The 144,179-nt window shown below is 44.6% G+C and overlaps 1 protein-coding gene across 3 annotated transcripts; it reads right to left on the reverse strand.

Moving 5' to 3' along the window:
* Positions 1 to 46,978: 46,978 nt before the first annotated feature.
* Positions 46,979 to 114,699, reverse strand: SMAD4 (SMAD family member 4). Of its 3 annotated transcripts, XM_077463000.1 has the most exons (13): positions 114,459 to 114,697; positions 95,180 to 95,495; positions 93,362 to 93,536; positions 89,054 to 89,083; positions 88,663 to 88,878; positions 86,228 to 86,332; positions 81,232 to 81,351; positions 72,814 to 72,927; positions 69,630 to 69,680; positions 68,371 to 68,554; positions 66,341 to 66,509; positions 63,350 to 63,488; positions 46,979 to 54,067 (listed from the first exon to the last, which is right to left on the reverse strand). In XM_077463000.1, the coding sequence occupies exons 2-13, from the start codon at positions 95,417 to 95,419 to the stop codon at positions 53,856 to 53,858; spliced, it is 1,755 nt and encodes a 584-aa protein (XP_077319126.1). In that variant the 5' UTR covers positions 95,420 to 95,495; positions 114,459 to 114,697; the 3' UTR covers positions 46,979 to 53,855. The 3 variants fall into 3 exon arrangements, with proteins under 3 accessions (XP_077319126.1, XP_077319128.1, XP_077319127.1); XM_077463002.1 differs by lacking the exon at positions 72,814 to 72,927 and having other exon boundaries at positions 114,459 to 114,699; XM_077463001.1 differs by lacking the exon at positions 86,228 to 86,332 and having other exon boundaries at positions 114,459 to 114,696.
* Positions 114,700 to 144,179: the final 29,480 nt, after the last annotated feature.

A 144,179-nucleotide genomic window follows, 5' to 3' on the forward strand; every position in this document is an offset into this window, starting at 1 on the left:
GATTGGGGAGTGGATTGCACCACAGAGGTTACCATCCTGTACAGAGGTACGGAAGTTCAAGAGTTAAAAATGCTGGACAAGTGAATGTGGACATTGGCTTAGCTTGTCCCTTCTAAATGTACAGTACAGAGAAGGTGTATAAGGGCATAGGGAACTGAGGGGAAACTGGAGAACAGTTATAGTGCAAATGTACATGATGTACGTTCATCTTTAACAGTGGAGGTTCGCCTTAAGGTTGAGCATTCCCCCACGGTAGCCCTCGCCTTGTCCCAGGTTGTTTTATGTCGTCTTCATCGATGCCCTGGGACAAGGCTGAGGCTACCATGGGGGAATACTCAACCTCAAGGCGAACCTCCACTGTGCCTAGCACTGCCTGCCTGCAGGCCTGAGTAGAAAAACCTGTTCATTGCCAGCATTCTATAGAGAAGGACCCTTGCTCTCTGTATGGAAGCAGGATCTCTCTGCAGAGATCTAACACCCCCCCTCCCCACTGTTTAGTAGGGGGTATTAAATTAGCTGATTGCAGAGATATAGGTCCCTGTGTTTCTCCATTCCAGGCCCAACTCCTCAGTGGCCAGTGGAGTCTCTTGGATGGTATTGTTGAATTGGGTGTGGCCTACAACTGTAAGGGGGGGTGGTGCATAGTACTGACTTGAACAGAAGTCATAGACCAATATACAGCCTGGGCCAGAAATCCAGGAGCTCAAAAGGAAACCACGTTGCTTTGAACACAGTATGGTTTATAGGATCCGACAGGTTCACCTTTAATATAAATTAGGACTACAGACATTTTCCATGTTCTCCGTGTATAAATGCCTGTAATAAATAAATAATCAATAAATGAACACATTTTCTGCATGCATGTGTTCATTGTTTGGCCCGCGGAGCTTGCACCATGACAAATCCCGATAAGCTTTATCCTCCGAGATAATTATGCTGGAAAAAAATAAAAAAAATCAACTCAGTTTTTACAATAAAGAGCAGAGAAGCACTGAGAACATTTGTTTAAGGATATTAATTTGCATAAAAGCAGACATTAAGAAATATCTCGTTTTCACAGGCGACGTAAGATGTGCAAGCTGTGCGAAATTAATGGCAAGCAATTGTTCGGGATAACCCAGTCTTGTGTTAATAAGATGTAAGAATCACCGGTAATGTCTTCACACAGGACGGGTGATGTTTCAGATAAATTTCAACAAAATTGCTCTAAAATAATTATAATCATTTCACAGCTCTCAATTGCTAATGTTCTCTGGTCCACAAGCTGTAGCTGAATAACAGTTTTTTGTTTTTTTATAATGTTGAATGTTTTTGGCAATAATTACCCACTTTGCCGCCGCCGCCGCTACAACGCCGTAAAGGTTCTACTCATTCTCACAGCAAAATATTTGCAGAACTGGGAAATATGAGGGAAGGAACGGGAACTTTTTTTTCAAAGTAAACAAACTTGACATCGTAGCGCTAAGGGATTATAAGGAACTCAAAGGACTGGTAGTAGGCGGTGACCATCAGCTCCCATCCAAGACTGGTATGCAATGCCAATGCTGCCCTCTGAAGATTGGGGAATCTTGAAATGACATAAACAAGACAAAACAAAAGGACCTAGTGCATTATCAACAATACGTTATTAAAGTGGAGTTCCGCCTTGGGGGGGGGGAAAAATTAAAAGTCAGCAGCTACAAATATTGTAGCTGCTGCCTTTTAACATATGGACCAGTGGCACCTGGTGCTCAATTTTTTTTTGGGGGGCGGGGCGCAAACAAACTAAAAAAAAACATCAATTGCAGCAACTGTGCCTATCAAATGCAGCTACTGTGATAATCAAACGCAGCCACTGTGCCCATCAAGCGCAGCCACTGTGCCCATCAAACGTAGCCACTGTGCCATCAAACGCAACCACTGTACCCATAATCAATCATCAATTGCCGCTACTGTGTCCCATCAATTGCTGCCAGTGTGCCCATCAATTGCTGCCAGTGTGCCCATCAATTGCTGCCAGTGTGCCCATCAATTGCTGTCAGTGTGCCCATCAATTGCCACTACTGTGCCCCCTCAAATGCTGCCAGTGTGCATCACCCGGGACTCGAGACTTACCTGTCTCGCAGCGGGTCATAGTGGCATCCTCCACGTCCATGCTCCTCGATGTTTCCAGTCCTCTCTATCAGGCGTTCAATCACAGCACCTGTTGTTTCAGCCAATCAGGTGACAGGTAGCCAGACCCGAGCACCTGATTGGCTGAGAGGCAGGTCAGTGTTCCTAACACAACACTGAGTAAACAGCAAACGCACAGCATTGCGCCCGCTGTTTACCATTTTGGAAGCCTATTAGAGCCCATGGCTCTATTCAGGACACCTATTAGAGCCCACGGCTCTAATCAGGTGCTTAAAAAAAACCGTTGCTGTAATTCAGGTGCCCGGCACCCAAAAAGGGGCACCTAAATAGTGGGCAGCAGCAGCGACCATAGACAGATTCATGCAATGCATGAATCTAGGGTGAGAGAGAGGTGACAGGAGAGAGGGGGTGGCGCTCCTGCGCCCTTTAGGCCGCGTACACACGGGCGGACTGTCCGCCCAACTAGGTTCGTCAAACAGTTTGACAAACAGTCCGTTCAAAATTAGCATGAACGGACTTGACCACACACGACGAACGAACAGTCCGCTGAAAACTTGCGCGATGACGTGAACGGCACGTACGACGGGACGAGAAATTCGGCGTCCGATACACTGCAATGCAACCTTCGCCGTGTAAATTCTTTCTGAGCATGCGCGAGACTTAGTTTGCCGAACAAGCCTACACACGAGCGGACTGTCCGCTCAAACCAAGTTTCAGCGGACAGTCTTACGGAAATTCCGAAAAACTTTGTTCGTCAGACTGTCCGCTGAAACTGTCCGCTGAAGCCCACACACGAGCGGACTGTCCGCTGAAACACTGTTCAGCGGACAAAGTTGGACGAACAGTCCGCCCGTGTGTACGCGGCCTTATGGATGCACTGCCACTGATATAGACACTTACCTGTCCAGGGAGCCTGCAATGTCGGCACCCCAGCCGATCTTCAGATTGGCTGTCGGGTTCAGCCGTCGCCATTCCAGGTAAGGGAACCTGGCAGTGAAGCTGTTCAGCTTCACGCCCGGTTCCCTACTGCGCATGCACAAAGCACGCTGCACTTTCTGATTGGCCCAGTGGAGAAGAAAGGACAAGGGGGCCAAACTTCCAGGAGAAGTCCCCCCTACCCCCCTGAAAGGTGCCAAATGTGACACCAGAGGTGGGGGAGGAGGCAATTATGCGGAAGTTCAACTTTTGGGTGCAACTCCGCTTTAACAAACATTAAACCAATGAGTGCATACTCACAATAGCCAATGGCTAAGGCTCCATTCACACTTGTATCACTTGTCATGGAACTTTGGACATCGAAGTTGTATGCCAAGTCATTCCCCATGTTTTCCAATGATAACCATTCATATATGCATGACTTAAAGTTGCAGCAACTTCAAAGTAGTTCATGCACATCTTTTATGCAACTTGAGGGCCGTAGACTTCAATGTTAACCCTCAGAAGTTGCATGAAAGTCATACCTGAATGTTATACAATGCAACTTGTATTCTCCATTATAGCTGGTCAAAGCCTAAGTCATATCCAAGTTGCACCCATCCAAAGTTGCACTCCAAAGTTGGTGCAATGTTGGAGTCGTACAAATGTAAATGGAGCCTAAACCTAAAACAGTAATGTCCATAAACCCAGGTGGCAAGGTGGTCCTTTTGGAGATGGAACTCACATGACCTTGACATAACTTTAGAGCAAAGCCATTAGACTTTTTATGAATTAAAGCTTAAAAGCGTATTTATAGCCAAACCTTTTTTTTTCTTTTTTTTTTTTATTGGTTGGATTGAGTAGAGTAGGGTTAGGTTCCCTGTTAGGCTCTTACTGTTGTGTGTTTTAATTGTTCTCTATTTGTTCTGGTGACCATTGTTGGTCTCGTTTAGGAACCCGTTGAAATTTTAGATACCATGGATGCCTATTATTGTGCCTATCATGTTAAAATGCTTTATTGACGCGTTTTGCCTGTGTGTTTAAAAACAAGATATACCTGTGGTCAAATCACAATAGCTTGTACACGTATATAATCTATCAGGTGCTATAGGGGTGTGACCACATGTTACCATTACAAATTCTGAGTGAACTCTCTGCACACTGCTATACACCTTTTCCAGCGAACTATGCAATGAAAATCAGGGATTTTTAGTTCACACATATTGTAATACATGTTTAAACTGGCCAACTGTGTCAAATAAAAAAAATAAAAAACCTGCAAAATTAGCAAAATTTTTGTATAATGTGAAAGAAGACGTTACGCATAGTAAATAATTACCTAACATATCATGCTTTAAAATTGCGCACACTTGTGGAATGGTGACAAACTGCTGTACTTAAAAATCTCCATAGGCAACGCTTGAACATTTTTTAATGGTTACCTGTTTAGAGTTACAGAGGAGATCTAGAATTATTGCTTCCGCTCCAACAATCACAGCGATACCTCACATGTGTGGTTTGAACACCGTTTACACTTGCAAGCGTGACTTATGTATACGTTCTCTTCTGCGCGTGAGCATGGAGGGATGGGGCCCTTTAATTAATTTATTTTACTTTTTATTTTGACACTGTCGCTTTTTTGTTTGTTTTTGTTTGTGCCAGTAATGCCGGGTGCATACTATCAAACTATCCACTAAACACATGACACGTCCCTGTCATTGCGGCCAGAGACAGCGTCGAGTCAACATCTCAAGGAAGAAGAAGAGAAGAAAAGAAGAGAAGGCGGCGACAGAAGACCGGGCCACCGCCAGTAAAAGAGCTGGAAGAAGTAGCGGAGGCCCGGCAAGAAGAACCGAAGAGGGGGACAAGACCCCCGAAGTCGGAAGAAGACCCCCGGGCGGCGACAAAGAAGAAAGCCGGGCTCCTCCGCTAGTAAAAGAGCTAGCAGAAGATAGCGAGAAGACCCCCCAAGACAGAAGAAGACCCCCGGAGCTGTGCAATAAATTTTAAACCCTTGTGTGGTGTTTTTTTTTTTACATTTTTTCCACAGGTGAATGGGTAGGGGTACATTGTATACCATACTCATTCATATAAGTTGGGGGGCCGGTATCTGGGGCCCCATTATTAAAGGGGGCTCCCGGATTCCGGTAAGCCCCCCGCCCGCAGACCCCGACAACCAATGGCCAGGGTTGTCGGGAAGAGGCCCTTGTCCTCATCAACATGGGGACAAGGTGCTTTGGGGTGGGCCCCCCTTCCCCAAAGCATCCCCCCATGTTGAGGGCACGCGGCCTGGTACAGCTGGGGGGGGGCCCCCATCGTTCCCACCCCCTTTCCTGTCTGGCCGGGTTGCATGCTCGGATAAGGGTCTTATATGGACCTTGGGGGGGACCCCCATGCTGTTTTTTCGGTGTAGGGCTTCCCCTTTAAGTCCATACTAGGTGACGGGGCTAGCGACGTGTCAATCTCGCCACCAAAGGCGGCGACATTGACCTTCTTCGCTAGTCCCGGTTACCTGGAGCCGCGTTCAAAATGAACAGACTTTCCTCCGTGTGTGGGCAAGTCCATTCATTTTCAAAAGTACGGCGGACTCCCACCAAAAGTCCGGTTGTGTGTGGGCAGGTCCGCTCATTCGGAAAGTCTGGCGGACCTCCGCTTCAAAGTCCGGCGGTTTGTCCGCCAGGCTAAGTCCGCCGGACAGTCTGATCGTGTGTACGCGGCATAATAGACAGTGACAGGTACTCTTCATGGAGGGATGTGGCGTCTATAAGACCCCAAACTTGAAAGCATTCTGATCTGAAACTTAAATCTAACATTATCCCTGTTCATTCTCAAGGTTCATTTTTTTTTTTTTTACAAACATTTAATTTCATCAAGATTGCTGATGAGGATTGAGTTATATATTGAATAAAGGAGGCTATTTAGCTGAGATAAGACTCCCTTTAGCTAGATATCAAATACTTGCAAATCTTTATGAATTGTATTTTGAACAACTAAGATCTTTATCCAAGGTAGTTAACTTTGATTAAGCATTAATTATAACTGAATTTACATGTAATTTGTATTACTTGGATATCTAGCACGAGACTAAAACCTCCAGGTAGACTCCTTATTTAGGATAATAACTCAGTAACGTTAAATCTTTTCTGTTGGATTGATCACCTCTTGCGGAGAAATGTTCCAGTTTATCTCAAAGATTCTTAATTTACATTAATTCCAAGTTATAATGTTATTTGCTTATTAGCCTTGATTAAATTCAACATTATCTTCTATTTCACCATTATTTTTGTGAGGAGGACTTTGTTTTAGTTCTTTTTAATAGTGGCAGAGTCACTTTAAAGTTTATCCTAAACCAAAACTTTTCTTAAAATTTTCTATTGAGGGGTTGAGGGATTAGATCAGTTATTCTCAACCAGGGTTCCTCCAGAGGTTTCTAGGGGTTCCTTCAGCATTGGGCAATTTCTGCCTCTCAGATAAGTTCCCACTCACACCATTGATCTTTTTAGCGATCTGTAAGGAGGTAATTCTTCCCAATGACCACAAGTGTAAGAACCATTCTTCCCACTGACCATCACACTATTGTATCATGAGTTGTAGATTTCTAATTTTTAGCAGGGGTTCCCCTGAGACCGGAGAACAATTTCAAGGGTTCCTCTGTGTTGAAAAGGTTTAGAAAGGCTGGGTTAGATTACCAACCTCTATCACGTTTTCATTGCCACCCGTGGTCCTCGCTAGGGAGATCATTCCCTATTGAGCTCTCCATCTGTTCAGATGATCATTGTCACTAAAGCCCCCATACACACTATCAGACTTTCTGCTGATTTTTGTCTTCAGATTTACCAAAACCATGTAGTAGAAGGGCCTGCCTGATTGCATACAAATTGAAACTCCTAAAGTTTGACCTCATATTATATGGTTTGTTAAATCTGAAGGAAAAAATCTGCAGAAAATCTGATTAGTGTGTATGGGGCTTAAGACTGAAAATGAAAGAAAACCCAACTTTTGAGGTGTCTCCAGATCAAGGGTATTAGGAAAGTCTTCAAATGGGGACACAAGTTCTGGGGACAACTAATGACACGTACACACGATCGGACATTCCAACAACAAAACCGTGGATTTTTTTTCCAAAGGATGTTGGCTCAAACTTGTCTTGCATACACACGGTCACACAAATGTTGGCCCAAAATTACGAACGTGGGAACGTGGTGACGTGCAAGAATTACAACGAGCTGAGAAAAAGGAAGTTCAATAGTCAGTGCTTCTTCTTCTGCTTGATTCCAAGCATGCGTGAACTTTTGTGCAACAAACTTCTGTACACACGATCGATATTTCCGACAAAGTGAAGTTGGTGGAAAATTTGAGAACCTGCTCTCAAACATTTGTGGCCGGAAAATCCAACAGCAAATGTTTGATGGCGCATACACACGGTCGGATGGAATTTTCCTCACTTTGGAGAATTTTTTTTCCCCCCTTTCTGTTGTGTCTACAGAAAAATGTAAAGAAATCTCTCAAACGTGAAAAACGGCAAAAGACTTTTCCTACTCTGTCCAAAATGAAGGAATAAAGTTGTGGTTTTATATGTATTTAAAGAGGATTTCCAGTCTGTAAAAAAATAAAAAAATTAATAAAAAAGTTAAAAGTCAGCAGCTGTAGCTTTACCGTGGTTTTAGCGGCGCTTTTTGGCCGCTAGCAGGGCGCTTTAGACCTCTGGTAGCGGCTGAAAAAGGGTTACAAACACCCGCAAAGCGCCACTGTCGAAGCGGTTTGCAGGCACTTGGCCATTGAATTCAATGGCAGGGGCAGTTTAGGACCGCTAAATACAGCGCTCCCACACCACCAGAAAGATGCTGCTTGCACGACTTTTTTTCTCGTCCTGAAAGCGCACCGCCCCAGTGGGAAAGCACTCGGGCTTTCATAGTGGGGCTGCAGGGAGGCAGTTTTCAGGCACTTTACAGGTGCTACTTTTAGTGCTAAAGCACCTGAAAAACGCCTCACAGCCTGTTTCCTACTGCGTATGCGTGAGTCACGCTGTGCTTTCTGAATGGTCCCGTCCCCCTATCTTCTGGGACCTGTGTGTCTCCCAGAAGGCAGCGGGGGGGGGGGGGAGAAGGGGCTGGAAATTACTTACTCAGAAGTGGGAGCAGTTTGGACAGGTATCTGCTCCTGACCAAAGAGTGCCAAATGTGGCAGTGAAGGGGGGGGGGGGGGTGCGAACAAGCAGAGCTTCCCCTTTTGGGTGGAGCTCTGCTTTAAAGCAGAACTAAACCCATGAATTTAACAGTTTAAAAAAACAGTTACATTCCAGTCATGTGCTGGGAATATAACTGTCACATTGGTTGTGCTCCTAACCAAACTGTCAAACCATCCAATGGCTGGTGTCATAACTGGTCACATGTGCAGCATCATGGCAGCTGAAGTTCAAACAGAGGCTAAGATGGCAGCTTCCTTGGCTGAAAGCAATAGGAGGGTTTAATTCCACTTTAAGACCCCTTTCCCACCAGGGCGTTTTGCAGGAGCTATAGCGTTAGAAATAGCGCCTGCAATCCGCCCTAAAAAAGCTGCACCATTGTCTGTAGTGTGAAAGCCCGATGGCTTTCACACTACAGCGGTGCGCTGGCAGGACATCAGGAAAAAGTCCTGCCAGCAGCTTCTTTGGAGCGGTGTAGGAGCGGTGTGTTTACCGCTCCTCCACCCCTGCTCCCCATTGAAATCAATGGGGCAGCGCTGTAATACCGCCGGCAAAATGCCGCTATTGCGGCGTATTGCTGGTGGTTTTAACCCTTTCTCAGCCGCTAGCGGGGGGTAAAAGCGCCCCGCTAGTGGCCGAAATGCACCGCAAATCCGGCGGTAAAACGCTGCTAAAAATAGCGGTGTTTTACTGCCAACACTATGGTCGGTGTGGTGTGAAAGGGGTCTAAAGTGGAACTAAACCCTCCAATACTTTACAGCCAAGGAAACTGCCATCTTAGCCTCTGTTTGATCTGAAGTTGCCAAGGCACTGCATGTATCCAGTTACGACACCAGCCATTGGATGGTTTGACAGTTTGGTTAAGAGCACAAGCAATTGTGACAGTTATTATTCACGGCATGTCTTTACTGCAACAAAAAAAAGTCAATTGGCCTTTCCTCCCTAAACCCTTCTTTAATCCCTTCCTGCCGACAGTATGCATATATGCGGCCTCATGGAAGTGGGCCTTTATGCGTGGGACTGCACATACATGTCTTTCTGTAGGGCACCCAGCACAAAGGTAGGGCTCTTACCGGGGCGGGGTCCCTGAGTCCCGTACTAGCAATCGGGACACGGGACCCTCTGTTCCAGGTCACCTGATCACTGTGATAACCTCTGATTGGCTATCACTGTGATCTGTCACTGTGCAGCCCAAGCCTGTGTTTACTTTCTATCTGAATGGAGGAAGAGATACATTGTATCTTTCTCTCCTTGCACAGAGAGAGAAGTAAATAAGCAAAAGAGCATAAAAAAAAAAGAATAAATAACTAGAGGCGGTATTAGTGTTTGGATCAAGGTCAGGGTCAAAGGTCGTGGTCAGAATATTTTGGGCAGAATTTTAAAAAACATTTTTTGAAAATTAGGGTTAGAGTCAGTGTGTTTTAAGTAGGATAAAAAAAAGCAAAAAAACAAAAAACAAATGTGCACTATTGGTTGTACTACGAGTACATATAACTGGCATACACATATTTGGTATTGCTGTGATTGTCAGGAGCAGGAGAATTTATTTTGGGATATACTTTGAAGATAGGTTATAAGTTATAAGAAATATACATTAAAAAAAAGATTTTTTGATTATTTTGGGTCAGTTTTCCTTTGATAAAAAAAAAAACAGGAAATATCCATAACCATTTACCACCAAAAGAAAGTCCAATTTGTCCTGAAAAAAAAACAGTAGTTGTGATGATATATACAGTTTACTAACACATGTCAAAGTTTTAAAATTGTGTTCAGGCATTAACATTTGTTTTACCCTTAGTTACTAAGGAGTTATTGGGTCTGAAGCCCTAATCTCAATCACAAAATTCGATTGGTACTCATCGCCTTCCTCTACGGTCCGTAGACTCTGTGTCCATGAGCTTCAAAATCAGTAACAGGACCCAGTAGGGCTGCCCTCTGCCCCAGCCCCTATCTGTCTTAACCATGGAACATCTAGCTAACACCCTCTGGTCAAATCCCTCAATCTCCGGCAGTTCTCACTACACCAAATTTTTACTGTATGTGTTTATACTTTTCTATGTGTCACAAATCCGCATATGCCAAGTCCTCCATCATATACAATTTTTTTTTGGGATTGCTCAGCAACTTTAGGGTCATTTATTCTAAATCAGAGATTATTTTTATTATACAGGATTTATATAACGCCAACAGTTTGCGCTGCAGTTTACAACGTGAAGGCAGACAGTACAGTTACAATCAGAAGTGGCTGGTCCATTAGGGGCCGCCCCCCTAGTTTGCATGTGGGGATGCATCCAGGGCGCCAGAATAATACTTTTGTATGAGTTTTTTTTTCCCAAGCACATGATTAGAGCCTGAGGTTTTAATTGGCTTGAAAAAGGTTGGGCTTGGGGCAGAAAGCACTGTGCCCCGAAACCCACCCACTTATGACAATAGCAAATCGATATTTGCTATTGTCTTCCGGCTTTTCCTCCCGGCCAATCAGGACAGGAGGCAAATCGGGTTGACTGGGAGGAGAAGCCGAGGAAGCCGAGGCCATGCTGTGGATGGATGAGTGGGGGGGACTATGCCATGGACCGGTATGTGCGGGGGACGACGACCGTGGAGCGGTGAGTGTGGACCTGAGGGGGGGGTTTGTTTGCCACCACCCCAAAAAAGGTTTAGCACCAGCTGCCACTGGTTACAATACAATTCAACACAAGACAGGACGCTCTTCTTCACCAGAATTTTCCTTTTAAAAAATGTTCCCATTTGGTGAAGTACCCGGGAATCATCATATCTATACTTTTCCCCTGAACTACACTCCTCTTTTCCAAAAGATTTTCTCAGGTTTAAAAGCCTATAACCACAAAATCTACTATTACTGGCAGAATATATATTTTGGAGATAGATATCCCACCACATTTTCTCTATACCTTCCAAACCATCTCAGTAATGGTCCCCTGACCATTCTATCAATCCCTCCAGAAAGGGTTTACTATATTTATCTGGGGATCCCAACATTTGCATCTCCACAGGACAGTACACTTCCTTCTTAGAGAAGGAGTACGAGCCCTGAGATCCTTACATCACGCTGCATCTGACTTCACAAGACTGGTAGATTGGTTTTCACAATCAAACTTCCAAACAGTGGGCCCAAGTAGGGAAAACCCTCTTCACCTGTGATCTCCAAGACCTTCTTAGGATCAAACAAAATCAAAGGACTAGATTACCCCACCCCCTTACTATTCTCATGCAGTATGTCACTGCCTCCTTTTGGGTATCATACTTTTTGGCAATTCCACAGTCATGTGCAATTTTAAGTCTTGACATGTTTGGTATCTATTTACTTGACAAAACCCATTACTTGACAAACCCATATTTTACCAAAAATTTGGGTTTACCACCATACCACCTGACTTTTTGAAATGGGAATGAGGGACAGCTATTAGCAAAAGAATGTAGTGATAGGACACTTCCCCTGCCTCACCCCCTTAAAGGAGAATTATACAAAAGAATATTAGTTAAACCAATTGGCGTTGCCAGGGGGTGGCTATCGAGGCTGTAGCCCCGAATCTGGAGCCCATAGCCCCGAGTCTCCCCCTTTCTTCTTTCCGTGTTTCTCTCTCTCTTTCTTTTGTTTTTTTCCCCTTCCTGTTCCTGCTCTTCTCTTCTCACTCTTGCTGCCCACATCTACTCCTCCTCCCCACCTCCCTCGATTGGATGTAGTCTACCTCGATGGGTGGGGCCAGCCAGCGTCATTAGTTTCTATGACATCAGCGGTCCTGACAATGCAGCGACATCTGTTGCCTGGTCACCTCAGGTGCATTACGCACGCGTGGCCGGTGATGAATGCAGTAGTCTAAACAATTACCCCCAACATGGGCGCCAACATCATGCAGTTCCATGGCATCGGCGGCCCCCGGCACTACAGTGTCCCCCTATCCCTGGTTACCGCCGCCGCATTGCGCATGCATGATCAGTGATTGCCGTTTTAATAAAACGAATGCTTCCCTGCACTAGCGCCGATTGACCTCTAGATCATGCGATCAATAGTTATGCTACCTAGCAATGAGCCCGTCCTTAAAATGACTCAGGATCATGACTCAGTGACAATCTGCAAATGGTAGCAAGTAACGTGGCAAGTGACAATCTGCAAATGGTGGTAGGTGACGTGACAAGTGACGTGGCAAGTGACAATCTGCAAAATGGTTGCAGATGACAATCTGCAAATGGTGGCAGGTGACGTGGCAAGGGACAGCCTGCAAATGGTGGCAGGTGACATGGCAAGTGACAATCTGCTAATGGTGGCAAGTGATGTGGAAAGTGACAACTTGCAAATGGTGACAATTGACAATCTGCAAATGGTAGCAGGTGAGGTGGCAATCTGCAAATGGCGGCAGGTGACATGGCAAGTAATCTGCAAATAGTGGCAAGTGACAATCTGCAAATGGTGGCAGGTGACGTGGCAATCTGCAAATGGGGGCAGGTGATGTGGCAAGTGACAATCCACATCTAGTGGCAGGTGACAGTGGCAAGTTAAAAAGCTGCATCTGGTGGCAGGAGATGTGGCAAGTGACACGCACGGGGCTCCTACTGATTCTGCATTATGTTGAGTTGAACCACTTAATCATATATTAGAATGTAACAATAAAAACAATGCGCTTCGATCACCCTGACACCATATCAACCATGGTGCCATGATGATTGAAACGCCAACACCAGCTTTTGCCCACGAAAAATTGCTTACCACCGGTGACCCCCCCCCCACCCACCCGGTCTGCAAAAAGGTTGGTGACCGCGGCTATGGGCTCTAGCCCCAGATCTTTTGCAGACCTAGCAATGCCCCTGGTTAAACACACAAGTGTTTTTTTTTTCACCACTACTGTTCCTTTATATTGGCTGTTGAAATTTACAGATGCAGCAATTTAGAATTTAGATGAAAGGTTTAGCGCTGGGAAACACTTTTGGAAAAATAAAAAACAGATTTTAACATGAGCACAAAAAATCTAAAAATTACCCAGTAGACAAGTGGTTAAGTTGTGCACAGTTAAATGCTTAAATAAAATAAGAAGTACTGTATTTATTGGCGTATAACACTCACTTTTTCACCATGAAAATTGGGTGCAAATAGCATGTGCGTGTTATACGCCAATACAAAAATTTTAGTTTTTTTCCTGAAACTTCCCTCTTAAAATGAATGTGCGTGTTATACACAAGTGTGTGCTATACGCCGATAAATACGGTAGATAATACACATACAGTGGGGCAAAAAAGTATTTAGTCAGCCACCAATTGTGCAAGTTCTCCCACTTAAAAAGATTAGAGAGGCCTGTAATTGTCATCATAGGTATACCTCAACTATGAGAGACAAAATGTGGAAACCAATCCGGAAAATCACATTCTCTGATTTGTAAAGAATTTATTTGCAAATTATGGTGTAAAATAAGTATTTTGTCAATATCAAAAGTTCATCTCAATACTTTGTTATATATCCTTTGTTGGCAATGACAGAGGTCAAACGTTTTCTGTAAGGCCGCGTACACACGCGGGGACTGTTCGCTGAAACTGTCCGCTGAAACCAAGTTTCAGCGGACAGTCCGCCCGTGTGTGGGCTTTCAGCGGACAGTTTCAGCGAACAGTCCGCTGAACAAGGTTTTTCGGAAATTCCGAAAAACTGTCCGCTGAAACCTTGTTTCAGCGGACAGTCCCCGCGTGTGTAGGCTTGTTCGTCAAACAAAGTTGCGCGCATGCTCAGAAAGGATTTTCACGCCGAAAGTTATAATGCAGTGTATAGGACGTCGTATTTTTCGTCCCGTCGTACGTGCCGTTCACGTCATCGCGCACGGTTTCAGCAAACTGTTCGTCCGTCGTGTGTGGCCATGTCCGTCCATGCTAATTTTGAGCGGACTGTTTGCCGAAACTGTTTGACGGACAAAGTTGGGCGAACAGTCCCCGCGTGTGTACGCGGCCTTAGTCACACACTGTTGCTGGTATGTTGGCCCATTCCTCCATGCTGATCTCCTCTAGAGCAGTGATGTTTTGGGTCTGTCGCTTGGCAACACGGACTTTCAACTCCCTCCAAAGCTTTTCTATGGGGTTGAGATCTGGAGACTGCCTAGGCCACTCCAGGACCTTGAAATGCTTCACTCCTTTGTTGCCCGGGCGGTGTGTTTGGGATCATTGTCATGCTGAAAGACCCAGCCACGTTTCATCTTCAATGCCCTTGCTGATGGGAAGAGGTTTGCACTCAAAATCTCAGGATACATGTCCCCATTCATTCTTTCATGTACACGGATCAGTCGCCCTGTTCCCTTTGCAGAGAAACAGCCCTAAAGCATGATGTTGCCACCCCCATGCTTCACAGTAGGTATGGTGTTCTTTGCAACTCTTTCTTCCAAACACGACGAGTTAGGTGTCTACCAAACAGTTGTACTTTGGTTTCATCTGACCATATGACATTCTCCCAATACTCTTCTGGATCATCCATATGCTCTCTAGCAAACCTCAGACGGGCCCGGACATGTACTGGCTTAAGCAGGGGGACACGTCTGGCACTGAAGGGTTTGAGTCCCTGGCGGCGTAGTGTGTTACTGATGGTAGCCTTTGTTACGTTGGTCCCAGCTCTCTGCAGGTCATTCACTAGGTCCCTCCGTGTGGTTCTGGGATTTTTGCTCACCATTCTTGTGATAATTTTGACCCCACGGGGTGAGATCTTGCGTGGAGCCCCAGATCGAGGGAGATTATCAGTGGTCTTGTATGTCTTCCACTTTCTAATTATTGCTCCCACAGTTGATTTCTTCACACCAAGCTGCTTGCCTATTGCAGATTCAGACTTCCCAGCCTGGTGCAGGTCTACAATTTTGTTTCTGGTGTCCTTCGACAGCTCTTTGGTCTTCACCATAGTGGAGTTTGGAGTGTGACTGTTTGAGGTTGTGGACAGGTGTCTTTTATATTGATAACAAGTTCAAACAAGTGCCATTAATACAGGTAATGAGTGGAGGACAGAGGAGCCTCTTAAAGAAGAAGATACAGCTCTGTGAGAGCCAGAAATCTTGTTTGTAGGTGACCAATACTTATTTTCCACCATAAACCGCAAATAAATTCTTTCAAAAATCCGACGTGATTGTCTGGATTTGTTTCCACATTTAGTCTCTCATAGTTGAGGTATACCTATGATGACAATTACAGGCCTCTCTCATCTTTTTAAGTGGGAGAACTTGCACAATTGGTGGCTGATTAAATACTTTTTTGCCCCACTGTATACACGCAATCGCAAATAAGTAAAACTGAATGTATCCTTCTTTTATGTTTTCAATTAAATAAAAAGTTTTCAGTACACAAATAAATGTTTATCTTGTTTATAAAGAGCACATTTTATTGCATTATTAAATGTAAGACGCAAAACACTAAAATGCATTCCTGGGGAACCTGTGCCAGACACGACCTCTGTTATTTAACTTCGAAATGTTCTAAATTGTTGGTCTAACCAGAAAAAAAACAATATTTCACAATGCAGCAGTTTGTCGGGAGGCTGGATTACAGCTGGAACACTAAAATCCTGTCAAATCTGTGAACTGCAATTGGAATATTTTATGTATGTGCCAAGGTAAGCCTAACCAACGAGGTGGCCTAAAAATGAATTTTCACAGCCGCAGTCGGTTTACAGCTCTTTTGAGTAAAAATAAAGGTGTACAAGCAATAGCCTGATGTTCAGGCAAAAAGCATGGGTGACGTGAAGGTAAATCTAAAGCCAAAACCTATTTTCAGTTTTGAATAGAGTGGACAAGGGTAAAACTCCTCTCAGGAATTTTTTAGCCTGTTGGTGTCCCATTGGGGAGATTTTGCCTTTAGTTCCTGTCCTGTAAACATAACAGGAAGTGCCAACCTGCCCACAGTAAAAATACATCTTTGACGTTTAACCACTTGCTTACTGGGCACTTAAACACCCTTCCTGCCCAGACCAATTTTCAGCTTTCGGTGCTCTCATACTTTGAATGACAATTACTCAGTCATGTAACACTGTACCCAAATGAATTTTGTGTCCTTTTTTTCCCACAAATAGAGCTTTCTTTTGGTGGTATTTGACCACCTCTGAGGTTTTTATTTTTTGCGTTATAAATTAAAAAAGTAGAAAATTTGGAAAAAAAACAAATTTTTCTTAGTTTATGTGATAAAATTTTGCAAATTATTATTTTTTTCATAAATTTTGGCCACAATTTATACTGCTACATGTCTTTGGTAAAAATAACCCAAATTAGTGGATATTATTTGGTCTTTGTGAAAGTTAGAGAGTCCACAAGCTGTGGTGCGAATCATAAAAAATTTATCACACCTGATGTACTTGCGACCAGAACAAGTCAGGAAAGTACAAATACCCCCCAAATGACCCCTTTTTTAAAGTAGACATTCCAAGGTATTTACTAAGATGCATGGTGAGGTTTTTGATGTTGTCATCTTTTTCCCACAATTCTTTGCAAAATTACGATTTTTTTTTTTCTCACAAAATTTTCAATGTAATAGGTTATTTCTCTCACATGGCATGTGTATACCACAAATGACACCCCAAAATACGTTCTGCTACTCCTTCTGAGTATTACGATACCAAATGTGTGAGACTTTTACACAGCCTGGCCACATACAGAGGCCCAATATTGAAATAGCACCATCAGGCGTTCTAGGAGCATAAATTACACATCTCATTTCTCAACCACCTATTACACTTTTGAAGGCCCTGGAGCACCAGGACAATGGAAATGCCCCCAAAGTGACCCCATTTTGGAAAGCTAACACCCCAACGTATAATCTATGAGGCATAATGAGTCTTTTGAATGGTTCATTTTTTTTCCAGAAGTTTTGGGAAAATGTGGAAAAAAATGAAAACGCATTTTTTTTTAGGCAAAGTTGTCCATTTATAAGATATTTCCAACACATAGCATGTACATAGCAAAAATGATACCCCAAAATACGTTCTGCTACTCCTCCTGAGTATGGCAATACCAAATGTGTGAGACTTTTACACAGCTTCGCCACATACAGAGGCCCAACGTGCAAGAAACACCATCGGGTGTTCCAGGGACACATAGCATGCACATACCAAGAATTACGCCCCAAAATACATTCTGCTGAGCAAAGAGTAAACAAAAGATTACCTGTGGTTTTAGCAGCGCAGTTGTCCACAGGATGATAGCACTGGTCCAGGCAGCAGGCAGGGACTTGGTCAGCAAAAGTGAACACAATTTTCCAGGCAACAGGCAGGTATACTGTCCATAGTCAATATAGGCAGCAGGCAGGGATACTGTCCATATACAGTCCAAGGTCAGTGCAGGCAGAGATTGTCAGCAGTGCCAAAATATTGGTCCTGGTAGTAGGCAGGAACATGGTCCATCCATGTGGTGTGATCAGTTCATGCGACAGGCAGAGGCATGATGGTATAGGTCCTACAGGCAGCAGGCAGAAGTAGGGCCTCGTTCAGGACAGAATGGGGATAGGGGTAGAGGCTTCTCCCACCCAAATCTCTTTGAAGCCTCTGAGTCTCCAGACCCTAATCTAGGAATGAGAAAACAAATGAAACTGTCTTCTTCATCCAGAAAAATAATTCTGGAGCCCCTCACATATGTGAGACCCCTGTTATGAATCCCACTAGTGCACTGAGAGGGTACAAGATCAGTCCAAGAGGCAGACAAGAGGCATGGTCAAACAGTCCAGGGTCAGTTCCAGATCAGGCAGAGGCATAAACAGAATCAGTAGGCAGAAGCGTGGTCAAATAACAAGCCAGGGTCAGTTACAGAGCAAGCAGAGGCATAAGGGGTGTGAAGGTAAATGGCAGGAAGTGAGGGTTAGGATTACCATACTTCACCAATAATTCACTGAAGTATGGTAACGGCGGAAACAGTCACCTATGCAGAGGCCTCGTTGGGAAGGGCATTGGGCACAATGATAAGTGGTGTCTCTTCTCAATTCTCGTTTGCTGCACACCTGACATTTTTTCTGATGTCTTCGGCCTGTTGGTCTGGGAGGGATTTTATCAGGAAAGTGGCGTTCAGAGAGTCTGCTAATTTCATCGGATCGAATGTTTTCTGGTGTTTCCGTAGGGGTATAAGGGCAGTGACGATTTCCTCCTGGTAGCCAAGGAAGGGTATGGGTCTTTCTGTGGATTTTCGATAGATTACATACGTGTTGTATATGGCCAAATTTAAGAAATAAATTGAATTTTTTTTATACCACTTGTATGTTCTTCTTGTGGCAAGGTAGAGTTCGAGCATCTGGTCATTCAAGTCGAGACCCCCCATGAACATGTTGTACTCATGGATACAAGTTGGTTTTTGTATTGGGCCATTCCTCCTGGTGATCTCAATGAATGTGTTATTGTGGATCGAAGAAAGCATGTACACTTCCCTTCTGTCCCTCCACTTCACAGCCAAAATTTCCTTGTTCCGTAAACTCGCCGCTTCGCCTTTTCATAACTTTTTGTTGACGAGGCTTTGAGGAAAGCCCTTCCCGTTCATCTTTACGGTGCCACATGCTGGAGTTTTCTTTCAATGGAGGTTGCGGAACAGGGGTAAACTTGTGTAAAAATTATCCACATAGAGATGGTAGCCTTTATCCAGGAGTGGGTTTATGAGTTCCCAAACAACTTTCCCACTCAATCCGATGTATTCGGGGCAATTAGGGGGATGTAGCTGGCTGTCCATCCCTTCGTATACCATGAAGGAATATGTATACCCTGTGGCTCTGTCACACAATTTATACATTTTCACCCCATAGCGGGCCCTTTTGGAGGGAATAAATTGTTTTAGGCCCAGCCTGCCAGAAAATTTGACCAGGGACTCATCCACACATATGTGTTGGTCTGGGGTAAACAACTGGGGGAAGATCTCAGAAAAATAATTTATTAGCGGCCGAATTTTGTAGTTTATCAAAATTTGGATCATTTCGGGGAAGGCACTGGGTATTGTCGTTAAAGTGTAGGAATCTCATTATCATGAGATATCTGGTTCGGGACATTATTGAGGAAAAGATGGGCATGTGATAGATGGGGCGGGATGACCAATATGCACGTAATTCATTTTTATTGTTTAGTCCCATACAAAATGTGAGGCCCAACAATTTTTTAAACTCCTCCACTGTTAGGGCTCTCCACTCGTAGTGACGGGCAGAAGAGGACGTTGGGTTGCTTTCAATAAATTGTTGGGCATATAGGTTGGACTGGACCACAATCGATTCAAGCATGTCCTCGGTAAAAATTAAGTGGAAAAAGTCCATCAGGAAAAAATTGTGTGTGTCCACCTGGACTCCTGGGTTGGCAGTGAAAGGGGGAACGTTAGCTTCTCCTGAGTTAGGAGGAAGCCACAAGGGGTTCTGGAGGGAATAGGGAAGGCTGGCATGGGACCTAACCCTTTGGGGCCGAGTTGACACACTGGTACTTGGCCTTTGCCGAGGTACTGTGGTGCTGGTGGATGGCACTGCGTTGCCGGTGGGTGGTACCGCCTCCTCACCAGTAAGCCTTCTTCTGACGGGCGGACTATCATCTTCCTCCTCTGAGGCTGTCAATGTACCGCTGCTGAGGACAGGCTTGTAGTCCACGTCAGACTCACAATCTGAATATGAGGAGGAATCCGAAGTCGGCTGCAAGAACATCGTTTGCCTCCTCTGCTGAATATAATCTTTGTGACATTTTTATTGATCACAAATGGCACTGACAGGTGACACTGATGTGGCAGATGACACTGACAGGTGACACTGATCTGGCAGATGACAGACAGGTGACGCTGATGTGGCAAGTGACACTAGCAGGTGACACTAACAGCACTGATCACAGGTGACACTGACGTGGCAGGTGGCACTGAAGTGGCAGGTGGCACTGACAACACGTGGCACTGGTAGATGGCACTGGAGGCAGATGGCGCTGGCAGGTGGCACTGGCAGATGGCACTGGCAGATTGCGCTGACAGATGGCGCTGACAGATGTCGCTGGCAGATGGCACTGGGGCTGGCACTGGCAGATGGCACTGACAGATGGCGCTGGCTATTTGCTCTGGCAGATGGGGCTGGCAGGTGGCACTGGGGCTGACAGATCTTATACAATTTATCACTTTATAACTCACAGATCCTCTCTCTCCTCACACGCTGTCTCTGTGTGAGGAGAGAGAGACAGTGCAATGGGAGATGATCTCATATGTTTACATTTGAGATCATCTCCCATTGGCAGTTGCGATCACGCTGTAAACGGCCGCTTTGATTGGCCGTTCACAGCGATCTGTGTTTGCCTGTCTCCGAGGGACACGGCAAACACAAAACTTGCCCGATGCGTGCCCGCGGCAGCGCGCATTGCGGAAGTAAACACAAGGACGTCCAGGGACGGCCCCCCCGGACGAAAGCACCTGCTCTATAGCCGTCATTCGGCTATAGGGTGGGCGGGAACCAGTTAATACCGGTGTTATGGCAGCAGCTAGGTATCATTTTTTACTATGCATGATTCTGCGTCAGATAAAAGTGGTATCAGGATCACTTTTAGAGGCGGAGGGAAAGGTGCCCCGCCCCCACCACTTCCCAGACGTTTCTGGGCTTACCGAAAACATTGGTTTCTGTATGCTGTCATTCTTAAGTATCAGGGAAGGAAAATTACTGTCAGGTAGGTATTCAATTTTCAGTTTTCCTCTCACAAGCAGAATACACATATGGGATGTAGCACGCCACAGACAACAATGGAGGGTTATGCTGAAGTGTTATGATTCATTTAAAACTCAAGTCAAACTCCCTGTTTTCAATGTTGCTTGACCAAGTTTGTAATGGGCTAAACATGGTTTGTAGTACATTAACCTAGTTGGTGTCCTGTGGAATAATTCTTGACTTTTAAATTCTGCTGAGCGCACAATCCATCTGTTAAAGTGGGCATTCTATGCATTAAGATAAAAAGCCTTGTGTGTAGCAGCCACTCCAGCACCCCCCTAATTACTTACCTGAGCCCCATCTCTCTCCAGCGATGTCCACGAATGTCTAAGCCGTCCAGGACACTCCTCCTGATTGGCTCCCACGGCTGTCAATCAAAGTCAGTCAGCTAATCAGGGAAGAGAGGGACAGGTCTGGGTTGGGGCTCCATGTCTGAATGGACACACGGAGCTATGACTTGGCCCCAGTGCCCCCATAGGAAGCTTCTAACTGTGGGGGCACTTGATAGGAGGGAAGTACCAGGAGCAGCAAAGAGGGACCCGAGAAGGATCCGGGCTTCTCTGTGCAAAACCAACTGCACAGGGGAGGTAATTATAACAAGTTTTTTTTTTTTCTTTTAAAAACAAGACTTTACAATAACTTTAACACAAGGGATTCATCTTCCTTTGAGATATCACTGAATCCAACCTAAACAGCCACCAATTTGACTTAGAAGAGGCATATGCCTATCAGGAAAGGCTGGCTAGGGACATTGGTCCGTCGCCTATCTGTGCGCGCCCTGCGGGCGCCTGGGTGCATGTTGTTAATGGTGCCAGGCGGGCTATTTAAACCCAGCTCTCCCTTCAGATCTTGCTGCTTGATCTACAGCGTTCCTGAGTCTATTGCCTGAATCTGATCTGATTGTGTGTTGACCCGGCCTGACCTGTGACCTTCCTTGCCTTCTGCCTGCCTCTGACCTCTGGCTTGTCTACAACTCTGCACCTGTCTAATCCTCTGGTCCATCCGTGCTCATCCGTTACTGACCCGGCCTGTTCCTGCCTCTGCCTGCTGCATCTGTTCCTGTACTGACCATCTGGTTTGACCCGGCTTGCCTGACTCTTCTGTGTGCCTGCTCCTAAGTGATCTACCTGTTCCTATGAGTTTCCTGCTGTCTGCTGGTTCCTGTCCACTGCTGCTGAGGCCTGCTTGTCCAGCTACAGTTCCTGAAGTCTGCCTGATCCATTCTTTGGCTTTTGATCCTGCCAGGCACTTGTGCTACCTTTGACTCCTGTCACCACCATCAGGGGCCATGAGTCGGGGACGCAAGAAAGGTCTCCTTCTGCATTCCAGGCTCACCACTAGGTACGTGACAGTGTCAAGCAGCCATGTCTGAGCCCGGGCAGGGAGCCTCTCTGTTGGATGAACTATGTTTGCATTTGACAGGCTTGACCCAGGCAGTTAAGAGTCTTCAAGAGAGCTATTCCCGTCTGGAGGAACGTGTTCAAGCCTTCTCTCCGCCTGCTACTACCCAGGGGTCACCATCCGCCTTTGCCAGCATGCCTTCTCCACCAGCAGTAGTGATGTTACCCCCCGAACCTCGAGAACGCAGCAAATTCAGGGCCTTTCGCAACTCCTGCGAGCTATACTTTGCCCTTCAGCCACGGACATTTTCTTTGGAAGCCACCAAAGTGGGCTTTGTAATCTCCTTGCTTCAGAATGATCCCCAGCTCCGGGCGCATCGCATTCTTGAACAAAAGGCTGACAAACTTTCCAACCTGACCACATTTTTTGACGCTATGGTCCGAATCTATGAGGACCCTCAGCTCTCAGCAACAGCCGAAAACGCTCTCCATGCATTACAGCAGGGCCGCAGGGCCATTGCACAGTTCAGGCGTTGGAGTGCAGACACCAGTTGGAACGATGCTGCCCTCCGCTACCAGTTCCGGTTCTGTCTGACCCCCTTAAAGATGAACTTGCCCGTGTATGGGTTCCTCAGACCCTGGATGAACTTATCAATCTAGCCATACAGATTGATAGACGCCTACGTGAATGCAGGTCAGAGAGAACCATAGGTCCATCACGTCCAACCTGGATGTTGCCAAGAGTGGCCAGTTACTCAAATACCATACCACCAGCTCAGCCTACTCCTACTACAGATGTGCCGGAGCCTATGCAGCTGGGTTTGCTACGACCAACGCTCACACCCGAAGAACGCCAACGTCCTACATGAATGGTCTGTGCATGTATTGTGGTGAGCCTGGGCATTATGTGAGATCCTGCCCCGCCAAGATCCGTAAGTGGCTTCCTCCTTCTGCTGATCAAGTCCTTGCAGTCACCAATGCTTCCCCTCATCTTGCTCTTTCCATTTTGTTGCAGCTCCCCGGGAAAGAACATCCAGGTTCCCACTATCATTGATTCGGGAGTAGGGATGAGCTTGTGTTCGACTCGAACGTATGTTAGTCTCAAACATTGGGCGCTCGCCTGTTCGGCGAATTCAGAACTTTGTAGACCGTTTGCACCAAATTCGTGTGGTACGAACGGCCCACAATGCACTACGCCATCGCAGTGCATTGATGGCTCATGATTGGCCAAGCATGCACTCTGACCCTGCATGCTTGGCCAATCACAGTGCCGGCAGCGAGGAGAGCCATAATTGGCAACAGGCAGGATGCCTGTGGCCAATTATAGCTCAGGGGGTTTAGTACATGCCCCACACTATATAAGGCCGCCAGCGCAGCGGCCTTGTGTAGTGTGTTCCGGCGTGCAGGGAAAGAGCAAGATAGGCAGGGACAGTGTTCTTTTCTCAGGCATCTGCAGGAGTTAAAGTGGGTGTTGTGTGCCTCCAGCACAGTATACACCTGTATCTACCCTTTTTTGCTGGTGTTCTCTAATACAGGTATCTGCAGGATTTAGTGGGTGTTGTGTGCCTCCAGCACAGTATACACCTTTATCTACTCTTTTTTGCTGGTGTTCTCCAATACAGGCATCTGCAGGAGTTAGTGGGGGTTGTGTGCCTCCAGCACAGCACAGTATACACCTGTATCTACCCTTTATTGCTGGTGTTCTCTAATACAGGCATCTGCAGGAGTTAAAGTGGGTATTGTGTGCCTCCAGCACAGTATACACCTGAAGATACCCCTTATTGCTGGTGTTGTCGCATATCTTGCATATTAGCCTTTAAAATTGGCACTTTTGATTTAGAACATTCAAGTCCCATAGACTTTAATAGGGTTCTAAAGTTCGTATGAATTTTTGGTCCGTTCGAAGGTTCTGGTGCGAACCAAACCAGGGGGGTGTTCGGCTCATCCCTATTTGGGAGCATGCAGCTGCTTTATGGACTCTGCTTTCGCAGCAAAACATCACATTCTGTTACGCCCCAAGACCCAAGGACTACTTATACATCTTGCCGATGGATCTGCCATCCGGTCTGGTCCAGTCACCCAGGAAACCATCCCCATCTCTGCCAGCATATCCAATCTTCACCATGAAATTTTATGTATTGACATCATCTCTTCACCCTTGTTTCCAGGTATCCTGGGTATGCCCTGGTTCCAGGCCCACAACCCCTGCATTGACTGGACTACCAGAGACGTTACCTTTCCTTCGCCTTACTGCTTCCAACACTGCCTTCTAAAGACTTCCAACCACCCCACGGCTCTGATGTGCCTGGATACTGAAGCTCGCCAATTAGTCCCAGAGGCATACCACGACTTCATGGATGTCTTTAGTAAGAAAGGTGCAGAGACTCTTCCCCCTCACTGGGTCTATGACTGCCCTATCGAGCTCCTTCCTGGGACCTAAGTACCTTTTGGAAGGATTTTTCCTTTAACTGAACTGGAACTGGCAGCACTCAAAGACTATATTGATGACAATCTTAAGAAAGGATTCATCCGTTTTTCTACATCCCCCTGCAGGAGCTGGCATTTTCTTTGTGGAAAAAAAAGACCATACCCTTCGGCCATGTGTCGATTACCGGGAGCTAAACAAGGTGACCATTAAAAAACGCTATCCTCTCCCTTTGGTGCCTGAACTTTTCCAGAGACTGGGGGTAGCAGTCATTTTTACTAAATTAGACCTATGGGGGGCCTATAACCTGGTTCGCATAAGGGAAGGTGACGAATGGAAAACAGCTTTTCGCACCCGATTCGGACATTTCAAATACCTTGTGATGCCATTTGGGCTCTGCAACGCCCCTGCCACTTTCCAGCATTTTATAAATGACATTTTCAGAGACTTCCTGGACTTATTCGTCATCATCTACCTAGATGACATTTTGATCTTTTCTGCCTCCATCAGTAGCCAGCGTCAAAACGTCAAGTGTGTGTTAGAGCGACTCCGACAGCATGGCCTTTATGCAAAGCCTGAGAAATGTGAATTTGAACAACAGAGCATACAGTTTCTGGGACTAATCATTTCTGTTAAGGGCATTAAAATGGACCCTCAATAAATTTCCGCTATCCTTGAGTGGCCTGCCCCTGTGGATAAAAAGGGGGTTCAGCGGTTTGTGGGCTTTTCAAACTTTTATCGGAAATTTATTAAAGGATTCTCAGCCATCATCTCCCCTATTACCCAGCTGACCAAGCAGGGAGTTCGGTTTCATTGGACTCCCGAAGCCCAAACTGCTTTTGACACCCTCAAGAGACTTTTTACCTCTGCTTCTATGCTGAAACACCCTAACCCGGCTCTCCTGTTTGTCTTGGAGGTCGATGCATCCGAAGTCGCTGTTGGGTCAGTACTCTCGCAGCGACACGACCCAAGGCTCTTCTGTTTCCTGTTGGCTTCTTTTCACGCAAGCTAACTGCTCCTGAAAGAAATTACGATGTGGGGGACAGAGAACTATTAGCAATAAAAGCGGCTTTGGAGTGCCGGTACCTTCTGAAAGGGTCGGCTCACCCGATCCTGATCTATACGGATAATAAAAACCTGGAGTACTTGAAATCTGCAAGAAGGTTGAAGCCGGGTCAAGCCAGGTGGGCGCTGTTCTTTTCCAGGTTTGCCTTCCATGTCACCTATAGACCGGGTTCCAAAAATACCAAACCAGACGCCCTGTCCCACATGTTCAATGATCCAAAAGTACCTACCTCTCCGGACACTATTCTGTCAGCAGAAAACTTTCTCCTTCTTCAAGAAGATCTTTTAAGTCGAATTAAGCAAGCTTCCAGTGAAAACCCCCCTCCTGCAGAAGCAGGACTGCTTGCGAAAGACGGTCTGTTCTGGCTCGAGGACAAAATCTTCAGGTCACCTACAGACTACTGGCTATGAACTTCCTTATTCTAGTCCGGTCATACGTCATCACGGTCAAATCCATCGGACTTTGGTGTGATTGTGTGTAGACAAGTCCGATTCGACAGAAGTCCGTCAAAGTCCGACGGAATTCAGTCCGACGAAAAAATCCGGTCGTTTGTACACGGCATAACACATTAACAGCATAGCATTTAGCAACCATGACAGGTTCTACTCCTTCCCTGAACAGGTGGCTGTCAATAAAATCCTGGGCAGCTGCCCAGGGCTCCCAGCCGCTAACTACAGCGGACTGGAAATTACCCCAACACCATTTTGCTGCTCCCCCGCCGGCCGCAAGCCCGCCAGCGCTATATTGTGAAAGGGAAATCCGCAGTGCAGCCACTGGAAGTATCAGAGTGCCATTTTGGAAGGGGGCAGCCGCCCTAACAATAGTCCCAGTGCTCTTATAAGGCAAGCAACATACACACAGCGCCAGACTAACCAATTAGTATGTGGGGTCCCAACTCACCAGGGAGGAGAGACTGGATCAGCATCGACAAGCAAACAAAGCAGAACTATTTCACCTACATCTACAGACCAGAATCCTGCACCCCAGTACCTGGACATGGGGGAGGCTTCTCTCTTATAGGTGGTTTACAACCAAATGGAGGGAACTTAATCACAGGAGAGGCTGAACCTGTGCAGATAGGCCAGATGAATCTGGCAAGGTGAGATAGAAAATATATTCTTGCTTTAAAAGTTCCATAACCAGCTGAGCAGTGAGGGAAAAAAGAAGAATGCCGCCTGGTGGGAGGTGACTCATTTATAACCAGTCCTGTGATTGGGCAGGGGGTGGAGCCTGTACCCATACATGTATGCTGGCATGCTTGTGTCAGGAAAATTAAGTCAAAATGTAAAAAAAAGAAAAAAAAATTATTTTGCTTTTAAAGGTAAATAAGAGATTTTTTTGACCCCAGATCTCCCAATAAAAAGGACCTGTCATGCTTATTTCTATTACAAGGAATGTTTACATTAATTGTACAGGAATAAAAGTGATAACAAAATAAAGGGACAGTGCAAAAATAAAAAATAAAAAGTAAAATAAATAAGACGAAAAAAATGTGAATCTCCTCATCCCTCTGCGCTTGCGCGCAGAAGCAAACGCATATGTAAACTATCTTTAAACCACCCATGTGAGGAATCGCTGCGATCATTAAAGTATTCATACCCCTTGAAATTTTCCACATTTTGTCATGTTACAACCAAAAATATAATTGTATTTTATTTGGAATTTTTTGTGATAGACCAACACAAACGGGCACATAATTGTGAAGTGGAAGGAAAATGATAAATGGTTTTCCAAATAATTTTACAAATAAATAAGTGAAAAGTGTGGTGTGCATTTGTATTCAGCCCTGAGGCTCTGAGGAAGAGGAACTCCTTGAAACGCGTTAGTCTATGCCATTGCGAAATAGTGCCATGGGATGGGGACAGCTTTACATGGACTCCTATGGAGGGTTAATATGATGTGCTTTTATTCAAGTTTTTATTTGTGAGTATGAGACCTATTTCTGTTAAGGAATAAATCTTTTATTGAGGATAATGCGCTAGGCCACACACCTTCTATTTTCTTTATATATTTTAGTACTTTGGACTTTCGCAGTCTGTGAAAGGCAGCAAGGTTGGCATTACCCATTTAAAAGCATCAAAATAGAAGCGCAACATTGCACCAAGGCCTACCGCACAGCGCAGGAGATTTATCTGTGTGTTGTTTTGCAAAGAATAAAAAATACCCTGAGCTAGCAGCACACTGGGGAGTCAGACTGCTGCTCTCACACACAGGCACTGGCCTGGATCTCCAGTGGTTTGACGCAACACCTACAAACTGCTCCAATCAACAGAGTTGCTCAGGATTCCCCAGCTATCTGCTGACATAATAGGACTAAAAGGTGCATTTGGGGCTGTATGGCGTAAAATTCGGGTGTATTTCCCCGTCCGGGAGCCACAGGTGCTGCTTACAGCCACTCATAGAAATGAAAAGCTGTATGTGGGTATAGGCTGGAACTTGCAGAAACACATGCATGTGTAGCACCCTCCTAGCATAGGGTGCAACATTTTTGGCTGCTTCTGTAATCAAGGGAGCAGTAATTATTTGTTTGGTCTGTTTCTGGTTTCACAGGCTGGGAGTTTGATTGCTTCCCCCTGCCTCTGGAAGGAGCTTACAGAACATATGGAAAGGGAATTAAAATAACCAGCCGGACAATGTATCATGCTCCAGCCAATCCCTGGAGAGGAGTGTCCAGAAGGGGGCTGGAATGGTGATAAATAGTCTGAGGCACTCAGCGGGGGTTCCAAGGCCTGAGGAGCTGAAGCCCATGGACTGTGTAGCTGTTCTGGAGGCCTCCGCAATGTTAGGGTTGAGGGCCAGGATGGATCCACACATCTGTGAATTGGATGCGGTTTACACCACATCTGATTTACATAACATTTGGAGTCGTATTGGTTTTAATGTATGCTCTTCACATCCGCACTCTGGATTTCAAAAGGGTCCGTTGCTTTTCTTCACACTGCGGAGTGAATTTGAGGCACATAAACTTCAATGGGAACACATCTGATTGGCAGATGTGTTCCGTTGTGAACAGGAATGTTCTCCCCCTCCTACAGTTCCCTGTCTCTCCCAGGTCATCTGAGCACCTCTCAAGAGCTCATAAAATTCCTGTCCCGATCCTTTCAAATTCACATCAAATCCGAAGCTAAAACACACAGGAACCACTGAACAAGTTCTTTTTGTGTTCGCAGTGAAAACTGAGCTTCAAAACGCACCGGACCTGTCTGCACCCAGCCTTAGAATTTGGGTGCAGGACCTCACCACAATGGCTCTGGTTTGGACAAGGAATGTCTCACTCACTGGATCATGTCTGTAGGAAGCTAGCACGTGTCTTAGGGACTTGTGAGGAAAGACCCTAAATTGATCCCTGTGACTGTACAGTGTTCTGGAAATCGCATTGGCTACCAGTAGTTGTGCATAGGTGCAGGGTAACCAAATTAAGGAAAGAGATGGTCGGCACTCAGGATGACATCCAAAATAGTATTCCTTTATTAAATACAAGAGGTTGCAGCACCAAAGAAACATGTCTCATGGTCCCCAGCTGTGAGGCCTTAGACTGTTTAGAAAGTTATCACAAGGTCCCCAGCTGTGAGGCCTTAGACCAGGGGCAGCTTGTCCATTAAGGGCGTATGGGCGTCCCCCCCCCCCCATTCCATGCGTCTGGCCCCTTTTAGAATACCAGCGCTTGGATTCCAATGCAGAGGGGCTTTAATAGGTTTCAATATAGGGTGGGCTTGGGTCGCAGAGAGTGCACCGTTCCCAACCAGGTGTGTTACAACAGCGAATTAACATATTAATTAGCTGTTGTAACACCGATCCTCCTCCCTGCCAATCAGGAAGCCGGTTTTGATGCCGGTCACCCGATCACAGTGCATTGACGGCTGCTGATTGGCTAAAGCATACACCTGACCTGCATGCTTCGGCCAATCACAGTGCGTTCTGCTGTGAGAGCCATGGCTCAGGGGGTTGAGTCCTCACCCTACACTTTGTAAGGCTGCTTACACAGGAGCTGTACATAGTTTTATGAAGGAGAGCAGCAAATTTACATTTGTAAAGGAAAAATTGCCGGATCCCAGCAATATACATAAAAATCATTGAAAAAAACAGCATGGCTAACTCCCCCCCCCCCCCCCAGTCCATTACCAGGCCCTTTGGATCTGGTATGGATATTAAGGGGAATCTCTTGCCAAAATGTAAAAAAAATTGTGTGGGGTCCCCCCAAAATCCATACCAGGCTCTTCGGGTTTGTTATGGATTTTAAAGGAAACCCCGTGCCAAAATTAAACAAAAAAATTGCCTGCCCCCCCCCCACACAATATCCACCCAGACCCTTATCTGAGCATGCAACCTGACCACCTGTAGGAAAAAGGGGGATAAGAGAGCGTCCTCTCCCTCTGGGCCACATGCCTCAACATGTTGATGGGGACAAGGGCCTCTTCCCCACAACCCTTGTCCGCTGGCTGTGGGGGCCTGCAGGCGGGGGTTTATTGGAATCTGGAAGCCCCCTTTAACAGGGGGACCCCCCAGATCCCACCCCCCATGTGAATGGGTATCGGGTATATTGTACCCCTACACATTCCCAAAAAAAAGTGTCAAAATGGTAGGAGACAGTTTGGGACAAGTCCTTTATTTAAAAAAAAAAAGTGTCCCATGGTGTAACTCCATCTTCGATGACAGCGCTGACAACCCGAGAAAAAAACCCAGAAAAACTCTGCCTCAATGGGAGGCGTCCCACAACTGCAGGCTTTTTGCAATGACAACTGTTAATTAGCTGAAGGCAGGGCCACCCGGGGGCATAAACGGGTGACCCCACCTCTCTCTGATGTTACGTGACATCACATGACATCATAAGGGGGCAGAGTCACCAGTTCACATCATCAGGTGGCCCTGCCCTCAGCTATATAACAGCTGTCATTGCACTGCACTCGCGGGACGCCTCCCATCGAGGCAGAGTTTTTTCCAACTTTTTTTTTTTTTCTCAGGTTGTTGGTGCTGTCTTTGAAGATGGAGTTACATCACGGGACACTTTTTTATTTTTTTTTATATTTTAATAAGGGACTTGTCCCAAACTGTATACTGTAATTTTTACCATTTTGACACTTTTTTGGTAAATGTGTAGGGGTACAATGTACCCAATATCCATTCACATCTGGGGGCGTGATCTGGGGGTCCCCGTGTTAAAGGGGGCTTCCAAATTCCGATAAGCCCCCCACCCATAGACCCCCACAACCACTGGGCAAGGGTTGTGGGGAAGAGGCCCTTGTCCCCATTAACATGGTGACAAGATGTTTTGGGGGGACCCCAAAACACCCTCCCCATGTTGAGGGCATGTGGCCTGTATGGTTCAGGAGGGGGGGCTCTCTCTCGTCCCCCCCCTTTTCCTGTGGCCTGCCAGGTTGCATGCTCGGATACGGGTCTGGTATGAATTTTGGGGGGTCCCACACCATTTTGGGCCCCCCAAAATACATATATACCTACCTGAAGGGTCTGGTATGGATTTTGGAGGGGGGGCCCCACGCCATTTTTTTTAAAAGATTTGGTGCAGGGTTCCCCTTAATATCCATACCAGTCTTGGAGGGCCTGGTATAAATTTTGGGGGGACCCCTATGCAATTATTTTAAAATTGTGGCGTAGGGTTCCCCTTAATATCCATACCAGACTTGGAGGGCCTGGAATGGATTTTGGGGGGAACCCCCATGCAATTCTTTTTACATTTTGGTGCAGGGTTCCCCTTAATATTCATATCAGACCCAAAGGGGCTGGTAATGGACTGAGGGTGGGGAACTCATGCTGTTTTTTTCATGATTTTTATTTATATTGCCGGGATCCAGCAATGCATTACAGCCGCGAGCAGTTTTAAATGACATTTTTTACTTTAGAAATGTAATTTTGCTGTGCTACTGTTCTAAACATGGGAAATATGTGCTACTTTACTTAGATACTATAGACACCCCCTAGGCACAATATTTAAAGAAATATTTCATTTTTATTGTTTCACTTTAAGCATTAATAAAATCACTGATCCTGAAAAAAACGTCAGTTTTTAAAACATTTTTTTTGCATTGATACATGTCCCCTGGGGCAGGAGCCGGGTCCCCAAACACTTTTTGTGGCGATAACTTGCATATAAGCCCTTAAAATTAGCACTTTTGATTTTTCATGTTCGTGTCCCATAGACTTTAACAGTGTTCGCACTCATTTTTTGCCTGTTCGCAAGTTCTGGTGCGAACCGAACCGCAGGGTGTTCGGACCATCCATAATTATATATATATATATATGCAGCCTAATTGTTCATACACAGCATGTGTTCTCCTATATATCTGTAAAGTTCAACCTTAACCTGCATCTCCAATAATCTCGCTGCCCTTCCTTACGTCCTCCCATCCAGATAACAGCTGCTGTTATCCCATTACTGTCTGCTTCTCAATGGACAGATGGCTCAGCCAGGCCATACTTCAACATTGACTTTTCTGTTGTGGGTTCGGGTTTTGGCAGCCGGTAAATTCGCTGTCCGTCTCACGGCATAAGATAGCTTGATGGCCAGATCAATCCCAGCCGACTTATCAGACTCTCCGCGCATTGCACAGAAATCTCTGCGTCTCCTGGCAAATGAAGCGGAGCCGGCAGGACAATAGAATTCAGCCTGGCTTATAACCCGGCTCTGAAATCGAACAAAAGAGCCAAAAATGAATTGCAGAAGAAGACGAACGGAATAATTATTGCCCATCCTCCGATTCTGTATTCAAGACGGCTGTCCGCTATTCCACAATGCATTATAACATTGTCTGTTTCACCCATTAAAAGAGCAATTCCAGGCAACGAGTGAAATCAATAAGTGAAGCTGCCTCTGCTATACAGAAAATGCTGCAACTATGTTTAAAGCGGAGTTCTGCCTAAGTTTTTATTTTTTTAAAGTCAGCAGCTACAAATACTGCAGCTGCTGACTTTTAAAATATAGACACTTACCTATCCAGGGCACCTGCGATGTCGGCACCCCAAGCTGACCTGACTCTCGGTTGGAGGCGCCGGCATCTGCGGTAAGGGAATCAGGAAGTGAAGCCTTGCGGCTTCATTAGAGCCCTGATTCTGCAGCAGCTGGTTGATAATTATTAAACCACTCCCATTAGACTCACTTGGTACAGGGGAACAAACAGGGATTTTTTCAGAGTAACAAAAGGTAGGAATCTGCAAGAAAGTTTGCTAAACTCCCTGCATTGTACATTGATCACCCAGAGGGAATGTTTTTTTTTCTCAACAAAAGTGGAGTTACGCTTTAAGGAAAATACTACATTATGGGCACTAGAACTGATGATCATAGGAGATACAACAGTACAAACAATACAGAGATCATTCATGGAGCCTGTGCAAATGTTTAGGACATTCTCACAGCAAATTTCTATACCTAGACCTCATAGTTGGGGTTTATATCCACCTCTATGCAAAACTTGCTTGAAGCAACTCTGTTGGAATAGTCAATGAATTCTGAATGATCTTAGAGGTGTATCAAACTGATAAAAGCCAACACAAGCCCAAAGCTCATCAATACATGTAACTTGCCAAGGGTGGAGAGTCCGACATCCCTGCCCTGGCAGCTTAACCCCTTCATACCCATCCCAGTGTCCCATTAACTGATTGTCAGAAACCATGAAATCAGATCGAGACAGAAGTACAGTTAAATCACACTTGTTTCATAATAAAAGTAAAATGAACAAATGTAGTCAAAACATAGCCAAAGTTCAGTAACCGGAACGGATAGTCAGCCAAGCCAGAAGTCCGGGATCAACGTAGTGAAACAGCAATCAGGATCTAGAGCCAGAAGGGATGTCAGCAAAGCCAGTCTTTAAACAGGAATGTAGGAAATCGTCTCTGTGATGCTGACCAAGGTAAAGGCAAAGATCCTCTGCACTGGACGGCTTAATGGCCTGTACACACGATCAGAATATCATATGACTTTTTTCGCTTAATAGTCGCAAGTAGAAATTGAATAGATAAAGTCACAAAAATTCTTGTACGACAGAAAAAAAATAAAAAAATCGGAAATGATGTCGTGTTGTATTGTATTTTCGGACAACAACTATACAGACTAAACGAAAATCGTACGAGGAAAATTTTCATGCTTGTCCGATCGAATAATATCGGATGAACTGTCGTGATCGGCTCTCGAAAGTAGTGTACACACAATCCGAAAATTGTACGATTCTTCCTTGGGCAACAATTTTAGTACTATATTCGGATCATGTGTAAGAGCCATTAGTAGGCAGGACTGACGAGCAGGATATCATCAACAGCTGAGTAACTGTGGAGAGAGAAGGAGCTGGCAATTAGCCGACAGCTGAGAGGCCAGCTCAGAGAAGGAAGGGCTGAGCCCAGCCCTGACACTGAGCTATTACTCGTAGGGGGTAGGAAGGTCTGCCTTATCATGTGGCTACTGTGATTGGCTGTCACAGTGGTCATGTGACGGAGCCAGTTCCATTTTTCTCAGATCATTAGTACAGACCAGTGTTTCTCAACTCCAGCCCTCAAGGCGCACCAACAGGTCATGTTTTCAGGATTTCCACTATTTTGCACAGGTGATTTGATCAGTTTTCACTGCCTTAATAATTACCACAGCCATTTCATCTGAAGGGAAATCCAGAAAACATGACCTGTTGTTGCGCTTTGAGGACTGGAGTTGAGAAACACTGGTACAGACCAAGAACTGTCTTTGACAGCTCAGACTCGTGAATGCGACTTCAGTACAGAAAGCTATGCTGCCCATTGATGTATATGGGCAGCATGTGGGGCATTAATGTGCAGCTTCTTTGCCATCGCACATACAATATGCATTACGTGGGCAGCAAGAGGTTAACACATTCAGTCGCTGAAATGTTCCATGTGAATGTAGTACATTTGCGCGCTCCAGGCTATAATAGAGATCACTTGCTTCTTTACGGTTTAAATGCCCACGGAATCATTTGGTCACTGAATATCGTTATGAGCTGAATTTTCTTCAAACACTTCCCTAAATTTCCATTTATCAAGAAGGTTGAAAGTTTTAGTGATGAGATTGTGGCATCTAGTGGTAGAAAAAGGAAACTGCAAAAAAAAAATAAGTTTTTAGTATTATGGAATCTTACTGATTCTGTGATCACTTTCTTGCCAGCATCTACAGAAAAGCTTTCTTCTGTTTTGGGATGGACCAACCCTTTAAAGCCCAACTCTGGGAAACTTCAAAAAATGACCCCTTGCAGTAAGGATGCACCTGCACCGCGAAGGTAAATTATTCCTTTAAGTCTAGGACAGTGATGGCGAACCTTGGCGCCCCCAGATGTTTTGGAACTACATTTGCCATGATACTACACTACACTGCAGAGTGCCAGAGCATTATGGGAAATGTAGTTCCAAAACATCTGGGGTGCCAAGGTTCGCCATCACTGTCGTAGGAGATTGTTTAACCACTTCAGTACCTGGCACTTTCCCCCCCTTTCCTGCCAAGGACAATTTTCAGCTGTCACATTTTGAATGACAATTGCGCGGTCATGCAACACTGTACACAAACAAAATTTTTATCATTTTCTTCCCACAAATAGAGATTTCTTTTGGTGGTATTTGATCACCTCTGGGGGGTTTTATTTTTTTGCTAAACAAACTAAAAAAAGACCAGAATTTTTGAAAAAAGTTTTTCTTAGTTTCTGTTATACAATTTAAAAACAATGAAATCAAGTATCTGCGGGTTAAAATAACACCTACACATGATACGATGTACCAACAAAATTTTATTCCATTAATGAATGACATTAAAACCGAGTTAAATACTATTGCCTCTAGACAAAGATCCTGGATTACCAGGATAAATTGTCTGAAGATGATAATACTACTTAAAATATTATATAAAATACAAATGATTCCAATCCCGATCCCTGAAATATACTTAAAAAAATTAAATGTTATTCCGCAGGTTTATTTGGAAACATAAAAATTCAGCAAATTTTCTCTAGAGATACGACGCAAGGGGGCCTGGGGGTGCCCGATATTAAAACATATTACTATTCAATCTTATTGGCACGCGTGGTGGAATGGGTAAAAGATAATAAAGAAAAAAGTTGGGTTAGAAGTTAGAAAATGGGATTAGTCAAGTCCCTTTGGGTAAAGTGATATGGAACCTGACACATTTTATAGAACTAGATGGACACACGCACACGATCACTCGGATAGCTATGGCAACGTGGGATAGGGCTCACAAGAAACAAACTTGGGACTACAATTCCCCACTTATACCATTATGTGACACGGATTATTTTGCATCGGGGAAAGAAAGGTTTCATAGAGGGTGGTTTAAGAATAAGGATGCACAATTAAAAGATATTATAAGTAAAGGTAAAATGTGTACGTTTCAGGAACTTAGGATAAAAAAAAGGGGTGTTAGATATAAATTGGTGGAGGTACAGTTGAAACACTTTATGGAATCCCTCCCCCATCCGATCAGATCGGCAGACAGCTTGCGTCCATTTGCAGCTTGCGTCGCTGTTTGTGGCGACTGACGGAAGGAGAGGGATCTCGAAGATATATAAAATCTTGAATGGATTAAAAATATCGGAGCCCCCCCATATATTAAAAAATGGGATGAAGAGATTGGGACAGGTAGTACAGAGGCAGAAGTGTATAAAATATTAAAAGATGCCACATGCGATTTCACCGGACTGTATTTTATTGGAAATGAACTACAAATGTATGGCTCAGTGGTATACAGTGCCTTGCGAAAGTATTCGCCCCCCTTGAACTTTTCAACCTTTTGCCACATTTCAGGCTTCAAACATAAAGATATAACATTTTTATTTTTTGTGAAGAATCACCAACAAGTGGGACACAATTGTGAAGTGGAATGAAATCTATTGGATATTTTAAACTTTTTTAGCAAATTAAAAACTAAAAAGTGGTGCGTGCAAAATTATTCGGCCCCTTTACTTTCAGTGCAGCAAACTCACTCCAGAAGTTCAGCGAGGATCTCTGAATGATCCAATGTTGTCCTAAATGACTGATGGTGATAAATAGAATCCACCTGTGTGTAATCAAGTCTCTGTATAAATGCACCTGCTCTGTGATAGTCTCAGGGTTCTGTTGAAAGCGCAGAGAGCATCATGAAGACCAAGGAACACACCAGGCAGGTCCGTAATACTGTTGTGGAGAAGTTTAAAGCCGGATTTTGATACAAAAAGATTTCCCAAGCTTTAAACATCCCAAGAAGCACTGTGCAAGCGATAATTTTGAAATGGAAGGAGTATCAGACCACTGCAAATCTACCAAGACCTGGCCGTCCCTCTAAACTTTCAGCTCAGACAAGGAGAAGACTGATCAGAGATGCAGCCAAGAGGCCCATGATCACTCTGGATGAACTGTAGAGAACTACAGCTGAGGTGGGAGAGTCTGTCCATAGGACAACAATCAGTCGTACACTGCACAAATCTGGCCTTTATGGAAGAGTGGCAAGAAGAAAGCCATTTCTCAAAGATATCCATAAAAAGTTTTGTCTAAAGTTTGCCACAAGCCACCTGGGAGACACACCAAACATGTGGAAGAAGGTGCTCTGGTCAGATGAAACCAAAATCAAACTTTTTGCCCACAATGCAAAACGATATGTTTGGCGTAAAAGCAACACAGCTCATCACCCTCAACACACCATCCCCACTGTCAAACATGGTGGTGGCAGCATCATGGTTTGGGCCTGCTTTTCTTCAGCAGGGACAGGGAAGATGGTTAAAATTAAGGGGAAGATGGTTAAAATTGAGGGGAAGATGGATGCAGCCAAATACAGGACCATTCTGGATGAAAACCTGTTGGAGTCTGCAAAAGACCTGAAACTGGGACGGAGATTTATCTTCCAACAAGACAATGATCCCAAACATACAGCAAAATCTACAAAGGAATGGTTCACAAATAAACGTATCCAGGTGTTAGAATGGCCAAGTCAAAGTCCAGACCTGAATCCAATCGAGAATCTGTGGAAAGAGCTGAAAACTGCTGTTCACAAACGCTCTCCATCCAACCTCACTGAGCTCGAGCTGTTTTGCAAGGAAGAATGGGCAAGAATTTCAGTCTCGCGATGTGCAAAACTGATAGAGACATACCCCAAGCGACTTGCAGCTGTAATCGCAGCAAAAGGTGGCTCTACAAAGTATTAACGCAAGGGGGCCAAATAATTTTGCACGCCCCACTTTTAATTTTTTTATTAGTTAAAAAAGTTTCAAAAAGCCAATAGATTTCGTTCCACTTCACAATTGTGTCCCACATATTGGTGATTCTTCACAAAAAATAAAATTTTTATATCTTTATGTTTGAAGCCTGAAATGTGGCAAAAGGTTGAAAAGTTCAAGGGGGCCGAATACTTTCGCAAGGCACTGTATAACCTCAGATAGATTACATCAATTTCAAAGAGGGGTCTCTAACTTATGCTGGCGGAGATGTTCAGAAATAGAATCTATGATCCACATTTGGTGGACATGCCCTAAAATCAAAGTATTCTGGAAAAAGGTACTATTAACAATTGAGGAAATTACGGGTTTAAAAATACCAGAAGAGCCAAGGGTGTGCCTGCTTCACAGGGCCACGTTGTCCAACAAACAATATAGGAAAACACTGACACCTTGCCTAAGTGCAGCAAAGAGTTTAATTCCCCGTCTGTGGAAAAACCCAAAGAGTCCCTCTTTGAAAAGCTGGTTCTGTAAAATCAATAAAATTTACAATCTCGAGCACTTAAAGTTTAGTGGAGAAATGGGTGAAGTGGGGTTTGTAAAGAGATGGAAAGACTGGGAAAAATACAAACAATCATCGAGATACAGAGAAAGAACCGCGCTGTCCTAAGAATGAACTTAGGGTGTGTGCTTCCCCTAAAGGAAATTTAACATATAAAAAATTATGTTGCAATATCAACAAATAGTTGTATCAATACCTCATACCTGGAATAAATGTTTTAGTGTTAAAATTATAATCATAAGTGTGCATCAACAGCAATAACACATCTTAAATCTGTTATAAATGGTGCAAAATTACAACATCTACACCCTTATCACAATGTGTGCAAAAAAGTGACTTAAATGCATATACATCAACACAAACCAAGGGAACAAAAATGAGCTAAAGAACTCTCAATAATAAAGTGTCCAATTATCCAATTGATAAAGAAAAGTCCGTGAAAACTCCAAGACCACCACGTGTCAGATATAATTTTTAAAAATCAACTCAGTGTCCTGTTCGAAATCTCAGCGTATATTGTAGTGCACCACCACCGAAGTGAGGATTGGCTCCTTACCAGATGTCCTTAAACAGTACGCTCTAAAAGATCAAGCCTGGCTATGTGCATCCCTCAATCATCCATAGGCTCCGCCCACAAGCCAGATCGCATTTCAGTCAGGCTCCAATAAATTTATAATGACCGGTCCACCATAAGAAGGGAGAGAAAAACGCTCCAAATAGTGTAAAAATGTTTAAGATTTAAAAGTAAAATAAAATAAGAAATGCACTTACAAAAGTACTGCAAAGTTACGCATATCACAGTGGGAGGCGCCGGCCGAACGCAATTCTCCACGACAATAACCTTTCACCAGCTGGTCTATTCAGAGGCAATAGATAGCGTGTCAGGCCCAGGGCTGCTGTTAGAAATTACAGGGCCCCATACAGCCTACCTGACAGGGCCCCCCCCCAAAAAAATATCAAATAAAATTTTTGCTAAAATGCGATGGTAGCAATGCCGTTTTGCAGCTATGGCAGAAATTATACCCTTGCTACTACTGCCTCCTGACTCCTGTATTTTGTTATAATTTTTTTAAATTGCTGAATAGAAATTTTTCTTTGCGAGACTGGCTGCAACTGTGAGCCAAGTGTTTGGCTTGCAGTTGCAAAGTGGCCCCATTGAATTCAATGGGAAGTTTGATAGGTGGTGCTGCCTGTCAAACTCTGCAGCCTGTGTTAAAATGCCGCAGCTGTGTAGTAAAACATTGCAACTACATAATGTGTACAGCCCTGTCTGACGGTATTGTTAGGATTTGGGTGTGCAGCTAGGGGTGGTGATAAATTCACGGCTCAGCCAACCATGTGAAAGAGTTCTTAGGCTGCATTACCACTTTGTATTTCCTGACCGTGTGACAAAGGGTAAGGGAAACGCATGCATTTTAGAAATGCACTGCAATGTCGCATAGTGCTTGTGGTGCCGTTAATTGTTAATGGCACCCCAAAAACAGCTTGCATTTTGTCATGTGACAAACTTGCAAAGTTGCATGCCAGTAAATGTTCTAGAACTTTTATGGTGTGTTTATCAAAGTGAATGGGCTGCCCTATGTATAAACAATCAAAAAAAAAAAAATGCAGGAACGTGTTCTCGCTATGCTAAGTGTGAATGGGGCCTCAGGAGTGGCATATAGAAATAGCTGGTGCATTGTTGCTGGTGGAGATGTTTGTCAGCTGGAATTCTGAACTTTCTGCAGCTTCACCCCCTTCCTCATTCACCCCTTTCCATTAGAAGCACTACAACATTCAAACCCTACAGCCACAATTCACACAGAGCACGGAGTAGAGGTCAGGAGAGCAGAGCTCAGGACTCATCAGGGAGGAACAGGCAGAGAACTTCTTACCTTCAATCTTTCTTCTTTGCAAGATAACGCTGCAAAGGGGGAGGGGGAGTTTAAGGACCCACAGAACTCCGGCAGTGTAATGATATCAAGGCAGAAGCAGAGAGACAGTGTGCAGCTGTCCCTGCTGCTCTAAAATCGGGATGCAGCCTGAGAATAAAGCCAGCATGGGACAGCTTGCTAAACAAAGGGACTGTAGGCAAGTAAGTAGAACACAGGGATAAAGCACAGGAGTCACAAGGCAGAACAGCCAGCTCTCCTCTCCTGCAGTTGTCCGGGCCCCCTTTTAGACTGATGAGGCTCGGGCCCCCTACTGGAGGGCTGGCTGTACTGCCTTATCAGCGGCCCTGGTCACACCGCCCGACGTGTTTCGTGAAATATCACGTCGTCTCGGGACATGATTGCAAACCAACCATTCAAGATGCTGAACTGACAGAACCCAAAAGGAAGTCTAGGCGAAGTTGGAAGCACCTGGGACCAGGGATAGTGCAGTGGTGAAGGGTACATTATGACAGGTGTGTGATAAATACTAGCACATTATGGGATATACCACCAGGAAAAAAAAAAGTTTAATACTGATTTAACCACCTTCACCTCCCTGGCAGTATGATTATTTCATATTTTAGGTGCTGAAAGCGGTACCATTATTTTGCATGGAAATTTGGCGTTTTATATTGTAGGCCTGTAATTCTTAAGGTCCGTACACACGATCAGACTTTTTGACAACAAACATGCAAATTAGGTGTTTTAAGGCAACATCCGACTGTGTGTACGCTCCATCAGACAAACTTTTTTGGTTTTTGTCTGACTTTTGTTGGATGTGCGAACGGAAAAACTTTCCAGCAACAAAAGTCCGATGGAGCAAAGTCCGATCACGTCATAGCCATCTCCACGTACACCTAAACGCTTTACTTCGCCAACTATTATTGCAGAATGCATACTCGAGATTCTACACCACACGTGACCACGATGTGAGAGACCACTTGATTCTCGAGTCCACACACTTAAGAAACAGGAGATGAGCTTATTGATCAATATGGGCTTAATCTTATTACTTATACTTTTACAATGCTGACCAGGATTTTTGGTTTATGTACTCATGTCAGTTTTCTGTGTTTGCTGTTCCATGTATTAACTGTTTCTTTAAATAAACATTTTATGGAAAAAAAAAAGTCCGATCACGTGTACAGAAAACCATTGGACTTTTGTACAGATTACAAACACGCATGCTCAGAACCAATGCAAAAGATCAGACAACAATACAGAAGTTGACCAAAGGTGGTGGTAAAGAGCAGAAAAACCACGTGATTTGGTGAAAGTTGGCTGAAAAAGTCCTGCCACGTGTATGCAATACAAGTTCACGGCTGATGCCCTTTGTACAAAAATCCACTGGAAAGTTTGTAAAAAGTCTGATTGTGTGTATGAAGCTTTAGAAAGAACTCACTTAAATCCCTCCAAACAAGAGTCCAGTAGACATCCCAAGTATGATAAATTTTGAAATACGAAATCATACATTATAATAGAATATAATAACTATAAATAATAATAATTATTCAATAATGTAGTCAAATCAAAAACACAGAAATTTGCTCAGTTGCACAATTGTCGCTGTTATTACTTTGTGTTTGATGATGAATTTCCCCATGGAGTACTATTGCTCAATTCTGCAAGTGATTCTAATTTATTATTACTGTATTCTAGCTGGTCTAAAGGCAATTTTGACGTAAACTGAAATTTTTTGGTTGCTATGGACAATCTCCAGTTTCCTGGCATAAAGAACAGTATTTATAATAAAAAACTGCATGCAGGACACTGGACAAGCCACTAGGGACAAAAGGGCTGTGTAATTATTTGATACAGTACTCCAATCTGTAAGATTACATTATACTGTATCTATACTGTGTATTTTACTTTTGGAATTTGGCGCCGAACTCCGTCCCCGTGCGTCGCAACGCTCGCAGGGAACGGAGCTCGGATCTGTGACAGATCGAGCGAGACACGGCGGCTCTCAGATCACAGCGAGGAGACATCGCAGGATCCAGGGGGCAAAGTAATTAACCTCTACATGGATCCTGCGATGCGATGGCTCGGGGTTACCGCTTTTGGTACTGAAATCTCACCCCGAGCCAGACTCTGGAATACCGCCAGGGAGGCAACGCCAGACACCATTTGGCTGGCCAAGGAGCAGAGGATTTTTTGCGATTCGGCACTGCATCGTTTTAACTGACAATTGCACGGCCGTACGACGTGACTCCCAAACAAAATTTACGTCCTTTTTTTCCCACAAATAGTTTTCTTTTGGTGGTATTTGATCACCTCTGTAGTTTTTATTTTTTGCGCTATAAACAAAAATAGAGCAACAATTTTGAAAAAAATTCATTATTTTTTGCTATAATAAATATCCTCCAAATATATTATTCTTCTACATATTTTTGGTAAAAAAAAAAAAATAGTTTATTGATTGGTTTGCGCAAAAGTTATAGCATCTACCAAATAGGGAATCGTTTTATGGCATTTTTTTGTAATTTTATAAATTGTTATTTTTTTTTGGTAATGGCGGCAATTAGCGATTTTTATCGTGACTACGACATTATGGCGAACATATTGGACAATTTTAACACATTTTTGGGACCATTGGCATTAATACAGCGATCAATACAATAAAATTGCATTGATTACTGTAAAAATGTCACTGGCAGTGAAGGGGGTTAACCGCAAGGGGGCGGGGAGGGGTTAAGTGTGTCCTGGGGAGTGATTCTGTCTGGGGGATGGGCAACCAGTGACATGACACTGATCGCTGCTCCCGATGACAGGGAGCAGACTATTGGTATCCTGTCACTAGGCAGAACAGGGAGATGCTGTGTTTACATTGGCATCTCCCCATTCTTCAGCTCCGTGAGGCCATCGCGGGCACTTAGCGCTCATAGAGTCCACGGACAAGGCGCTCGCACGCGCACAGCCATGCCATTCTGCCGACCTATTTCTACAGGAGCCGGTCCTTTAGTGGTTAAATTGGTAGTAAGTGGTTAAAAAAGCTGTAGTTTTAAGTCATAATGTGCTAGTATGCACCAGCTGGTTGAACAGCCGGTTGAACAGCCGGTTGAACAGCCGAGCCGGGATGACGTCATCCCGCCACAGCACTCTCACAAACTGCATACTTGAGTGTCATAACCACAGAGAGCACAGTGTGCATGCATCGGTGATGTCACCGGCTGCTACACATTGGAATATTTCCCAAAGAGTGCAAGTTCAGGAGATATTCAAGGTATCTGGTGGAAACCTTGCAAGACAATCTGAACAAATGAATGGGGTGGCAACTACATGGCAAATGAGGTTCATTGTAGAGAAATGTAAAATAATTCATTTGGGTGGCACAAATATGAATGCAATCTATACACTGGGGGGAGAACCTCTGGGGGAATCTGGGATGGAAAAGGACCTGGGGGTCCTAGTAGATGATAGGCTTAGCAATGGCATGCAATGCCAAGCTGCTGCTAACAAAGCAAACAGAATATTGGCATTAAAAAGGGGATCAACTCCAGATATAAAATAATTCTCCCGCTCTACAAGACTCTGGTCCGGCCGCACCTGGAATATGCTGTCCAGTTCTGGGCACCAGTCCTCAGGAAAGATGTACTGGAAATGGAGCGATGTACAAAGAAGGGCAACAAAGCTAATAAAGGGTCTGGAGGATATTAGTTATGAGGAAAGGTTGTGAGCACTGAACTTATTCTCTCTGGAGAAGAGACGCTTGAGAGGGGATATGATTTCAGTTCATTAATGCCGTACTGGTGACCCCACAATAGAGATAAAACTTTTTCGCGGAAGGGAGTTTAACAAGACACATGGCCACTCATTAAAATTAGAAGAAATTATGTTTAACCTTAAACTGCTTAGAGGGTTCTTTACTGTAAGAGCAGCAAGGATGTGGAATTCCCTTCCACAGGCGGTGGTCCTGGGGCGGGGGGGGGGCATCAATAGTTTAAAAAAAACTATTATATAAGCACCTGAATGACCGCAACATACAGGAATATACAATGTAACACTGACATATAATCACACACATAGGTTGGTCTTGATGGACTTGTGTCTTTTTTCAACCTCACCTACTATGTAACCTACAGACCAGACATAATTATACGATTCCCTGTGGATACAAGATAAAAAGCAGAGTTTACTACCACGTTACAACTTGTAGGGTTTGTGTGAACTCATGTACACCTGCTAGTATAAATGAAACGTCCAAATCACAGCAGCTTCAGTCGGTCTGATCACCCGCTCTTCTCTTTTAACAATTATGAATCACAACAGGCGGAACGTGTCGGCACACAAATAGGATCCAATCTACTTTCATGTAGATCTCAAGATTGCAGAGGATGTTGTTGTGGGAGTTGATCTTGTTCTTTTACTATCCTCTGCAATCCCTGAAATTGAAATTGAAATCTACAAACGTAGAACTGAATCTTTGTATAGATTGGGTGGGATTCAGAGCTGTGCTCCGGGCCAACCACCTGAATACAAAGATGATACATATACACTCACCGGCCTCTTTATTAGGTACACCTGTCCAATTGTTTGGTCACAAAAAGTGCTAATCAGCCAATCACATGGCCCCAACTCAATGCATTTATTCATATAGACGTGGTGAAGACGACTTGCTGAAGTTCAAACCGATCATCAGAATGGGGAGGAAAGGGGAGTCAAGTGACTTTGAACGTGGCATGGTTGTTGGTGCCAGACTGGCTGGTCTGAGTATTTCAAAAACTGCAGATCTACTGGGATTTTTACACACAACCATCTCTCGGGTTTACAGAGAATGGACTGAAAAAGAGAAAATATCCAGTGAGCGGCAGTTGTGTGGAGGAGAATGCCTTGCTGACGTCAGTGGAGAATGAGCAGACTGGTTCCAGATGATAGAAAGACAACAGTAACTCAAATAACCACCCTTTACATCCAAGGTATGCAGAATACCATCTCTGAAAGCACAACACATGGAACCTTGAAGCAGATGGACTACAGCAGCAGAAGACCACATCGGGTGACACTCCTGTCAGCGAAGAAAAGGAAACTGAGGCTAAAATTGACACAGGATCACCAAAATTGCACAATAGAAGATTGTAAAAACATTGCCTGGTCTGATGAGTCTCGACTTCACCTGCGACATTCAGATGGTTGGGTCAGAATTTGGTGTAAATAACACAAAAGCATGGATCCATCCTGCCTTGTTTTACCAGTTCAGGCTGGTGGTGGTAATGGTGTGGGGGATATTTTCTCAGCACACTTTGGGACCCTTGGTACCAATTGAGCATCGTTTAAACGCCATGACCTACCCGAGTATTGTTGCTGACCATGTCCATCCCTTTATGACTCCATCTTCTGATGGCTCCTTCCAGCAGGATAATGCACCATGTCACAAAGCTCCAATCATCTCACCACTGGACAATGAGGTCTCTGTCCTCCACACTCACCGCATCTCATCCAATAGAGCACCTTTGGGATGTGGGGGAAGAGGAGATTCACATCATGGATGTTCAGCCTAATCAGTTAGGCATAATTTAAAGATCCTGTCCCACCGCCAGCCTGTGAATGGACAGTGTAATGAGAAGCAGCACAGTGATGAGCTCCTCCCTGCCACGCTGTTCTCTCCTCCTATCAGCAAGTTCCTTGCCATATGAGCACTTCAGCACAATCTAATCCTAGTTCTGCCCCTTCCTCTTACAGTGCTGATGGTTTACTAGAGGAAGCCGTTTTAAAGCCAACAGATTACTTATATATGCACTAATTTTCTGATACAACAATTCGCAACCGCCACCATTTTATTTTCTAGGGTCTCTGCTTTCAGAAAACATATGCTCGGGCATTAAGTGGGCGTTTTAACCAGTTGCTGACTGCCCTAGCTTTACTGCTACACAGGACGGGCACTCTGTATAGTCACATATATACACATATGTGATTCTGCACTTCCAGGTAAAGGGTGCGCAAGCGCAATGCTTCTGCTGTGATTGGTAACAGCAGAAGCCAATCTGCAGGTGCCGGCCAATGAGTGACCGATGGAACAGGCTGACTGGTGAGGAGAGATACAGGACGGAGCTCTGCATATGTAAACAATACAGAGCTCTGTCTTGTCAGCAGGGATGTGCTGGTTTGCAGGGGAAAAAATCTAGCACATTGCTTACTGAATGTGTCAGACACAGTATACCCACACACAAACACTGGTTAGGCACACATTTAACAGTGTCATTAGTACAGTGACAGTATATATTTTTAGCACTGATCACTATTAGTGTCACTGGTTCCTACAAAGTGTCAGATTGTGTACCACAATATCATGGTCCTGCTACAAGTCGCTGATTTCCGCAATGACTAGTATATATATTATATATATATATATATATATATATATATATATATATATATACACATACACACACACACACACACACATACACACCCACCACCCCCCTTTTTTTTTTTATTACACTAAAAGAGGTTGTCTTTGAATGCTGTTGATTTTGCTGAGCTGCATACTGTGCTGAACAACGTCTCAGTTATTAAAAGCCGCTCCGATTCTTAACCTTCAATACGGCACTCTTCTAGCACAATGACGTGAAATTATTTTTTCAGGACAGTCACTGGAATACATTTTTTTATTTTTTTGTACTTCCTTAAAAAAAAGAAAAATAAAAAAAAAGAAAGAGTACAAGTCACTCATAATAAACAAATGGCTGTTTATTGAGAATTAGTAATTTGTTAGAACACAAGTCACTTTCTACTATACAAGTCAACAAATAAAAGACACTACAACTGCTGCAGTATATAAAACGTGTAATGCAATCCGGTATGTTGTGGTACTAATATCTAGATAAAAAGCATACATATCATCTGATGAATATTTCATACCATTATGGACTAATTTATATATTATGTACAAGGTCTTCAGCCATGGCAAGCGATAATCTCCTGCCCGATACAAGGGTGGCCCCATGTACAGTTAGTACAGGTCAAGACCAATCAGAAACTTAGGGAAAAAATATTTGGTATATACAATGGGAAATATTACAGTCTGCAAAAGGATACATTTGCACTATTTGTATAAACAGGAATTAAGTGATCTAACACCTTTATTTATTCAGTCCAAAAAAAAAAAAAAAAAAAATTCTCAAGGAAGGGGCTCCCCATTTTTCATCCCATCTTTGCTGTAGGCTTTAGTAATGGGCTGAAGAATGGGAGGGGTTAAACTCCTGAAAAGATTTAAAGCTAAAAAATTATTGCACAGCGGGGTGGAAATATTATTCTACAGGACTGCCTTTTATATGCCTCACACCGATGTGGCTGTGGTTTTGCATAGGCATGAGAGCCCATTCATGCGATTGCCGTGCCCCACAGGAAAGAAGTCCCTGCAGTACTTTGGAAATCGCAGCCCGCATGGGAACTGTGCAATTCCCAGTGCAGGTGGCGCGCCATTAGGATTAATGTAAATAAGAAAAGGATATGCCATTAGGATTAATGGGTCCCGCATTTCGCTGTGCAGGTGGTTGCAGCTGCGGGAATTTGTGCGGGTCCCACAGTGGCACCACCCACACAGGTGTAAACCTAGCCTCAAAGATGGCAGAAATGGTAGAAACACAATCACACGCACCCCCCTTGTCTTATTTTTAAACAATAAATTAAATTGGTAAAAATTAATAATAAAATGCATTATAAAATCATCATGTGTGCTAATGGTATTCTAAAAAGGTAATTGTAATATCATTTAATAATGTTGAGAAAATTCCAGGTGCAAATTTTTTTTATTTTTATAGCATTACATTGGCTTTTTGCCAAGGAGTACTGAATTGACACCTCTAGAAATTTAGAATTAACTTGAAGGAAAAGTTCACCTTTGGTAACATTACACCAGTATTTAGGGTGTAACTTGTTACAAAAACGCACCTGCCTGAGCCCCTCCAATCCTCAGCCCTGACAGCGGATGGAGGATCTTTTCTCCCCACAACTGCTGTCACAATCTAAAAAGAGCTTGGCAATGCAAGGCTCTGCCCACATGGCCGGGTCGTTCATTCATATTGATCTGTCAATGAACGAACTAAAACTACCGCCTGCCAACGCAGCAGAAAGGTTGTAGTTCTCAATGAACTACGAGGGCAATGGTGAGCGTTCTCATAGTTCATTAATCTTTCTGCTCTCCAGCAACTTTACAGGAGGAACAGGCAGACAATTTTACAGAGATTTTGCGGGAGCCTGACATTGCACCCGTGATCGTCTGATTTTGACAGGCGGCGGGAGATCTTCTCCCCCCCCGCTCTGTCGCACACGGCAAACATCGCCGTAAGGGGCTCACTCATCCACAGAGTTCTGTGAATAGACAAGGTATGGCAGCCTTTGGGGCTGTCGGATTGTAGTTGTCAATGAACTACTACGTTGAGCAGTGGCAGTTCATGGATGTTTCCTGTTAGTGTGTAACTGCTTGGCCATACAATGCACAGCCTAAAAGCTTACACACAGTCTGCAAGGGCCCTGCGCATTGCACCCACAATCTGCTGATCACCGGCGCAATGCTTTTTAGGCTCCCAATAATAATAATAAAAAAATAATAAAAGTACTTTTGTTTTACCTGCAAAAAGATGTGCATTTATTTATTTTTAAAAAGTGAACTTATCCTTTAAGAGATTTGATACCACTATCCTCAGGACACCCCAGTGTTCACTCCACAAGACCATTCATATAATGCAGAACACAGTGTGGGCTTCAATGTCGCAAAGAAAGCAAAGCAGCGAATACATTTTAACATGTTTGTAGAGCAGCTCCCACTATTGAATGCCTTCCGACTCCTTTCTCTACAGATAGAGATGTCCTTTTGCAACCCCTCTCTTTTTTCCCCATGAAACTACTACAGTGCATCAGAATTTTCACTCCTCATTGAAACATGGTGCTGTTGTCCATGCCTGGTTCTCCATCCAGAGTGTCCAATGTGCTATGCATCTATTATAACACTATAATAAGGGTTAGTTATGTAGTGTTCTACCACAGACTGTCCCCACTTTACACAGTCTTTTCCACCGTAGCCCAACATGTCCCTCAAGTTCTGCGATGAGTCGCAGCCTTCGAAGAATGAATAAAGTAGAAGGAGTTTAATCTTTCATGGTGGAAACCTTTGGGTTTCCACCATACACATTGCATAGATCAACAACAGCTTTCCCCGCTCTAATGGTTTCCCTTAGACCCCTTTCACACTGGGGTGGGAGGTGCGTTGGTGGTAAAGCGCTGCTTTACCATAGGATTTGCAATGCTATTCAACCACTAGCAGCCGAGAAAGGGTTAAAAAAAACACTGCAAAGCGCCTCTGCAGAGGTGTTTTGCCGGTGGTATAGCCACGCTGCCCCATTGATTTCAATGGGCAGGAGTGGTGTAAACACCGCTCCAAAGATGCTGCAAGCAGGACTTTTTTTTACCATCCTGCCAACGCACTGCTCCAGTGTGAAAGCCAGCGGCTGTTTCAGGTCTGTTTGCAGGCACTATTTTTAGCGAATAGCGCCTGCAAAACGACCCAGTGTGAAAAGGGTCTTATTTTCATTGCCATCTACTTTGGATTTCCCTATAATAATAATAATAATAAAAAAAAATCTTCTTTCTAACCTTTATATTCAAAGGAGTTATTAGCGTGCTTATATCAACTTCCAGCCAAGCCCTCAAATGGCTGGTGTCATAGCTGGACATTTGTGCAGCACCACAACATCTGCAGCTCTAAATAGAAGCCAAGATGGCGCCATCTTTAGCTATAAAGGACTGGGGGGGCGGGGTGTTAGTTCAACTTGAGTCACATGAACATATTGCTCTTAGTTGATGAGAGCCAAGCATCTTGGAGAGGAAGTCAATAAGAATTGCTCTGACTAGGGCATAAAAATAAAAGGTGTTAAAAATTCTGGAGAAAGACTGCATTTCAAGAAAATCCATCAGGATGGGAATACGTGAGATGCCATCTTTAAAAAGGTAAAAAAATCTCCTGGCCCTTCACTGCAGAACTGATCAGGCAGATTTCACGGATGATATTTTTACCCGCTGTTCACTCCGGGAGCCAGGATATCAGGCACTCATACATGCGAGTTGAAAATCTTAGTTTTTTTTTGGAATAAAAGTTATTTTTAAACGGTACGGCGCAAAGTTTTCTCTATTGTATCCATCTATATGAGGAACATTCATCATAGTCAATTAACACTCCAGAGGATATCTACAGGGGTCGCCTCACATTTGACCTAACTAGCGATAGTTGGTCCAATCCCAAGGGCGAGTGCACATCTACTAGGGAGGCACCCTATTTAAGCGCATAAGGAGCATGGAAGTACTTATCAAGTCACAGCACTGTATAGGAGTTTTTCATCATTGTTCCACAAGCACCAGCACTTTTCACTGGGGACCATTTTATATATTGATTTTTTTTTTCAGTATTTTACATTTATTTTTCTGTATATAGCAATATATTGCATATAGCATTTAGCGCGGTTTATTTATTTTACATTTCCAAAAAAACTCCAAGGCAGAGAGTGCTTATTTGCACTTTAAAGTAATTAACGCAGAGTTCCAGCCTTTTTTATTATTAAATGTCAACAGCTACAAAAAGTTTAGCTGCTGACATTTTAATAAACAGACACTTACCTGTTCCACGGTCCAGCGATGCGGCCACACGGAGCCCTGCTCCTCTCCTCAGTGCCTCCATCGATACTGTGGGCACCCAGCCGTGACAGCTTGTTGCGCCTTCCCAGTGGACAGGCAATTTTCTGGGACCTCTCACATGTCCCAGAAGATGGCCGAGAGAGGGAGGGGCCGCCTAGGCGGAGTGTAGACGAAACCAGGAAGTGGGATAGGGAGTCCCCTTTAAAACCAAGCTCCCACTCCCTCCCAAAAAAATGACATGCCAAATGTGGCATGTAAGGGGGGGCGAGGAGTGCTTAAAGCAGAAGTTCCACTTTTGGGTGGAACTCCGCTTTAATAAGAAAAACACAAACTGCATTGTGATTTGGCTATAAGATACGATTCTCTGGTTTACAAAGGAGTTGGGAAAGACGCCAACTACAAAAATGACTCAGGAAATTAGGGGGTTCCATTGACTGTGAAATCCAATTTTCGTTTTTCTAAAAATCCAAATATAGTTTAGTGACAGTGTAAGCCCTCCAGCTCTTACAGAAGTTCCATGAGGCATTGCAAGGCTGACAGCCACAAGTACTTTTCCCAGAGGCAAAAGCATGATGAGACTAGTAGTTCTGCAACAGTTGGAGGGCTGAGGTTTGCCCACTCCTGATAGTGTATAACTGATATTGTTTAACCCCTTCGCTGCCAGGTTTATACGTCGTACATACCTGTCGGGTGATTGTGTGTATACCTGACAAGCAGACTGCCGCATGTCAGATGAAAGCAGTCCAGTGCCTCTGGCAGCAACGGATTGCTTTAACATCCCTTGATAACATGCGCCCCCCTCACCACCACACACACACACACACACACACACACACACACACACACACACACTCGCTCCCCTCCCCTTCTTGTTGCTGACCCAGAAGCAACGCGTTGAGTCCCCCTGTCCTTTTCATAGCTGGGAAAGAATGTATTGCATTACGATCTGCACTGCATTAGATTCAGTGAAGCACAGGGGAGACATCCAGGGTCCCATTAAAAAGAACCTGTGGCCCAAAAAAAAAAAAAAAAAGAAAGAAACCTCGCCTATAGATAATCTAGGGTGCTTAAGTTAGTCACCATTTCAGATTTGACATTTTGGCTATCAATTTACTGGGTGCAAACTCGGCTTTTACATTTTACCAAAAAATTGGGTAACTGATTGCATTAGCGTGCCCTAAAATTAAAGCGGAGCTACACCCAAAAGGGAAAGCACCGCTTGTTCACACCAGCACCCCCCCCCCCCCCAAAAAAAGACAAATGTGGCAGTAAGGGTGGGGGTTCTGGTTTTGACAGGTACCCGCTCCCAATTGCCGGTAAGATGGTGATCTCAGAGAAATTTCTGGCCCCTCCTCCTTCCCCCCGCTGCCTTCTGGGACATACACATGTCCCAGAAAGACAGTGGGACCATTCAGAAAGCGCAGTGTGATTCACGCATGCGCTGTAGGAAAGCAGCTGTGAAGACTGAAGGCTTCTCTGACGGTTTCCGTTACTTACAATGCCGGCGCCTGCACCTGAAGTAGATTGACAAGTCGGCTCGGGGTCCTCACACCGTGGGGGTCCCTGGAAAGGTAAGTGTCCTTATATATAAGAAGCTAGACGCAGTATTTGTAGCTGCTAACTTAATTTTTTTTTTTTTCCCCAGACTGGAGCTCCTCTAACTTTAGTGTACTTTTTACTGAAATGTTGCCGTAATAATGGGCAACATTAAAACCTATTTTGTCTAAGGTTTGTGCTTTCAGAAAACGCCAGGCCTAAAACATTTTTTTTAATGTGTGCAAAAAAACACACCAAAAACCAGTTCTGGCAGTGAAAGGGTTAAAGCATTAAAAAAAAAAAAAGCATAGTCTAGCTGCGTTTTATTAATAGTGTAGTCCGGTCTTCTGCTTTCATAAAAGATTATAGCCTTGTTGACGTGAAGCAGCCAATAGCATAATTCTTTACGATAAAAATAAAAAGAAAAATCAATGGGGAGGACAGACACCATGATTTCTACTATCGGCATATTTCACAGTAAGGCATAGGTTTGTCAGATTCTGTATACGCCCATCTGCGCCTCTTATTCTGGAAGATTTTTGTGTGGTCCTGCAGTGCGGGGTGTACCCATCTCATTGTAACTCACAACTGCAAAATTAAACTGCTGCTGTCTGCAGCTAATGAATATTTAATTCACACACCATTACATAATCAAATCATTGATTTTCCTGCAGGCCGAGTGTCCCGAGATCTAAAAGATGCAGAACAACGCTTGGAAATTAGTCGCTCTAATTGCAGCAATTTGCTGTAGAGCATTTAACATGCAGTCTAGTATTGGACACCCTAAAATAAAATTAAAAAATGGAAGTCTGTGCCCGGCTTATCCACTATGTGGGTGAAAAGTCTACCCATGGGAGCAGAATTTATATTGCCTAGTGCAGACCTACGCATGTGCTAAGGTGTGGTTATAGACAATAGGGGTTTTTGAACTCCACATGGGCCCGATTTACAGACATTCGTAACGCAACAGCTCTCCCCCCACCCCCTACAAAAAGGGGTAGTTCCCCAGAATTAGCCAAGGTGGCTGTGGCCAGGTTTGATGGTAATGTTGCTTAGCAGTTCTTTAATAAAAACAGCTCTTCACAATACATTCTAGACCGAAGAGTTAAAAATAAAAATGGATATTTCATTGTCAGGTCAAATTAAGTAGAAGAAAAAAAATTGTTAGATAAAATGTAAAATGGGATCTCAGGGCCCCAAGTAAAAGTCTGAATCTACCCTGACCTGGAGTAAGGGGGAGAAGCTATGTGCATATAATAAAATAAAATATAATATATATATATTATATTTTATCATGATTACAAACATGATTGAGCTTTCCAGTCCTCCACCCTGACAATGTAACGGATACATTTGTGATGGTGCCTTGCTTTGGGGTTCATCAGTCCAGAGGTTGGGGGTCTGCGATGGGCATGGTGTGAAGGACTTCATCCAGCAGTTGAAGAGCACGGTGTAAGTGAATCTCAATCCAGCATGGGGTCTCCTTTATACTCTGCCTGGGGTAATCGGGACCCCAGCCCTTCACAAAGCTCATCCGCAGAATGCACAGCCTACGGAGGTCATCAACTCCAATTCCTGCTGCTGCAGATAGACCTGGAAATGGAGAAAAACAGGCTCATCAGTCATCTGTGCCCACAAGTAAACTTATTTACTACTTCCGAAGACTTTAAGCGTTGTTACACCCAAAAGCAAACATATAATCAGCTTGCCAATTCTTAGATGTGATGGCTATATCAGTTCATTTTGAGGCTCTTTTCCCCTTAATTTTACCTGGTGATATAGCCAGTCGTTTTTCAAAAGAACAAGCTGTTTTGCAGATGTAGCAGTTAGACGGATGATAAAAGCTATTTATCACTGACAGGGGTGCTTATAATGATCGATTAATGTAAAAGCTTTATCCCAAAAAGAGAAAAAAAATAAAAATAAAAAAAAATAAAATAAAAACTGCTGTAACTTCTTAAAGAGTTTTCGGTTTCAATTTGTTAGTGTATTTACAGAAGTTGTAACCCCTTAAAAAAAAACAAAAAAAAAAAAAAACACACAACTTTAAGATAAATAAGGCATAATGAGCCAGTATGCATCACTAGTGGTCGAAAAGCACCGCTTTACCTACGTTTTTAGCAGCCACTAGTGGGGCACTTTTAACCCCCGCTAGCGGCAGAAGAAAGGGTTTAAACCACCCATGTTGTACCCAATTCCAATGGGCAGTGGTGGTTTAGGAGCGCTGTATACAGATGCTGCTTGCAGGACTTTTTGTAAAGTCGCGCAATCGCACCGCCCCGCGTGAAAGCACTTGGGCTTTCACATTCGGGTGGTAGTTTTCAGGTGCTTTACAGGCGCCATTTCTAGCACTAAAATGCCTGAAAACCACCTTCAGGGTGAAAGGGGTCTAAGAACGAAGCTGTTGCAACAGCACCCGCACACCTCCAAGACAGCTGACATTTTCCCCCGGAGTTTCTTCCGGGTTCGCAAGCTCCAGCGCTGTGATTGGCCAGAGTTGCGATGCAGTCACTCCCACGCACGTGCACGGGTGCCGCCGGTCATGGCACAGGGCCCTGAAGAAACAGCACAATTGGCTGTTTTTTTCGATGTGCATGCACCGACAGAGATATTTACTGTGCCTACAGGTAAACCTTATTATAGGCTTACATGTAGGTACAATTAAACAGGAAGTCTTTTCTTTCTCTATAAATCTGCTAGTACATCTAACACTCCCCCCCCCCCCCCAGACTAAATGCTACGGTCTTCTATGCCCCCTCATCCTCAGTGGGGGCACTCTAATGGCTGCTACTCATGGCCGAATATCAGCCGGTTCAAGAGAAACCGGCTGACATTTGACCAGTGTGTATAGCAGCCTGTCTGGCTTCTTTCAAACGAGCATTCTGGAAAACCAGCAGCCAATCAGCTTCTGATCAGTGCTTGCAGCCAACACGATAGCTCAGTGGGAAGACTGCTGTACTAACATCGCATGTGTGTACCAGGCCTAATACAAGAGGTGTGTTACTGGCCAGCTCACCAGGTAAAAGAAGAGAGAAGAAAAAAAAATGAATGCAGCCATCACATATCTAATGGTTGATCAGCTTCAACATATTACATTTGTTTTTTCTATATTTTATATTTTTGGGTTTAAAGTGATTGTAAAGGCCCCCCCCCACTAACCTGATCCCCACCTCAATGCAGCGATGTGCATGAGAGTAGTGGCTCTCCCGGGTCTCTGCCGCCTTGCCGGCTGAGACACAGGCAGTGAGGGAGCGAGGGGCAGGACAGAGCCACACTGTATGTCTTATGGACTCGCTATAGCTTGCTCTGGGGCAACTCGGCAAGGGGGAGGGGCCAGGAGCACCAGGAGGTCCCAAGAATCAGAGGAGGAGCTGGGCTGCTCTGTGCAAAACCACCGCACAGAGCAGGCAAGTATAACTTTTTCCTTTTTTTTTTTTTTATAAAAGCATAAGACTTTACTATTACTTTAACCATTTCCGCCTTGACAGGTTTACCCCCTTCATGACCAGGCCATTTTCGCGATACAGCATTGCGTTACTTTAACTGACAATTGCGTGGTTGTGTGACACTGTCCTTTAATCCCCACAGCTTTCATTTCGTGGTATTTGATCAACTCTGAGATTTTTTTTTGTATATAGCACAAAAAACAAAAAAACAATTAAAAAAAAAAAAAAAATATATATATATATATATATATATATATATATATATACACATACACACACACACACACACACACACACACACATACATATATATACATTATTATTATGTTATATTATATAATATTATTTGTTTTTACTAGTAGCGATGGCGATCAGCGACTTATAGCGGGAGTGCGATAAAAAATAAAAATAAAAATAAATATGCACTGTCGCTATACGCTATAAGAGATGAACCATAAAGGAAAGCATCAAACTTTCCAATATCTTTGCCGCCAACCAGTGGCGGCCCGTCCATAGGGGGCACCCGGGCGCCGCCCCCCTTCTGTGTCGTCACCAAAAAAATAATAATAAAAAAAGTTTAAAACTGCTCCTTTAAGAAAAAGTCCTTTAAGGAAGTGCACTGTGTTCGAGCGCCGGACATAGTGCACTATGGGAACCACCATGGGAATCGCCACGTCAATGCAATCATGAGATTGCAGACGTGGCGCTTCATTTGCGGGTACTGTGTTTTTATCAAAAAATCAGGTAAAAAAGGAAATATATATTGCATATTCAATTGCAACTAAACGGCCACCTGCAAAACTTTGAGGCCAAAACAGGCATCAGCTGATGCCATGACGTCTACCTTGTAGAACTTGGTAAACGTGTGGACAGACGACCAGGTCCCCGCCTTACACACCTGAGTGACAGGCGCTTGAAGTTCGGAAGGCCCAAGACGTTCCGATTGTCCTTGTAAAGTGGGCCGTGACCGGAAAGGGGGGCACCTGCCCCTTCAAGGCGTAGGCTTGTACTACAATCTGTCTGATCCACCTGGAAATGGTGGCCGACGAGACCGCCATGCCTTTTTTGGGACCAGCCACCGAAACAGAGTCTGACTTCCGAAAGGGAGCAGTGGCAGACCAATACACCTTCAGAGCCCGAACCACATCCAGGGCGTGAAGGGCCACCTCCTTAGGGTGCTTCGGCTTAGGACACAGAGAATGTCCTCATTAATATGAAAAGCAGAGACCACTTTCGGTAGAAAAGACGGTTGCAGACGCAACACCACTTTATCCTTATGGATAACCAGATAGGGCGACTTGCAAGACAAGGCCGCCAGTTCCAAAACCATCCTGGTGGGACTACATGTCGTACCCCCTGAACAAAGGTACTCACTAATGAGTGAGACGCCAGGGGTCTCAAAAAAAAAAAAAAATAAATAAAAAAAAAAAAAAAAAAAGACAGCCAAGGCTGAAATTTGCCCCTTAATGGTGCTTAAAGCGGGAGTCCGCCGGGACTCCGCGTTTTTTTTTTTTTTTTTTTTTAAAGCCAGCAGCTACAAATACTGCAAGCTGCTGACTTTTAAAATAGTGACACTTACCTGTCCAGCGCGCCCGCGATGTCGGCACCCGAAGCCGATCTCTAGATCGTCTCTCGAGTGCTGCCGCCGCCATCTTGGGTATGGGAATCAGGAAGTGGAGCCTTTCGGCTTCATTTCCCGGTTCCCTACTGCGCATGCGCGAGTCGCGCTGTGCAATAAGGACGGTCCCCGCTGCCTCTGGGATCTGTGTGTTTCCCAGCAGGCAGTGGGGCACTTGCGGAAAGGGGCGTAATATACGCCCCTTTCCGCAGAGAGCTATCCCGGAAGTGGGTGCAGATACCTGTACTGTACAGGTATCTGCACCCCCCTCCCCCCTGAAAGGTGCCAATTGTGGCGCCGGAGGGGGGGGAGGGTTCGGATGAGCGGAAGGTCCACTTTAGGGTGGACCTCCGCTTTAACACCAATTTCTGGTGTACTCCTTGCTGAAGAAACAGCAGGATCATAGATATAGAAAAGGAGCGCGGATTCCATCCCTTTCTCCTCACACATGGAGATGTAGGCCTTCCAGGTACGATGGTATATCTTCCGGGAAGATTTTCGTGCTCTTAACATAGTTGGGATCACAGAGTCCGACAGACCCCGTTTCCTCAACACCTGGCTCTCGATAGCCATGCCGTTAAAGCCAGCGATTGTAAAGCAGGATGGAGAATCAGACCTTGAGACAGAAGGTCCTCTCGCAACGTCAGTTGCCAGGGAGCATCTGCCACCAGACGCACCAGGTCTGTGTACCAAGGATGCTGAGGCCAATCTGGGGCAACCAGTATTACTGGGATCCCCTCGGCTTCCACTCTGCGAAGCAGGCGTGGTAACAGTTTCAGTGGAGGAGAGGCGTAGATCAGCTGGTACTGATCCCACAGAGCCACCAGCACATCTGCCCACGGATCTCTTGTCCTGAACACGAATCTTGGCATCTTCCGATTGAAACAGGAGGCCAGAAGATCCACGTCTGGTGTGCCCCACTTCAGGCACAGTAGCCTGAATATCTCCGGATGCAATGCCCATTCTCCTGGGTCCAGCATCTGTCGACTCAGATAGTCCGCCAGCCATTTCTCCTCTCCCGGGAAGTAAATGGCCTCCAGGGCCAGTACGTGTCGCTCTGCCCACCGAAGTATGTGAGCAACCCCCCCCCGTGCAGCGGCTGAGCTTCTTGTTCCCCCTTGGTGATTGACGTATGCCACAGCCTTGGCGTTGTCTGACTAGATCCTGCCTGGACGCCCCTGTAGTCTCATCGCCTGAACGCTCTCAACTCGAGCAGATTAATCGGCAACTTGGATTCTTCCGTCGACCAGAGGCCCTGATCCGACTGAACCTCCATTACTCCACCCCAGCCGGATAGGCTGGCGTCCGTTGTGTCCACTTCAGAGGCAGGAACGATTTCCGGGACTGAATCACCGGGGACCTCAACAACTAGATCAGTGAGTCTCTGACTGACTGGCTCACCTGGATCTGACGATCCAGGGACAACTGAGATTTGTCCCATTTTGTCAAAAATCTCCTTCTGCAGGACTCTGGTGTGGAACTAGGCATAAGGTAATGCCTCGAAGGAGGCTACCATGAGTAGTTTCACTGTGGATCCGAGAGTCTGCAGTTTGTCTCAAGGGAGAAAAATTCTCGTTTCCGTGGAGTCCAGCAGCAAGCCTAGGTACTCCAGACTTGAGTTGGTACAATCACTGACTCCCTTAAGTGTGTAAGGATGCCAAGGAGTCCCCTTGATGGAGTGCAGCGACTACTGAGCGAACCGATTCCATTCTGAACCTCTGCACTTTTACAAAGTGATTGAGGGCTTTTAGGTCCAAGATTGGATGTACCCCTTCCTTCTTAGGAACCACAAACAAACAGATTTGAGTAGAGTCCCTGGAAGTGTTCCGAGTCTGAAACCAGTACAACCACCCCGCGATTCAGCAGGTCCCTTACTGCCCCCCAAGAGGGCCTCCCGGCGAGCCGGGGATACAGGTATGCTTGAGGGGGAAGAATCTGTTTGGCGGCCAAGAGAGAAACTATCTTGTAGCCTGTGGAAATCAGATCGCAGACCCATTGGTCGGATAACTTAGAGGACCACCGGGCTGCAAACTCCCGAATGCGACCCCCCACCCGAGACATGGGTGAGGGCAAACCTTCATGCGGTAGCACTTTTATTAACAGGCTTGTGATTCCAGGGACGTTTTTGACCGTCCATGTTCGTCCCATCGGGCTGGGGATGTTTTGTCGAAGCTCCGGGCAGGTGAAAAAGCCGGTTGTAAGCAGAAAAAGAGGGCCCTTGCCTATGACATGGCTCCTTAGCCTTCATGGCCTGTGGGAGTAGGGTACTCTTACCACCGGTGGCATTTTTAATAATGTCATCCAAGGAGGCGCCAAAGAGCCGGTCACCAAGGAAGGGAAGATCAGTCAGGGCTTTTTTGGATGCCTGGTCAGCAGACCAGCATTTTAGCCAAATCTGGCACCTCAGCACCACAGCTGACACTGAAGCACTGGACAACAGAGGGAGAGTATCCAGGGCCGCGTCACAGACGTACTTAAGGCCTTGTACTAGTTGGTCTGCTAGTTCCACGCAAACAGGAGAAGCCTGTTGCTCTCCCAGTTTGCAGTGCAAAAGTTTTGCCCACTCAGTCAGTGTCTGCGACACAAGTGCGGATGCCAGTACTGGTCGCACGGCTGACCCCACAAACATAAACAAGGAACGAGCCACTGCCTCGGCCTTCCTGTCCGTGGGATCCTTGAATGCAGGAGTCCCCTCAACCGGGATCGTGGTTACTTTGTTTAACCTGGATACTGGGGGGTCCACAACCAGAGGAGCCAACCATTTTTTTGAGAAGGCTTTCCTCAAAAGGGTAACGCACCGCCATGTATTTGGGGACCAAAAAGGTCCGTTGCAGGCAACCCCATTCCTTGTAAATTAACTTGTCAAAATAAGTCAGATACGGGAACACCTTAGGTGAACGTGCTGGCTTGCGGGACACAAAAGGGACCGGTACATCAGCAGAGGGATCTGCTGGCTCCTGAATCTTCAGGGTATCACGCACAGCTGTGATAAGTGCTCCAACAAGTGCTTTGTCGTGCACGGACCCGGACAGGGACTCATCCTCACTGTCCTGGGCAGCGTCGTCTGACAAGACAGAGCAGGGGTCACCAGCCTCAGCAGGACCCAAGTCTGCGTCAGAGGTCTCCCCAGAGGAGGGGGGGGGGGGGGGGCAGAAGACGCTTTAGTGAGCCTTTCTTCCCACGCACCACCTCCATCTTGGCAACAAAACTAATTGAGGACTGCCGTCAGGGTGTCCATGGGCACTGCGCAGTCTGCAGGTGACCCGGTTGCAATTGCCTGGATTTCGGGGGAAGAAACACCAGTTTCTGAAGCCATGCTGACCCTACCCTGTCTGCCACCCGAAAGGGACTTACCACTCTCCTAGCTGCCGCTGGCTGAGGGGCTCTTTCCCGCTGGACTCACCACCCTGAGGAGTTCTGCGCTATCCAAAAAGTAGTGCCTGTAGTTCCTGTGGGCTCCCTGGTGCAGAGGAAACAAAATCTGTGTCGGTGGCAGCCGCTGCAAATAGCGCCAAACCGCTCTGAAATGTGCTCAGGATTAAAATGGCCGCCCAGCACAAAGACATAAAACACAGGGAAAATCACTGTGAGAGCACATGAGCACATGCTGCTGCTAGAGAACACTGAAAAAACGTGTTCAGGCTTCCAGGAAATATCCACGAGTGTCCTGAATAGGAGATCACTAGGAAAATGGGCGCTGAAGCCCAGGAAAGCATGCTGCCCTTGTCCACACCTAAAATGGCCACCAGGCAGCTCCATGAGGTACAGGAAGAAAACGATGACAGTGAACACAGCGCTGTACCAAACATCAGCAAAACCTTCCAGGGGCATGAAGAACAGGACCCAGAACACCGCCAGCCAGGGCAGCCCCCCAACCTAGGTGAGAGCCCCTGTATAGGCACACACACACACACCGCTGAGCAGCCACATGCATAATCTCCAACGGGGGGGGGGAGGGAAGATAGGGACAGGGGAGAGAAGAGAGGGAGGTGAGGGACCCCCGAATCGACCTCCCAGGGAATGCCAAGCTACTCAACCCCGCTGAGGCAGGGAGAGCTGTACTTACCAGTCCTGAAGAGCTGGGAAACATTCCGTCACAGACCCACTCACTGATCAGTACAGGGTGGCCGCTGGCCCGGCATACTGTGACATAGAAATCAGTAGCCCGGTCATATGTATGCCCCGGAGCATAAAAGCTCACCGACCAACTCTGGAGCTGAGGTTTCATTGTGGCCTGCCGAGCACGTAGCTGCGGCCTGCATACACTTGATGGCCTGACTACAAGGATAAGGGTATCCAGCCTGTCACCCAGTCGGCTGTTGATAATAGATCACAGGATCATTCATCTTGCGCAAAAAGTCACGCTTCTGCATAAAAAAAGCACGGACCGATGGGCCCGCAGGGTTCCTGGGTCCTTCTTCACTAGGCAAAATAAAACTGATGGCTGCATGGCAGGGTGGAGGGTTGTTGCCCAAGGGACCACCCCCTGGGCAGAACTAAGAGTTCTGAGTGTAGTAACAACTAATGCCTTGTATATCCTAGTAATAGGGCAAACAACCCAATGGCTAAGAGAGGAGCTGTGTCGGTCGGTGAATATAAGAGAAAAACAGATTTGTTTACCAGAGTTTAGCTTGGTGCATTACACTGGATGGAGAACTGCATACCCAAATGAATTAGTGATTTTGTGTTTATATTACAGGTATGCCAACACTCCATCTCTTCTCTGGGGAAATCTCTAAAGACAACATTAACCACTTCCACTTGATTCTGCATTACAGCCTGCACTTCATGCTGATCGTTGGTAAACACTGAATGAGGATGTGCCTACATAAACAAGACAGATCGCTGTTCTGGCGGGGGGGGGGGGGGGGGGAAGGAACGGATTCTGTGTTCCTGCAAATCAGTGACTAGAATCCATCTCTTCTCTTAGTAAAAGCAGCACATACAGTACTACCAAACACTGATCAGGCACACATTTAACCCTTTAGAGCGTCCCTGATGTTTAACCCCTTCCCAGCCAGTGTCATTAGTACAGTGACCGTGCATATTTTTAGCACCGATTACTGTATTAGTGTCGCTGGTTCCCGCAAAGTATCAAGTGTTAGATTGTCCACCGCAGTCCTGCTATAAGTCGCTAATCGCCCTTACTAGTATTAAAAAAAAAAAAAAAAAAAAAGAAGAATACAAAAAAATATATTATCTATCTATCTCTATCTATATATATCTATATCTATATATCTATATCTATATATCAGACACTGATATTCACATAAATCAATATACGCTTACTGGATTTTTTTTTGATTTTTTTTACCAAAAATATGTAGCAGAATACATACTGGCCTAAATTTATTAAGAAATTTGATATTTTCAGGGTTTTTTTATTGAATATATTTTATAGCAGAAAATTTTTATTGTTTATAGCGCAAAAACTAAAAAAAAAAAAAAAACGCAAAAGCGATTAAACACCAAAAGAAAGAAGGGGGGGGGGGGGGGAGGAGAACAAAAAAAACAAAAAACATCTATTTTATTTGGGTAGTGTTACATGACCACAAAATTGTCAGTTAAAGTAACGCAGTTCTGTATAGAAAAAAGTGGTCTGGTCATGAGGAGGAGGGGGTTAAATCTGGAGGTCAAGTGGTTAAAAGATACTTGAAGACGGTACAGAATATGGATCTGGGTACAGAAGTAAAAGGTCTCTAAATTCATGCTCTCTCTATGGAAAACTGCCACTGAGAATGCAAAACACAGAACATTGACTGAAGCTACACAACATTGCTGTCATTTACTGGCACATGTATAATCACTTACTTATGGCTGGCGCAATGCCACCAACAGATCCGGGACCAGGTATGTTGCCAGCTACAGCTGCTGCCTGTGCTGCTGCCGCTGCCTGGGCTGTAGCTGCTTGCTGTTGCATCTGTCGATGACACTGCCGCAGATCAAATACCTAAAGCAAGAAAAATAGGAAGAACATCAGAGCTAATCACATTATGGGGCCCATCGAAATAAAACAAAAAACACTGGAATTGAAAATTTAACTTTTTTTTTTTTTTTTTCATATATACCATTTGGAAAATGATGACCAGAATGCAGATTGACTTCTATGGCTACAGCTGAAGTTTCTTCTCTGCAGTTTTCATAAACAGGCCACAAAGTTTACTTAAAGAGGAGGTCCACCCTAAAGTGGACCTTCCGCTCATTGGAATCCTCCCCCCCTCCGGCGCCACAATTGGCACCTTTCAGGGGGGAGGGGGGTGCAGGTACCTGTACAGTACAGGTATCTGCACCCACTTCCGGCATAGCTATCTGCGGAAAGGGAAGTAGATTACGCCCCTTTCCAAAAGTCCCCCGCTGTCTTCTGGGAAACACATGGATCCCAGAGGCAGCAGGACCATCCTTATTGCGCAGCGCGACTCGCGCATGCACAGTAGGGAACCGGGAAATGAAGCCGAAAGGCTCCACTTCCTGATTCCCATAAACAAGATGGCAGCGGCAGCACCCGAGAGACGATCGAGAGATCGGCTTCGGGTGCCGACATCGCGGGCGCGCTGGACGGGTAAGTGTCCTTATTTTAAAAAAGTCAGCAGCTGCAGTATTTGTAGCTGCTGGCTTTTTAAAAAAAAAAAAAAAAAAAAAAAAAAAACCGGCGGAACTCCCAGCGGACTCCCGCTTTAAAGTATTAGATGCCAGAAGCAATGAACAGGCTTCATTTGGCAAATAAATTCCCAGAATTGAAGAGTGTTGGTCTGTTAGATATGCCATTGAAAGCGTTTTGTTTGATAAAAACGCAAAAATAATTACCTTGTTTTCTTACAAGAGTGAGCTGATAAGTTCCTGTGCGCTCTGCCTCTGCTGCATTCTTATCATTTACATTATTCCCGGCTATGGCTGGACTACAGAACTCCTCTACCTTATGTTATAAAGAGAAAAAGATGGAGATGTTCTGTAGTCCTAAAACTGCTTCCAGTCCTAGTGTGACAACACTTCTCCATAAAGCCATGTGGAATAATTGCATCTTGCCCAAAGGTTCCGCAATCTACTACTTTGGACGCAACACATACAGTACTGTGCGACGGTTTTAGGCAGCTGTGAAAAACACTGTAAAATTATGAAAGCTTTCAGAAATAGAAGTGGTCAATAGTTCATCTTTATCAATTAACAAAATTAAAAGTGAATGAATAGACGAGAAATCCAAATGCGATAAATATTTGCTGTTACAGCTGTGCGATTTTTTAACCAAAATTATGTAGAATACATACCAAACTAAACCAAGGAAGAAATTCATTTTTTTTATATATTTTTGGGGGATATTAAAGTAAAAAATATGGCTTTTTTTTTTCAAAATTGTCACTTTTTTTGTTTATAGCGCAACCGCGCAATTGTCAGTTAAACTGACGCAGTGCTGTAATGCAAAAAGTGCTCTGGTGAGGAAGGGGGTAAATCCTTCCGGGGCTGAAGTGGTTAATGACATTGGCTGTGTGTTTGGAGTCGTCCTGCTGCAGAATAAATTTGGGGCCAATCACACACACCTCCCTGATGATATGACTGATTTTTCAGCATTGAGGACAATTGTTTCTGACCAAATCTTCAAATCCATTTGCAGAAAAGCAGCCTCAGACTTTACGAGCAACCTGCACCATGCATCACTGTTGCCTGCAGACACTCATTGTTTCTAGCGCTCATCAACCCATCAGCAAACAATTTGCCTCCTGCTACAGCCAAATATTTCACATTTTGGACTCATCAATCCAGAGCACCTACTGTCATTGTTCTGCACCCCAGTTCCTAAGGTTTCATAAATAGTTGTGTCTCAACTTGTCCATGAAGACCGCTTCTGGCCAAACTTCTCCGGATAGTAGATGGGTGTACCCGGGTCCCACCAGTTCTGTGCTGTTGGCACTTTTGGACATCTTGCGATGTTGGAGGGAAGCGTGATGTGCCTTGGCTGACCACTGCGTCTATGGTCCTCAATGTTGCCCATTTCTTTGTGCTTCTTCAAAAGAGCTTGATGAATTGAATGGATGCTGGTTTAAACCCAAAGAGTAATCACACCTAATATTGATTTTATTTAACAAAAATTTCTGTTCGCTCACTTTGCGTTTTGTAAATTGATAAAAATAAAACAAATTTTAAATATTTTTTTTGAAAGCATTCTTACGTTACAGCATTTCTTCACACCTGCCCAAAACTTTTGCAGAGTACTGTACATTCTAAGAATGGACATCTGGAAAGCACTTAAAGCAGCGGTCCGCCCACCGCTGCAAAAATGAAAAGCCAGCAGCTACACATATTGCAGCTGCTGACTTTTAATAACCGGACACCTACCTGTCCTGGAGTCAAGTGATGTCGGCACCGCAGCTGTCGGGTGCATGTCGCCTCCATTGCAAGTAAGGGAACCCAGCTTCACACCAGGAACCCTACTGCACATGCGTGAGTCTCCGCTCCTCTCTCCTACTGGCCCAGCAGCTGGGGAAGGAGGAGGGAGCCCAAGTGGTGATGCAAATATCTGCAACCAAGGCTCCCAAAAGTGGGAACAGGATACCTGTGAAAGACAAGTATCCTATCCCCCCTCCCCTCCTGAAAGGTGCTAAATGTGGCACCAGGGGGGGGACTACAATGAGCGGAAGTTCCACTTTTGGGTGGAACTCTGCTTTAAAGGCTTTCATTTAACATGCCCCTTTTTATGCCATTGTGCAGTGGGCCTTCAGTTTAAGAACCTTATAAATAAGGTACATGTTCAGAGGAAACAGCTGTAATAAGCAAAATCCAGTGAAAAGTGTGATTTAGTTGTACAATTACCTTAATATATGCACTTGGATAAATTTTGTGAACGGCGTCTCCGGGAGCACGCCCAGCTTCTCTGTCCAGGTAGTAGCTCTGTACAAACACGGCATGATCACTAAGACAGCGCACCCACACGTCACCTTCACCTTTACACTCCAGCTGCACACCCTTCCCTATGTGTAACCTAAAAGAGAAGGGACGCAGTTATTTAGTGCCACACAACCACAGAAAGTTCTGCTCCAGAGCAATATTTTTATTTATTTTTTGCCACATACATAGAAAAATTTTATTTTTAATTTTGACAAACCCCCAGAACATTATATATTTTCTGAAAGCAGAGGCCCTGTAAAATAAAAAAGGGGATAGTTGCAAATTTTCACAGGATATTTGGGCAACTGTTTATTAAACACAAATTCTCCTGGAAAAAAATTCACTGAATGTTAGTGCAAAACCACAACATATAATACCCATTTTTGGTTAAAATATAAAAGAGGAGGTTACATCAAGTAAAAAGATACCAGACATTCAATGCCTTAAAATTGCATGCGCCCGCGACATCACCAACAGCTATGGTGCCCAAAAATCACCATAGGTGATGTTTTAAAAGCCTTTACAGCTCATCAATGTATAGTTAACTAGGAACTCTTGTGCTAAAATTATTGTTCTCACTCTGCCATTCGCTTTGATATGTCATACATGTGGTGTAATGGTTCACATACGCGTGCACAACTTGGGCATTTTTTTTTTTTTAACTTTTTTCTTTTTAAATTTATTTTGACTTGATTGCTATTACAAGGGATTAATAAACCCCTATGGGATAGCATTGGGAAGGTAACAAGTACTCTTTATGAAGACATTAGGGGTCCAATAGACACCAATGTCTCCCCCCTGCCCTTTACACCAACTAAAAAGGCACAGATCGGCTTAATTAGATGCGTCTCCTGGCTGTGCTGGCCAGAAAATGGTGCATCTGAAACCGGAAGTGACATCTCTTCCGGTATTGTTTGCATGCGAGATCGAGGCATGGATTTTCCTTAGCCCCACAGGAATCCTTCTCCCCGGGCACCAGTAATCGCAGGAGAGCCCGGGAAGTAGAAGAGGGGGGGCACTGCGGAGCTGGCTCTGTGAAAGTGATCGGCGGCTGTGGAGCCGTTGTTCATTTAGAAGCTGGCTGAACAAAACATGTTGTTACTACAGCCATCAGCTTGTGATTAAAGGCACACTCTTTGGACGTACATACATACGTCCATCCAAAGAGCTGGACTGGACATACAAAGGACACAGGAGCTGAAAAAACGAAAAGGATTTGCAAGATTGTGCAATGATGTTTTGGGGTACTTCACTTGGTACATGCAACACTGTCACATATACTTACTTATCTCAGCTACAAGTGATGGATAGAATGGCATTTAAAAAGACTGTATGGGCTTGCAAGTCTAATACTATACTGAAAATCCATGAACTACATACTAAAGGGCGTGAAAGTGCGTATTAAGCTAAATATTAAAGTGGTTGTAAACCCTTACAAACCACTTTGACCTACAGGTAAGCCTAGATTAAGGCTTACCTGTAGGTCCAAGAAATATCTCCTAAACCTACACGGTTTAGGAAATATTTACTAAAAGACAGACAGCTGTCTACGGTGCATGCCTCGTAGACCGTGGCACGCAGGCGCACTATCGCCGTTAGCAGCATGGCACTGCTAACAGCGATATGCCGTTAGTGGAGGCTCCCATGCGCATGCGAGAGAGCAACATCATCGCTGCTCCAGTGCCGAGTGGCCGGAGCAGCGATACCCGGAAGAAGATGAAGGCTCTGGACTACAGGGGACAGCGTTGACATCGCTGGCTCCTGTGTCAGGTTAGTGACACATAATGGTCTACTATGCGATGCATAGTAGTCCATTATGCTTTACCTTTGCACGGTTTACTTCCTCTTTAACAGTAAGTTTTGAAGTGTAAACCGCAACTTTCCACACTTGAAAAAAAGCTTCATAAAACCTTGAGACTGTTGTGCTTATCCTGTTCTCCAGTATAAAAGCTTACCTTGCTCTCTCAATAGCTTCTGTTCTATGTACATTGGACAGCTGACCTAAGCAGAAGCGATCACCGCCAGATGGGTCTACATAACCGTCCACGGTGACAATGGGACAGTTTGAAGGGACTTTGAAGGTCTCGCCCACCTGAACATCCATTTCAAAGTAAGCAATAGAGCACCAATACTCAGGGGCTGCCAAGAAAGAAAAAACAATTAACCATACTCAAAAATATAGTAAATTTTATAATGAATGTGAGTGGGACCCCTTCTTGCGCCTCTAGATAAACTCTCCCCCCCACAAAGACTCACTGTGAGGATATATTAATCATTATCATCCCTTTGATAGCTATCAGCCCTGTGCAGAGCTACCAACTGTCAACCCCAGCTGTCAATGACCGCTTCCATTCCCACCCACTATAAGGAACTACTCAGAGTAGTTATGGATTATGTGATCACTATCTTGGTAAAAACCCATGATATAGTGAGGCCATTGCAGCTTGCAGATGTTTAATACTGTAACTGTCGAATACAATTAGGAGTATGAATGCATACAAATATTTTTTTCCCCCTAAAACAGAATATTTACAATCTTTTCTTTATATGCCTTCAACAGAGATCGACATAGGAAACACAACATCTCTCTAAAAAGGTTTGGTTTTAATATTATGAAACCATTATTTATTTTTTTACTATTGGGATGTGCAAAACTTGTAACGCCTAGCTTTACGGTATAGCAGAAAGACACTGATCCCGTTACAGCAGGTGATTGAAAGAACCAACTAATTGTCGGTGTCATTCTGAAGCATCTCCCAGAAACAAACGCGATTTAGGCCCAAGTCACACTGACTAAAAAGTATGGAAAACGCATGTACAGTTCCATCCATTTTAGTTGTGTTTTAACGTGCGCCGTCATCCGTTAACATACATTTTGACGTCCGCTGATGACATGCTTGCACAGTGTTATGGTGTGAATAGGACACTTTGGAAATTATTGTTTTTCAGATGTCCTTCCCTTTGATCTGCTTTCCAGCTGCACTAATAAGCAGACCAACGCACCGGTGTGAATTGGCCCCTAAAATGGCCTGGCCTTTAAAGTCATGTACATTTTTAAATGTACCAGAGTGCTAACAAATAGAATAACTGAAGCACATTAGTTAAACTTCTGAAGCACCAATTTTAAGAATACTTCTTACAACACTTTGTGAATTAGATAATCAACTCTAAAAAAAAAAAAACAGGAATAATTTGCTTATCATTTATTGCTCACCTGGATGATTGGAAATTGGAGGCTGGAATGCAAGTTCATTGTGAACAGGCCCTGTAAAACACAATTCTTCCTTCTTAAATCACTTTATATTGATATTACTGTGCTTTAAACCAAGTTACAACAATGTAGAAAAATCCGAGAAACCCAAACATTCACGTAAAGTGTATATTTTTCTATCTATACAAAATATCTCTCTATACATCTATAAAATCGCAATCTATATAGCTATAGTTGTGCTGTTACCATAAAATGATAATCTCAGTGACCAACAAATAGCAGATTCCTCATAAAAATGAAGGTAAACTATGTTGCCGACAACTACCCAATATCCGCTTCCAGTTTATAACCAACAGGTCGCTATGAACACAAAATTTTCTTCCAGTTTTACAAATCCACCCTATTCATATGGCAACCAGCATCAAGGTACATAAATAAAATCTACATTATAACAAGTCTCAGTGTCGGGGAGACACTCACACTAGGGCCGATTTACCAAAAGAAAAGCGGCTGTTTACTTTGCAAAGTGGACATTTACTCTGAATATTAGTGAATAAGGAGAATTCAGGTACATTTTGCATACCCAATTGATCAGGGGAAAACTAAAAACTGGATTTTTGCTAGCATATGATCACTTAAACTTATTCATTTACATTCAAAGCGAATAGTCCCTACACCTTCAGTAAGTGAACCCTACTGTATCAATCATTTTAAATTTGTGAGCTGGAGGGGAAAAAAAAAAAAAAAATGTAAGGTAATTGAAATATTAAAGCAGAGGAAAGTTGTGGAAAGTAAACAAGTAAAAATGAAATGGCTATAAAGCTGTCAGACATGATACTTTACTAGTAGCCCACCTCGGCCTGAGCAAGGTACAATCACAGATTTGTGCTTCTCCCCAGGCTAACTGCTCTGTCAGTCACATTCTGGATATTGGGACACATGTGACCTTCACTGTGCAGCAGTGCTCAGGCCCTCTGAATGGGCAGGTGACAGCGGGGGAGATTTACAAAAATGTCTAGATTTTCATATTCCAATAAACTTTACTTGAAGCCCAGATTTTCTAAAAGTGAAGAATGCAAAGTCTGGTGCAGCTGTGCATGGTAGCCAATCAGCTTCTAACTTCAGCTTGTTCAATTAAAGCGTAACTCAAAAAAAATATATATATATCCTGTTCCTTTAAAAGCATGTTAAACAGTACAGTGCTTTGGCTGTGTAATTTGCCCCACTGTATGAAGTAAAATACCTGGTTGACCCTGCCTGTTCCTGGGTCCCCATGTATGCTGACCACAGTAAGTGTGGCTGCTGATCCATGACGCCGTGGTCAGTTTACATGCCTCCGTCAACCCGCTCTCTCTCTACCTGTCAATTCTGAAGAATGGGGGGCGGGAGAGCGAACTCTTTCCCACCCCTCACCCCCCTCCTGCTGCTCTTCCCAGTAGCTTGAAATTACAATTTAAAAGTAACGTGCATACCCTCTGTTTTATCAAGATCAAAAGTACTAGGGGTCCGTTTTTGTTTAAAAAAACTCTAATCCTAAATACCTTCTCTCTCAGCGGTCACATGACATTCCTCTGCTGGCCAGTTGATGTCAGAGGGTTATCTCGGCCCCTCTCTCCACATTCATTAGATCAGGAAAGGAGAGCCGAGAAATGTCATGTGACCGCAAATCAGTGCTGTGAGAGAAGGTATTTAGGATTCAAATTAAATAAATAAAAAAGGGACACAGTACTTTAGATCTTGATAAAACAGAGGGGAAGCAAGTTATTTCCAAACACTTTATATTTTGGCAATAAAACCTGGAGGCCAATTGGTTTCTATGCAGAGCTGCACCAGATTTTGCCCTCTCCAGTTTTAGTAAATCAACCCCAGTGCTCACGTGCGATTCACATGTAGTTCCTTAAGCTGCATTCACACCTGAGCGTATCGTTTTCAGGCGGAAAGTCGTGCACAGGTCAAAAGGTCACCAATGTAAAAAGAAGAAAACCGCCTGTAATCTGCCTAAAAGAAGCTCATGTACTTTTTTTCGGGTGACAGAACACTCAGATGTGAACAGGGGTCATTTAAATGAATGGGATTTTGCTTGTTGGGTGTAATGGAACTTTTTGAGATGAGCGTTTTCCGAGCTGAAACCGCTCAGATGTGAATGGGCCCTTACTCTGGAAGAATCTCCCGCATGCCTAGAAAACTCATCCTATTTGCACATTCTCATCTAAATTCTGACTTGGAAAGAGAGAGTCCACCACTAAAGATGTTTTTTTTTTTTTTCCCATATTCATACTTACCTAGGTGAGTGCAGCATTGATCTGATGCTGCATCTGTCCCCCGCAGCCTCTGCACTGAGAAGCGAACGATTGAACCTCGCTGATGGCTCGGTTCTCACAGCTCCCCCTAGCAGAGAGCTGCTGACTTTCCATCAGCAGCTCTCCGCTCTGCTCCACCACGCTCGCTGGAGCGCTGAGCTGTGGAGGGGCGGGGAGCGGGCATCTCAGGCTCTTAGCGGTTTGCTGAGAGGGGCATCAGTCCAGGCACCTGGCAGATCGACTTTGTCGCAATGGCACGGTGCCTGGACGATTCCAATAACGTTGGCAGAGAGTGGTCTCTGCCAACGGGTCACAAGAGTGCAAAACTGCACTCAAGTATCTCATAAAACAAGGACAGCCAAATGGGCTCAGGCTGGACTTCTCCTTTAAATTTTGCTAAGCAGGTCTCAGATTCATGCATTCTGCACCACAAGGTGAGATGAGAGTGCATGCCAGATTGTGCCAAACCTGTGTTCCATGGCTACCAGAAGAAATACAATTCCGTACAAGCACCCTGTAGTGTCTGCCGGTAGACAAAGGCATTATTATAACATTTCCCAATGACAGATGTCCTTTAAAAGGTCCACCCAAAACTGAGTTTTTGCATCCATAGAGCAGGGCTGAGCAATACAACTTCATGCAAAACTAAATTAATATCAGGTGATAACCTAAACCTTAAGTGATGGTCTCAGGGGTGGGGTTCCTGTTCCCCCAAAGATCATTATCTTATGCAAACTATGAAGACTACAGATTGACATCCCTAAAATTGTTAGCCAACTGTTGCTTGGAAATTACATGCTATAGCCTAGAAGCCTATAAAGTAGGAAAACCATGGATGGAACTGATCAATGTATTTAAAACATTGGAAAAAAAAAAAAAAAACTTACAGTAATGTCCGGGATGGGGCATGGGTGGATGGTGCTGAAGATGTCCGTTCTGGTGGTGAGACATATTGGGTGTGTAAGCTGCTGTTCTACTTCCAGTCCAGGTTGTGGTACTGTCTACAACATCACACAGAAGATGGTTACTACTCCGGCCCTTATTCTGGGTGCCGTGTAAACAATATGTCTCAGGGAGGGGACTTTAAAATAATGCAGCTATGATAGTTCATGCAAAATAAAATGAATCAACAAAAAAAAATAATAATAATAATAATCTGCAGAGTGTTATGGAGGGATGACTGGTCTCCAGCTTTCGAGCTGGGATGGCAGAAAGGAGAAAATTGTAAATGCTGCTGATTTAAATGAATTAAGGACTCCTAATCAACATGGCAGCCGTACTGTAAAGGAGAAACGTACTCAAGTCATTTTTTAAGGGGCACTATTGCCGAGAGTTGCATCCAACAAATGCAACACAAACACAGTGAAAGCAACTATCTATTATGGATTTGAACATATTAGCCTACCTATTCACCAAGAAATACAGACAGCACAGTGGCAACGAAGAACAAAATAGTTTTCCCTTAAAGAGTATGTAAACCCAACATTTCATATTCCCGATATGTGGCTGATGTACCATATACGTATATGAAAACTTATCCCGTTTTCTCTGTATTGCCCTCCTGCTTTCCCATTACAAACTGACCACACTAGGAAGGAGAGCACAGGCGTGGACAGTTCTCTGGCTGTGCTGGAAACTCAGCCTGCTCTCATCCAATGATCAGACTTGTCCTGATAAGCCCCCACCCCCCGCGCAGCCTTTAAGTAGAAAGTACAGTGTACTGCAGTTTCTCCTCCCCCAGCTCTTATGCAGCTGAGAAGAGGGAATGTGATCACATAAAAAAAAAAAAAAAAAATGAAGAAGGTCTAACTTTTTTTTTTTAATCGATAAACGTTTGATCTTATATATTTGAGTCCCCTTTAACACGAGTGGATGGACTGGGTCCACCTGTCAGTTTTCAGGCAGACCTGAACGGACCACCCGTTGTACTCTATGGGGCAGCAGATGTCAGTGGACATGTGCCACCGACACCTGCTGGCATCCGATCCGGTCCGCTAAAAACAGACGGATGGGGATACATTCACCATCCACCCATTGGATCGGATGACGATCGGGCAGAAACTGACAGAGGAGAGCGTTTCCCCATAACAGAGTGGATGGACACAGACCTGTCATCCACCTGCTCAGTGGGGGATCGGCAGAGAGATCCCCTATTTAGCAGGCAGATCAGCTCTGTATGAAAGGGGCCTTACACTGAATGGTTTGTTTTAGAAGGCGAGGGTTTGCAATCACTTGAAAGCTGATCTCCACCTTTAACTGTCACTAACTAGTTTGAGCCAAACTGGCTCAACCTAATTATTTCCTACACCAAACAGGTACACCCACTGGGTGTGCTGTATAAACTGCATACAGCTACAGATATATACAGCACTAGCACTGAGTTCTGGATGTGGAATGCAAACTTCCCGTTCCCCACACAGAATAGAGTTGGGCTGAGCACTGCTCAGCCATTCAAGGGCAGCTTTGTATTCTCTTAACAAGTACAAAGCTTCCTTTGATTGACTAAGGCAGCGATTGTGACATCTGTCCACCTCAGATAATCAGAGAAAGCTTTATATTTATTGAGAGAATACACAAAAGCTGCCTACGAATGGCTGAGCAGCGCTCAACTCAATTTTGTCCTGGGTGGGGAATGTGAAGTTTGCATCCCACAGTCTGAACACAGCGCTATATACTATATGTAGCTGAGGCTATATACAGGGCTGACAGCAGGTGCACCCTTTTGGGCCAGCTTGGCCCAAAACAAACTAGTTAAAGGTGATAGTAAAGTGGGAGAACAGCCAACACTATTCTAAATTTGATCACTGTAAAACAAGTTTATACTTGTCTTTCCTGCAACCCGCTCCTCTTTAGACAAATCACCAAGTTAAGTTTGTTCCTGGTCCCCCAACCTCCACGTCAATACAAGTTGCAGCAGTGACTTAGGGGGTCAGTAGAAGGACCCAGGGAGAACAGCGAACACAGAGGATCAACACACCCCGAAGTGTCTGCTTCAGAAGAAACTAAAGCTGCACGATTCTGGCCAAAATGAGAATCACAATTTTTTTGGTTAGAATAAAAAGATCACGATTCTCACGACGTAAGAATTAGTGCCCGTTCACACAGGGGCGACACGACTTGCAGCGCGACTCACAGACGCGACCTGCACACGACTTCAGCAGCGACTTGCAAAATGACTACTGTATAGAAGTCAATGCAAGTCGCCCCAAAAATACTACAGGAACCTTTTTCTAAGTCGGAGCGACTTGAGTCGCTCCTATTAGAACGGTTCCATAGTACAGAACAGAGCGCGACTTGTCAGGCAACTAAGTCGCCTGACAAGTCGCGGTAGTGTGAAGGGGCACTTAGTGTTTAAGTGGTTAAACTTATTTCACTTACACACAAAGACCAATCACTTGACAAATTGTTACAATGTTTATACTCAAGTTCCACTGATAAAGAATGTTTTGATTCTTTGCAGATTGCCCAGTTTTTCTCTTCCTTTCTTTTGAGGGCTGTGGCTTCAGAAGAGCAGAGAGAATTCTTTACATATAAAGAATTGTGAAACACTTTAGTCAAGTTTGCGATTAATTGTGCGGATCTAGACGAAACGTTACCTTGTAATTTGTCTTTAAAGTTTAAGTTCAACTTTACAGAAAAATCATTAAGGTGAACTTACATGGGATGCCTTCCTCATCCCCCCAGTCCTGCTGACTTGTTGTGCGGCCATCTCTCATCCTCAGCAACAGTATAGTCACTTCAGGAGTCCGGGGCTTAGAAATCCCCTCAGCATTCACGCGTCTTCTTCCCCACTGACAGGATGGGATATGCGGGTTCCGATTGGTTGGCGCCGACCTATTAGAATGCTCCGAAATGTCCCTCCAGACCGGGTATGTTTTGGAGATTCAACTGTGAGGATTTCCAAGACCCGGACCCCTGACGAGGTTATATCTCAGAACAGGAGATCACTGCAATCCAGGTCAGCAGGACTTGGGGGGGGTCCATTGTAAGTTTTTCCTGTAAAGGTGAACTTACCCTTTAACAAAGCAGTATGGGGGCCAGCTGGAAAGGCAATACTGTCTTTACAGGCACATCTGTTATGGGGACACTTGGCAACAGGATCACCTCAAACCCTTTGCTAGTGGGATAGAGTATAAAACAAATTGGCAGCCCTTTTATTTATTCAGTGCCGTTTATAAACCTCACTGGATAAACCTTCATCGCATGGCTGTTTAGCCAGATAAATCGCTATATCATTACTAGACAACTCAGTACACAGAATATGTGTTGGGCCAATCCGAGAGGATAGGTATCATGTGATCATTGTGACTGCTCCTCACAGCAAATCGCAAGCCGTTACTTTACATCTGTCCCCTTCCTCTTACAAGGGCGGAAGTCGAGAGATCATAGTAACTTGCAAATGGGCAAAGAATGAAAAGATCAGCAGCTGCAGATTCATTTATTTGGTTTCACTGACTGCTGACTGTTTGTTTTTTCCCCCTTTAACCTCCACATAGAGCTGCACGATTAATCGTTAAACCGTGATCTCGATTCACCCCCCCCCCCCCCCCCCCCTTACGATCTCTTCCGAGAGTAGGCGATTCTTTCGTATAAACAAGTGGAGAGATTATCTGCTCACTCAGCTGTCAAAAGAAAGCTTCCAACCACGTGTAAATGTAGGAAGTGTAAATCTTTTTCTGACACTTCTTTCTCAAGTTAAAATAAAATATTTTTAAAATTACTTGGAACCCCCAAACACACATAGATATATAGAGAATATATATATATATATATATATATATATATATATATATATATATATATATATATAATCAGAGACCCTAGGGAATAAAATGGCAAAAGCTGCAATATTTTATGTCACACTATTTGCCCAGCAGTCTTTCAAATGCAATTTTTTTTGGGGGGAAAAAAATACACTTCAATAAATAAGAAAATAAAAAAAAAAAACAGTAAAGTAAGCACAATTTTTTTGTTTTAATGTGAAAGATGATATGCCGCGAGAATTGTGATCTATCTTCTAAAGCAAAAAAAAAAAAATTGCGATACTCATTTTAGCCAGAATCGTGCAGCTCTACCTCCACATATGTCTAATATGTCTATCTAGTGACCTGTATATTGACCGTTCCCCCCTACCTCCCTTGTCCTGCACATTAATCCATTCATCTCTAAACCCGACACTCGATGTAACCTGTATATTAACCCCTCTTCACCTCCTCCTGCCTCTTGTGCATTTCCCATACAATATCGTATACATTGCATCATTACCAAGATCCACATTTTAACCCCCTTAATACCAGCACATTTCTTCATCCAAAGAACAAAATCATTTATGAGTGTCTTGTTTCCAAAAAGGGGGGATAATTTTGTGAGGTTTTGTACTGTCCTGGTATTTTTATATGCCATGTTTTATAACAGAAATGAAGGGAAACGGTTTCTTTCAAAATTCTGTTTTTCCCCTTTTTATATAGTAAAAAAAAAAAAAAAAAAAAAAAAAAAACTAGCAGTTATTAAATATCACCAAAACAAAGCACAAAGTCTCATAAAAATTATGAGGAAAACAAATTTGTGTTGCACAACAGAGCAATTGTCAAACAATCACAGCCTGGAAAAATGGCCTGGTAATGAACGGTTATTAGAGGCTGTTACACAAGTGGTTAAACGGAAAACAAAGTACGTGTGAGAATATAAATACTTTTGATTAAAATCGTGTAAAGTTTATATTGTACATGGGAGCAGCCATATGTGGCTTTTATATGGGCAGGATTGTGCTTCCCTGCTCCTTTTTTTCTTCATTGCTGGTCAGATTATCTAGAAGGGTGAGGTTAACTTAACCACTTCAATACCGCGCACTTTTAACCTTCCTGCCCAGGCCAATTTTTAGCTTTCAGTGCTGTCTCACTTTGAATGACAAAATTGTGCGGTCAGCCAACACTGTACCCATATGATTTCATTTTTTTATTTAGACAGAGCTTTCTTTTGGTAGTAATCACCACTGGGTTTTAATTTTTTTTGCTAAACAAAAATGGATGACAATTCTTAAAAAAAAAAAAGTTTTTTTTAGTTTGTATATAAAAATTTGCAAGTAAGTAATTTTTCGGCAGCACCAATGGGCACTGATGAGGCCGCACCAATGGGGCTGCACAGATAATCAGGGAACTGATGATTAGTGCCCAATTATCAGTGTAAACAATGTACTCACTGTGCCCTATCATACTTTCTGGTTATCTGCTCTCCTTTTCTTACACAGAAAAACTTAGTGTGAGGAAAGCAATGCCGATAACCAGCAAGTGTTTACATGTGACCAGCTGTGATTGGCATCAGCTGATCGCATGGTAAAGGGCTGCTGTGATTGGCTCTTTACCTAGATCTGTGATTAGCTATGTCCAAAGGACACAGCAGGAGGTCTTCCGAGAACTGGAAAGCTGCGAATGACTTGAACGTCTTCCTAAAACTTGAAAGCCGCGCTGTAGCAGTCTTTCAGTTACAATACGGGTGGGGAAGTATGGGGGTTTAAGTGACCTGCACTGAATTCTAACTAAGTGAACTACTATTGAAAGGTTCACATACAGGCACATTAAGGTGCTTGCCCATGTCTATAGTTCCCCTGAGGAGGAGGATACGACGGTATGTTTGTTTTCAGCATTGACAGTCTTGTACCGCAGTTTTCAGTGTGGAATCATCGTCCTAAAGTACAATATAAAAACAGCAGAATTCCTCGAAATGTGGAAAATTATTAATAACACTAATTGATTACTACTAAAACAATGCAGGTGCTGCCATTGCTATTCTTCTACAAATGCTGGTGGCCCGGTTTAAATGCAGACCCTCTGAATCAGTACTTCAAGTCACAGACTGGAGCAAGCATGCGTTTTAAGAAAGTCAGAAGCCAGTTATCTGCATACTTGTGCTGAGTCAGCAGTGACTCAAGCTAAGCAAGACAAAAAAAAAAAAAGCATGACAGCCAGACACTTAGCATTTTCTGAAGGAGACACAAGCAATGGCAGCAGCCATAATTCTCATGAAACTTTTGCTTTAAACCTCCTCTAGGTGAACATTTAACATCTAACCATCTACTCCAACACTAACTAGTTCATCATTGAATCTTACATCCCATCAAAGGGCAGAAAGTAAGCTGCAGCAGGTGGCAAAGGCTGACTTTCCTGCTAAGCTTTAAACTGAATTAATATGCGCCGACAACCGATGTTTAAAGGGGAAGTAAAGTCTCTCTCTTTAATTGTACCTACAGGTAAGCCTATAATAAGGCTTACCTGTAGGTACTGTAAATATCTCCTAAACTTGCACCGTTTAGGAGATATTTACCATATACGTTGCCGTAGGCATCGACGCATGCGCACTGAAAGAACGACTCGCTTGTGACGTTTCTTCAGCAGTATAGTCAGTGTTTATCTGGCGTTCCAGATGGAGTTATCCTTAGGGGTATAGTCTGTGGCTGTAATATATGGATGACGTTTCTTCGGGGCCTGCGCGGTGACTGGCGACACCCGTGCGCATGAGTGACATAATCGCAGCTCTGGCTAATCACAGTGCCGGAGCCCACAAACCCAGGAGTAACGCCGGGAAAGATGTTGGCTGTGTCAGCGGCCATGCAGGACATCTTTCTAAGGCAAGGATTTCACAATGAGCTAGTATGCAATGCATACTAGCTCATTATGCCTTTTTCTTACATGTTTTATTTTTTGGGGGGTTTGGAGATTTACAACCTCTCTAAGTTAAGAACTAAAGACAATGTGTCCCATTGGGGAGATTTCCCTTCACTTACTGTCCCATTATAAAAGCAGACCCGAGAGGAAACCCTTCCAAAATAATTGAATCCCCGAGTCTCACCAGGGTCACCATTGGAAGATTTCACTTATATTCCTCTTCTGGTGACAATCCGAAATCTTAGGATTTTTTTATTGTCAATCGTAAACAGGACAAATAGAGGGGGTGAATATCCCCAACAGGGGCACAGACAGCAAAAAAACCTGACAGGTGTTCTAATCCATCTCCAATCTATTCTAATTTGTCTATTTATTATGCTTCATCCTAATCACAGGACTGCTTTATGCTCAAACATACGATGAGGCCTTCAGTGATTATGAGTTGAAGGTATGCTTTCTGCAGATTTTTATTATTTGTGTGGCAAATTTCAGATAACAGGCCTGTATAATACACATTATAACTTATGAATTCAAAAGGACTAAGGCTAGCCTCCAGTAGAGGCCCAGTAGTGCACAGCATACAAAAGCCTTGATAAACTAATACTAGAATTTTACACACAGGAGCTGCCAATGGGAACCATCTGTTACCATACACCATTTTTATTACAGGGAGCCCTGTATATTGGCAGCGGGCACATTTTACTGTTTATGTATGATCTATATCATTTGTACATATGACTTTTGCATTTAAATCTTATGTGCAAGATATACTTTTTGACAAATACGTTTATATATTTTTTCCCCAATGTGCTGCTATATGCTTCATTTAAAGTCCCCAACTTTTTCCCCTTTGTCAATCTGTGCGTTTGTGGCAGTTCTTGGATGTGCTCACAAATAGTCTGACACAGATCTGCCCCTGCTACAAAGTTACAGTTATGCTGAAGTCTGATCACTGAGGGAGAAGACACTAAGCAAATGCATTCTTCTGCCTGCAGAAGAGAGCATCATCACAGTCTAGACAAAATAATAAAATCTGACCACCAGGGCAGGATAATAAAAAAGGTAAAGTTTTGTTTACAGTTGCTATATTGTGACAGGTTGGGCCTCTTTTCACACGGACGGACGGACCGATCGGATCTACCTGTTTTTCAGGAGGCCCCGATCGGACCATCTATTGCTCTCTATGTTCACATCCGATCCTATCCGCTCCCCTAAAAGAAGATGGATGGGAATCTGTTCCCCATCTGCCTAGTGGATCAGATGACAGCAGGCTGTGTCTGTACCCACTCTGCATCAGTGGAGTAGACACGGACCTGTCATTCGCCTGCTCAGCAGGGATCAGCAGACAGAGACCCCCGGCTGAGCAGGTGGATCCGCTGGCGGACTCAGTCAGTGTGAAAGGGTTATCGGGATTTATTTAATGAAGTCTTGCAAAGTTGCTGAAAGGTCCACTTTACACAATCCAACAACTTAATATTTCTGCTACCCAGCAACTGAGTTCTATATCGGCTAACTGGGGATCTTGCAATATGTACTATAGCCTAATCTGACAATACTGATAGCAAGACACGCAGCATAACAAATATGCAGCGAATAGACAGATTTGTTTATCTTGAAGGGTCTTGACAGCTGGAGGCCACTTACTGTGATGATATGTGGCTGGTTGAGCACTGAAGCCATTTTGCTGCGTCCCCTGAGGCGGCACTGAGGCAATCTGCAGCAGTCCATCAGCGTGTGTAGCTGCCAATAAACTGGCAGGCTGACCTGATGGGAAAAAAAAAAAAACATCTTCAGTCTTGTGCAATCGATACTACCAATAGGATTCTGTGGGCATGTCATGTTTGCAAGGAGAGCAGTAAACACCTCTCAAATAAAACAATAAAAATCATCTCCCGACGCTCATCCATTTCTAAGATCAGCATGAAGCACATAAAACTAGACCAATTCTAAGAACAGCAGAGGGTCTGTAAGTAACCAGCATGTTCAAAAGCATAATAGTAGCCTGTAAATTTACATCTTGACAGGTTTGTTTAAAAAAAAAAAAAAAAAAAAGTTATAAAATGTGTGTGTGTGTGTGTGTATGTATATATATATATATATATATATATATATATATATATATATATATATATATATATATATATATATATATATATATATATATATATATATATATATATATATATATATATATATATATATATATATATATATATAATGTGCAGTGTGGTGCACTGAAACGTATGTAAAATGCACCATTTACACCCATGCATTTTAAAAAACACTTAGTTTAGGTATTTAGCGGTCAACTTTAAGGCCTCATGCATGCTGGACGTTTTTGGCTGTAGACGTTTTTCCTACAGTCATTAAACTCCCCATCATGTTATCCTATGTGTCCATGCACACAGGCTGTTATCAGCGGTTTTGGGCAGTGGCATTTTTGAGCAGAAAAAAAAATAAAAACTAGTGGGTTCTGAGAGACGTTTTTCAGCTGTAAAAACGCTCTAACGCTGATAAATACTCAAAAACATCGGTCACCAGCATTTACCGCTTTTGATCCACTGCAAAAAAAAAAGAGAGAACGCTAAAACGCTAATGCAAAAACTCACTGCAAAGCTACTGGTGTTTTTATAACATTATAACATCCAGTGTGCATGAGGCCTAAAGCGCAAGTTCACCTTTACAGAAAAATCTGCAAAAAAATGACCTACCACCAGACACCCATCCCCACGATCCTGAGCTGTCAAGGTTCCCAAAAATCACGACAACAGTTCAAGAATTTGAAATCCCTGCTGCTTTCTTTCATCCCTGTCCAGCACTGCCAGTACAGGCCAGATACATTCGGATTGGTCAGCACCGTCCATTGAATGGTGCTGGCCGATTAGAATCTATCAGCTCTGTACTGGCAGGGCTGGACGGAGAGGTGATAAAAGCAGTGGGAATTTTAAATCCTTGGACTGTTGGCGCAGTTTGCCGGAGCCTTAACGGCTCAGACTTGCAGGAGATAAGTACAGAGGGGACTAGGGGGTGGTGAGGGGGGGGCACCTTTACACATTTTCTGTACAGATAAACACTTAAAACTGCAAATTAACATTTTCTAAATGCAAGAGACATCACACTAACCACGGAGACCTTCTGATCCTTCTACTAGGATGGTGTTCCAGAACAAAGAGATCATAACTGGTCTGAGCGGTCACATGACCACGCTGGACATAGAGCGCTAGCTTTTCCTAGTATTAGGAGTCTATACAGACTCGGAGGCAGTATAGTGAAGTTTTTGTGTGTCTAGCCTGTAAGACCCCTTTCAAACGAAAGTTCCAATTGTGTCCGTTTTTCAGGCAGACCCAAACGGAACATCCATTCTCCTCTATGGAGCGGCGGGGTAAGTTTAAACCCATCTGCATCCAATCCGCAAAAAAAAAAAGCAGACTCTCCGTCCAGCGGATCAGATGGCAGTTGGGTGTAAACTAACGGTTTGTTTACATCAGACTGTCTATAGAGGAGAGCAGGCTGTGTCCCTGTCCATTCTGCATAAGTGGAGCAGTCACAGACCTGTCATCTGCCTGTCAGCTGGGATCAGCGGACAGGCCCCCCTCGCTGAGCAAGCTGATCGCAGCCGGAGCCCATCCCGTGTGAAAGGGGCCCAGCTCAGGCATGAGATGACATTTACCGCAGCAGGGACCCAACGAGTGGGGAGGGCATTGGGAGCTAGTTTATCCTTTTTTTTCCCCCCCCACAAATAGAGCTTTCTTTTGGTGGTATTTGATCACCTCTGCGCGTTTGTTTGTTTTTTATATAAAAACAAAAAAAGTCACAAGTTTGAAAAGAAATATTTTTTACTTTCTGCTATAAACATACCCAATAAATAAAAAAATATTGAATTTCTTCATGAATTTTGGCTAATATGTAGTGGATAGCGTAGTGTGGGATGAAGATGAATGCACTAGTGCAAGAAATGTTCTCATTGGCAACTTCCCATAAACATATTTTTTGGAAAAGAGAAAGGACACTACATAGTAGTGCGGGACGTTACATATGCCTCAAAAAACATGAAATGCCAAAAGGTATAATAAAAAGGTCAATTTTTAAATGCATAGATAAAAAGAAGTCAGGTAAAAATAAAAAATAAATCCCCTATGTATTAAATAAAATTGACCTATTATACCTTTGGCATTTCATGTATTGAGGCATACGTAAAGTCCTGCACTACTATTGTTTCCAAAAATTAGGCCATTAAGTATTCTGCTATGGGATATTTTTTATTTTTTTTTCTAACTAGTAATGGCAGCGATCAGCAATTTTTAGTGGGACTGTGACACTGAGGAGGGACAAATCACACTTGACACTTTTTGGGGACCAGTGACATTATTACAGTGATCAGTGCTAAAAATTATGCACTGTCACTGTACTAATGACAGTGGCAGGGAAGGGATTACCATCAGGGGCGATCAAAGGGTTAAAGTGAAGTGCCGCTGGAAAAAAAAAAAAGTCAGCAGCTACAAATACTGCAGCTGCTGACTTTTAATATTAGCCACTTCCCACCCGGCCAATGCACATATACGGCCAGGTGGGAGCCGTCTCCTTCTGATAGGACGTTCAGGAACGTCCTTCAGAAGGAGCGGGATCACGTGCGCGCGTGCCCGCGCAGTGGCGCGATCCCAATGTACTTGTGTCACCCGGACACGGCGCATCTCAGATCGGCAGGAGGGCTCTGTGATTGGCCCTCCTGATCACATGACGGCCGTGTCCAATCACGGCCGTCATGTGATGTAAACAAACAGCCGGTTCCTCACACAGAAGTCTCCTCCGGCTTCTCCTCTCCTCACACAGAAGTCATCGCTGAGGAGAGGAGAGCAGATCGCTGCAGCCGGGTGATGATCAGTGAGTATGAGCTGTTTTTTTTACAGCTTTTTACTCACTGATCACCAGCATAGTGTAAACACACAACACACCACACAGTATAAACACAATGTCCCCACATATGTCCCCAAAACATACATGTCCCCAAATAATAAAAACATGTCCCCCACATATCTCCCACTAAAATCACATGTCCCAATGATTATCTGCACACATATGTCCGTGATCACACAAACCAATTATACAATTAACGGATTTTTTTTTACCAAAAACATGTAGCAGAATACATTTTGGCTTAAATTTATGACAAAATTCGATTTTATTGGATTTCTTTTAAAATAGAAAAAAGAATTTTTTTTTTTCCAAATTTCCGCTTTTTTTGCGCTTAGATCGCAAAAAATAAAAAACGGAGTCGTGAATAAATACCACCAAAATAAAGCTCTATTTGTGCGAACAAAATGATAAAAATTTAATTTGGGTACAGTGTAGCATGACCGTGCAATTGTCACTGAAAGCGCTAGAGCGATGAAAGCTGAAAATTGGGCTGGGAAGGAAGGGGGGCGAAAGTGCCCTGTATTGAAGTGGTTAAGACACTTGCCTGTCCAGGGCACCCACAATGTCGGCACCCGAAGCCCATCTGTCTCTTGGCTCCCGGGTGGAGGCGCCGGCATCTTCCGTAAGGGAATCAGGAAGTTAAGCCTTGCGGTGGAGGAGGGGGTGGACATGGTGTAGATCGCTGCAGAATCTGTAGTGATCAATCGCCGGAAGTGGGAGCAAATACCTGTATTAGTCAGGTATCTGCTCCCCCCTGAAAGGTGCCAAATGTGACACCGGAGGGAGGGAGGAACCGGAAAAACAGAAGTTCAATTTTTGGGTGGAACGCCACTTTAAGTGTGTCCCTAGGCCAGTGATGGCAAACCTTGGCACCCCAGATGTTTTGGAACTGCATTTCCCTTCATGCTTATGCACTCTGCAGTGTAGTTGAGCATTATGGGAAACGTAGTTCCAAAACATCTTGGGTGCCAAGGTTCACCATCACTGCCCTAGGCAGTGCTTTCTAACTCTGGGGGGGGGGGGGTGCTTTGACTGGGGAAAGAGATCAGTGTTTCTGCTTAGTAGAAAACACAAGATATCTCTCTTTCCAACTGACGGAACGGCGGTCTGCCTTGTTTACATGGGCAGACCACCATTCTACCTCTTCTGTGACCGACCCGCAGGTTCCGGCGAACATTGCATCCGTCTGACCCACATTTTTTATGCTCCCACTGTGTTTAATCACAGCGGAAGCAGGTCACCGGCAGCGTACTCCCCAGACCTTGTGCACGAAATCAAGGAACCGAAATGTGTTCACGCAGGAGGGCCACCCAGCCGCAGTATATCTTAGGAGGTTAACATACACGTACAGAAATGCAACAATACACTTTAACACATTGCCGATCACCTGAATACACAAAAAAAAAAAAAAAAAAAGTCAAAATGCTCTTTGAAAGAGCAACAAATATAAAAAAACTACAATTTCAACAATATATTGTTGAAACATCTTGTTTCTATTGCACATAGAGGCGCTACAATTATCTAGTGTAACCAACAGGAAATCAGTAAATTTCAATGATCTGTTTAGATTATATAACAGGAAGCAAACCCCTCAGTATTTCACCATACAAAATTACATCAAAATTAAAGTGTATGTAATCCTTAAACTTTTTCAAATTCTCTTTTGGTCCAGTAAATATACCATTAAACGAGTTTTGTTATATCGGTTTGACAATTTCAACAATACCTGTCGATTTTGCAAGAAATCTTGTGAGCTGACAACTTCCTGTGCTCTCTGCCTGTGAACATGGAGGGGTTATGGAGATGAAGAGAGGTCTGTGTTCATGGTAATCTATTAGAAATAAAGAAGGCAGGACTGACCTCACCTGCTCAGTAATTCATAGTTGTGTTGTCATGTAAAAAGAGAAAGCAGGAGCACACTATTTCTGGTATATCAACAGGTACTCTTTTCTGTACTTGCATGTGTTTAAATAAAAAAATAAAAAAAAGGAACATTGGGAAATGTGCATTGTATTGCAGAGATGTATGCTTATGCTCACCACACTCCTTCACTGACCTCTGAAGCTACAGCTACTGTTGAGAAATTCATTCTCACAGCAGCTGAAACTATATACAGTTTTACTTTCAGTGTCTGTGGGTAGCTCGGCTACCGCTCCCAGCAGGGAGTTGCAGCCTGCTAGCCTTCTAATATTTAATGTTAACACAGAGCGTTGTCACCCTTACCAGGAGGCTAGGGTCATCAGCTTGAATCCCAAGCACAGCACTACCTGCACGGAGTTTGCATGTTCTCCCTGTGCCTGCGTAGGTTCCCTCCAGTTTCCTCTTACTCCAAAGGCATGTTGGTAGGTTAACTGGCTCCTGTTAAGGATGGCCCTAGTATATGTGTATATGTATGCAAGCAAGCTAGGGAACTTAGATTGTAAGATTTTTAAAATCTATATATATATATATATATATATATATATATATATATATATATATATATATATATATATATATATATATATATATATATATATATATATAATCTGACAGCACTATACAAGTAGGGCACAGCTATATTGACTTATACCATAGGGAACCATTTGTGCAGATTATTTGGGTTTACAGAAACTACGTTTCAGAAGCGATTTTACAAATGTTATCTTGGTTTTAAAATCAGACCAGAAATTTTGCATCCATTTTTATGCCACCTGTCCCTACGATGTCCAAGCACCGCTTTCCGAACCAGCCGCCGCAGTTTTACTGTGGCATGTTGGCTCCCCTGGGCAAAACATTGTTACCTTAAGTTACTTTTCCTTTTGGCCACTAGGGGGCTCGCCTGCCGATGCGGGTGCTTGGTGGGCGTGATGACCGCCGGGCACCTGCGATCGCTCCTGACAGAGCGAGAAATGGGATCTGTGTGTGTAAACACACAGATCCCAGTTCTCTCAGGGGAGAAGAGACAGATTGTGTGTTCATACTGATTATGAACACTGATCTGATCTCTCCTAGTCAGTCCCATTCCACCCTACACTTAGAACACACCTATGGAACACAGTAATCCCCTTGATCACCCCCTAGTGTTAACCCCTTCACTGCCAGTGACATTTATACAGTAACCAGTCATTTTTATAGCACCAATCGCTGTATAATTGTCACTGGTCACAAAAATGTATCAAAAGTGTCCGTCGCAATATCGCAGTCCCGATAAAAAAAAAAAAAAAAAAAAAAAAAAGGGAAACGCTGATCACCACCATTACTAGTAAAAAAAAAAAAAGAAAATAAAAAAAAAAAAAGAAAAGAAAATAAAAAAAAAAATGCCATAAATCTATCCCCTATTTTGTAGGCGCTATAACTTCTTGTGATTTTTATTTTGTTTACCAAAAATATGTAGAAGAATACACTTTTTTTATTGGGATATTTATTATAGCAAAAAGGTAAAAGATCGCTTTTATTTTATTTTTAAATTTCAAAATTGTCGCTCTTGTTTACAGCGCAAAAAATAAAAACCGCAGGTGATCAAACTCCACCAAAAGAAAGCTCTATTTGTGGGAAAAAAGGACATAAATTTTGTTTGGGTACATCGTCACACGACCGCGCAATTGTCCGTTAAAGAGACGCAATGCCGAATCGCAAAAAATGGCCTAGTCAGCGAGAAGCCAAATCTTCCGGGGCTGAAGCGGTTAAAGCGGTTGTATGCCCGCAAAAAAAAAAATAAAAAAAAAAAAACCCTGCAAGGCAAAAGCATAATGAGCTAGTATGCACCTCATTCTAGCTCATTATGAAATACTTACCTTAGAACAAAGCACCAGCATCGCCTCCCAGTCACTGCTGAGGGAGTGGACATGTTCTCTCAACATTTCTTCCGGGTTCGCAGCTCCGGCGCTGAGTGGCCAGAGCCCTGATGTCACTCCCACACATGCACACGGGAGAACTCTTTCCAGCAAGAAGCTCATATTTTCCGGCAACATCCGCCGGACCTTTAGAGCACATGCACCGCTGATGTCAGCGGCTGCATGCAAGGTGAATATGTCCTAAACCGTATAAGTTTGGGAGATATTCATTTTTCCTACAGGTAAGCCTTATTATAGGTTTACTGTAGGTAAAAATGTGAAAGCGGGGTATACAACCACTTTAGGAAGAGCCATAACTTGCATGAGATACAAAGATGTTACTTACTGGTTGAAGGAACAGGTATGCTGGAGAAGGACGAAGGATTGGGGGTGCTCGGCTCGCTGGGTGCCAGCATTGAAGGATTGCTGTAGCTCTCGCTGGATGACCGGTTACTTGGCGGGTGCTGAATTGTCTGAATAGAATGTCCATCAGAAGAGGAAATGCTCTGCTGTGCTTCATAGTCATGACCATATTCATCCTTCACTAGTAAGCCAGATGGCGCTACAACACAATGACCACACCAGCACAGGTTAGTCCACATTGATTTTTTCTGTTTTGTTTTTTATCAATTTAGAATTTATATTATACTTTACACAAAAAAATAAATAAAAAAAAGTAAAATAAAAAAAAAAGGGTACTGCACACAGCCTGTCAGAACAAAAAAAAAAAAACTTACCAGTGCTTTGCAATGTAAGCCCCGACAAGTCTGAAAGACAAACAATAAAATAAAAATTTAAAATCAGAGACTTGTAAAATAAAGATCAAAGTAAAGAGCGGCGAAATGTCCCCATATATGTTATTTAATTCACCAAGCTACAAAGAATGCTTTATTTGCTTAAAGAGGGATTCCACCAAAAAAAAAAAATAAATATTAAAAGCTAGCAGCTATAAACACTACAGCTGCTGACTTTTAATAAATGGACACTCACCTGTCCCGGGTTCCAGCGATGCCGGCAGCCGATCGATCGCTCGGCCCTCGGCTGCTACCGCCACCATTCTAGGTGAGGGAATCAGGAAGTGAAGCGAATCGGCTTCACTTCCCGGTTCCCTACTGCGCATGCGCGAGTTGCGCCGCGCAATAGGAAATCTCCGCGCTGTCACTGGGACCCGTGTGTGTCCCAGCAGACAGCGCGGCAGGGCAGGAAATGGCGTAGACTCCCACGGGAGTCTATGCCCGGAAGTGGGTGTAAATACCTGTCTTTGACAGGTATCTCCACCCCCCTCCCCCCTGAAAGGTGTCAATTGTGACACCGGAGGGGGGGGAGGGATCCGATCAGCGGAGGATCCACTTTAGGGTGGAATCCCGCTTTAAGGACCAATATTTTCAGAAACACATGCCGAAAATAAACAAATTGCTGGTTGTAAAAAACGAATTGCTGAAAAAAGCATAGGAAGTACCTGTAAAACCTTTTATTTTTTTGAATAGCTTCCCATAAACCGTAACACACCGGAGCAAACTGGGAGTTGCTTGGGCATGGTACAGTGCAGTGAGCGCACAAGCATGACCTTCCCAGTAGGACGATACTCACTTACTGTCCAATTTGGAGGACTATGTGGTGACACAGGAAGCTGCAACAGCTAACAAAGACCCTTTTAGCTAAACAGGGGAGGGTGAAATCAGAGAATGGCTAAACCAGGGGTGGGCAACCTCGGCCCTTCAGCTGTGGTGAAGCTACAAGTCCCAAGAGACATTGAAAGACCTTGACAATGACAGGCATGATGGGAATTGTAGTTTCACCACAGCTGGAGGGCTGAGGTTGCCTACCCCTGGGATAAACAAAACTATAAATATTTTGTAAGGCAATACTTGTATTTAAGTGGTTTGGTTAGAATCAAACTAATTGCAGAAACAAGATGGGGCTAGAGATGAGGGGGGGCTAGAGATGATAGAGATGAGGGGGGGCTAGAGATGATAGAGATGAGGGGGGGCTAGAGATGATAGAGATGAGGGGGGGCTAGAGATGATAGAGATCATTTTAGGCTATTTTATCAGACAATTACTATGAACAAGCGGGGGCTATTCTAGTACCGGAATTTACTGAAACTGGAGCTGAAAGAACCTGGAGCAGCAGTGCATGGCAACCAATAAGATGTCATCTCATTTTCAAAGCTTAAAGCAGACCTTCTACCGCCATTACAAGTTCACCCTGCGACACTTTTTTAATGAATGCTCTGCCCCACTCCCATGCACTTCATTCACCCAGGCGAATGATGTGTGCTTTACCGGCTCTGCCTCCTGGGATATGCACATCACATATCTGAGAAGGCTTAGTCTTTCCATGAGAAAGGAGGAGGGTGCAGGGCCTAGCGGCATATCATCGGAGATGTGCCGGCTGATCCTGGAAGAGCCAACAGCTTTCCGATGACGCCACCAAAGATGGCAGCGTGGGACTGAGGAGGGGCAGAAGAGAAGCTGATCTCAGCAGGACAATGCTGGATCTGCTGGGCAGGTGAATACCTTAACTGTGCAGGACTGGCAACAAGGTTATTAAAAAAAATAAAAAAACAAGAGGGGAGGGGAGGGGAGGTTGGGGGGCCGACAAAGTGAAGATCTGTTTTAACTGAACAAGCTCAAACTAGAAGTGGATAGGTTACTATGCACAGCTGCTCCAGTTTTAGTAAATTCCCCCCTAGTATATACATTTTCATCTTCTATTTGTATTACTGAAGTCTAGATTCCTAAGGGGAAGGGGAGGATGAAATGATCATTCTAATGTTTGTTTTATTAACTATATGCTTAACTCACCGTTCTGACCAGTTTTCATGTCACACCCATATACAGGGCCTAACATGAAACATGGTAGCAGCTTTCCCCAACCACGCTTCCTCAAACTGCATCCTGCCCCACTTAACTGAATTGCAGAATGCAGCCTTCAGTCTGTTTGAAATTGGCACGGTTGTGAGCTGCTCCATCTGCACAGCCACATCATCCACACAGGGATCAGTTGGTGAAAAAAACTACCTGCCACCACTGTAGAACTCAATGGCGCACAAGTGTAGTGATGTCAACGTCATCCCACTTCCATTCTATTGTCTACATCAAGGGTGCTCAACCTGTGGCCCTTCGGTGATTGCGGAACTACAAGTCTGCTGAGGCACTGCAAGGCTGACAAATACAAGCATGATTTCCCAAGGGCAGAGGCATGATGGGACTTGTAGTTTCGCAACAGCTGGAGGGCCACAGGTTGAGCACCCATGGTCTACATCAGGGGTCTCAAACTGGTGGCCCTCCAGCTGTTGTAAAACTACAAGTTCCATAAGGCATTGCAAGGCTGACAGTTACAAGCATGACTCCCACAGGCAGAGGCATGATGGAACTTGTAGTTTCACAACAGCTGGAGGGCCACCCGTTTGAGACCCCTGGTCTACATCCTCTAGCACCAATCACAAGTCCATACCACCCAACGGACCAGGGACTGAGATAAAAACAACGTAGGAGCCAGTGCACAGCATTAGTAATGCATTGAATCAGAGCTACAATGTCTACATGCTTTCATGTCAAAACTTAATAAATGCTAATTTTTATTTGATTAATGTGGGCACATCTATTACATTTTTGACAAAAGGTGGGCTTTGCCTTCCAACAAGACTGTCACCAGATGCCGCTGATGGAGGGTGCGTTAGCGCTGGAAGACCAGCTTAGTCAAGTTACTGAGCAAATGTAAACAAAGCCCTCTCATCTGTACCCCGTGATGCGAGACCTGTTCCTGGCTGGCCTGGGATTGTGTTCCCACTGGGAAACGGAAGACTGAGACAAGCAAAGAGAGGGATTAAACATTCCTGTGAAACCTCATTAAAAGGCAAGTTTAACATGCAAGATGGTATTTACTGTAAATACCAAACTTTGTTATATTTCTACAAGATTTTCATTTAAAAATGCAAGAACTTCTTGGACAAGGTCTATAATAATCCAAGTTAAAAAACTGATGGCAGAGTGACACGCATTAATAAACTTAAAATGATTGTGAAGTTTGTGTTTTTTTAAAATAACACCACATGTTATACTGCGTAGTGGATGTGCACAGCTCGGGTCCCTCTTCGCTGCTCCTGGCCCCTCCCTCCTGACGAGTGCCCATCACAGCAAGCAGCTTGCTATGGGGGAACCCGAGCAGAGTCACAACTCCCTGTGTCCAGTCAGACAAAGAGCTGCAACCCGGTGTTGTGCCATATAGTGTCCGGCCATCATATAGCGTCCGCCCCGTACTGCGCATGCGCAGTACGGAGCAGACGAAGCTTCGGAAAATCTCAGAAGTTGAACAGCGCCTGCGTCGTGAGTGGAGGTGGTGGCCCCACCATCCAAGCGGACATAGGGTTGTGAATATTAGATTGCCCCTCGCGGGCGAGCGTCGCTCGCCAGGCTTCGGGCTCGGCCACGCTGCGCTCGGCTCTTTTATATTCCTACTCTATGTCCACTTGGATAGTGTGGATGGAACCTGGACTCACGGCACAGGCGCCGTTCATCCTCAGCAATTTTCGTAATCTGTGTTGCTGTGTACTGCGCATGCGCAGTACACAGCGGACACCATCGGATGGGGGACTTTATATGACAAGACACCGGCCCTGCCACCTCTCTCTCCCGGTTGGTTAACTGATTTTGATTGACAGCAGCAGAAGCCAATGGCGCTGCTGTTGTACCTCAACCAATTAGGAAGGAGAATCTCGGACAGCCGAGACAATCGTGGACATCGCTGGACAGAGATGGGGCTCAGGTAAGTATTAAGGGGGGCTAATACACACAGAAGGTTTTTTTTATCTTAATGCATAGAATGCATTAGGATAAAAAAACAAAACCCTTCTGCTACAACTCCTTTAAAATAGTAAGAATATTTCCCTGACGTGAAGGGACATAGATGGTAGCAGCCATAGAGGATGTCAAACCTTTTTGAACATTCTATTGCTTTTATTAGAAGCTCGGGGCTCCTAAACACTCAAATCCCACATTCCCTCCTCCACTAGTGGATAAAATCCCACAAGAGACTCTTACCTATCCCTGGGGACACAACGCGTTCATAGTGATAAGGATTCACACAGACGCTGTCGCATTTCAGATCGAATGCATACTGACAGTACTTGACATGCTTCAATTCATTCTTATGAAGATCTGGCCATCTCCAGAGTCGGGCATATATGACGTGAGGGAAGCCTTTTCTACCAGCCACCTGTCAAGATATATGAACAATGTGTAAGGTTTCTGATTCACACAGATTACAGTAATTTTGAATGTAATTTTTATTAAATATTTTAAAAACACAAGTTTATACTTTCCTATTTTGTGCAATGGAATTGCAGAGAGCGGCCCCAAACCTCCACTTCTCAGGTCCCCCGACAGCGCTCCTGGTTCCGCTCTGGCGAGGGTCCCTTAGAAAGACACTTTCTATGGGGGCATTCCTGTGGGCTCACTCCTGAGCCTTGCTGTCTGTGTTTGTAGACACAGAAAGCGGGACTCAGCCCCGCCCCATTGTCACTGGCTTTGATTGACAGCAGCGAGAGCCAATGGCTCAGTGAGACCAGGAAGTATAGAAAACAGTAACAGAAATGCACAGTGCTGGACCGAATGAGGGTTCAGGTAAGGAAAAAAAGGGGGGGGGGGGGGGTGTTTAGGTAAGCTTTTTTGCATAGTTCCATTGGTTCAGCATACGCCAATATCCACGTGGCAATCTATACCTGGCTGGTCCCTGCAGAACCTAGAAAATCACTAGAGTAGGCACTAAAGTGATCATCCCATACTTAGCGGCTGTCCTGCTACAAAGTACCCGGGGGGGGGGGGGGCAATGGCTTGCCGCTCAGCATGGGCACCATTTAGCGAACACTACATTTTCTCAATGAATGCAGTGTTTTCTGATTGAATGAGGTGGAGGTGGTTGGTGACATAACAATCTCTACCCCATTTAGAGAACACTTTGCATTTCAATGCAAGGGGTTCTGGAGCTGCCTTCTATGCCGAATAAACGACTTTGTGCGTTCACTATGCAGCAGGGCAGGTGCTACGCATGGGATCCAGAGGCTGGTGGCAATCACCTAGGCATACTTAAACTTCAGCTTTAAAATAGAACTAAAGACTTTTAGTAAGGGAGGTTTATGGACCTTGCTTTGTGCACTGGTGCGCAATCATGTTGGAACAGGAAGGGGCCATCCCCAAACTGTTCCCACAAAGTTGGGAGCATGAAAATTGTCCAAAAAGTCTTGGAATGCCGACACCTTAAAAGTTCCCTTCACTAGAACTAAGGGGCCAAACCAAACCCCTGAAAAACAACTGTCCTGACCATAACCCGATAGAACACCTTCGGGATGAACTAGAGCAGAGAATGCAAGCCAGGCCTTCTCCTCCACATCACCTCACAAATGTGCTTCTGTAAGAATGGTCAAACATTCCCATAGACACACTCCTAAGCCTTGTGGACAGCCTTCCCAGAAGAGTTGAAGCTGCAAACGGTGGGCCAACTCAATATTGAACCCTACAGACTAAGACTGGGATGCCATTAAAGTTCATGTGCAGGCAGTAGGGATGAGCTCCGGCGTGTTCGCATGGTCCACATGCAGAGCCCGCCAGGAATTCGGCGCAGAGCTGTGCCAATCACAAGGAGTGAGACATTGCTCGATCTCTGGAGCCGCACATCGGGGCAATGTCTCACTGCCTGTGATTAGCACAGCGCCGACTTCCTGGTGGGCTCTGCATGTGGAGTGTGCGAACACACTAGAGCTCACCCCTAGCAGGCAGGTGTCCCAATACTTTTGACAACAATCAACATCTAAAACAGTCTCCCACAGTATGGCTTTTTTTATGTAAACAAAAAGGACTTGCCTGCAGGCGGCCATCTAACGTTCTTTGGATAGTGACACATTTGCTAGGGTGTGCTCCGTTTGTAGTGATTGCGGTAATCAGGGAATCCAGTTCATCCTTCTTCTCTTTCAGCTTTTTCACTAAACTCTCAATGGCCCGCTTTGCAAAGGTCTCGCTCTCCCCTCCCTGACGATGACACATCAAGCTGTGGACGATGCTCAGACAAGCATCGTTACTTGTTGGGGTGTTGGTTATGGACATCTTGCCGGAGAAAAGCGCCTTCTATACTCAGTTCAATGTTCCTCTTATAGCAGTGCTAGGAGGAGAATCCACAAACCTAAACAGAAACAACGAGAAGTCAGAATAAACCCTTTCATGTCAGTTAACAAGACAAGGACAATGGGCCTCAATGGGAAGTTAAAAAGAATGCCTTTTTTAATTTATTTTTTAAGCTGTGCGTGTGAAAGTGACCAGCTTACATGTACTGAAAACCACAGACAAAAATAAATAAATAAATAATAGTAATACAATAGCTACATTTGTTTTCTATTTTAGGCATGCACTTAGAGGGTCTGCTCACATAATTTGTAATAAAAAACATCTTTGCCATTCTGAAGCTTCCCTCCAACCACTTTGCATATTTTATATATACTGCGATTCTGTACTTGCCAAATATGCTGCAGAAATCTCCCTCCACTGAGTCTGCAATGCAACCATTTTAACTGTGGGCAGCTGAAGCTACTGCCTGTTCACTTCCTGGATTTAACAGCCACATACCTCTAGCTCTGCAGCTCTCATTGGCCCTCTTACGACTCATCCCCCCCTCCCTGGCAAACTCTCAGGGGGGGGGGGAGAGCGAGAGCGAGAGCGAGAGCGAGAGCGAGAGCGAGAGCTGCATGATGTCATGAAGCCAAGACCAATGACAAAACAAGAAATAGGAAGTGGGCTGTATAAGGTAAATTTACTGGCAGAAATAAAATGTTTTACTATCCAAAATTAAAACAACAAGGGCAGAAGATTTTATGACAGAAAGATGAAAAAATGACTGAAGTTCTGCTTTAATTTTCACCTGGTGATCCTGCAAGGAACACACTTCCTGTCCTAGGGAGACACTCATTTGATGTACTGTACCTAGGGAGGAGCACAGCTGTCACCCTACACTGCCCTCTTCTGATTTAGGCTACAGAACACCTCCTATTTTGCTCAACTTCATAACATGGGGGGGGGGGTGTTCTGCAGAGCTGCGAGATTCTGGCCAAGAGAACAATTTTTTGTTTAGAATAAAGATCACGATTCTCGCGGTGTAACATCATCTTTCACATTATACAAAAAAATTGGGCCAACTTTACAGTTTCGTTTTTTATTAATTCATTAAATGGCTTTCACACCAAGCCGGCCATAGCGTCGGCGGTAAAACAACGCTTTTTTAGCGGCGTTTTACCGTCGGATTTGCAGTGAATTTCGGCCGCTATCGGGGCGTTTTTACCCCCGCTAGCAACTGACAAAGGGTAAAAACCAGCCTGCCAGCGCACTGCTCCGGTGTGAAAGCCCTCGGGGCTTTCACACTGGAGTGAATGGAGCAGCAGTTTGAGGGGGAATTGATGGTGCTATTTCTAACGCCATAGTGCCTGCAAAACACCCTCTGTGTGAAAGGGGTCTTAAAGTGTTTGAAAGACGGCTGCGCAAATACAGTGTGACATAAAATATTGCAAGAATCGCCAGTTTAACCTCTAGGGTCTCAGATATCTATCATATATATCTCTAATATACTTTTCTCTAATATCTCTAAAAATGTTTGGGGGTTCAAAGTCATTTTCTAGCAAAAAATACTGATTTTAAGCTTGTAAGCAACAAATGTCAGAAAAAGGTTTAGTCTTTTACAGACCAAAGTTCATCCCTTTGACCTAAAAGTGCTAAGTGTTACAAAGTTTCTCTTTATCTCCATCTAAAGCTGGATACACACAATACAATTTTCTTTAGATTTTCTAAAACCATATAATATGGAGGTCAAACCTTTACCGTTTCAATTTGTATGCAATCAGACAGGCCTTGCGCTACATGGTTTTGGTAAATCTAAAGGAAATCAAACAACAAAAGTTGTATAGTGTGTATCCATTCCAGATTTAGCGATATTGTCATAAACTTGGCAGGCTGCTTGTTTGTCTTTTGACAGCTGTCAGCAGTAAGCAGAGAACTCTGCACTTCCGCTGATTGGAACCCCCCCCCCCTCCGGTGTCACAATAGGCACCTTACAGGGGGGAGGGGGTGGAGATACCTGTCAAAGACAGGTATTTACACCTACTTCCGGGCATAGACTGCCGTGGGAGTCTATGTCATTTCCTGTCCCTGCGCGTTGTCTGCTGGGACACACACGGGTCCCAGTGACAGCGCGGACAATTCCTATTGCGCTGCGCGACTCGCGCATGCGCAGTAGGGAACCGGGAAGTGAAGCCGATTCGCTTCACTTCCTGATTCCCTCACCTAGAATGGTGACGGCAGCAGCCGAGCGATCGATCGGCCTCGGCATCGCTGGAACCTGGGACAGGTGAGTGTCCATTTATTAAAAGTCAGCAGCTGTAGTATTTATAGCTGCTGGTTTTTAATTTTTTTTTTTTAGGTGGAATCCCTCTTTAAGATGGAGAGGGGGGTAGAATGGCAATCTGATTCGGAATAATCGTGCAGCTCTAGTGTTCTGCAATACACAGAGGTGAACTGGACAGAGCTGCTGCTTGAGATAGCACAGCGCACAAGACAACCCTAGGATTTCAACAGGTTATTATTTTAACTCACTGAACAGATTCTTTAAGATGCGCTCAATAGTATGCCATTGCACAGAGCAGTAGAACATCATTTTATTAAACCTCTCCCCGCCCATATTATAGCCACTATTGCACCGCTCTCCAGTTCTGGGAGGACGTCACACACACACACACACACACACACACACACACACACACACACACACACACACACACACACACACACGTGCCCCCTTAGGGCCGGCTCACACGGGGCAACACGACTTTTGGAGGCGACTTGGACACGACTTGAACGCGACTTACAACACGACTTTAAGTCGCCCCAGGCCAGGCAACGTTTGCCGTGGCCAATCAGAGAATGAGCTCTCAAGGGGGAACTCCACGCCAATAAACTATTTTAACCCTTGTGTGTTGTGTTTTTTTTTGTACATTTTTTTCCCCACAGGTAAATGGGTAGGGGTACATTGTACCCCATTACTCATTCACATAGGGTGGGGGGCCGGGATCCGGGGCCCCCTTATTAAAGGGGGCTCCTGGATTCCGATAAGCCCCCCGCCCGCAGACCCCGACAACCAACGGCCAGGGTTGTCGGGAAGAGGCCCTTGTCCTCATCAACATGGGGATAAGGTGCTTTGGGGTGGGGGGCCTGGTACGGCTCAGGAGGGGGGGGGGGGGGCTCGTCCCCACCCCCTTTCCTGGCCAGCCGGGGTAGCGTGCTCGGATAAGGGTCTGGTATGGATCTGGGGGGGGGACCCCCACGCCATTTTTTCGGCATAGGTGGTTCTCCTTAAAATCCATACAAGACCTAAGGGCCTGGTATGCTCGGCGGGGGGAACACACGCCAATTTTTCTTAATAAATTTGGAGTGGAGTTCCCCCTTGAGAGCTGATAATTCTGTGAGAGTCGCCTCCGTATAGACGGAGATCCGACTTGGAGGCGACTTCCATTGAAATCAATGGGTACCAGTCGCCTACAAGTCGGATTGAAGTAGTACAGGAACCTTTTGTGAAGTCGGAGTGACTTCAGTAGCGTGCATTATGACGGCTCTCATTCACTTACATTGCTTTTTACATGTCGTCCGAGCTGAGGCGACTAGGGGTGACCTGAAGTCGGATCTGAGTCGCCCCTGTGTGAACCGGCTCTTAGGCACACATCAGGCGCACCTGTGACCACTGTGTGCTTTGGACACAGCTGATCACAGATAGGGGTAAAACGGCCAATCATAGTGGCCCTTTACCATGTGATCAGCTGTGTCCAGTTACAGCTGTCACAAAGTAAACAGCGGTTTGTTGGTTATCGGCTCTCCTTTCCTCACACAAAGCCAGAATGTGAGGAAAGGAGAGCTGATCTGTCAGGGCACAGCATTTACAGATAATCACAGGGCAGCCCCCCATCGGAGCAGCCCCCCAACGTAAAAATTTAATTTGGGTACAGTGTTGCATAACTGAGTGACTATTATTCAAGGTGCTGAAAGCTAAAAGTTGTCCTGGGCAGGAAGGAGGTTAAAGTTCCCAGCACTGAATTGGTTAAAAAAAAGTTTGCTTTTACAGCCACTGTAACAGACCAAAATCGATCAAATGAGCGAGAGAGAGAGAGAGAGAGCGCGCGAGCAAGAGCGCCACACACACACACACTACACCTTTCAAGTCAAATTTCTAAAAGCATTATAGTTACAGGAAAGGGAATACCAGCAGACCCCCCTCATCCCAAATCACACTGTGGAGATTCCCTGTACAAGCAACACAGCTGATAACCAGACAAGTGTCAGAGGTTGATGAAGGTCACATGACTCAGGCAGGCCTATTCTCTCCATGTCACCAAAAACAAGCAGAGCACACATGGAAAATTCTCCTTTGTCCTGAACAAAAATAACAGCACAGGAAATTCTCTGCATCAGGTTCGTCAAAAAACACAGCAAAGCATAGTAAGTACACGTTACCTATGGTACTTACTAGGGCTGAAACAACCAATTGATTAATCATCAAATAATCAATGAAATTAATCGATTACTATTTTCATGATCGATCGGCCAGTAACATAATGGGGTTTTAAAAAATAAAATAAAATTTGAGCCCTTTATAGTACAAAAAGAGCAAATAATCACTACTGTAAATATTACTCACAGTTCTACAGTAAAAAAAATTAACCCCTTACAGTAGTAATTATTTGCACTACAAAGGGCTAATTTTAGTTTTATTAACCCCATTATGTTACCAAACATCTTAGACCTGCTTCACATGTATGTGTTTTTTGGTTCTTTTTGCAGAAACGCACTACAGTTCATTTACATGTTTTCCTATGGGACACGTTCATATCTGAGCTTTTTTTCAGCCGCTGCTTATTATTTTTAAATTTTTTTTTTTTTTTTTTTTTTTTTAACGCAAAACGGTGCTTATTTGGTTCAATATACTTCAACGGAGAAGCTGCACATAAGCATGTAATGTGTTTTTGCAGCAATTTGTGTTTTTTTAATCTGCCCAACAGATTGGCCCCAAAAAAATGCAAATCGCAGCAAAATCACGTGTGCAAAAATCAAAACGCACTGCAGAAACAGATCAAACGCAAACTGCATAGGTGTGTACCGAGCCTTATGCTGGCCACACCGATAAATTTTCAGAAAAAAAAACTTTGTACATTCAATGAATGAAAGAATGTTCTAATTTTTTTATTTTTTTTTTATAAATAAATGTATTTTCTAAATGAAAACCACATACACCGTCTGAAGTTTTCTATTATTTCCAAATTTTGCCGTAACTGTGGTTGAAAACAAACATCCATTTGACCCCACTAACGATCAGAAAATTGAACGAACGTTCTTAAAATTACTTTTTTTTTTTTTGAAGGAAGACATGGTTTGTTTAAAAAAAAAAAATAATTGATCTGAGTGTGATATTTGCCAGATTCTTCCTTTAATAGTATATACAGTATCTCTCTCCCCTACTAGAATACACACCATTTTATTTCCTAGAGTCTCTGCTATGTCTAAGTTTACCAGGCTACAGTTGATATCATTTAATTTTAATGTATCAACTGTAACCTGGATGGGGAAAGTATAAAGTGACACTAATATTCTTATTCTCCAAAGATGATCTCTCTACACAGCCACTACTGAGGCCCCCTGTGCACACACATTGCAATTTTAATGTGTTCTTGCTGGACTTTCCGGTTACGGGACTCCCAGCATGCACCTGTGAAACATGGGCATGCGACTCAAAAATGAACCAAAAACCCAGATACTGTGCGCGTTTGATGTGTTCCCATTGACTTACAATGGAAGTTGCATTTTTGGTACACATTTGAAAAACTGCACCAAAGATGCAGCATGCAGGACTTTTCAGAAAGCAGCACGCCTGCATGGCCTTGTGATCTATTTGTCAGGAAATAATCTTCTTCCCCATTTGGAACAAGCAGTTGGTTAGTTGCAGTCATATGCATTGCTGTATGCACACTACAAATCCCATAGTCCACTTCAGTACTTAAAGAGGAGTTCTGCCTAATTTTTATATTTAAGTCAGCAGCTACAAATACTGACTTTTAAAATAAGGACACTTACCTGTCCAGGGCACATGCAGCTGACTTATCCCTCGGCTGGGACCTGTGTGTCTCCTAGAAGACAGCGGGGGGGGGGGGGGGGGGGGGGCGCCGGAAGTGGCGTAGATTAGAGCTGCACGATTCTGGACAAAATAAGAACCATGATTTTTTTTGCTTAGAATAAAAAAACACGATTCTCGCGACGTAAAATCTTTCACATTATCCCAAAAAAAAAAAAAAAATTGGGCTAACTTTACTGGTTAGTTTTTTGTTTTTTTTTCATTCATTAAAGTAATAAAAAAAAAAAATGGAATTGGAAAACCACTGCACAGATACAACGTAACATAAAATATTGCAACAACCACCATTTTATTCTCTAGGGTCTCTACTAAAATATATTATATAAAATGTTTGGGGGTCCAAGTAATTTTCTAGCAAAAAAAAAATATATATATTATTTTAACTTGAAACCAACAGATGTCAGAAAAAGGTTTAATGTTTTAGGCCCCTTTCACACTGTCCGCCTGTTTTTTAGGTGGACCTGAATGGACACTCCATAGAGGTCTATGGAGGAATGGATGTCAGTGGTGACATGTTTGCCGACATCCAACCCGCTCCGATCCGAAAAAGCGCGACGGAGGAAAAAAAAAAAATCTACTTTTCCATCTGTAATCGGATCGGGTGACAAGGGACTCTACGCTCCATCTTCATCAGATCCCCCATAGGGGAGAGCAGAGCTGACAGGTCAGTCCCTGCACAGTGTCGTGCAGCTCTAGCGTCCCCGTGGATGGCTCAGGTATCTATGCCCGGAAGTGGGCACAAAATACCTGTATTAGACAAGTATCTGCTTCCCCCCGAAAGGTGCCAAATGTGACACCAGAATGGGGGAGGATTCTGAAAAGCGGAAGTTCCAATTTTGCACTTTTTTTGGACAATTTTGGGCTTTAAAGGAGTTTTAAAAGCAGAAGGTAAAAAAACCTTCTGTGTGTAGCAGCCGCCCAGCACCCCCTGATTACTTACCTAGGCCCCATCACTCTTCAGCTATGTCCATGAGTGACAAAGTCAGTTGTCCAATCAGGGGAGAGAGGGGGCGGAGCCAGGCTCTGTGTCTGAATTGACATTCGGAGCTGTAACTCTGCTCGGGTGGCCCCATAGCAACCTGCTTGCTGTTGGGGGACTCGACAGAAGGGAGGGGACAGGAGCAGCGAAGAGTCACCCAAGAAGAGGAGCATCTGGGCTGCTCTGTGCAAAACCAACATGCGCAGAGGTGGTAAATATAAATCGTGCTATTTTTTTTTTTTTAAACAAGATTTTACAGTCACTTTAAAAATCCCCATAGGCTATGCTTTAAAGTTTTTTTTTATTTTTTTTTTGTTTTTTACAGAGTTACAGAGAAGGTCTAGTGCTAAAATTGTTGCTCATACTCTAACATTCCTGGAGATCTCACATGTGTGGTTTGAACACTGTTTACATATGTGGGCACAACCTACGTATGCGAGCGCATCTGCGTGCATGAAGCACTTTAAAATTGTATTTTATTTTTCTTTTATTGTTTCTTTTTACATTTTCCCTTTAGTTTTAGTTTTTTTGGATCACTTATTCCTATTACAAGGACTGTAAACATCCCTAAGAATAGGGCACGACAGTTCCTCTTTATGGAGAGATCTGGGGTCTATAAGTCCCCAGATCTCTCGTCTATGCTGGAAAGGACTGAGATATATAATAAAATAGATTTCAAACTTACAAACAGCGGTGTTTACATCTGCTGGCTCTGAAAGTGACGTTATGACGTCGCTTTTGGCCTCCGAGCCAACAACAAGCCAGTATGATTTCTTTTACTTTGCAGGGAATCGCCTGCTGAAAGAAAACCTGTCTGGATGATGCCTGCAACTAAAGGCATCATTCAGATAACACCACTTAAAGTCCAGGATGTCATATGATGTCCACATAAGGATAAAAAAAAATTGGATCACAGGCGCAAAATAGAAAAAAAAAAAATCTGTATATTTGCAACTCATGTATTTAGAACAAGTCAAGCTTGAAACACTAAACTTAGGGAAGAACAGGTCTTCTTTAAAACGTTACAAGATCAAAACGTGACAGAAGGGGCATTAAAACCCTTAAAATGAAAGGCAATAGAGATTCACAGCAACTATGAAGTACATGCATCACTAAACCCGATACCTTAATGGATCTAGAGATGTGAGGATTCCTCAGGGAACGGGAAATTGCCGGAAAAGATATGCCACATCCCATAGATGTCTATGAGTCATGCTTGTCAAAATATCCTAGATATATTAGATGACACGTAGGGATGCAGGGGGTACTGACATCAATTTTGAGACAACGGTAATACCATTATATTTTGTCTTTTTAAAAGAGAAAAATAATCCTGTTGATCAATATTGAAAAAGCATTGTTGGCGAATCAGTAAATATAACCCAATAAAAAGGGTAAAGATAGTTTAATTTTAGTGAGTACACAGATATTCTAACACTGCCTGAAATAGCGGACATGTCTGTGTTGCTGTGCAGTTCTATAATTATTGCATTACATAACTAAGTGTTCCTTCCAGTGCAGCATTTCTCAACCTTTACCCCAGAGGAACCCTTAAAGCAGAAGCAAAAACGCTAATTTTTTAAATGTACCTACAGGAAACCTTATAATATAGCTTACCTGTGGCTACAATGCATATCCCCTAAACGTGCATGGTTTAGGAGATATTCACATTGGTAATAGCCAATGATATCACCATGCTATGAACGAACACAAAAGGGATGTGCTGACCACTCCCCTAATGCTTTAACATCATTTTCAGGCTAAAGGGAATCCCAATAAATAAATAAAAAATCACCTTAGAGAGACTGAAGCTTCTTTAGAGGTGGGGGAGGCGAGGAGAGCCGGCGGCCAAGGAAGAAAGCCCCCCCCCCCCCCTCCTACAGCGGCGGCCAAGGAAGAAAGCCCCCCCTCCCTCCTACAGCGGCGGCCAAGGAAGAAAGCCCCCCCCCTACAGCGGCGGCCAAGGAAGAAAGCCCCCCCCCTACAGCGGCGGCCAAGGAAGAAAGCCCCCCCCCCCCCCTACAGCGGCGGCCAAGGAAGAAAGCCCCCCCCCCTACAGCGGCGGCCAAGGAAGAAAGCCCCCCCCCTACAGCGGCGGCCAAGGAAGAAAGCCCCCCCCCCTACAGCGGCGGCCAAGGAAGAAAGCCCCCCCCCTACAGCGGCGGCCAAGGAAGAAAGCCCCCCCCCCCCTCCTACAGCGGCGGCCAAGGAAGAAAGCCCCCCCCCCCTCCTACAGCGGCGGCCAAGGAAGAAAGCCCCCCCCCTCCTACAGCGGCGGCCAAGGAAGAAAGCCCCCCCCCTCCTACAGCGGCGGCCAAGGAAGAAAGCCCCCCCCCTCCTACAGCGGCGGCCAAGGAAGAAAGCCCCCCCCTCCTACAGCGGCGGCCAAGGAAGAAAGCCCCAACCCTCCTACAGCGGCGGCCAAGGAAGAAAGCCCCCACCCCCCCTACAGCGGCGGCCAAGGAAGAAAGCCCCCCCCCTCCTACAGCGGCGGCCAAGGAAGAAGCCCCCCCCTCCTACAGCGGCGGCCAAGGAAGAAAGCCCCCCCAGCAGCGGCCAAGGAAGAAAGCCCCCCCTCCTACAGTGGCGGCCAAGAAAAGAAAGCCCCCCTCCTACAGTGGCGGCCAAGAAAGAAAGCCCCCCCTCCTACAGCGGCGGCCAAGGAAGAAAGCCCCCCCCCTCCTACAGCGGCGGCCAAGGAAGAGAGGGGGGCCCCCCCATCCTCCAGAGAAGAATACCCCCTTACAGTGGTGGGCACTGCTAAAAAGCTCATTGGGGCTGTCACTGGTTCTGCTGAGTGGTGATGGACTCAGAACTATGCACCATCAGATGGGAGGTAAATCAGACACAGTTAACCTATGGAGGAGCCCTAGGGCTCCACAGAACCCTGTCCGAGAATGGCTGCTCTAGTGGTTATAAAGTATAAATAATGAAAGTGGGATCAGATGGGCACTAACACACAGCTGTAAAGCAAAGTCACTATGCAAATATGGTTGTGCCATACATATTTAGAAACTAAAGTTCATTTAAAACGTCAATTGAATTATTTTCATTATGTTGATCACAATCTCCAACACACCTAATAAAAAAAAAAAGACATTAACCACTTCCAGCCCAAGTATGTCATATGACGTCTGAATTTCAGTGGAGATCTCTGAATGATGCCTACAGCTACAGGCATCATTCAGGTCTCATCTTTTAGAGCCAGCGATTCTTTGCACCGTAAGAATGATCATAGCAGCAGTTCCACCGATTGATCCTTCTTACATTCTTACAGGAGGCTGAAGGGGACAACCCCCCTCCCACCGCCCTCCCGTGCCATCGGGGACCCAGGGAAAGAATCCGCCACCGCATGAGAAGCAGAGATTTCCAGTCATCTCTATTACCGTCGGTGGCCCGGGCACAACTTTATGATGTCACGTCAGCCCGTGGTTGTAAACAAAGTTGCACTCGTTGATCTCATGCTTTCCAGCCTGGAGAGATGTGGGGTCTTACAGATCCCATATCTCTCCATAAAGAGAACCTGTCATGCACTATTCCTATTACAAGGGACGTTTACATTCTTAAAATACAAAGAGAAAGTGTAAAAATAAAAAATAAAGTAAAGTAAAATACATATGTAAACGCTGTTCAAACCACACGTGGTATCGCTTGCCTGGCCTGTCAGTGTAGGTGGACGGCCATGTCTTGGTAAGTTTGCAGTTGTGCCATACTCTTTCCATTTTCGGATGATGGATTGAACAGTTCTCCGCGACATTTTCAAAGCTTGAGATATTTTTTATAACCTAACCCTGCTTTAAACTTCTCCACAACTTTATCCCTGACCTGTCTGGTGTGTTCCTTGGCCTTCGTGATGCTGTTTGTTCACTAAAGGTTCTCTAAAGCCACAGACACACCATCAGATTTTCTGCAGGTTTTTCCCACCAAAACCATATGAGGTCAAACTTTAGGAATTTCAATTTGTATGCAATCAGGCAGGCCCTTGCACTACATGGTTTTGGTAAATCTGAAGACAAAAATCAGCAGAAAATCTCATAGTGTGTATGGGGCTTAAACCTCTGAGGGCTTCACAGAACAGCTGTATTTATACTGAGAATAAATTACACACAAGTTTACTAATTAGGTGACTTCTGAAGGCAATTTGTTACACTAGATTTTAGTTAGGGATCAGGGTGGAAGTAAAAATTTTTTTTTTTTTATCACCACTTGCCTGCCAGGTACTTTCACCCCCTTCTGCCCAGGCCAGTTTTCAGCTTTCAGCACTTGTCCCACTTTGAATGACAATTGCGCTGTGATTCAACACTATACCCAAACTACATTTTTATTATTTTGTTCCCACAAATAGAGCTTTCTTTTGGTGGTATTTATGTTTTTTTTTATGTTTTGCTAAACAAGTGAAGACCGAAATTTTTTTCCCCCCTCCAAAAGCTTTTTCATAGTTTGCTGTGTTTGCAAACAGGTCATTTTTCTTCTTCACCGATGAGACAGCGCTGATGGGCGGCACCGATGAGACAGCTGTGAGAGCAGAGATCTGTTGCTGTAACCTGTCACACTGCATGTATACTCAGACTGCAGTGCCAGCCTGCGCCCCCCCCCCCCTCCCTGATCACTGGCCCAAGTAAGATACAAATAAAGAGTGCAGCCAGCCCGTCACCTGTCCCAGTGCTGTTTATTACCACCGCCATACCCCGTACCGGGGGCCAGACCACCGCCATACCCCGTACCGGGGGCCAGACCACCGCCATACCCCGTACCGGGGGCCAGACCACCGCCATACCCCGTACCGGGGGCCAGACCACCGCCATACCCCGTACCGGGGGCCAGACCACCGCCATACCCCGTACCGGGGCCAGAACCACCGCCATACCCCGTACCGGGGCCAGACCACCGCCATACCCCGTACTGGGGCCAAATCAATGGGCAGCAGCGCTGAAGCTGTATATATAGACCAGGGGTCTCAAACTAGCAGCCCTATAGCTGTTGCAAAACTACAAGTCCCATCATGCCTCTGCGTGTGGGAGTCATGCTTAAAACTGTCAGCCTTGCAAAGCCTCATGGGACTTGTAGTTTCGCAACAGCTGGAGGGCCACCAGTTTGAGACCCCTGGTATAGACTCATTGATTACTACAGCACTGCATTTTGATACATACAAAGCTTCCCGCTGTACACATCTAAACAGAGTTTTGTTTTTATTTCTGCCCCTGTAAATGAGCCCTTAAATGCATTATGGGTCTGTTTATCACATTTTAGAAACCCTTATTAGGGGTTTATTTTGGTGGATTTTTTCTTTATGAGAATACTGGTTTAACCACTCGCTGACCGCAATACGTAAACGCACGCAGTTTGCAAGTGGTTTACTGAGATTATGGCTGAAACAATCAGCCATAATCCCCGATATTGTTTTTTTTCAGCGAGTGCCAAAAGCGTTTCAAGTGGCGTCCCCTCCCGCCGCTCTCTAGTGTTTCTCGGGCTTACCGTTTCCACCAGCTTGCCCGAGAAATGATCTGACAGTGTAGCGCACTGGTCACAGAGGCAATAAAAGAGTAGATGATCTTTGATTGTCTTTATGGCCTTGGAGGATCAGAGCAATGTCATGGCGTCATTTATGGTCCAGGGTGGAAGTAAACATTTTTAACCACTTGCCTGCCGGGCACTTTTACCCCCTTTCTGCCAAGATCAATTTTCAGCGCTTGTCCCACTTTGAATGACAATTGCGCGGTGATTCAACACTATACCCCAACTACATTTTTATTATTTTGTTCCCACAAATAGAGATTTCTTTTGGTGGTATTTATTCACTGCTGGGTTTTTTATGTTTTGCTAAACAAGTGAAGACCGAAACTTTTTTTCCTCCTCCAAAAGCTTTTTCACAGTTTGCTTTAAGGCTGCATTCACACCTGAGCGTAGCGTTCAAGCGTTTTTGCGGCGTTTTTACCGCGATTTGCTGCGTTTTTACCGCGTTTTGCCGCGATTTTGTGCAGGGCAAAAGGTCACCAATGTTAAAAGAAAAAAAACGCCCAAATCTGCTCAACTCGAACGACAAAAAAGGGTCAGGAACTTGTTTGAGCTTCAGGCGTTCGGCTTCAGGCGACATGTAGTGGAGATGTGAACCATCTCCATTGAGAATAATAGAATTTTTCCCCTCTAGCGTTTTGTAGCTTCAGGCTTCAAGCTACAAAACGCTCAGGTGTGAATGGGGTCTAAATGTTTGCAAACAGGTCATTTTCCTTCGTCAACGATGAGACAGCGCTGACGGGTGGCACTGATTGACAGAACTGGTGGGCGCTGATAGGTGGCACTGATGAGACAGCGCTGATGGGCAGCACCGATTGGTGCCACTGATGAGACAGTGCTGTTTGGTAGTCCTGATAGGTGTTCCTGATTGGAAGCACTGGCGGGCACAGACAGCGCTGATATGCGACACTGATTGGCAGAACTGGTGGGTGCCAATATGTGGCACTGATTGGCAGCACTGGTAGGCACTGCACTGATAATCTGTGCCAATGTGCCTTTTAAAGAAGCCAGTTATCGACTCTCTTCTTGTGCTGTCAGCATGAGGAAAGGAGTGCCAATAACCAAGCTCTATTTACATCCATGATCAGCTGTGATTGGACACAGCCGATTATGTGGTCAAAAGCCGCTGATTTGCGCTCAGCAGTATCCTCCACACAGTGTGCCGCATAGCGGGCACGATCAAAGGAGGTCATCATATGACAGCGTCCCAGAACTAGCCGTCTGCTCTGTAGCCATCATTCGGCTACAGCGCGGTCAGCAAATGGTTAAAAGCAATCAACCCCCCCCCCCCTTTCATCTTCCAGGACAGCTACTTTGAGAGATGAGCAGCTCCGCCCTCTACAGGAAACACCAATCAGACATCATTTAAAAAGGTCTCCCCTTCCTCTGACACTCAGTTGTTTCTATTACACGGGATTCATCACTTATTTATATTAAGGGATGTTTACATTCCTTGTAATAGGAATAAAAAAAAAAATATATATATATATATAAAATAAATAGGCTCTCCGATTCCCCCCGTATTGTAATTGTACTGTCTGCCCTAACGTTGTAAAGGGCTGCGTAAATTGTCTGCGCTGTATAAGAATACATTTTATATAATATATAAAATGTATTATATTGAATGAATGAAATACTTGTAAAGCGCACAATGCGAACTGAATCGCTGAAAGTTTACGCAGTGCTTTACGTTAGGGCAGACAGTACAATGGGAACTCAGAGTCCTGAGATTATATATATATATATATATATATATATATATATATATATATATAACACATCGTGCCTTAAATAAAAAAAAATATATATATATATATATATATATATATATATATATATATATATATATATATATATATATATATATATATATTTTTTTTTTTTTTTTTTTAACCAGTTGCCGACCGCCGCACGCCGATGTACGTCGGTACAATGGCACGGGCAGGCATAAGGACATACATGTACGTCCCTTGCCTCCCGCGGGTCGGGGGCCCGATCGGGCCCCCGCCCGGTGCCTGCGGCGGTCGGTATTCGTTCGGGAGCGATCCCGGACGAGGGGACGGCCATTCATTCATGGCCACCCCCTCGCGATCGCTCCCGACGAATAGAAATCCCCGGTGACATCACTTCCTCTCCTGTAATGTAAACACAGGAGAGGAAGTGATGTATTCTCTCCTCCGTGTCGGTATTTTTCGTTCCGACACGGAGGAGAGCGGATCAGTAAGTTGCACCAACACTCTACACACACAGTAGAACATGCCAGGCACACTCACACCCCCCCTTTACCCCCCGATCACCCCCCCAATTACCCCTGCCCCCCAGTCACAGTGACACCAATGTCATTTTTTTTTTTTTTTTTTTTTTTTTTGCATTGGTGTCATTTGTGACTGTAATAACTGTTAGGGCAGTTAGAGTTAGCCCCCTTTAGTTCTAATGTACCCCCCTAACCCCCCCAATAAAGGTTTAACCCCGTGATCACCCCCCGTCGCCAGTGTCACTAAGGCTGGGTTCACATTGCAGCGGTTTATGAGAACGAATGTGATTCGCACCGCACTGCAGTGCAAATCACATCCGATCTCTGTGCGATTCGAGTTCAGCCATTCGCCGCACCCGCCGCAAATTCGCACGGGACCCTTTTTTTGGCCCGCAGCAGAATCGGATCGCATGGGTGTTCACACCATGCGATCCGAGTTTGCAGATCGCACTGCGATATGCGAACTGATCTGGGGGTGTCAGTAACATTTCACTGACACTCCCAGCAGTTCGCATAGGGCAGTGTGAACTGCCGCCGGGAGGCATGCGATGCGGGAACCCGCCGCGGATTCGCGGCGTTTCCGCATCGCTCCAGTGTGAACCCAGCCTAATAAGCGATCATTTTTCTGATCGCCGTATTAGTGTCACAGGTGACGCTAGTTAGGCAGGTAGGTATTTAGGTTCGCCGCAGCTTTTTATAGCGCCAGGGACCCCCATATACTACCGCATAAAGCCCCCTGATTGCCCCCTAGTTAACCCTTTCACCTGTGATCACCATATAACTGTTACAGGTGACGCTGGTTGGTTAGTTATTTTTTTATAGTTTCAGGGCACCCGCCATTTATTACCTAGTCTCACTAGTGTACCCCTAAATTTAGGGGTGTCTACTTTCCAAAATGGGGTCATTTGGGGGGGGTTTGTGCCATCTTGGCATTTTATGGCCTTCAAAACTGTAACGCCCTTAGAAAGCCTGAAGGCGGTGCTTGGTTTTCGGGGCCCCGTACGCGGCTAGGCTCCCAAAAAGTCCCACATATGTGGTATCCCCGTACTCAGGAGAAGCAGCAGAATTTATTTTGGGGTGTCATTTCACATATGCCCATGGCATGCGTGAGCAATATATCATTTAGTGACAACTTTGTGAAAAAAAAAAAAAAAAAAGTTTGTAATTTTCCCGCAACTTGTGGCAAAATATAAAATATTCCATGGACTCAACATGCCTCTCAGCAAATAGCTTGGGGTGTCTACTTTCTAAAATGGGGTCATTTGTGGGGGTTTTGTGCCATCTTGGCATTTTATGGCCTTCAAAACTGTAATAGGTAGTGAGAAGTGAACTCAAAAATTTACGCCCTTAGAAAGCCTGAAGGCGGTGCTTGGTTTTCGGGGCCCCGTACGCGGCTAGGCTCCCAAAAAGTCCCACATATGTGGTATCCCCGTACTCAGGAGAAGCAGCAGAATTTATTTTGGGGTGTCATTTCACATATGCCCATGGCATGCGTGAGCAATATATCATTTAGTGACAACTTTGTGAAAAAAAAAAAAAAAAAAAAAAAGTTTGTAATTTTCCCGCAACTTGTGGCAAAATATAAAATATTCCATGAACTCAACATGCCTCTCAGCAAATAGCTTGGGGTGTCTACTTTCTAAAATGGGGTCATTTGTGGGGGTTTTGTGCCATCTTGGCATTTTATGGCCTTCAAAACTGTAATAGGTAGTGAGAAGTGAACTCAAAAATTTACGCCCTTAGAAAGCCTGAAGGCGGTGCTTGGTTTTCGGGGCCCCGTACGCGGCTAGGCTCCCAAAAAGTCCCACATATGTGGTATCCCCGTACTCAGGAGAAGCAGCAGAATTTATTTTGGGGTGTCATTTCACATATGCCCATGGCATCCGTGAGCAATATATCATTTAGTGACAACTTTGTGAAAAAAAAAAAAAAAAAGTTTGTAATTTTCCCGCAACTTGTGGCAAAATATAAAATATTCCATGGACTCAACATGCCTCTCAGCAAATAGCTTGGGGTGTCTACTTTCTAAAATGGGGTCATTTGTGGGGGTTTTGTGCCATCTTGGCATTTTATGGCCTTCAAAACTGTAATAGGTAGTGAGAAGTGAACTCAAAAATTTACGCCCTTAGAAAGCCTGAAGGCGGTGCTTGGTTTTCGGGGCCCCGTACGCGGCTAGGCTCCCAAAAAGTCCCACATATGTGGTATCCCCGTACTCAGGAGAAGCAGCAGAATTTATTTTGGGGTGTCATTTCACATATGCCCATGGCATGTGTGAGCAATATATCATTTAGTGACAACTTTGTGAAAAAAAAAAAAAAAAAAAAAAAGTTTGTAATTTTCCCGCAACTTGTGGCAAAATATAAAATATTCCATGAACTCAACATGCCTCTCAGCAAATAGCTTGGGGTGTCTACTTTCTAAAATGGGGTCATTTGTGGGGGTTTTGTGCCATCTTGGCATTTTATGGCCTTCAAAACTGTAATAGGTAGTGAGAAGTGAACTCAAAAATGTACGCCCTTAGAAAGCCTGAAGGCGGTGCTTGGTTTTCGGGGCCCCGTACGCGGCTAGGCTCCCAAAAAGTCCCACATATGTGGTATCCCCGTACTCAGGAGAAGCAGCAGAATTTATTTTGGGGTGTCATTTCACATACGCCCATAGCATGTGTGAGCAATATATCATTTAGTGACAACTTTGTGTAAAAAAAAATAAAAAAATTTTTTTTTTGTCATTATTCAATCGCTTGAGGCAAAAAAATAAAATATTCAATGGGCTCAACATGCCTCTTATCAATTTCCTTAGGGGGTCTACTTTCCAAAATGGGGTCATTTGGGGGGGTTTTGTACTGCCCTGCCATTTTAGCACCTCAAGAAATGAGATAGGCAGTCGTAAACTAAAAGCTGCGTAAATTCCAGAAAACGTACCTTAGTTTGTAGATGTGACAACTTTTGCGCAAACCAATAAATATACAATTATTGACTTTTTTTTTACCAAAGACATGTGGCTGAATACATTTTGGCCTAAATGTATGACTAAAATTGAGTTTATTGGATTTTTCTAATAACAAAAAGTAGAAAATATCATTTTTTTTCAAAATTTGCGGTCTTTTTACGTTTATATCGCAAAAAATAAAAATCGCAGAGGCAATCAAATACCATCAAAAGAAAGCTCTATTTGTGGGAAGAAAAGGACGCAAATTTTGTTTGGGTACAACATTGCATGACCGCGCAATTACCAGTTAAAGCAGCGCAGTGCCAAAGTGTAAAAAGACCTCTGGTCATTTACCAGCAAAATGGTCCGGTCTGAAAGTGGTTAAGGCACGATGTGTAAAAAAAAATAAAAAAAAAAGTTAAGAAAAAAGTTAAGAAAAAAGTAAATCGCCCCCGATTGTTAGAAAGCGATATTTCTAGCACTGGACCTCCAGCTGTTGCAGAGCTACAAATCCCATGAGGCATAGCAAGACTCCGACAGCCACAAGCATGACACTCAGAGACAGAGGCATGATGGGAATTGTAGTTTTGCAACAGCTGGAGGACCGCTAATTGCATATACTTGTTCTATAGGGTCTCTGCTTTAAAAAAAAAAAAAAAAAAATATAATAATAATAATAATAATAATAATAATAATAATAATAATAATATATATATATATATATATATATATATATATATATATATATATATATATATATATATATATGTGTGATTCTCCCTGTATTGAATTGTATTGTAATGTCTGCCCCCATGTTGTAAAGCGCTGCGTAAACTGTCGGCGCTATAAAAATCCTGTATAATAATACATATATATATATATATATATATATATATATATAGTGTGGGGGGTTTAGAAGCAAAAAATAAAAACATAAACATAGTCAGAAGAGGTTGTCAGGACTACATAAACATTTGCAGGAATATCAGACAGCAAAATAACTCTCCAGCACCGCTTTCTTCTCGGGGTCTCGGATTATTTGGGGGGTTTGGTAATCTTCAGGCCTAAAGATGAGGGTTTTTATCACATGTTGAGGAAAACAAAGCCATGTCTCCAGCAGGGAGAGGGCTGGAAGCCATAGAGATGAATATTAGACAATGACCCCCTATGGGCCCTCAGTTGGGGCCCCCCGAGCTCTATGGATGAGGTGTTGGGGCCCCGCAGTGTATATCCCCTCACTCACTCCCGTACTCACCCTCCTCCTCCGGGGCCCGTGTTTTCTCTCCGCTCTCCCGCAGCCCGGGGGATGGGGAGGCAACACAACCGCGTCACCCGCAGGAAGAACACCGAGCAGCGGCCCCCTCCGCTCCTCCTCCTCCCGGGCCTCGCCGGACTCCCAGGCCGCAGACAACAATCCCCCCCTTCACGGGTCGAGCGTGCGCAGCTTCGGCGCAAGCGGCGGCTACATCCGGGACACTGGGGAGGGCGGAGGGAGGAGCCGGAGCGGCCAGCGGGAATGCGTGGGCGGGGCCCGCAGCGACAGAGGGGGGCTGGATGGTTACCGTGGCAACACGAGCTGTGATTGACGGGCGTGGATATCGGGTGGGAGGGGGGAATAGGAGGAGAGGTAGAGGAGGGGACTTGTGCGGTTACCATAGTGATGCGTTTGACTAGCAGGAAAAGAGGCGGGGAGGGGTGTGGCGATAGAGACAACGAGGAACAGGAGTGGGGGGCGGATATAAAACTCTCACTACAGCAGTAGGAGCTGTGATTGGTGGGTTTGACGATTGGTGAAAATGGGCGGGGACCGGGAGTGGGCGTGTCGATATGGTAATGAAGAATAGGGGCGGGGATAACTTTGGCAACAGGAGCTGTGATTGATGGGTTTGACTATTAGGAAGACGGGTGGGAAGAGGGGCCGTGTGTCCATAGGGTAATGAGGAGGGGGCGGGGATACGAGCTAACTACAGCAATAGGAGCTGTAATTGGTGGGTTTGACCATTGGGCAGAGGGGGGCGGGGATAATACCTCCCTACAGCAGTAAAAGCTGTGATTTGTGGGTTTGACTATTAGGAAAATGGGCGTGTCTATAGGAGGCAATAGGGAACAGGGGGCGGGGATAATACCACCTACAGCAGTAAGATCTGTGATTTGTGGGTTTAACTATTTAAAAAGTGGGCGTGTCTATATAGGCAAATGAGGAATAGGAGGCGGGGATAACTTACTACAGCAATAAGAAATGCGATTTGTGGGTTTGACTATTAGGAAAATGGGCGTGTCTATTGAGGAAAAGGGTCGGGAATAACTTCCTACAGCAGAAAGAGCTGTGATTTGTGGGTTTGACTATTGGGGAAATGAGAAGGGGCGTGTCCACATGAGGCAAATGAGGAATAGGGGGCGGGGATAATACTTTTGGAGCTGTGATGGATAAGTTTGGCCATTGGGAAAATGGGGCGGGAAGGAGAGAAGGTGGGCGGGGCTTTATTTATACTGGCAATGAGGGGACGGGGATAGTACGTCACTAGGGCAACAGGAGCTATGATTGACGGGTTTGACCATAAGGAAAATGGGTGGGTGTGGCCAATCAGCTCAATAAGGGGGCGGAGATAATGCCGTATTACAGCAAAGGCAGCTGTGATTGGTGGGTTTGACCAGTGAAGAAAATGGGCGGGCAGGAGCCGTATAGCTGGGGCAATGAGGAATGGGGGCGGGGATAATACCTCATTACAGCAACAGGAGCTGTGATTGGTGGGTTCCACTATTGGGAAAATGGGCAGGAAGGAGGGAAATGAGGTACAGGGGGTGGGGATAACACCTCACTATGACAACAAGAGCTGTGATTGGTTGGTTCAACCATGGGGAAATGGGCAGAAAGGAGGGCAATGAGGAACAGTGGGCGGGGATAACCACCTCACTATGACAACAGAGCTGTGATTGGTGGATTTGACCATGGGGTAAATGTACAGGAAGTAGAAAAGATGAGGGTGTCAGTCAGTGTGTGTAGAAGAGTTCCTCAGACATGGCTGTGTGTGGTGACATGTCATAACATGCGCTGACCTGGTCACCGCAGTCTTTTATGGAGTCGTAGAAGGAATAACACACGTGTAGGTTGTGTTGTTGGCAGAAAAATGAGTGACAGGAATCTGGAGCAGCGGATGAGCATCAAACGTTGTGTGAAAACGGGCAAAAGCGCGAGTGAAACTTTGGCTCGGCTACAAGAGGCGTACGGTGAACATTCCATGAAGAAATCCAGTGTCTTTGAATGGCACAGGCGGTTTAAGGAGGGGCGGGAAGACGTCCACGACGACGCGAGAAGCGGGCAGCCGAAAACCCAAAGGACGGAGGAGAACGTGGAGCGGGTGCGGACCCTCCTGCGCTCGGACGGAAGGCTGAGCGTGCGAATGATGGCGGAAGAATTGAACATGAACCGGGAGACCGTGCGGCAGATCCTGACGGAGGATTTGGGGGTGGGAAAGATCTCCGCAGAGACGGGGCCACCAATCCTCACAGGAGATCAGAAAGAACGTCGTCTTCGTATTTCGTGCGACCTCTTGAAGAACGCGGAGGCTTTCAGTCGGGTGATCACCGGAGATGAAACATGGTGTCTCCAGTACGATCCGGAGACCAAACACCGGAGGAAAACCAAGAATTTGCCTCGCCCGAAGAACGCACGCACCTCTCGCTCTCCGTTCAAAACCATGCTGGTGTGTTTTTTTGATCACAAGGGGATCGTTCACTACAAGTTCATCGAAGGCGGTACAACGGCCAGCCAACAACGTTACTTGGAAGTCCTGAAAAGGTTACAGGAATCGGTTGGGAGGGAAAGATCGGAACTGTGGCCCGACAAGTGGGTTCTCCACCACGACAATGCCCCCGCACGGGACGAGTTGAGTGTGCGCCAGTTCCTGGACCAGAACTCCATTCCCAAACTTGACCAACCACCTCACTCCCCTGACTTGGCACCCTGTGAATTTTGGCTGTTTCCAAAACTACAAAATGCCTTGAAGGGACAGAGATTTGATGACATTTCGGACATCCAGCGCTCCGTGATAAAGGTACTGCACAGCATTCCGGAAAACGAATTCCAGGAATGCTTCCGGCAGTGGCGCAGTCGTCTAGAAAAGTGTGTCACTTCGCAAGGGGGCTATTTTGAAATTGATGACAGCCACTAGTGTATAGGTAAGCAAACTTTTTTTTTTTAAGGTGGAATTCCGGCTGAAATATGAATTTTAAAATGAAAATACCCCTAGAATACTCCCGCCTCATGCAACATAACAAAGGTATGCTGTAAACTATGCCCAGTTTTCTATCGGCACAGCATCGTTTTCTTACTTTGTGAAGTTCCTGCACATCGCGGCCATCTCCAGTGTGGGCATCTGAAGCCGCAGTGTCCTTCCTGTATTCTGTGCATGCACCTGCCGATCTCGCACATGTGCGGTGCAATCTTGGTTTAGCTTGCAGTGCCAAGCTGACCAAGATTTTCCATAGACGCCAATGTTAAATGTTACTGGAGCCGTGCTATGTCAAGCTGACCAAGATTTTTCCATAGATGCCAAAGTTAAATGTTATGGTAGCCGTGCTATGAAAGCTGACCAAGATCTTCCATAGATGCCAATGTTAAATGTTACGGGAGCCGTGCTATGCTAAGCTGACCAAGATTTTCTATAGATGCCAATGTGGAATGTTATGGGAGCTGCGCTATGCCAAGCTGACCAAGATCTTCCATAGATGCCAATGTTACATTTTATGGGAGCCGCACTATGCTAAGCTGACCAAGATTTTTCCATAGACACCAATGTTAAATGTTACAGGAGCCCTGCTATGCCAAGCTGACCAAGAATTACCATAGCTGCCAATGTTAAATGTTACGGGAGCAGTGACATGCCAAGCTGACCAAGATCTCTCAGGAGCCAGTGCAAAACCAGGAATGGCGTACGGAGCTGCAGAGCGGCTTAAGGAGGGAGTGAAATTAGATATAGGCATAAATCAGGTATGTGAACATAAAAAAAAAAAATGAATAAATTGCCAATTCATTTTAAGAATGCACATTAGTGCTGCATGGTGAGGAATAAACAATGTGTGTGGAACTCCACTTTAAGGCCCCTTTCATACGGGGCGGACTCTGTTATAATCAGCAGGGGATCTTTCTACAGAGCGTGCAGATGACCGGTCCACTAAATTTATGCGGACAGGGACAGAGCCTGCTCTGCTCTATGGCCTAGTGGGTGTAAATGGACCATGCTGCCCGTTTACCTCCAACTGCCCTCTGATCCCCCAGATCGGATTTAAGGGTAAGCAGGTGTAAACGGACACAAGTCTGTTTTCAACTGCTGGTGCATAGGGGTGAATGGAGGGTCCGTTCAGGTCCACCTGAAAAACTGACAGACGGACCTGATCAGACCTCTCATGTGAAAGGGACCTTAAGCCTCAGCTAAGTGGAATCCGCTTGCTCAGCGGGGGATCTCTCCGCTGATCCCTGCGGAGCTGGCGGATAACAACAGGTCCGCTGTGCAGAGCAGACATGAACATAGTTCCGCTCTCCTCCATAGGGCAATCAGATGGAAATGGGGTGCCTGTTCAGTTCTATCCACTGGACAGATGGGGAATGGGACCACCATCTGTCTCTTTTTGTTGGATCGGATGGCGGTGGGATTTGCCGATCCATAGAACAGACTGGAGGGTCCGATCAGGTCCAACTGAAAGGGGCCTTATACAGGGAGTCTCCGAGTTACGATCCTCCGACTTGCGAACAACTCCTACTTGCGAACGGCAGGCAGCCCCAGCGGGCACATCGGAAAACGCCGTTCTGCACATGCACGTCCGGATTACGAACAAATCCAACTTAAAGGGATTGTAAAGTGAATTTTTTATTTTTTTTTAAATAAGAAACATGTTATACTTACCTCCACTGTGCAGCTCGTTTTGCACAGAGTGGCCCCAAACCTGCTCTTCTGGGGTCCCTCGGCGGCTGTCTCGGCTTCCTCCTGCAGGTGCTTCTCACGTTCATGCGAGCTCCCTCGCATGGTGAGAAGCATCTGCAGGTGCACTCCCATGATACAGCCGGCGGCTATAGACGCTCGCTGTATCACACGGCCCCGCCCCCCGGCGCTCCGCGTCAGTGGATGTGATTGACAGCAGCGCGAGCCAATGGCTGCGCTGCTTTCCATCCATCCACTCCAGCCAATCAGCGGCCAGGCTGAACGGTGGAAAGGACGTCGGGGGACGAGCGCGGGACTTTCAAGGGGTGAGGTAAGTAAAACGGGGGGGCTGGGGGGCGCCGGGACTGTCAGATGTTTTTTCACCTTAATGCATAGAATGCATTAACCACTTTCAGACCGGACCAATTTGCTGGTCAAAGACCAGACCACTTTTTGCGATTCGGCACTGCGTCGCTTTAACTGACAATTGCGCGGTCGTGCGACGTGGCTCCCAAACAAAATTGACGTCCTTTTTTTCCCACAAATAGAGCTTTCTTTTGGTGGTATTTGATCACCCCTGCGGTTTTTATTTTTTGCGCTATAAACAAAAATAGAGCGACAATTTTGAAAAAAACGCATTATTTTTTACTTTTTGTTATAATAAATATCCCCCAAAAATATATAAAAAAACATTTTTTTCCCTCAATTTAGGCCGATACGTATTCTTCTACATATTTTTGCTAAAAAAAATCGCAATAAGCGATTATTGATTGGTTTGCGCAAAAGTTATAGCGTTTACAAAATAGGGATAGTTTTATAGCATTTTTATTAATAATTTTTTATTATTTTTTTTTTTTACTAGTAATGGCGGCGATCTGCGATTTTTATTGTGACTGCGACATTGTCGGGGACCCATCGGACATTTTTGACACATTTTTGGGACCATTGTCATTTATACAGTAATCACTGCTATATAAATGCAGTGATTCCTGTGTAAATGACACTGGCAGTGAAAGGGTTAACCTGTGGGTGGCAGTGTAGGGGTTAAGTGTTCCTAGGGGTGTGTTACTAACTGTGGGGGGGTTGGGCTTTCATTTAGTGTACACTGATCTCTGCTCCAATCACATGGAGCAGAGATCAGCGTCACTAGTTGCTAGGCAGAATGGGAAAATGTTGTTTATACAGCATTTCCTCCATTCGGCCGCTCCGTGAGACGATCGTGGGGATGCCCGCGGCGATCGAGTCCGCGGGTCCCGCGACCGGACTCACGGGGGTCCCGACCAGCGGGGGAGCGCGCCGCCGGCGGCGCGCTCCCGATGGCACGGCGGCAACGAATATTGGACGTACATGTACGCCAATATGCCTGCCCGTGCCATTCTGTCGACGTACATCGTCGTGCGCTGGTCGGGAAGTGGTTAAGGTGAAAAAACATTTACCTTTACAACCCCTTTAAGAGCAAACAGGCAGTCCCTAACCTGTTTGTAACTCAGGGACTGCCTGTACTCCATTCCAATTACATGATTGCATAATAAAATCAGCAGAGCTTCCCTAATTTCAGATCTTCCCCTCTGATCTACAATGACTGCACTTCCAAGTGCACTTTTAGTGCAAAGTGGATTTGCCTTTAGTAAATAACCCCCATAGTGTTGTACCGCTGAGATCCTCTTCCGTTTTGCCACCATTCGGTCCTATGCCACAATGTTTTCTGTGATGTCATCGGTAGGCATCTGCTTTTCTGGGTTCAGCAGGCACACCTACCTATCACAAGCTGCTAGGCAGTGGGCACGCCCCCCTCTTTTACTGATTGAAGAGCTATATGACGAGTATAGGAGCACAGAGCATGCCATACCCCTAAGAAAATGATGTGCACCCGGGGACGGTCTGAACACTGCACTATTTTGGGAGAGGAGGGGGTTGATGGGAGGGAAGATCTGCTTTCAATTTTCACACCTTGTATACAAAGCCTCAGTCCAAGTGACAACAGACAGGACACAAAAGAAAAGCTGCAACACAAATAAAAATGTTATTTGTAGTAGGGAAAGGCCAGAACCTCAGTAATCTGTCCTTTTGTGTTTTTTCTCTCTCATTTCCTGTCTGGTGAAGCTGTTGTCACAGTGGCAGGAAATTAGGGAACATCTCTGTCTAGGGATTGTAATCTTTTTCTCTACTCTGTCCAAAACGAATAAAAGGGAGTTAGGAGCTTCAGTCAGTTCTGCAAAAATTAAAAGTCAGCAGCTACAAATACTGTAGCGGCTAACTACGGTATTAGTAAACTCTAGACACTCAACTGCCCAAGGAACCGGCGATGTCCTCACCCAGGCCAGTCCTTTATCACTCTTTAGGTGCCAGTCACCAGCATGTTAACTTTGGGCAGCTGACTGTGTCTCCTTGCGGCTTCACAGACGCGATCTGCACTGCACTGCGCTTTGTGAATGGTCCCGCAGCCTTCTGGGACCTGTGACGTGTCCCTGAAGGTTGCAGGTGGGGGGTGGAGAAGAAATTCTGGTGGAATCGCTACAGCTATAGGCGTGTGCTGGGTGTGCCTGGGCACACCCTAATCACCTAGTGCACAGTAGCATTATTGCTCTGTGTAGCAGCAGGGAGATGGCAAAGATCTCCCTCTTATCGACTATGTCATAAGAGAAGTACTTACCCACTTCTCTTTCACTGTGAAGGCAGGGAGATCAGTGTGCCAGGGCCATATATATATATATATATATATATATATATATATATATATAATGACACATACACACGCATGTTGGGGTGCACACCTATGGCTACAGCAAACTGAACAGAAATGGGAGCAGGTACCTGTCAAAACCAGGTACCCCCCCCCCCCCCCAAATAAAATAAGATATTCCAATTATGGCAGAGGAGGAGGATATGTGTAACTTCCTATTATGGGTGAAGTTTCGCTTTAACACATGATAATATGATAAAAAGTTGCTAAAGCACCCCAGTTTGCAAGAAATTGAACCTGACATATTTGGAAATTCACCAGGTCACTGCGTTAGCATGCGTTGCCTTAGTGCTCATTCACAGCGATGCATAGCTCCCAACTGTCCCTGATTTTCAAGGGACTGTCCCTGATTTGGAGCAATGTCCCTCTGTCCCTCTTTCCTCCTCATTTGTCCCTCATTTTGGTCTTATCCATATAGTTGTATATAAATTGCACTTTTTATCTTCCAAAAAGTGTTTCCCAGCGCTAAACCTTTTATCCAACTTCGAAATTGCTGCATTTGTAAATTTCAAAAACCACTATAAAGGAATAGTAGTGGTAAAAAAAAAAAAAAAAACCCTGGTGGGTTTAGTAATTTTTTTTGTAGGTTAATGCTCCTTTTTAAGGGGGCGTGGCAGGGGGGCATAACCTAAGCCTACATGCTTCTGCTAGTAGGTGTCCCTCATTCCCATCTCAAAAAGTTGGGAGTTATGGGGATAGATACGCCTGGAGCACCATGAAGGTAGCCAATGAAGTATCACCACCTCTACGGACTCGCCCGCATATCTGTGTTCCCACACAGACTGTCTGCGTTCAGGTCCATGCGCCGTTCTCTGCCAAACTCGGAAGTACAGGTGTGTCCATACGCCCACTACGTCTTCCTTGGATTACACGGGCTGCCTGCACACTGCTTCAGACCCATAAATAAACATCTTATCACACTGTACTGGCCTCTGCACCCCTGTGAATGAGCCCTTAGGCTGGATTCACATCTATGCATTTTTAGTGCTTTTTGCATTTGGCAGATTTGCACTACAGTCCATGTAACATGGTTTCCCATGGAACACGTTCTGTAGTGCAAATCTGCAAAATGCAGAAAGCACTAAAAATGCCTAGATGTGAATCCAGCCTTAGAGCAGGGATATGCAATTAGCGCACCTCCAGCTGTTGCAAAACTACAAGTCCCATCATGCCTCTGGTGGTCATGCCTGTGGCTGTCAGTCTTGCTATGGCTCATGGGACTTGTAGTTCTGCAAAAGCTGGCGGTCCGCTAATTGCTTATCCCCGCCTTAGAGCATTTGAGTTGTTCTTAAAAATGAGTGGTACTAATGCATGTATAGTTCCTTACCACAGAGTGTGAACCCAGCCTTAACCACTTCAGCCCCAGAAGAATTTACCCCCTTAATGACCAGGCCATTTTTTGCGATTCGGCTCTGCGTCGCTTTAATTGACAATTGCGTGGCCATGCGACGCTGTACCCAAACAAAACTGGCATCTTTTTCAAGTTAAAAGGTGAGTGATTGATTGCTGGGCCCGCCCCGCTGCGTAGCAACCAATCGCTCGCTTCTTACTACGGCCCAAGGATCCAACAGTGCCACCAGCAGGTGAGTCCTCTCATTACAGGTCCTGGGTGTTGGAAAACACCTGTTGGTGGACATTGGTACTGAGATCCAAGAGGCCGACAGCGCCACCAATGGGTGAACCCTTTCATGACAGACACACTCCTAAACCCCTGGAAAAACAACCTCCCACCATAACCCCCCCCCCCCCCCTCCACCAAATGATTTGGACCAGTGCACAAAGCAAGGTCCATAAAGATATGGATGAACGAGTTTGGGGTGAAGGAACTTGACTGGCCTGCACAGAGTCCTGAACTCAACCCAAAATAACACATTTGGGATGAATTAGAGCAGAGACTGCGAGCCAGGCCTTTTTGTCCAACATCAGTGCCTGACCTCCCAAGTGTGCTATTGGTAGGATGGTCAAACATTCCCATAAACACACTCCTAAACCTTGTGGTCAGCCTTCCCGGGAAGAGTGGAAGCTCTTGTAGCTGCAAAGGGTGGGCCAACTCAATATTAAACCCTATGGACTAAGACTGGGATGTCATTAAAGTTCATTTGCGTATAAAGGCAAGTGTCACAATACTTTTGACAATATAGTATACGTGGATATGAGTTTAGTTGTTGACGCATTCGGAGCATTCAATCTTCCCCTGGAATTCTATTTTCTCTGAACGCACCTAAATGTAGATAAATGCACAGTATGAAACGTACTATTGAAAACCATCACATGCATTCAGAAATGAAAGTTGTGTTACCATCTATAATATTAAGATCCAATAGAGAACGTTAAGTAGGCTTAGTGTCCTTGAGAAAAAACAATAAGTGCGACATTACAAAAAAACAGAACAATATACCCACACCCTTCATTTTACTTGTCCTTCACAACTCCAGCAATTCAGCTGTGAGTACAGAGAATTCCCTTCCAATGTTATGCCTCGTACACACAATCGGAATTTCGGCCAGCAAAGGACCGATGAGAGTTTTTCATCGGAAAATGCGACTGTGTGTACGCTCCATCGAACTTTTGCTGGCGGAATTTCGGCCAGCAAAACATTGAGAGCACGTTCTCAGTTTTTCAGACGGAAAAGGTTTCTATCGGAAATTCCGATCGTCTGTGGCAATTTCGACTCGCAAACTTCCAACACATACTCGGAAACAATTCGACGCATGCTCGGAAGCATTGAACTTAATTTTCTTGGCTCGTTGCAGTGTTGTACGTCACTGCGTTCTTGACGGTCGGAATTTGGTGTGACCGTGTGTAGGTAACACAAGCTTGAGCGGAATTCAGTCGAAAAAAACATCCAAGGCTTTTCTGATGAGAATTTCCGATCGTGTGTACGCTGCATTAGACTCAACAGAATGCTGAAGGATTTTCAGGTGAAGATTTGACCCCTACTTTGGGCAACAGTTCAGTTTAACTTGAGACAATGACCATATATCCAACAACATTACAAACAGCGGCGAAGGGTCAAATATATTTATTCCTGGGAAAGCTTTATGGCATCTTTGGTTAGGAAATGTTCATACATACCAGGGGTGCCCGACCAGTGGCCCGCGGAGCCCTCTGATGTGGCCCGCAACCTCCTTCTGTGGGATGGCAGATTGGCAAGCCCAGATCATGGGTTGCAGACCCGCCATCCCAGAGTATCTGTGTTAATGAAGCCGGCAAAGCAAGCGGCTGTGGAGCAGAGCTGTATAAGCTGATGTTTCCTGTATAGCGCCGTCTCTTGCCATAGGCGGAGTGATACCAAATTCACTCTGCTGGGGACAGCAACAGCAGGCGATACCTGAATGGAAGACTGTTATTAAAGGTCAGTTTATTACTAAAATTGCAATGTATATAAGGGCATATCTGCACAGTGGTTACTGGGCTGCTTTCAAATTGATCCACAGGTGCAGTGCACCGTCAGGTTACCTGCACTGAGCCATAGACTTCTGTTATTACCTGCGGGTTTGGTGAGCTTTCAGAAAGTGCACCATATCTGCCGGATATAACAGAAGTCTATGGCAAAGTGTAGCTAACCTATAGGAAAGACACAGGTGCACTGCGCTGCATTAGTGTGAAAGGCCCCTTTCACACAATCGGTCCAACTCAATCAAACCCTCCATTCACCTCTATGAAACGGCAGATGTAAACAGATTTGTGTCATTTACACCTGCCTACCTCCAATCTGATTCGCAAAAAAAAAAAAAAAAACTCAAAAAAAAACCAGAGGGGATCAATCCCCTTCCGTTAGGGCGGATCGGATCGGAGGACCCATAGCATAGAGTGGGCTGTATTCGTGTCCACTCTGCATGGACCTGTTATCCACCTGCTCTGCTCATTGTGGCCCGCAAACCGGTTACCAAGTCGCTTAAGTGGCCCTCGCTCTTCAAAAGGTTGGACACCCCTTATATATACCTTCTTGGAAAAGGGGTAATTGTAATTATGCAGCCACTATACAGTTGTATGCAAAGGTTTAGGAACCCCTGACAATTTCCATGATTGTCATTTATAAATATTTGGGTTTTTGTATCAGCAATTTCGATTTAGATTTTTTGATCTATCAGATAACTGAAGGACACAGTAATATTTCAGTAGTGAAATGAGGTTTATTGGATTAACAGAAAATGCGCAATATGCATCAGAACGAAATTAGACAGGTGTATAAATTTGGGCACCCTTGTCATTTTGGTAATTTGAATATCTGTAACTACTTAGCACTGATTAATTGGAACACAATTGGTTTGGTGAACTCATAAAGCCTTGAACTTCATAGACAGGTGCATCCAATCATGAGAAAGGTATTTAAGGTGGCCAATTGCAAGTTGTTGTTCTCTTAGACTCTACTCTGAAGAGTGGCAACATGGGGGTCTAAAAACAACTCTCAAATGACCTGAAAACAAAGATTGTTCTACGTTATGGTTTAGGGCAGGGGTGCCCAACCAGAGGCCCAGGGGCCACATGTGGCCCACGGAGCCCTCTGATGTGGCCCTCGACCTCCTGCTCTAAGATGGCAGGTTGGCAAGCCCAGATCACGGGTTGCCAACCCACCATCCCAGAGCAGCAGTCTTGTGAATGAGGCTGCTGGTAGTGGAAGCAGGTGGCTGAAGAGCAGAGCCACGTAAGCCAATGCTTCCTGTATAGAGCCCGCTCCTGTCACAGGCGGCGTTAACCAAATGCACTCCGCCTAGGACAGCAACAGCCAGCGATACCAGAATGGAAGATGGTTATTAAAGGTAAGTTTACTACTAAATTCACAGTATATATGGATATATCTGTTTTGCGGTGGTTACTGGGCTGCTTTCAAACTGATCTGCTGGTGCAGTGCAGCTGTGGGTTACCTGCATTGAGCCATAGACTTCTGTTATTACCTGCGGGTTTGTTGCACCTTCATAAAATGCTCCACACCTGCCAGATATAATAGTTTACGGCAAAGTTCAGCTAACCTGCAGAAAATTCACAGGTTCACAGCGCTGCACCCACGGTTTGGGCAAATTGCAACGCATCAGTGTGAAAATAGCCTTAGGCCTCTTTCACATGATTGGTCCGATCCAATCGGACTTACTATTCACCTCTATGGAGCAGCAGATGTAAACGGACTTGTGTCTGGTTATACCCACCTACCTAAAAAAAAAAAAAAAAAAAAAAAAAAAAGAAAGGGATCTGCCCCTTTCATCTGGGCGAATCGGATTGGAGCAGAGGGCCCATAGAGTAAAGTGGTCTGTGTCCGTAGACACGAACCTGTCATCCTCCCACTCCGCTCATTGTGGCCCGTGACTAGTTACCAAATTCGCTTAAGTGGCCCTCGCCATTCAAAAGGTTGGGCACCTCTGGTTTAGGGGAAGGCTACAAAATGTTATTTCAGAGATATAAGCTGTCAGTGTCCACTTTGAGGAACATAGTGAGGAAATGGAAGACCACAGGCACAGTTTTTGTTAAGGCTAGAAGTGGCAGGCCACATAAAATATTGGAGAGGCAAAGGATGGTGAGAACAGTCAAAAGCAGCCTACGGACCACCTCCAAAGACCTACAACATCAACTTGCTGCAGATGGTGTCACTGTGCATCCTTCAACAATTCAGCGCACTTTGCACAGGGAGAATAAGTATGGGAGAGTGATGCTAAAGAAGCCTTTTCTGCACACGCCACAAACGGAGTCGCTTGTGGTATGCAAACGCACATTTGGACAATTTTTGGTGGAGGTTCCCTCATGCTGTGGGGCTGTGTGGCCAGTGCCGGTACTGGGTATCTGGTTAAAGTTGAGGGTCACATGGATTCCACTCAATATCAGCAGATTCTTGAGAATAATGTTTAGGAATTAGTCACAATGTTTAACCCCTTCCCGCCGAGCGTACGCAAATCTGCGTACTTGGCTTCCGGGGGGTATACCGGGATGATGCCTGCACCTGCAGGCATCATCCCGGTACCGTTTTTTACAGCGGGCGATTGGCTTTCCAGCCATAACAACCGATGCGGCTAAAAGCCGCTCGGCTGTTATGCCGGAGGAGCGGGAGGGGACGTCCCCCCCCTCCCGCCGCCTCTCGCCGCTGTTACCGGTGCTCCCGCTCGATCGGGAGCACCGATTAGCGATCCGTCGGCTCTGGCTGCTGGGGAGGAACTGGAACGAAGCCGTAATCGGCTTCGTTCCAGTCTCCTCATCGTAAACATGGAAGCGACGTCATGACATCACTTCCCGTTTACTCGGCTGCCAATGGCGCTGGTTTTAAAAAAATATCCGGTATTCAGAATCGCCGTTTTCGGCGATCTGAATACATTGAAGTGTAAAGGAGGGGTGGGGGGGTCTTTTAGACCCCCGATCCCTCCATAAAGAGTACCTGGCTGTCACCACCTATTACTGTCACAAGGGATGTTTACATTCCTTGTGACAGCAATAAAAGTGATCAAATTTTTTTTTTTTTTTAAACAATTTAGTCATTTTAAAATAAATAAAAAAATAAAAAAATAAAATTTCAAAGCGCCCGCCGTCCCCGCGAGCTCGCGAAGCAAAGAAAACGCATACGGAAGTCGCGCCCGCGTATGTAAACGGTGTTCAAATCACACATGTGAGGTATCGCCGCGATCGTCAGAACGAGAGCAATAATTCTAGCAGTAGACCTCCTCTGTAACGCTAACCTGGTAACCGTAAAAAAATTTTAAAGCGTCGCCTATTGAGATTTTTAGGTACCGTACTTTGTCGTCAATCTACAAGTGCGCGCAATTATAAAGTGTGACATGTTTGGTATCTATTTACTCGGCGTAACATTATCTTTCACATTACGCAAAAAAATTGGGCTAATTTTACTGTTTTTTTTTTTTTTTTTATTCATGAAAGTGTCCCTTTTCCCAAAAAGTTGCGTTTAAAACACCACTGCGCAAATACCGTGTGACATAAAATATTGCAACAATCGCCGTTTTATTCTCTAGAGCCTCTGCTAAAAAAATATATATAATGTTTGGGGGTTCCAAGTAATTTTCTAGCAAAAAATATGGATTTTAACTTGTAAACACCAAATTCCAAAAATAGGCTTAGTCATGAAAGGGTTAAGTTACGCCGGGGCTGGATATTTCAACAAGACAACGACCCAAAACACTGCTCAAAATCTACTCAGGCATTTATGCAGAGGAACAAGTACAATGTTCTAGAATGGCCTTCCCAGTCCCCAGACCTGAATATCATTGAACATCTGTGGGGTGATTTGAAGCGGGCTGTCCATGCTCAGCGACCATCAAACCTAACTGAACTGGAGATGTTTTTTAACCACTTCAGCTCCGGACCAATAAACACCTTAAGGACCAGAGGTCTTTTTGCAATTTCGCACTGCGCTGCTTTAACTGGTAATTGCGCGGTCATGCAATATTGCACCCAAACGAAATTTGCGTCCTTTTCTTCCCACAAATAGAGCTTTCTTTTGATGGTATTTGATTGCCTCTGCGATTTTTTTTTTTTGCGATATAAATGGAAAAAGAGCGAAAATTTTGAAAAAAAAAGATATTTTCTTCTTTTTGTTATAAGAAAAATCGAATAAACTAAATTTTAGTCATACATTGAGGGCAAAATTTATTCAGCCACATGTCTTTAGTAAAAAAAATGTCAATGAGCGTATATTTTTTGGTTTGCGCAAAAGTTATAGCGTCTACAAACTAGAGTACATTTTCTGGAATTTACACAGCTTTTAATTTATGACTGCTGATCTCATTTCTTGAGGTGCTAAAATGGCAGGGCAGTACAAATCCCCCCCAAATGACCCCATTTTGGAAAGTAGACACCCCAAGGAAATTGCTGATGGGTATGTTGAGCCCATTGAATATTTATTTTTTTTGTCCTAAGGGATTGAATAATGACAAAAAAAAAAAAAACATTTTTTTTTACAAAAAGTTGTCACTAAATGATATATTGCTCACACATGCCATGGTTATATGTGGAATTGCACCCCAAAATATATTCCGCTACTTCTCCCGAGTATGGGGATACCACGTGTGTGGGACTTTTTGGGAGTCTAGTCGCGCACGGCACCCCGAAAACCAATCACCACCTTCAGGATTTCTAAGGGTGCAAATTTTTGATTTAACTCCTCACTACCTATCACAGTTTCGAAGGCCATAAAATGCCAAAATAGCACAAAACCCCCCAAAATGACCCCATTTTGGAAAGTAGACACCCCAAGCTATTTACTGAGAGGCATGTTGAGTCCATGGAATATTTTATATTTTGCCACAAGTTGCGGGAATATTACAAACTTTTTTTTTTTTGCACCAAGTTGTCACTAAATGATATATTGCTCACACATGCTATGGGCATATGTGAAATGACACCCCAAAATACATTCTGCTGCTTCTCCCGAGTACGGGGATACCACATGTGTGGGACTTTTTGGGAGTCTAGTCGCGCACGGCACCCCGAAAACCAAGCACTGCCTTCCGGATTTGAATATAAAATGCTATAAAAAACAAACTAACCAGAGTCACCCGTAACACTTATACGGTGATCAGTGGTGAAAGGGTTAACTAGGGGCAATCAGGGGGTTCAAATTTTTATTAGGTAGTATATGGGGGTCCCTGGCGCTATATAAAAACCTGACGGGGAACCTAAATAACTAACTGGCTAACCAGCGTCACCAGTGACACTTATACTGTGATCGCTGGTGAAAGGGGGTGAAAGGGTTAACTAGCAGCAATCAGGGGGTTAAAACCATTATTGGGTAGTATATCGGGGTACCTAGCGCTATAAAAACCTGGCGGTGAACCTAAAAAAATAACTAGCTACCTAGCGACACTGATGCAGCGTTCAGAAAAATTATCGCTTAGTGACACTGGCAAAAGGGGGTGAAAGGGTTAACTAGCGGAAATCAGGGGTTAAAACCATTATTGGGTAGTATATCGGGGTACCTAGCGCTATAAAAACCTGGCGGTGAACCTAAAAAAATAACTAGCTACCTAGCGACTGTAGCGACACTAATGCAGCGATCAGAAAAACGATCGCTTAGTGACACTGGCAAAAGGGGGTGAAAGGGTTAACTAGCGGCAATCAGGGGGTTAAAACCATTATTGGGTAGTATATCGGGGTACCTAGCGATATAAAAATCTGGCGGTGAACCTAAAAAAATAACTAGCTACCTAGCGACACATGCAGCGATCAGAAAAATGATCGCTTAGTGACACTGGCAAAAGGGGGTGAAAGGGTTAACTAGCGGCAATCAGGGGTTAAAACCATTATTGGGTAGTATATCGGGGTACCTAGCGCTATAAAAACCTGGCGGTGAACCTAAAAAAATAACTAGCTACCTAGCGACTGTAGCGACACTAATGCAGCGATCAGAAAAACGATCGCTTAGTGACACTGGCAAAAGGGGGTGAAAGGGTTAACTAGCGGCAATCAGGGGGTTAAAACCATTATTGGGTAGTATATCGGGGTACCTAGCGATATAAAAACCTGGCGGTGAACCTAAAAAAATAACTAGCTACCTAGCGACACATGCAGCGATCAGAAAAATGATCGCTTAGTGACACTGGCAAAAGGGGGTGAAAGGGTTAACTCTAGGGGCAATCAGGGGGTTAAATCTTTATTGGGGGGTGATAGGGGGCTACCCTGGACCTAACACTAACTGTCCTGACAGTTTTTACTGTCACAACTGACACTGAATGCATTGATCAGTAAAGAAATGATCAATGCAATCAGTGACACTGTGACTGGGGGGGGAGGGGGGGGATCGGGGGGGGATCGGGGGGGGTTTGTGTGCCTGTGTGTACCTACATGTCAGTGTAGTGTTGGTGCACACTTACTTTTAGTCTTCTCCTCGTAGTCCTGTCAAAAAGACCGCCCCGAGGAGAATGACATCACTTCCTCCTTCCTGTGTAAACAATACACAGGGGAGGAAGCTTCTCATTGGCCAGGAGCGATCCAGAGGGGGTGGCCGAAAACCAACAGCCATCCCCTCATCACGGAGCGCTCCTGGACCGAATCGGACCGCCGTAAACAGCGGGAGGGGGTCCGATCGGACCCCCCACCCGCTGGAAGGCAATCACGTAGATGTACGTGATTGTGCCTGCCTGTGCCATTGTGCTGACGTACAATGGCAATACGGCGGTCCTGAAGTGGTTAAGGAGGAATGGTCCAAAATACATTCATCCAGAATCCAGACACTCTTTACAGTCTATAAGAAACGTCTAGAGCAGTGATGGCAAACCTTGGCACCCCAGATGTTTTGGAACTACATTTCCCATGATGCTCAGTGTAGTGGAGCATCATGGGAAATGTAGTTTCAAAACATCTGGGGTGCCAAGGTTCACCATCACTGGTCTAGAGGCTGTTATTTCTGCTAAAGGAGGCTCTGCTAAATATTGATGTGATTTTTTTTCTGTTGGGGTGCCCAGATTTATGCACCTGTCTAATTTAGTTTTGATGCATATTGCGTATTTTCTGTTAATCCAATAAACCGCATTTCACTACTGAAATATTACTGTGTCCTTCAGTTATTTGATAGATCAAAATGAAATTGTTGATCCAAACACCCAAATATTTATAAGTGACAATCATGGAAATTGTCAGGGGTTCCTAAAATTTTGCATACAACTGTAATATATCACGTTATTTCCAATGGCCCATGCAGTCTTTCCATGCCCTGATGGTGGCCCTTTGGAGAGGTGTGCTCCCGTGTGACTCCAGGAGAGGACATTTGGTATTTATATCATGATTGTCACAAGTATTGAAGTAGTAGGTGTTCCACAGTTGGCACTTTGGAGATCTCATGGCATTACATAGTATATACATTGCATTTACAATGTTGTTGTTATTTGATTTCAGAATACCCCTGAGGAAGAAAGGAAATATACAGATTCGAAACCCATTGGATCTTCCGGTACAAGTACCTGTCACTGATCACCTACAGTGTGGTTCTGTATTATGAGTCTCTGATCTGGGGGTACAATTTATCTGAATGCATAGGTTGACTAATGTATTGGAAGTTATTGGTGGTGGAAAAACTTTTTTTTTTGTTCAGAACTTTTGGGCTGATATGTAATAAAGTCATTATTGTTATACATATTAATGTTGGGTTGCTTTCAAAGTACCAATTTAGGATTTTTGTTTACTATGTGTAATTTTGTAGGAATGGTGGCAACAGAGAAGCAAAAGTTACTGATATGAATCACACCCAGATGCAGTTTCTCACCACTCTCCAGCATCTGCGTGACATATTCTATTAGCACCAGCACTTTAGGGTCTAGCCCAGAGGCCGGTCCAGCTTCCCAGCTCTCCTGGTGATGGCCCTGCAAGACTATTCTGATTTGGTGACTCTGAACTACTCTACTCCTTTTGCTTTGCTTAGGTAACCCTGAGTCAGTCCCTTCTTAAATGGCTTCCTCCGCAAGCTGACCTTTCTCTGTTGGGCCTCCAGCTCGTCTACCATACAGCATACAGGCATCACAGCTGCTGACAGTTTCTCTGGTGTAGCAGCAACAGATGGGCCTATTGGCACTGCAATCTGTGGCCAGATGCAGCCTTTTTTGCTTTGATGTGGCCCTTGGGGCACTGTTTCATCCACTGATGCCAACAATGGGGCAGCACCCCCCCCCCCCCCACTGACACCAATGAAGTGGGGAAAGGCGGGGCAAAATACCTCCCCAGACACCAACAATGGGTACAGTCCCTCCTGCTTACACCAGTAATGGGGTGCAATTACTCTTACTGAAACAAACAATGGGGCATTCATTTTTCCCACTAATGTTGGGACTTTTTTTTTTTTTTACTCTTACTGTCCACAGTCTGTCCCTCCTAAAGTCTGAAGAACAGTAAACTAGCTCTTTTGCTTTTGAAAGTTTGGAGACCCTTGCCAAAGACCCAGTGTTTGCAGGCTTGGCATCTAAAGCTTATCCCTGGAAGCAGTGGGAGGCATGCCACTCTAATTGGCCAATAGACTAATGCTCAATTCCTTCCGCAAATCTAGTCTCCCCCATGCTCTCAAGTAGCTCATGGCTTTGGGTTTTGCCACCAAAGCGACAGAAGAGGCAGCATTTGGCAATATCCTGGAAAAGAGAAGATCTCCTGCCTCCAGGTTTCACTAGCTCTCGGCATCTCCGTACACAGTCCTGTATTCCAATGGACAGGTAGGTAGGTTGGTAGATTATGAGGCAATAACTCAAAAAGTTTATACACAGTGCCCACTGCTACAGTTAGGTCCATATATATATATTTGGACACAAACACAGTTTTAGTTTTCTTTACAGATATTTACGAAAACATATTCAAGCTATAGTCATATATAGCATATGGGCTGAAAGTGCACACTCACAGATTTAATTTGAGGGTATGTACATCCAAATCGTAGGAAGGGTTTAGGAATTACAGCTCTTAAGAATACCCATCCCCTCTTTTACAAGGGACCAAAAGTAATTGATCAATTGAATCAAAGGCTGTTTAATGGCCAGGTGTGGGCTACGCCTTCATTATTTCTTCATCAATTAAGCAGGTTAAAGGCCTGGAGTTGATTCTAAGTGTGTATTTGGAATCTATTTCTGTGAACCTACATCATGTGTTCAAAAGAGCTGTCCATGCAAGTTAAACAGACCATTGTAAGGCTTCGAAAACTAAAACAAATCCATCAGAGAGACAGCAACATTAGGAGTGGCCAAATCAACAGTTTGGTACATTCTGAGGAAAGAAGAACGCATGGTGAGCTCAGCAACTTAAAAAGGCCTGGACGTCCACAGAAGACAACAGTGGTGGATGATCACAGGATCCTCTCTATGGTAAAGAAAAAAACATTTGCAACATCCAGACAAGTGAAGGAGACTTTCCAGGAGATGGGTATATCATTGTGAAAGTCTACAATCAAGAGAAGTGAAAGCAAATACAGAGGGTTCACCACAAGGTGCAAAGCCAGATTAGACTTTGCCAAAAAAAATCTTAAAAAAAAGCGAGACCAGTTCTGGAAGGGCATTCTATGAAACGAATTTTAAGATTAATTTTTAACAGAATGATGGGAAGAAAAAATTGTGGAAAATGTTCGGAACAGCTCAAGATCCAAAGCCCAGCCCACAACATCATCTGTAAAACATGGTGGAGGCAGTGTGATGGCATGGTCATGCATGGCTTCCAGTGGCACTGGGTCATTGGTGTTTATTGGCAATAAGACAGAAGCAGCCGGATGAATTCTGCACCGTTTAGAGATGAAGTGCACCCAGAAATTATTTACAGCACTTCACTTTTTCCACATTTTGTTATGTTACTGTCAGAAACCATGAATCAGACGGAGACAGAGGTACAATTAAATCACACTTGTTTATTAAATAACAATAAAAAGGTAAATATAAAAAGCATAGTCAAAGCATATCCAGAGTCCAGTAACTGGATCGGGTAGTCAGCCAGGCCAGAAGTCGGGGATCCAAGTAGAGCAACAGCAAGCAGGATAAGGAGCCAGAAGGGATGTCAGCAAGCCAGTCTTTAAACAGAACCGCAGGAGATGGTTTCTTGTGATGTGACCAAGGTGAAGGCAGAGGTGAAGTGAGCTAGACGGCTTTAAGTAGGCAGGTCAGACGAGCATGATGAGGAACAGCTGGTAACTGTGGAGAGAGATGAGCGCTGGCAATTAGCCGACAGCTGAGCAGCCAGCCCAGAGAAGGAAGGGCTAAGCCAGCCCTGACAGTTACAGGTTTATTCCAAGATTGATTCATTTTTTTCCCAGCCTTTGCCATGATACTCAAAATTGAGCTTATGTGCATCCTGTTTCCACTGATCATCCGTGAAATGTTTCTACAACTTGATTGGAGTCCACCTGTGGTAAATGCAGCTGATTGGACATGATTTAGAAAGACACACACCTGTCTATATAAGGTCCCACAGTTAACAGTGCATGTCAGAACACAAACCAAGGCATGAAGCCCAAGGAATTGTCTGTAGTCCTCCAAGACCGGATTGTATCGAGGCACAGATCTGGGGGAGGGTACAGAAAAATGTCTGCAGTATCAAAGGTCCCAATGAGCACAGGGGTCTCCATCATCCTTAAATACAAGAAGTTTGGAACCACTAAGACTCTTCCTAGAGTGGGCCACTTGGCCAAACTGAGCGATCGGGGCAGGAGGGCCTTAGTTAGGGAGGTGACCAAGAACCAGATAGTAACTCTGACAGAGCTCCAGCATTTCTCTGTGGAGAGAGCAGAACCTTCCAGAAGAACCAACCATCTCTGCAGCACTCTACTAATCAGGTCTGTATGGTAGAGTGGCCAGACAGTAGCCACTCCTCAATAAAAACTGCATGACAACCCACCTGGAGTTTGCCAAAAGGCACTTGAAGGACTTTGACCTTTAGAAACAAAATTCTCTGGTCTGATGAAACAAAGATTGAATTATTTTTGCCTGAATGGCAAGCGTTGTGTCTGGAGGAAATCAGGCACCGTTCATCACCTGGCCAATACCATCCCCATAGTTAAGCATGGTGGTGGCAGCATCATGCCGCAGGGATTTCTTTTTAGCGGCAGGAACTGGGAGACTAGTCAGGATCGAGGGAAAGATAAATGCAGCAATGTACAGAGACATCCTTGATGAAAACCTTCTCCGGAGCGCTCCGGACCTCAGACTGGGGCAAAGGATTATCTTGCAACAGGACAACGACCCTAAGCATGCAGCCAAGATAACAAAGGAGTGGCTACAGGACAACTCTGAATGTCCTTAAGTGGCCCAGCCAAAGCCCAGACTTGAACCCAATTGAACATCTCTAGAGAGATCTGAAAATGGCTGTGCATTGACGCTTCCCATCCAACCTGAGGGAGCTTGAGAGGTCCTGTAAAGAAGAATGAGAGAGACTGCCCAAAAATAGGTGTGCCAAGCTTTTAGCATCATATTTAAAAAGACATGAGCCTTTAATTGGTGCTAAAGGTGCTTCAACAAAGTATTGAGCAAAGGCTAAGAATACTTATCTACATGGGATTTTTTTTTTTTTTTTTTTTATAAATTTGCAAAGATTTCAAACAAACTTCTTTAACATTGTCATTATTGGGGTATTGCTTGTAGAATTTTGAGGAAAAGAGTGAATTTAATTCATTTTGGAATAAGGCTGTATCATAAAATGTGGAAAAATTGAAGCGCTGTGAATACTTTCTGGATGCAATGTATACGGTCAGGCTAGATTCGCAGGTCTTCACAGTACAGATGGACAATGATCCAAAACACACTGAAAAAGCAACCCAGGAGCTCTTGAAGGAAAAGAAGTGGAATATTCTGTAATCACCTGAGTCAATCACCTGATCTCAACCTTATTGAGCATGCATTTCACTTGCTGAAGGCAAAACTGTAGGCAGAAAGACCCACAAAGAACCACTAAAGACAGATGCACTTAGGCTGCATTGACACCTGAGCGTTTTCAGCTCATAAAACGCCCAACAAGCAAAATCGCATTCATTTCAATGGCACCTGTCCACATCTGAGCATTTTGTCACTTGAAGCCAAACACCTGAAAAATGCCCTGAGCTCAAAAAAGAACATGGGCTTCTTTGGGGCAGATTGCAGGCGTTTTAAATGCATTTTAAACGTAAGCAGCTAGGATTAAGGGGAGTTTCTGCTGTATGGGTATGTTGCATTATAATAAACAGGATTACGCTATGTACATATATCCTTGTGTTTTATGATACAATCGGAGTACCTATACCAGTGGACCTTCTGGATAAGTGGAGTGTCAGCACAGAGCAGTGTTTGTACACTGATACAAGGCTTTATTTCTAGCGGCGTCTGGTGAGTTTGTACCCCAGAGGGGTGTGCGCTTCACGAGGTGGATAATTGCATTCTTACTCTGGTGGAAGGTGCACACTAAGAGAAAAGTGACTGTGAATTATCTGAACTGTCCACATATCCATCTGCTACATAAAGACTGTTGGCCGTGGTGTTTGCCATTGCCCTATGGTTTCATTACCATCAATTTTTTATTTCTATTTTTATTTTCGTTTTAGCGCTGTTTTAGTATTTATCTGATGCAAGGAGGTCTTTAGCTCTGGTTATATTACTGTAGTACTTTAGTTCCTAAAATATGTACTTTATATTTATGTTCAACCCCTCGAATTAAAGCTGAAAGTCTGCGCTTCAAATTCATTTGGATTGGTTAGTTTTACTTTTTACTCTGGTGGCATACAGAGCCAAAAGTATGAAAATTGTGCCTGTGTCCAAATATATATGGACCTAACTGTATATGCTCTCATCACTGCAGTCAGCCTCTGGCACACAAGTGTTCCGCTCCCTGAATAATGGTGCCCAAGGCAAGACAGCCTCAATACACCAGCCTCACATCTTTGTCGATGAGATACTTTGCCGCTCCGTCTAGATAGTTTGGGCTTCTTGTTAAACTAACAGGCATTCCCCAGCACCTAAAGCAGGGGTAGGCAACCATCATTCCTCTGGGAGTAATTGTAACTGCCAGCCTTGCAATGCCTCATGTGAAATGTAGTTCCACAACAGATAGAGGGCTATTGGTTGCCTACCCCTGACCTAAAGGATCGGTAATTCGCCATTTTAACACTCCCTCTCTCTCTCCAACATGTGTAGGGTGTACTCACTCCCTGAAACTTACAATAGCTTTGCCCTTCTTCTTCCTCTAGCTGCCTTGGTGCCAGTGGCTGTTTACCAAGTGGGCTCTTCCCGCCACTCTGCTTAACTCTTGAGTGCCCAACTGAAAATGCCCTTTATCCTAGCAGCTATTTTCCTGGGCAAAGCTCTCTTTTCAAAAAGTATATACTGTAGCAATCCTCTCTTGCACACAGAAGCATCAGACAGTCCATTCTTTTATCCCACACCATGATCCTCTCGTTGGTTGTCACCGGCAATGGCCATATGTGCATAAGGGAAATACCAGGCCAAGTCCCCACATGCAGCGCTACAACCCCCCCCCCCCCCCCCCCCCAAAGGAGCAACTGTAGTTTAACAGGTCCTTTCCCAAAACAGTGCAGAGGCAATCTGGCACACAGAAACAGTCTATACACTCAGGCTTGATAAACAGTCTGGGGAATGTCTTTTTTTTGTATTAATAGCTAAATAAACTTTTTGATGATTTAGGATGGTACGTGATACTTCAGAAACACTACATAGGAACAGGAGGACACTCTACACTGTGCTAAGCTTCTCTAAAATGTCTCTACAGAAGCAAAGTAAGAAAGACAGAACTGAGACCTTGCAAGGGTTATCTCAGCCAGAGTCACCCAAAGGACACCAGCACACAGTCACTAGGGCCTTGAGCTCAGGTCTGTATTCACAATGTCACAGGATACCCGAATGCCTCCTTCCACTATCCACCAGACACTCTTCAGTGAGGGAGAACTTAATGCCCACAATACCACGGGACAGCTAGACCCTTTCCAACCTCCACCGGGCACTCTTCAGTGAGCGCTCCAGACCAGATCCTTAGCTCCAGGAATATTTAGAAATAGGCCCCCAGACAATGCCACAGCTGTGACCTCAATCACCGTTGGCTTAAATAAGTAGAAATGCTGCACCTTGCTGTTTTAAAGCTCAGACTATTTATATGCCTCTCCAGCCACCTGTTGGGCGCACATCCCCAGAGATTTTCAAAAATGTTATCAAATACCGTAATCTATCTAGCCCTATAGCCACCCCCAGGACCTGTTTAGCTCTATAAAAGTCTGACAGAAAGCTACATCCCCATTCTCTATAAAAAGCACAAAGATCAGAGGAAGGGTTCGTAGGCTGCCATGTATTGGCATCAGTAAAATTATGGTAAGTATTTGATACAATTTTCCATTTTCCTGAAGCCAAACATTGCAGCATACATATGATACATAATGAGCTCTTGAGAGGGAGGGTTTAATGCTACAAACTTAGTCTTTGACAATAGACATAAAAGCTTGGATGATTTTACTCCCAAACTCTACTGTATTAAGAGCTGCTGGATCCACCCTGTAGTGTTTTAAGAACATATGTGATGACCAGCTAGCCTCTTTGCAGACTGTCTCCAGAGATAATCCTGCCCGTGCCGCCCAAGAAGACAACATCGCCCTGGTTGAATGAGCTCTAACCACCTCTGGATGATCCTTCCCGGCTCTATATGCCCAGTGAATATTTTTTACTATCCAGGCCAAGATGGTTCTGGTCGAGGCCTCTTTCCCTTTAAATTTTCATGATGATGAAAGAGTCTGTCAGCTGTCGGCTTTGAGGACTTTTGGAATGTCCAACTCATGCAGATCAGCATCTGATTCCACTGGGAAGGCTGGAAGCACCCATTCACTGGAGAGATGAAATATCGATGCCACTTTTGTGACAAAATGATCCAATGGTCTCAGCACAACTCTGTCTGGTAAGAACATGGAATAAGGTTCTGCTGCCCCCAATTCTTGGAGTTCCGACACCCTTTCCCCCTGAAGTTATGGCTAATAGGAAAGCTGTTTTTAAAGGTGATATCCCATAATGAACATTCTTCTGTCGAGTACGAGGAGGGTTTGCTGGAAAATTAAGGACTACTGCCAGGATCCATTGAGGAAACCTATTTCTCTTGGGAGGACATAGTCTAAGTACCACTCTCATGAAGTGCTCCATCAGCAGGTTTGCTGCCCATTTCTTTTGGGTAAAAGCTAAGATGGCTGAAATTTGCACCTTAAGCAAACTGCCCCAAATCCAATCCAGACTGCAGGAAAGACAGGATTTGAGATACATTTGTGTCACTAGAGTTAAACTGACGTCCAGCTCCAAAGCTTGTGAACTTATTCAATATTCTGGAGTAGATGGCATTGGTTGACCCCTTCTGTAAAGTCGTAATACCCTCTGGAGAACATCCTATTTACAATCTCCGGGCTGCTAAGGCCAGTCCTATTGGTTGCGGATGTAGGGTATCTCCTTCAGACAGGAGATGAGGAGTCACCGGCAGAGTGATAGGTGTGCACACGCTGAGATCCATTGCCAGAGATACCCATGGTCTGTGAGGCCAGTAAGGAAATACTGTGATGACTGACAAATTCTGTCAATCTCCCCAGGAATTTCAGGATTCAAGAAATTGGAGGGAAGGCATAGGCCAGTTGCACAACCCAAGGATGGGTAAAGGCATCTGTCTCCTCCGCTAATGGATGAGGGTAGTGTGAGAGGAACCGGCTCACCTTGCAGATAGCTGAAAAGGCAAAAATATCCATCTTACGGAAACCCCTACTTGTGGATGATCTGTTGGAACACCTCGGGGTGAAGGGACCATTCATTGGGGTCCATGAATTGTCTGGATAGGCGATCTGCTTCCAAGTTCTGACAGCCTGGAAGATATATGGCCCTCAAATCTGGGAGATATTGTGCCAATGTCATGATTGGTTCCACCTCTCTCAAGAGGGATTGGCTGTGTGTCCCGTCTTGTCGCTCTATCTAGAACACTGCTGCCGTGTTGTCCAGATGGAGCAGGATTGGGTGACCCTGTATGTGAGGCAGCAAGGTGGCCAATGCCATGAATGCTGCTTGAAGTTCCAGAATATTGGAAACTAGGCCCTGAGTAGGAAATTCCCCTCTGCCCTGGATCTTGCATTGTTCGCAGGTGGCACCCCACCCTGCTGCACTGGCATCTGTGGTAACAATGATCCATAGCTGCGGCCCTAATGTACTATGCCATTTAGCGTTTTTTTTGTCTACCACCAGAGACGCTGGCTCCTCCAGCTGGTGATCCTGATTGGCTGGGCTAGACAAACTCTTCCACTGCATCAGGAAGCCTTGTTTTAAAACTGAGTTTCCAGTGAGCCCAGGGGATCATCGGAATGCACAAAGCTATCGTCCCGAGAAGACTCATTCACTAAGACACTGACATCACTGGTGCAGCCAATGCCTGTTGGAACTTCTTTCTGATTTTGGGGAGTTTCTGAGGTGGCAAAGAAACTGTGGCCGCTCGAGTATGGAATTGGGCCCCTAGGTAGACCATATTCTGTGTAGGCTCCAGCTAGCTCTGGTAATGCCTGTCCCTCAACGCAAATCTGAGGAACTGCTGGTATGACTGAAGGGTCGGGACATTCTGATAGACATATTGCAGGTCCACTGAAATCCTCCAGTCTCCTGGTTGAATAACCTGGATTATGGTATGGAGAGACTCCATCTTGAGTCTATCCGGATAAATCGATTCAGCCTCTTGATGTAGTTCTGGAGGCTGCCGTTTGAACATCCTATAATGGCCTTGCGCCACTGTGGACTGAATCTGACATTTTTTGGCAGTGGTCTTGCCGGAACTAGGTCACTTTGAGTCACCTGACTCCAACTGCCTCCTGGGTGGGCCTGGCGTTAAAAGGTCTTTTGGGTATCTTGGGGAGCTGCAGGGGTCTTAGCTCTCTGCGATTTTACGAAGGTTGACTGTGTACCCCTCCAACGCCTTCAGAAGTCCTTGGATAGGCGAAAACCTCCAAAATTCCAGTACCAGTATGGCACTCCTCTGGATGGCTGCCCTCTCTGGCGTCTGGACCTTTGATCTTGGGGCAGAAGACCTGATTTTCCTCCTGTAACTCTGGAGATGGCAGTCTCCAGTTTTTTGGCCAAACGGAACCTTCCCATCAAAAGGCAGTTTATAGCAATTCTGCTTTGAGGATGGGTCAGCCGCCCAGGGTTTTAGCCACTGTGCTCTTTTGGACATGATTGTGAGCATGGCTCTGGAGGACCATCAAATGAGGTCTATAGCTACCTCACCTGTGAAGTCCGCCAAGAGTTTTATCTCATCAAGAGCCTTGATAATTTTTTTCCTTTGGCAGTTGGTTTTTGATTGCATACTCCAAGTTCTGCGCTCACACTTGCATAGCACTTGCTACGGATGTTAAAGCAATGGTGGGTTTACAAGCACCACCTGCCATGAGGTAAAACTTTTTTACGTCCATGTCAATGCGTCAATCAAGGAAATCATGAAAGGAAGAAGAGTCTTCCATCGGAAGTGTCACATTCTTAGCCAGTGTGGTGACTGCCGCATCCACCGTGGGTGGGTTAGATAAAGGAGTCGCATCCTCTTCTGTTAGTGGATACAACTTCTGCAACCTATTGGTTGATGAGGATTTTCTCTCCCCCTTTTCCCAATCCTCCTGAAACAGACCTTTTATTTCTATCATAAGAGGAAAGGTAGCTACCTGTTTCTTTAGGTTCCTCCTATGGAACCCAAAGGCTTGTTAACACTTGCAGCAGGCTCTGCTATTGCACTGAAAACCGATCTGTGCCTAGGTCACTTTTCAGAGGTATTTGATATTATCACGTAGAGGGGACAAGTGTTCCTGTTATGCGATTTTCAAAGAATGATTTGTACACAATTTTGCAACTCGCATGGGGGTGGCCCATTCACTTGTCTGCCCTACGTGTGCAAAAATAAGCCCCTGCTCCTATTTAGGGGCGACCAGCTTCACACATCCAACCCCCCCCCATTTCTCTCTCCCTTCCCTCTCTCCTCTCTCCTCCCCTCTGCGAAATCTTTCCTTCCATTTCTTCTCTCCTTCTTCCTCAATTTTTTACTAATTTCCTATGCTGTCTCCAGGGAGTCCAAACCAGGAGGCACCTTTCATACGTATCTAATTCTTGTGCTAAAAGTATCTCCATTCTCTCTATGTTATCGATTTCTAGGGCCCATTCGTTTATCGAAGGAGACTGAGTTGATCGCCAGTGCCGCGGTATCACAGTTCTTGCTGCCGTCAACCAGTACCCGAGAAGATTCTTTTAAATGTTTTTATATGTTCTTGGTAACATAGAGAGAAGGGTGATTTGTGGTGTGTTTGGGATTACCTCCCCAGTAACTAATGTGTATAATTGCATAATCTTTTCCCAAAAACCAAAAATTAGGGGACATTCCCACCAAATATGAAGCAATGAGCCCTTGTCTGTATGGCACCGCCAACATATATCTGATTTTTCTGGGTATATACGATGGAGTGTCACTGGGCTCCAGTACCATCTTGAGAGCAACTTATAGTTCGTCTCTTGTGCTTTAATTGTCGGTGATAAACAGTGAGAAAAATTAAATGCCTTCTCCCATTCCCCAACCTCAATTTGTGCATTGATCTCATTAACCCATTTATTTATATATTCCAGGAGCTCCGGGTGATTTTTAATAATAAACATCTTATATAGTGCTGATATAACATGTTTTGGTTTTTGATCTTGTGTCAGGAGAGTTTCAAGTTGTGTTAAATCTCTACCCAGAGACTTACTTGAACGAATTGTACACCAAAATGACAGTAACTGCCAAAATTCCAATGTTTGCATAAATGATGGTCGCTGTGTAGGAAATAGGTTTGTTAAGGATGGAATTGTCCCCTGGCATAAAATATTGCTCAGTCTATAATGGGATTCCCTATTCCATATAAGAAAACTTG

This window comes from Lithobates pipiens, unplaced genomic scaffold (assembly GCF_037356315.1).
Source record: "Lithobates pipiens isolate NorthernLeopardFrog02 unplaced genomic scaffold, aLitPip1_a1.2 Scaffold_3, whole genome shotgun sequence".
NCBI classification, from domain to species: Eukaryota; Metazoa; Chordata; class Amphibia; order Anura; family Ranidae; genus Lithobates; species Lithobates pipiens.

Bases quoted from the DNA above. Each gene is read 5' to 3' on its own strand.
- SMAD4 (XM_077463000.1), bottom strand. From the start codon at position 95,419: ATGTCCATAACCAACACCCCAACAAGTAACGATGCTTGTCTGAGCATC. The intron at 69,681-72,813 runs GTAAGTTTTTTT...TGTGTTTTACAG, and splicing joins GCCCCATCCCGGACATTACT to GGCCTGTTCACAATGAACTT. The intron at 68,555-69,629 runs GTGAGCAATAAA...CTTTCTTGGCAG, and splicing joins TCCAATTTCCAATCATCCAG to CCCCTGAGTATTGGTGCTCT.